The 125,757-nt window shown below is 36.5% G+C and overlaps 4 protein-coding genes across 9 annotated transcripts; 2 read left to right on the top strand and 2 right to left on the bottom strand.

Annotated features, from left to right (window-relative positions):
- Positions 1–5,703: 5,703 nt before the first annotated feature.
- LOC138308910 (uncharacterized) lies at positions 5,704–9,809 on the top strand. The gene is made up of 3 exons (XM_069249961.1): positions 5,704–5,891; positions 6,957–7,218; positions 8,136–9,809. The coding sequence occupies exons 1-3, from the start codon at positions 5,781–5,783 to the stop codon at positions 8,792–8,794; spliced, it is 1,032 nt and encodes a 343-aa protein (XP_069106062.1). The 5' UTR covers positions 5,704–5,780; the 3' UTR covers positions 8,795–9,809.
- A 170-nt stretch (positions 9,810–9,979) lies between these two features.
- Positions 9,980–43,897, bottom strand: LOC138308909 (uncharacterized). Of its 4 annotated transcripts, XM_069249957.1 has the most exons (7): positions 43,647–43,897; positions 42,524–42,604; positions 28,186–28,340; positions 27,003–27,150; positions 25,560–25,763; positions 13,800–13,970; positions 9,980–12,669 (listed from the first exon to the last, which is right to left on the bottom strand). In XM_069249957.1, exons 2-7 carry the CDS (start codon positions 42,546–42,548, stop codon positions 12,014–12,016), a joined length of 1,359 nt encoding a protein of 452 aa, XP_069106058.1. In that variant the 5' UTR covers positions 42,549–42,604; positions 43,647–43,897; the 3' UTR covers positions 9,980–12,013. The 4 variants fall into 4 exon arrangements, with proteins under 4 accessions (XP_069106058.1, XP_069106059.1, XP_069106061.1 ...); XM_069249958.1 differs by lacking the exons at positions 42,524–42,604; positions 43,647–43,897 and adding an exon at positions 41,154–41,300; XM_069249960.1 differs by lacking the exons at positions 42,524–42,604; positions 43,647–43,897 and adding an exon at positions 41,215–41,263.
- A 4,007-nt stretch (positions 43,898–47,904) lies between these two features.
- Positions 47,905–91,284, bottom strand: LOC138309585 (U4/U6 small nuclear ribonucleoprotein Prp3-like). 2 transcript variants are annotated; one of them, XM_069250811.1, is made up of 20 exons: positions 91,186–91,284; positions 83,559–83,885; positions 80,973–81,085; positions 80,132–80,248; positions 79,659–79,742; positions 78,984–79,114; positions 78,704–78,727; positions 77,952–78,045; positions 77,519–77,616; positions 77,287–77,374; positions 76,751–76,852; positions 76,083–76,141; positions 73,521–73,606; positions 63,730–63,873; positions 61,686–61,785; positions 51,219–51,332; positions 50,460–50,578; positions 49,947–50,036; positions 49,464–49,522; positions 47,905–49,062 (listed from the first exon to the last, which is right to left on the bottom strand). In XM_069250811.1, exons 2-20 carry the CDS (start codon positions 83,701–83,703, stop codon positions 48,901–48,903), a joined length of 1,929 nt encoding a protein of 642 aa, XP_069106912.1. In that variant the 5' UTR covers positions 83,704–83,885; positions 91,186–91,284; the 3' UTR covers positions 47,905–48,900. The 2 variants fall into 2 exon arrangements, with proteins under 2 accessions (XP_069106912.1, XP_069106913.1); XM_069250812.1 differs by having other exon boundaries at positions 80,973–81,064.
- A 224-nt stretch (positions 91,285–91,508) lies between these two features.
- LOC138308451 (elongin-A-like) lies at positions 91,509–119,420 on the top strand. Of its 2 annotated transcripts, XM_069249433.1 has the most exons (11): positions 91,509–91,611; positions 99,480–99,536; positions 100,054–102,348; positions 102,908–103,001; positions 104,481–104,567; positions 109,310–109,363; positions 112,515–112,612; positions 113,183–113,284; positions 113,629–113,707; positions 114,682–114,843; positions 115,813–119,420. In XM_069249433.1, the coding sequence occupies exons 1-11, from the start codon at positions 91,510–91,512 to the stop codon at positions 115,875–115,877; spliced, it is 3,195 nt and encodes a 1,064-aa protein (XP_069105534.1). In that variant the 5' UTR covers position 91,509; the 3' UTR covers positions 115,878–119,420. The 2 variants fall into 2 exon arrangements, with proteins under 2 accessions (XP_069105534.1, XP_069105535.1); XM_069249434.1 differs by lacking the exon at positions 99,480–99,536 and having other exon boundaries at positions 91,510–91,611.
- The last annotated feature ends 6,337 nt before the right edge of the window (positions 119,421–125,757 follow it).

Genomic DNA, 125,757 nt, shown 5'->3' with positions numbered 1-125,757 from the left:
TGCTAAATTGGTGTTTCGAGTTCGAACACCGAGCGTCACAAGTTACCCAAAAACATTCGAATCTTTCCAAATTCACCCAAATTGTACTAAACCGAATCATACTTATCATTATAGTTTATTTTTGATAATTATATTACAATTAAATATACTGTACTGTACTGCCAAAAAGCATTAAAACATTGTAATGTCATCTACAACATATTATATTGTGGAAAATGCGGTGAAATTAATGAGTACATATGATATTACCATAAAGCCAATTTGCAGTCTACAATTTTACATCTAAACAACATATAAGGCAATAAATACAAGAATGTTACAGAGCATTAATTCTGTGTTGTTATTAATGTTTACAAGGAATAATGGCCATACAGATTTGTCTGTCCATTTGAATAATTTTCACAGCTTAAGGTGGTAGTCTCACATTCCCCAAAATTTTCCTGTAGTTCCATATTTTTCATATTTGATTTATGAAGTAAATATGTTGTTATGCATCTTCTGTCAAAGTTTTGAACCATCTATTTTTTCTAAATAAATATTCAAATTTGCCATTTTTGAGTAGATTCTTCACATGAAAAAACAGCGTTAGTCTGTACTAAATCCACCCCGTAAATGAAAATAATTAACAAAATGTTCTACGACATATATATTGTTTAATTGACGCGATATATATCAATCCTTTTTTTTAAAAAATGCTTTACTTTCGTCATAATTAATTTCTAGTGATCATTTTTGGAGGAAATTAGGTAAAAAAGACGCAAGTGAATTACCTAAAACATTCTCACCAAAATGAAAATAAATCAAAATTGTGAAGTTCAATTTTTATAGAAAAATAACAGACTAAAAAGTGACAAAGTTGCCTTTAATCAGTCAATTTTCAAGAAAATTGAACCACAATTTGTCAAGATATAGCATTTTTAGCACCAAAAAACCTTCATTTTTCATTGAAAAAGACGGGATTCACTATAGAGTTATCTCCCCTATTATATACACTTTTTATACATTCACCGCAGAATGTTCTGTTACAATATAGCCTAGATGTCAATAGTTTTAGTTTTGAAATAAATAACATTGTTTAATCTTTATATATTTACCATAAAATAGCAACTTAAGATTGATAAGATTATTTGTGTTGTTCTTTTTAAAACTAATAAAATAATTTATTCATAAATTCAAACTTCAGAAAAGGGGGTATTAATCAAATCGCGGTCATTCAAATGCTTGAAGAGCTTGGGGCACTATCATAACTCAAGCGTCTGTATGAAAAAATCATGATCTCTCTCCCTTACCATGAGACTACATTCTTAATTTATCAATCTGGCTTATGGTTTTCAATAAATAACCGAAAAAAATATAACATGTAAAAAATTCGCCTAGTTATGGCACATATAACTTTAAAGAAGGATTGGTGATGGGAAATAAATGTTAATATTTCTAGGAATCAATAACAATTTTATCTGTTATTGTTTCGTCGAATACTCTCTAGATCTCTGGTGAAAAATTACTGTACGAAAATATATACAAATTCCGTTTTGTTTCACAAACATTCCTTGACTTTAAGGAATTCCTTAAATTCAATTTCCCCGTAGAAAAGCATTGCAAAAGTTAAATAAAAAAATCGAAGTTTAAAACATTCCTGATGGATTATCGCCGACGACGGAGACAAGACACAAGACACTAAACAATTTGAAAAAAAAATAATAAAACTTATTTTAAAAGTTTTTTAATTGTTTTTATGCGATACTCTTTCCAGTGACGTTGGCTGTACACATTGGAGGCTCTGTCTTCGACAAATTATGAGCAGTTAATTTGGTCATTTGATGTACATCGAAAAAATCGAACAAAGATACATTAAGGTTAACTTTGTGACTTTGAAGTTGGGCGTCGCTCTCTGTGATCTTCAAAAGAAGTCTCTGCATGACATCTGGCGAGATGTCTTGTCTCCTGAACTGCGTTCAATTATACTATCATGAGTAGATATATAATGGCAATGAAGAGTATCGAGGATGTGTGTGGAATAGAAATCGAGTATTGTTTCATACATGTACGTGTATGTCTTTTAATATATTCAAATTTTCTCCAAACTCGAATTTTTCAACGATAAATTTTACATTTTATTTAGCACGCCTGGAATATTTATCATGCCTGCGTCTATTGAGTAATGGAAATAAAGAAAAATATTCTGACATTTATCACAATTATGGCTAAATATTATAACAACATAGCTAACATATGTCTTTAAAATATATGTATAAATGTGTAGTTTTTTTGAAAGGTACTAAATCATTAGATTTACATAAATTTCTTATGGTTTTTGACTTCCTACAAACATTTTTCTACGTGAAATTAGAAAGTTTTCAAAATTACAACGCTTTATTTGAAATATTGGCAATGTTTATCACCGTTAAAATATCGCCAAACACAACCCGAAACTGTATCTGTCGGCACTGGCTGTTTATAACGGAAAGAGCCGAGTACATTTTTGACTTCGAAATCGGGATCGCTAAAAATCTGGATATAGATGTAATAGCCAGGGTCTCCCTGGGGAAAATATTACGATTTAGAATGGCTGAGATGAGTTTTACGATGCATTTTAATGAATTTGCGAGCGCCCGCAGGCTCGAGATTTTGGTGGTTGAGGGGGTCCGAGGGTCTTCCCCGGGTAAAAATATTACGATTTAGAATGGCTATGATGAGTTTTACGATGCATTTTTTTATGATTTTAAAGTGTTCTTAACAAGATATTTTTTTTAGTTACCTGCATTTAGAAATGATAATTGTGAATGTCGTCATAGCATTACGCAACTGTGCTCGATCTGAACATACCGGCTTCACACCATCGGCACATTGTTGTGTTACACAAAATAATAATGAATATTACGATTTAGAATGGCTATGATAAGTCATATAAACAAATTAATATTTTAACAGACATTTTTAAATAGTACGTAGAATCCCTGGATAGACATTTTTAGTCTAGACCATGTGTATTGAATTTTTACTGTTAAAGTTTTGTTTGAACATTAGTGTGCATACATGAACTTTTCAGGAAATGCGCCGCACAGCGGAAAATTTTCTAAAATGAAGTACGAAAAAAGTGCAGGAGGACCCTTTTTTCTTACAAATATGCAATTTCAGAAAGTCAGCGAAAATGGGGAGGTGGGGGCCAAGGGGAACGGGGAGGCATACGCCCCCTCTGCCCATCCCCGCTTTGTACGCACATGTATCTACATTGCCAAGTAAAATGAAGCTTCAGAGTATTTGATGGAAATATGACAAGAAGTGAGAGGTATTTTCACTTGTTAATTATGTATATATTAAACATGTATACAGGTGTACATGTACATTATTAAGCAAACATATACATAGGTCTACAATGTATATGTAAGGTATATTTTTGATTTGAATATATAAAAAAAACACATAAATTTAGATGTATTGTTAGGCTGATTTTTTAAGTAAATCAGATGGAAAAAGGTTATATAACTAGTGACATATAGGGGAATGTCCATTAGACGGATAGAGACTATAACTAGGTATTTAAAGGGAATGTCCATTAGACGGATAGAGACTAGAACTAGGTATTTATAGGGAATGTCCATTAGACGGATAGACATCATAACTAGTGATATATAGGCAATGTCAATTAGGCGGATAGAGACTATAACTAGGGATAAATGTATAAGGAATGTCCATTAGACGGATATAGACTACAACTAGGTATTTATAGGGAATGTCCATCAGACGGATATATATTACGTATAACTAGGGCTATATAAGGAATGTCCATTAGACGGATAGAGACTAGAACTAGGTATTTATAGGGAATGTCCATTAGACGGATATATATTATAACTAGGTCTATATAAGGAATGTCCATTAGACGGATAGAGACTACAACTAGGTATTTATAGGGAATGTCCATTAGACGGATATATATTATAACTAGGTCTATATAAGGAATGTCCATTAGACGGATAGAGACTACAACTAGGTATTTATAGGGAATGTCCATTAGACGGATATATATTATAACTAGGGCTATATAAGGAATGTCCATTAGACTGATAGAGACTAGAACTAGGTAGGGAATGTCCATTAGACGGATATATATTTAACTAGAGCTATATAAGGAATGTCCATTAGACGGACAGAGACTACAACTAGGTATTTATAGGGAATGTCCATTAGACGGATATATATTATAACTAGGGCTATATAAGGAATGTCCATTAGACTGATAGAGACTAGAACTAGGTAGGGAATGTCCATTAGACGGATATATATTATAACTAGAGCTATATAAGGAATGTCGATTAGACGGATAGAGACTACAACTAGGTATTTATAGGGAATGTCCATTAGACGGATATATATTATAACTAGGGCTATATAAGGAATGTCGATTAGACGGATAGAGACTACAATTAGGTCTTTATAGGGAATGTCCATTAGACGGATATATATTATAACTAGGGCTATATAAGGAATGTCCATTAGACGGATAGAGACTAGAACTAGGTATTAATAGGGAATGTCCATTAGACGGATATATATTATAACTAGGGTTATATAAGGAATGTCCATTAGACGGATAGAGACTTCAACTAGGTATTTATAGGGAATGTCCATTAGACGGATATATATTATAACTAGGTCTATATAAGGAATGTCCATTAGACTGATAGAGACTAGAACTAGGTATTTATAAGGAATGTCCATTAGACGGATATATATTATAACTAGGGCTATATAAGGAATGTCCATTAGACGGATAGAGACTATAACTAACGATATTTAAGGATTAAAGTATCTTTCTGGTGGTTCTATCGAAGGATAAAGTTGAGTAGGGTATCGATATTTGGAATGGACCGCGAAGCGGTCCATGAAACAAATATCGATAATGTCTAATGTAAAGGGACAGTCACGAATCCTTCTCACTTATAAATCCTTGATTGTATCAAGGACGTATAAATCCTTGATTGTATATAGACCATTGATACAGACATAACGAGGCCCTACTTTTTGACAAAAATATATTTTCGTCTAAACCATACACATGCATGTACATGTATCTAATAACTATAACCTTATATTAACCCTAATAATATTGGCAGGTTTAGAGGACTAGTACCTACTATCCTGACAAATGAAAATAGAATAATGGTAGAAGCAAGTATAAAACCATATAATATAATTAAATATTTTCTTTACTGCTGCAAAACCTGTACAATATATGATCAAACTTCTGCATACGTTTCAACGTTTATTAGCGTTTATTACACGGTAATCAGGAACTTGTAGTCGATAAATTGGTGTTTTCAGCCGATAGCAGATATGTCCATTAGTCAGATGAGATTTCCTTCGATCGTATGTTTTGAATGTTCCCGCATCGCGCATGCACACACGGATTGTTTACACTCGCCGAAAGATAATAATATGAAATAGTGACATTTATTTTCAGTTTTTCTCCATTTTGAACAAAATGTTATTAACACAAAGTACACAACTTTTACAATTCTTTTTAGTTCTATAATTCTTTTTATCTTTTATAACATGATTTTTTAACGATTTAGTCCCTTTAATTTCCATACATATTAACAAAACGAAAGTAGAAGTAGATGTGTTTCCCTTTTTGCGTCATTGTTCATGTGTGTACACTACCTATAACTACTATGCACGCAAAACGAAAGTGAAAGTACATGGATTTCCGTTCTTAAGTCATTGTTGTTTATATATCTCATTCCTAATACTCAACTTCATGGGAGTCTACTGAAGACATGCTTCGATTTTTGAAAAGCAGTCCTACTGAAATGCCCAAAATTATTAAGACGGAAACCCTATCAGGGGACAGACAATACTCACGGTCTATCACGATAGATCAAACCAAGGTAATGATTGGGTTAGTTCTTGAGCATCATTTTCATAAGAATCCATGTAAATATTCATTTTGTTAACACATGTATTCTCTTTGCACGTATACTTTGTTTCCACGCATATTTGTTTACACATGTATTTTGTACACGGTACATGTATTCTGTTTACACCTGTCATTTGTTAACACCTATATTTTGTTTACACATGTATTTTGTACACGGCACATTTATTCTGTTTGCACGAATATTTACACGTGTGTTTTGTTTCCAGGCGTATTTGTTTACACATGCAATTTGTAAACGGTACATGTATTCTGTTTACACATGTATTTTGTAAACGATACATGTTTTCTGTTAAATGTTATTTATTTGCATGTATGTATTTTTACACGTGTGATTATATTTTATTTACACATGTATTTTGTTTACACATGTAATTTATTTACATGTTTTCATTTATAATACGTGTGATTATATTTTGTTTACACATGTGTTTTGTTCCTTGCTAAATCGATTCAGTTTTGGCGTATCACTATGTCGTTGATTGGTTGATTGGGTCTAGCATCCTAATACAGTGTAGCAGCGAGAGTCATTTAAGGACGGCCTCCCTGTATGTCTGTATATTTTGGATGCTGGGTTATATTTGACGTGTAACTTCTTACCCTTATTATAGTGCCACCAAAGGCACAACAAACACACTACTCCACTCGGTCACATTATACTGACAACGGCCCAAACCAATCGTTCTACTCCCTGTATGCTGTGCGCTAAGCAAGAGCAGAAGCTACAACTGTTTTAGACCATGGTGTGTCTCGACCAGGGGACAGAACCCAGAGTCTACCTCACATTGGAGGAGCGAGAGCCCAACTCAGAGCCAAAATGAGGCTGTGTCAATGAAGATGTTAGAAAGAAAGTCAATTAGGGAGAGTAAAGATAAGATCCCAAATTTAGTCGCCTTTGATACACTCTTGCGTTTGTCCGTGCTAAATCAGTTCCCAGTTTTGACGAGTTATTTCCTATATCGGTATTATTTTATCAATCTTTATTTCATAACACGAGTACTCATATTGGATATTGTAGGTCCATTCGATACGCGAGCTGAAGAAGGTTCTTGGAGTAAAACTTGGCCTCCTTGCTGATAGATTTGATATTGTAAAAATGGCGGATGTCCTGCTTTACGATGACCAGGAACGATTGCCAGACAATCTGGCCAGTCCACTACACATCATTGTCCACCCCGCGGAGAGGACGGTGTTTGACCACCTGGTGACTCCAGCCAAGGACATGATAAATGACTTCGAAGATGACGATCGGACTATGATGTCGTGTGGGCACGGGATAGGTATACTATGTTGTCATCGGGAACCTTTGACGCTTTCCGTAAACGAAAATTTTCTCGCTTACTGAAAGTTACGAAGGTTCCCTATTGAGGTATGTTGATGTTATTGATAATTTCTGTAGTCCAATTAGTTAAAAATGTGTAGTTTTATTTTCACGCGATTTCATAGAAGGTCTGAAAACATCAAGAGGTCATCGCCAATAAATATAAGGTGATAACCTTCAAATACATAACTGCTACAACAACCCAGGTGAGAAACGTACGATAATGCAGAAAACGTTCCGAATAGACATATACGGAACTACTAATAAAAGACCGTATACTGGCGCATGTTTTGCTGACCTTTAGAATTGACAAATAAAAAAATGACAGCTTCCAGAATCCTTGAAGTACATTTTAGGTGATAGTTTAGCTGTCAGAATCCTTTTCTGTGTATGTAGTCATTTCGACCACAGAATTCAGCATAGCTTCATAAATATTCATGCTGAGGCGAAATGTCGTTTTTAGCTGAGGATCTGAACGGAGAGAGTACAAAGGTCACTAGAACGTGACCCCTAAAGGGGTGCTGTTAGAACCTCTATGAAGAAAGTGAAAATAAGAATATGAATTTTTGATCAAATTGCGCATTATTCGGAAAAGACACTTTCGCGATGTTTGCGGCATACTGTTGTGATTACGAAATCCAACCCTCACAGCAAGTAGAAAGGAATCACCATATGTGACGACATACTGGATAGACATCCTCCGATGGACTTAATTGCTGATAGCTATCTATCACTTCGCGCGCGTGCATAGGCGCATGCACTGAATTTCGGATTCATTCAATCGAGTTTAAGCTTAATCAAGTATTGCAACTCGTATTATCAGTATTGTTTTATCGGATTTAATTGTCGAAATGCCTAATGTCGTATTTTTTCCAGTTCCAGACAATTTGTACGATCTGTGCTGGAATAACCTAAAGCAAGGGGCGGTGGAGTTCCAATGTCCAGCGATAGAACAGTTCAACGTCAGAGGTAACCAAGCTCCATGTGGTGAGATCTGGACCCTTTACGAGGTGACGATAAAAGCCCAACTGTCTGTTGATGAGCGGATACTGTTTGAGATGCGCCTGAGTAAAAACAGTATCCAGAAAGAGGACAGCGTACAGGAGTGCCCGTTCTGTCGGTGTCTATCCGTCAGGGCCAACGAAAAAAACAACAGAGTCAGATGTCTGAATTGCTCCCATACAAATCCGGACCGGTCTGAATTCTGCTGGCAATGTCTGCATCAATGGAAAGATAGCCATGCCAGAGAATTCTGTGGAAATCTACAATGCTCGACCGCTAAGGGAGTACATATGTCACAGGAAATATTACGGACATGCGCAAAGAAAACGATAGATAATTACGCAAATGTTCCAGCAGTCCGCGCGTGCCCTAGTTGTCACGCACTGGTGGAGCATGAGAGGGGTTGTAAAAGAATGACATGTAAGTGTACGTTCCAGTTCTGTTTCGTCTGTGTCAAACCCTGGACTTCAGAGGGCTGTGGATACAACAAGACATGTTCGTCTGTTGCTCCGTGTCAAGTTGTCTCCAAATAGGCACTTTTGTGTCTTAACATTTTGTTAAAATTCAGTATTAATTTGAGTGTGTAGGATGCCACCCCTCGACGTGAATTATGTTATATAATTAGCAATGGAATTTTACACCACTTCACACTCTTTGCTGTCTGTTTTCTAAAAGGACATTTTACAGTTATTTTATTGGAACTGAGAAAACAGTCAAATCATTGAGGTAGCGAGGAAGACCTAGAGATTTATTGCTTGAGGCCGAAGGCTGTGTGTAGCAGTTTCATAGGGCTCCCCTGCTATCGAGGGACAATGCTGTTCATGTTCTTATGAAACAAATGAACTTTACATCACTTTCTATTCTAAATAATATCTGCCATAGAAACAATCTGACAATAAGCCAGTGCTATAAGCTACCTTCACATCCGGTTTCCACCTTAACATACTTAAAATTTATATGTGCCATAACATGGCGAACATTTTAACATGCCGTGTCACTATTTCAGTAATGTATAAATCTACCATACTGTCCTTGATATTCCTGCCTTAATAATGAACATCATGTATAATTAGGATTTTCTGCTAACTCAATGAAAATGAATCTTGTCCTGTAACATGCATATTTCGTACATGGTGGATAGACTAATTAACATACAAAATTTGAACAAATATTTTTTTAAAAATCGGGGTACTTTTCTTAGTTAATATTTTCTCGTATACCTTTTAGAAAACCAAATAACACGGCTGTTAAATACATTCACCAGTTCATCCATCAAATACGAAATACATATGACAATATCCATTTTAAGTGTACTTACACATTTATTTCACTCGTGATTATTTTAACGGGAAATACATCAAACATGCATAGAGTCTACATCTCTAAGTATTCTTACAATAGTTACATATGTATACTGTATTGTTGTTTAATCTGGCCGAGAGAAAATTTCGCGGGTTTCTATGTGATACTACATGTAAATCGCGGAGAGAAATGTTCGATATTTTATAAATGCCATGAACTAACAGTTAATAAACAATACAGATTATCTTTCTTGTTATTCTTTCCATTTTGTTCGCGAGTACTTCAGTTCGCGAAACGTTAACATGACAGTGAACAAAGCAAATTTTAATCCCACGAATAAAAGTAACTATACAGTATACACATATGTTTCTCATTGCAGCCAGTATCCAATTTTGTATTGAATAAAAATACCGCGATTTACTGGAGTGTAACCATCTTTATTTTGATATGTTTGATAGGGACTAAAACCATACATACAAAGTAGTTTTTTACATGATCATTTGTACACGTATACGCATGTATTTCACTTTAACATCAAATATCAATTCTAAAATATGTACATTGAAACAAGCTTAGGTCTAGATAGTATTAATCTAAAAACTAGTGAATTGTATGCGAAACCTAACTTTTTACGACGACAATGATAGACAAAATATATCGGGTATCCATCCCGATACAGAAACATATCACAAAAAAATGTTTTATATGCTGCATATTTCGTGGGTTGTCTTCTGCCACAAACTGTCTGTATATATGGCTTGGTTCAGTTCAGGTCTTTATTATACAGGGCAGTGCAGACAATAGCATACACGCAGACTCAACAACACACTGATACCTTAGGAAGTGTAGAGAGACCTCTCACATAACCATTATAAATAATTCTGCATTAATTCAATTACTAATATATTAAACAGAAAAAAATCATTATACTTTATACAATCAAATTAACTCTGTCTATATTTCATTTTCACACCAAATTATTCTCAGCATATTATCATATCACATTCATCTTACACTTGAATTTACATTATACTAGCGTTCTCATACCATATATTAATGACATTGAGACGAATTATATTATAGACTCAGCATTAGATCAAAACACGGATCTGTGATAGCATTATGTTTTTATCACTTATTTTATAACTATATAAAGAAGAAATTCTTAGTGTGGCAACATAATGTAAACTTGTAGACAAAGTCGGTCCTTTACCAAGGCATAGTAGAACACAAAACATGGCCACATATAATATATGGCATTTTTAGACTAAGTTCAACGAATATGAAATTACATCTGATTTATTAATGCATATATGCATGTATTGTTTATAACTTAACCTGTACATTGAAGCAGATTCTATGTATGTACAGGTATTTAACATAAGGCTAAACACATGGTTATACTGCACACTTTACAAAGAGACAATGATATTATAGTCATTTTATCACACAAGCTCCTTCTCATAGACTACATATTTGTAAATCACATTTCTTTTGTGTGCGAACTTCGTGATCCAATAAGGAAATTCGCGAAAGTTTATGTATTGTACTTTATATTGAAAGGAATTTCATTCATTGTTTTTAGATTTTAATCTTTGCGGACTTGTTTTGATATGAAAATCGCGAAATTTAATAGTCGCGAAAGAACGTTGGTTTACAGTATCAATAATAGCGCAAACTTTTGAAAAACTATTCACGACATATCGTTATTGGTGCACTTATTCGAATACCAAAACCTATTGTATTACTTCCTTAGATAAGTTTTATGTTGAAAATCCAATTTAAGTCATGAGCTACGAGTATATGATAAACATAATGCCCCTAATTATCAAATATCTACAATGTCACTACTGTGATGTGATCAATCAAGTGGTGCTTACGACCAAACAACGTTAGATAAGGATACAGTCTTTGTAAGATACGTATCCAGCGCTATTAATTTTTATGAACACTTCCAAATATCGAATTATTGTCTATTAAGACACAGTCATATATACATATGTAGATCAATTTCTAAAAAAGGACGACGCTTCTACATATAATGAGGTAATTGTTTTTACATTTAGGACGCCTGCCTATCTGTAGTCGGATTACCTCATTAGTTTGTACACAAATTTTCATAACTCGATGGTAGGTTGATCAGATGATCGTCCTATTAACAGCTAGGGTTATTTGGACGGCCTATGTTGCTTGTGTGAAGTACTGAAATACGAGCGTTTTCTCGTGAGACTGCACTATGTTCCTGTTGTGGCTCTTTGCGATAGTGGAACTCTTGCTATTTCACTTTTTACAATGACTCTTTACACAAAGAAGACAATGTCTATATAATGTCAGTATTGAACAAACAGAGTGAATGGTTGAATGTCAGACATATTCACGACTTGGATACCACAGCCTGTGTATTCCTTATTCAACTTTACGTATTCTGAGATCTGGAAGATTTGTTTTAATTATGTGTTCCGCATTTGAGGAACATGACCATCAGATGCAAATTTCATTAGTCTGATAGCTTCGATTTTCGTCAGACCAAGTTCGTCTATAAGATCAGTTTTATCTAGTTCTCGAAGTATTGCTCCATCAATTAATTTATCCTTAAATACTTCTTTGTATTTCTCAAGCTTTAATTTGACCAGCCAATCACAAAGTTCATCAATGGAAAGTTCCTCAATATTTGTTTTGCCTGATTTACTTCTGCGCAGAGAATTCGCGCGGTCTGGTACCGGGGGCGGATTTTTTTCGTAGTCTGGTAGAGGTTCACTGTTGGGAAACGGCTGTGACGGCTTTGGTTCCGGAACTGGAGGTTCCACCTGGGGTTTGGGTGCCGGAACCGGAGGCTTAGGTTTAGGTTTAGGAGCGGGAAGAACTTTTACTGGTGATTCAGGTGACATTTTTGTGGGGTCGGGCATGTTGTAGACTGATTCATCTGCTTTAAAATCGTGGGGAATGAAATCGTAGACATTGTCTTTGCTTGGTATGAGGTCTGTATATAAGCCACGTTTGGACTTCCTCCCCTTTTCCACTCCATCGTCGATGTGGCAGTATTCAACAGGCGAGGCGTAATGATAGATATCCTGGCTTGTGGTGTATCCCGAATATACAGCGATATCTGCAATAACAAACAATAACTGTGTCGTGCATTTGACGTACATTTTACATTGACTTAGAATTGATCTTATCTTCCATATCGTAAATTGATGTCGTTTGTAGCGTTGCATTTATTTGGCTGATACGTCGGCGTAGGTATATTTTTGAAAAAAGTTCAAATTCAATTTCAACAATATTTTATTGACATTATATACATCAAAAGGATCGGACATCAGGCAACACCAATATAAGTCCTCTCCAGTTCATATTTTAAAATACAAACATGAATTCATTCTGCATTCATTAATATCTATATTTATATATACATATAGATTGACTTTGTTACAATTCAGTAAGCAAGTAATTAATAAAAGAGTTCATGTATGTACTTCAAATAATTTGAAATTTTACTTCTGAGTTACATATATATTTATAAATATTCATTTGAGTATTTTAGTCTTTTTTTCTGGATTGTTTTGTTATTACTTCATAACATATACTCTTACATATCAACGAATATCAGTATTAAAACAAATTCGGAAACCACCCTTGTTCACATGGCGAACATAGACAACAGAAATCAGATGAAAAAAAAATAATTTAGTCCGGTACACCCGTCACATATCTTGACTACTGTGAACCAGCTTTCATTTACGTGCGATTTACTTTCACAAATTAATATCTACATTATCTATATTAATAGGAAATATCATTCAATTATTAAATCCTCGAATATTAATCTTCGCGAACTTGTCTTGAAATGGACATTTCGAAATGTAATAGACCCGAAAGAAAGTTGGATCACAGTATTCAGGTGATTATGAAAAAAAAAGAAAAAAGTTTTGATTTGTAATTTTGACATTGCGATTTCACACATGCACACGCACCTCGAAATTATTTTTATTGAAACAATGCAAAATGTCTTGTTTACAAATTTTCGATTGCATGGCCATCCTCAGGTACATGGAAATATACGGATTTGTAAAATCCATCTTAAAATTCTTTAAATTCGAGGAATTTTCCGTAAATGTTTCTGTTTTCATGTACCTGAGGATGGCCAAAGGCCGACAAATTGTAAAAGATGAGTCATTTTGCATCAAAATTAGATATTTTCTCCCTCTGGAGAACATTTTTGAAAATTTGAATTCCTACCTTCATTTCCGGTAATGTTATCGAATTTCACGTTCCTGGCCACCAGCTGTTCCATATTTCTCCAAATGGTATCGAAGCGTTCCTGTGGTTGGGATGTGAAGCCGGTAATGATGGACAGGCGAAGGTCAGGCAGGTACACAGGTACGACGGTCACTTTACCGTGTATGGACGCTGTAACAAATAAATTGTAGTTACACAACATGACATCAACAGTTTACGACGGTTTACGACTGTCGTAAATGGGCAATTGTCTTTGCCATTTTGAATTTTATTTATGTAATGATATGATAGGTAATTGCTGATTGTATGTGTTGTTTATGTTACGTCATTGGTTTTGATAATACATATCTCGAATAAAATGTATCTTCTAGTATGCCGTAAGTGTTTGTTTCCATGAAATGATAAAACAATGTATACTTTTGTTAGTTGAGCGTCATATTAACAGACAGGATCATGTTTGATGGTGATGGAAAGCTGGAGTATCCGGAGAAAAACATCGACCAATGGTCAGTACCTAGCAACTGTTCCAAATAGAATTCTAACTCGCAACCAGGAGGTGGAGGGCGTATTGTAATACGTGGAGACATTTTGACTACTCGGCCACCGCAGCGCACACACATTTTACACGTAGACTATTTGTCACTAAGCTCTCCAAGACAATGTATACACAACAGTGTGTTATTCCACTAGAATACAACTAATACTGTTAACCATTTTTTAACACAAAGGCATGTATATGCCTTGTGTTTATACAAGCACGTATGGCTGACCTACATTTGTACTCATTTAAATGCGGTTGACCTCTCATTTAAATGCGATTTTTTCTTTATCTTCCTCTTATTCATATCTACCTTCCATAACACATCTTTGAATTAACAAATATCTATAATGATGATATAATTTGGGAATAAGATACCAAGGACTCAAAAAAAAGTACGATAAAGTCGCTATTTACGTAAAATGGTCAAGACAATTTGCATAAATTATGATGACCGATGACCTTATTTCCACCCGTCATTTGCATATGTGTACGTATCTGCGCAACTTCCGGTTGAAAGAAGGTCACACTTGTTATGTATGACACTAAATACATGTAGTTATGAGATAAGGGAGATAACTCCTATAGTTTTTTTTATCAATACATCCTATGAAGGTCATATCATTGATTTCGGTTATAGAACTTTCTAGAATATTATCATGTATAAACAAATATGTTTGTAAACATGTTGATTTTAAATAGAGATCTAGAATGATCTATTTCCAGAAAGTTATGTGTGTTTACTTGTTTACTGTTTTTAGTTAGATATTTCTAGAAGTAGAAGGTTCTCCAATATTCTTGAATTACGGTTTAGCTATATATACTCCAGCTGTCCAAGGCTAATCAGAACTGTAATGAGACCTGTAATAAGACATATCAAGAATTGTACAGCGCCATATAAGATTCTATTGGGAGAGCTATTGTGACTTTATCTGTGGATTATTACAACACTTTGTGTGGATTTATTCATATTGCCTGGAACTTTACAAATCATCGGTGGACATTCAATTTCCTTGTGGATTTGTGATTATTGTGAATTTGAAACCTGGAAGGATCAAGGATTATACCAGGACATTCGCATACAGATAAGTTACACTTTAAATCATCGTATTACTCTTGTACCACCACCAATTACTTTAGATATTGTAAACCATCTCTGTATAATATTGTATATATAATTAAATTGTGTTTTGAATTTAGCTGCTGGTTTCTCCTTTCTGTTATTCGTTAATGTAACAGTATTGGGGGCTCGTGTCCGAGATCGATATTCAATTTGTGAAATCTAACTTTGAAAAATTAATTAAGAAATTTTCAAAATTTGTGTACAAACTTTGAGTTTACATTTGAAACCAACAGCTAGATAAATATGACTACTATGCAGGTAGAACAGTTTGTTAAAGCGCCATCCCTGGAAGTTCTTTTGCAAGTTAGTAAAAAGGATTTACTGTTATTGGGTAAACATTTAGGCCTTACTATCAAAACTAATTTGAGGAAAGCTGAAATTAGGAATGTAATTATAAGATATTTTGTTGACAATGGCAAATTTGACTCTAGTGCATTAGATAGTATAGAGGAAACAGTCACTTCAGAAATCCAAATTAGACAAATGGAACTTGAACATGAAATGAAAATGAAACAAATAGAGAAAGAAATGAGAGAAAGAGAAATAGAAAAGGAGTTAAGAGAAAAAGAAATAGACAAAGAAAGAGAGTTAAGAGAAAAAGAAATTGAGAGAGATCAGATGTTAGAGCTAGAGAAGAAAAAAATTCAAGCTGAAACAGAACTTAGAATGAAAGAATTAGAACTAGCTTCTCAAGACGGTTCAAGTAATCTAGCTTATAGGGGTTTACAAGGAAACAGAGGTTTTGATGTCAGTAGAAATATTAGGTTAGTTCCTCCTTTTCAAGAGAAAGAAGTTGACAAGTATTTTCTACATTTTGAGAAAATAGCTGACAGTATGAAATGGCCTGAAGATAAGCTTACAATGCTTCTCCAGAGTGTCCTGATTGGTAAAGCTAGAGACATTTATTCTTCTTTATCTGTAGATGAGATTTCAAATTACCAAGTAGTCAAGAAAGCTATTTTGAAAGCTTATGAGTTAGTTCCTGAGGCTTACCGCCAGAAATTTCGAAACTCGAGAAAGAGAGATGAACAAACTCATGTAGAATTTGCCAGAGAAAAAGAACAATTATTTAATAGGTGGTGTGATTCTAAAGAAATTGATGAGGATTTCGGTAAATTGAGGCAATTATTGTTGATAGAGGAGTTTAAACTTTGTGTCCACATAAACATAAAAACTCATTTAGATGAGAGAAAAGTTGAAACACTTAGTGAAGCAGCTACAATGGCTGATGATTACGCTCTCACCCACAAAGGCTCATTTGTTAAAAACAGTTCTCAAGACAAAAACAGTACCACAGGTACTAGTAAATTTGGTCAGCCTAGGAACCCAACCTTTAGTGGCCCTTCTAACGACAAACCTAAATTAGGTGATAAGACTAAGTCTGATTCTAAAACAGATCATAGGGCAGGTGTGGGGTCTCCTTCTGGTCCTGTTTGTAATTACTGCAAGAAAGTAGGACATATTATGTCTGAATGTTATTCTCTCCAGCGTAAGGAGCAAAGGCGTAAACAGTCAGTTCCTTCTGTGTTAGCTATGTCAAAGCCTAGTCAGAAACTTAGTGATATTGTGGAAGATTCTAAAGTGTCTGTTGAGATTAAGAGCTCAGAGTCTGATAGTGTCTTGGAGAAGTACTCTCCCTTCAATTCTGAAGGTTTTGTTTCACTTACTAGTGATATTACCAACTTGAAACCTGTGAAGATTTTGCGAGATACTGGGGCTTCTCATTCTTTGATATTAGATGGCGTAGTGCCTTTGTCTGAGGAGACCTCATCTGGTAGTAGTGTTTTTTGCTTCAAGGTGTAGAGTTAGGTTTTGTTAATGTGCCTCTCCATTGTGTTTATTTAAAGTCAGACTTGGTTACTGGGCCTGTCACCATTGGTGTTAGACCGGAACTTCCCATAGAGGGCGTGTCGCTCATTTTAGGCAATGACTTGGCTGGAGAGAAAGTTAGGGTAGATCCCTTAGTGTCCAGTATTCCAGATAAAACAGGTGATGCTGAGACTATTCAACAGGAATTTCCTGGTATTTTCCCTTCTTGTGCTGTAACTCGTTCAATGGGTAAGAAGGTTTCTGATGTTGCAGTAGTTGAGGATCATTATAGTCCAGGGTTAGGTGACACTTTCTTGGCTCATGATATAGAGGATATCGGGGGCAAGTGTGATCTTTTGAGCAATCCTGTAGACTTTGATAGTAATAGAGTTGTTCCTAACAAGGGTACTTCTTTGTCTGACATGATGAGTAAATCATCTTTGTCTAGAGAGGAGCTTATAGAAGAACAGGAGAAAGATCCTGAAATCTCTTTATTGTGTAATCGGGCTTTGAGTGAGGAAGAGGCTGAGAAAGTCCCGGTTTGTTACTTCCGTCAGTCAGGTGTGTTGATGCGCAAGTGGCGCCCCCCCTGATGTGTCTCCCGAGGAAGACTGGAAGGTTGTTAATCAAATAGTTGTCCCACCGAGGTATAGGCAAGATATTCTGAGTTTGTCTCATGACGTACCTATGGCAGGGCATTTAGGTGTGACCAAGACTTATAACAGGATCTTAGATCACTTCTTTTGGCCCAAGTTGAAACGGGATGTGGCTGATTTTTGTAGGTCTTGTCATACTTGTCAGGTGGTAGGGAAACCTAATCAGAAAATCCCTGTTGCACCTTTGCACCCCATTCCAGCATTTGAGGAACCATTTAGTAGAGTCATTATAGACTGTGTAGGTCCTCTACCCAAAACTAAGTCTGGGAATGAGTATCTTTTAACTATTATGTGTGCTTCCACACGCTTTCCTGAAGCCATTCCACTCAGGAATATTAAAGCCCCTAACATAGTCAAGGCTTTGGTTAAATTCTTTACATTGGTTGGTCTTCCGAAAGCTGTCCAATCGGACCAAGGTTCGAATTTCATGTCTGGTATTTTTCAACAAGTCATGTACCAGCTCCAGATCAAGCAGTATAAGTCTAGTGCTTATCATCCAGAGTCTCAGGGTGCTTTAGAACGTTTTCATCATGTGCTCGCGAACTTGGACAAGAAACTGTGTCATCTATCAGAAAAGGAACGCAATGAACTTAAAGATTTGATACTTGAGTATAAACATTTGTTTCCGGATACACCAGGCAAAACAGATGCTATCTATCACGACGTGGATGTAGGCGATGCGCCACCTGTCAAGCAACATCCTTACCGTGTCAATCCTTTGAAAGAAGAACACTTAAAGAAAGAAATTCAATACATGTTGGACAATGATATTATTGAACCAAGCAAAAGTGAATGGAGCTCTCCATGTGTTCTGGTGCCAAAGCCAGACAAGACATACCGGTTCTGTACTGACTTAAGAAAAGTAAACTCTGTCAGTAAAACAGACTCTTATCCAATTCCAAGGATTGACTCGTGTATTGACAAAGTTGGCAAAGCCAAGTACGTAAGCAAGTTTGACCTGTTGAAAGGATATTGGCAGGTGCCATTAACAGAAAGAGCTAAAGAAGTGTCGGCATTTGTAACCTCGCAAGGTTTGTACCAGTACAAAGTTATGCCATTTGGTATGAAGAATGCCCCGGCAACATTTCAACGTCTTCTTAACAGCGTGATATCAGACCTGGAAGGCTGTGATGGATACATTGATGACGTCATCAACTACCACGACACGTGGGAAGACCATCTACGCGGGATTCGTGAATTCTTCGAAAGACTCACTACCATGAAATTGACTGTAAACTTATTGAAATGTGAATTTTGTCATGCAACTGTTGAATTTTTAGGCCATGTTGTAGGACAGGGGCAGGTTAAACCTGTTCAGGCCAAAGTAGAATCAATTATAGATTTTCCAGCTCCTGGAGACAAGAGAGAGCTGATGAGGTTTCTTGGTATGGCTGGATACTACAGAAAATTTTGTTAAAATTTCTCTGTTATAGCAGCTCCACTTACTGTTTTGTTAAAGAAAAATGTCAAATTTGTTTGGTCAGACGAATGTAAGTCTGCCTTTGAGAAATTGAAAGCCATACTATCGAACTCACCAGTTCTGACTGCTCCAGATTTTAATAAACAGTTTAAACTGTTTGTGGACGCCAGCGATGTAGGTGTTGGTGCTGTTTTGATGCAAGAAGGTACTGAAAAAATTGACCATCCAAATTTGTTATTTCTCGAAAAAGTTTGACAAACATCAGAGAAATTATTCCACCATTGAGAAAGAATGTTTAGCGTTGATTTTGGCCTTGAACCAATTTGATGTGTATTTCTGCACTACAGCTGTGCCTGTGGTGGTCTTCACCGACCACAACCCTTTAACATTCATTGGGAAAATGAAAAAACAAAAACCAAAGAATTCTCAGGTGGAGTTTGACTTTGCAAGAATACAATCTTGACATCAAACATATCAAAGGGAAAGACAATATTCTAGCAGATGCTTTATCAAGGATTTAAATATTACTTGATATGTCAAGAAAGTTTCCTTTTCAAGAAAACTTTCTTTTCTTTAAGGAGGGGTGTGTTATGTATGACACTAAATACATGTAGTTATGAGATAAGGGAGATAACTCCTATAGTTTTTTTATCAATACATCCTATGAAGGTCATATCATTGATTTAGGTTATAGAACTTTCCAGAATATTATCATGTATAAACAAATATGTTTGTAAACATGTTGATTTTAAGTAGAGATCTAGAATGATCTATTTCCAGAAAGTTATGTGTGTTTACTTGTTTACTGTTTTTAGTTAGATATTTCTAGAAGAAGAAGGTTCTCGAATATTCTTGAATTACGGTTTAGCTATATATACTCCAGCTGTCCAAGGCTAATCAGAACTGTAATGAGACCTGTAATAAGACATATCAAGAATTGTACAGCGCCATATAAGATTCTATTGGGAGAGCTATTGTGACTTTATCTGTGGATTATTACAACACTTTGTGTAGATTTATTCATATTGCCTGGAACTTTACAAATCATCGGTGGACATTCAATTTCCTTGTGGATTTGTGATTATTGTGAATTTGAAACCTGGAAGGATCAAGGATTATACCAGGACATTCGCATACAGATAAGTTACACTTTAAATCATCGTATTACTCTTGTACCACCACCAATTACTTTAGATATTGTAAACCGTCTCTGTATAATATTGTATATATAATTAAATTGTGTTTTGAATTTAGCTGCTGGTTTCTCCTTTCTGTTATTCGTTAATGTAACACACTAAAGACCAACCTGAACGACATCGGGCATAACACATAATTGATTAATCTCCCCTCGGTAGCTCCGGTTGACTAAAGACAGGATTTTGCCGATATTATTACGTGTAAATATGAAAGAATGTTCAGCAATTATATATAAAGCAATTGATATTAATAAAACAATCATGAACGGCCATGAGCGAGGTCTTTGTAACACGTGTGTAAAACTAGGAAAGTTATGAAGTGAAATCGGTTGATAGCTTGGATCTGACGCACTATTCCATACTCAGTACATACTCGCGAATCGTAGGGCCTACCACAATAAATACCGTACAGTAGGCCTATGTTGTACAGATATTATTTAAGCAATGATATAATGACAATCCTCATCAGACATATGCCAAATGAAGTGGAAGTTCTCTGTAATCTTTTAGAATCTCGATCGTTACGGTTTTCACGACATGTCGGAAAATGTTCTTGATACAAATAGACAAAGTTGTCGTACATGTGATGTCGATCTAATATTATTTATATTACGTGAAGCATTATCCAAATAAAACAACATAATGCCTGTTAACTGTTTACTAAATAGAGTATTAACAACAAAAATTGTCGGAAGCGACAGTTCTTTGTTTAGAGAGTGTGTCTACGGCATTCTTTTGTGACACATATGTGTTAGTCACGTGATTATTCAGTGCGGGGAACACAGGCATGTGTGTTTGTTTACGTAATGTCTGATTGCTGAATGTAAACAAATACGGACACAGACTGCTTGGCTTACAACCGATGTTGACCATGCTAAATATTTTTATACACTGGAGAACATAGACTTCGTGAGGACAGCAGAATAGTTCTTCAATACATCGATGATTACGACCGGTAGGTATGACATACATATACGGCAAACTTCACAGTAATATTTTGAGAGATGGAGTTATTTGCCATGGCTGATTAATTTGTAATTATTGATTTTAGCTTAGATATTTGTGTTTATGATTGTTTCCAAAAGAAATAATGTGACTTTAAATAAAATCTATAATTTAAAGTTTAGTATTTGGTATTTAAATGTATTTAAGACATTATAGCATATTTTTTTAATTTTTAACAAGCAAAGTAAAATTAAAACTGGGAAAATGTAGAGATAAAAAACAATAAGGCCGCCTACTGAAGTAGACTATTAATAATATCAAATTAATTTTCATTTTTAATTTTGAAATATTTGTATACATGTATTAATTAGATTAATTTACCATGCAATCTGAGTGAGATATATCCAATTTGATTATGTTGTATATATCCTAATTATTAAACTACATAATTATGTCATCATGCAGAATACATTCATTCTAAATTTGGCTGATCAATCATGAATATTACAGAGCTACATGGCCTCTATTATGAAGTCATTCAAACAGGTATGATTGTAGTGATTCTCAATTGATCCATGTGAAAATTACAAAAAGTCATGATATATGTATATGTTGACAAAAAATGTTATTTAAATCTTGTTTAAAAAAACTAACTTTTTATGAAGTGACATTTGATATTTTTATCTGGAAATTATTCTGTTCAATTTTAACTTCAGAGATTTACATTTCAAAATTCAATTTGCCTTGTATTTAGAATCTAAATATTTATTTTGGTACCAGGTAATCTTCTAGTCAATGATCATAATATTCCTAAAGGTTTTATTCCCGAAGAAATGAAGAGCTTCCTAAATGTATGTTTTATTGTTTTTGAAGAAATGTACAAGAAATGAAATCTGTATCGCCGGCCTAGAATAATGGAGACTGCGGGTACAAATGTGTAGTCTAATCAACTCCTTAATTTATACTGGGTATATACTTAGCTGTTATGAAGATGTTTTTAATTAATAAAAAATGGTCAGTATATTATAGCTATAAGGCCTTCCATTTTGTAATTGATTAAAACCCCTCCTTGGGAAGCAGTGGCCTTATGGCTATATAAATTGAGTCCTACTGCCTCCCTACACCCCTTTTGTCAGAGGAATGGCGAGGACCATATTTGAGATATTCATTTTAAGATCAAAGTTGTATGAATTTACAGTCCTTTGAATATGAAAATATTATTAGGATTGTTAAAAAGAAATCTCAATTTAAAAAAACAAATAGTGATGAATACATCTTGTGCCGGTATACAAAAATACATCATTCAATAGAAATTCATCACACATGCAAAAACTATTAATGTTTTCTTTTTTATTAGATGTATTTCAGACACTGAAGACTGCGATGATAGAAAGACATATGCAGTTCACAAAAAGAAACTAAAAACAACATGTGAATTATTTTAAAGTTAATGTTAACAAAGAAGAAAGAAACCAAATGAAGAAAATGAAAACTCATGGATTTGACCAAACTCATCAATTATAAAATATTATTGTGTCTCCTTATATAAAACCTATTCAATCTTTGCAGATTACAGAATTACCTCCCTTGCGGGTAGGTATCCATTATGATGTCATTATTTTGTGTGAGAAATTCTGGTAGATTTCTCTTAAAGTGTAATATTATGCCTGCAAACACAAATACAGAATATCATTAGTCAATATATATCTATACTATAAAGTAATGACTGTGCTGTTATATTACAAAATATATATCTTAAATTGAGCATTTAGGGGATTATATGTAGATTGACATGCATGTTGTCCTGTAATTATGGTATTTATTTCTTATTTTTATGTGTACTACCATTCAATATTTTATTTATGAATGTATTTAAAAAAAGAAAAAATAAGAATGTAAATGAAATACAATAAACTATTATTTAGTTGTCACTTTTGTTATTTTTCAGAAATAAGAGCTATTCCAGTAAAACATCTTTCACAAACCCCTAGACTCCAGATTTGCTTAGATATTCAAACAACAGCTGTTACAGCAGTTTATTTCTTTTAAGCCAGAAGATGAATTTAATGAAATAACTCTTGTTAAGCACCATTTGATTTTTAGACGCTTTAAATCCCCTAAGTGAGACCCCATCAAATCCCCCTAAGGATACCACTTCAAATCCACTGGTGTCCTCATTTACATATTGTAGACGTTTTTAAAAAATGCCCTTTGTGTGACCGCTCAAAATCCCCTTAGTTGGACCACTGCAAAACCCCTTAGTGGGGTCAATTCAAATCCCCTTATCGAAACCACTGGATAACCCCTTAAATGGACCACTGCAAATCCCCTTAGCAGAAACACTGGTAAATAATTCAAATATTTTAAATGCTTAAAATCCCCATAGGTGACCCACTTCAAATCCACTTAAATTACCGTAATTACGCGTGAAGCATACATTTTTAGGTTACCTGACCATAGTTCATGATGACCTGTGATATTCTTTTGTCCATTCTTGTGAACACATTAACTTGGGTAAATTTGAACCAACTTAATGAATAAACGAGTTTGAAAATCAGCTTGATTTGACTGTAAGTTACGGAATTATTGCCCTTTGCACTAATAATTATTACTGGACTTTGTTTATACGATAACTTGAGTAAGTATGCACAGAGTTTATTGAAACTTTGTGTGTAAAACAACACCGGAGAAATCCTTAGACGAGTATGAAAATCAGCGAACATTGTGAACACTATAACTTAAGTAAAGTACCAAGTGTAATGAAACGTTGTGTGTAGACTAATATTGGTAAGATCTCACAGGACTGTGAAAATCAACTTGATTCTACTGTAAGTTACGGAGTTATTGCCCTTTGCACTAATAATAATTTTTGGATCTTGTGAACATGATAACTTAAGTAATAGACCAACATTGGAGAGATCTTTGACAAGTTCGAAAATCAGCGTGATTTGACATTAACTTACAGAGTTATTGCCCTTTGCAATAAAAAATTAATGAACACTTTGAATTGAGTAAATATGCACCGATTTGATTGAAACTTTAAAGGAGACTAACATTAGAAAGATCTCGGACGAGTTCGAAAATCAGCTTGATTCGACTGTAACTTACGGAGTGATTGCCCTTTGAAATAATAATTGTTATTGGACTTTGTCTTTTTATAGAAACTATCCATTTATTTCTTATTTTCAATTTGTTATACCTACTTAAATGCTTTTTCTCTCTTTCTCAATAACTATTAGCATACGATATGTATAAAATTTGTCTCTATTTAGAATGCAATAATTTCGTGCCAGTCTCGGAAAAGTACATACATTCATGAAAAAATTGTAATCGGCCAATTTACTCCTTTCATAACAATGGTAATGGTATTGCTATTAGAACCAACTTGATCAGGTAGCGTTTGTGTTTCAGTACTTTCAGTACTTTGATTTTTCGTCGCCACTAAATTTCGCGATTTCCATTTCGAAACAAACTCACATTCACACATTTACAAATTAATTGGGAATTCATTACAATTTATGTAACGCAGATATATTAATTCGCGCAGATTCACTTTAACAAATTTACCTTGATCGCGAAATTCGCGAAATTAAATCGCACGCGAAAAAAATATTGTTTTACAGTACTTTGGATTTAAGGCACGATTACTTGCCCGTGTTTTTCAGTCCTGTAAGAATTATACACTTGCTGGCCAAATGTATTATCAAAAAGGCGGATTAGGAAAGTTTTAATAGTCTATCACCTCGCTGAAAACAGAATTTAATAAACTGGTAGTTACTGTTACCATACAAGACGGGGCGAATATCACTGTACAGTGACACTATATCACTGAAGTACACAACGCTTATTAATAAGTATTAAACTTTATTAAAATTATTAAAATATTATCAAACTTTATATAATAAGAACTCTTGTACTTTTTTGTTTGATTTTTTGAATGTTTTTATCTTTCTTGTTTTTTTGTGTGTTTTTTTTTACTTTGCCTTTTTGGACATTTTAGTATAATTAAAGTGATGTGATTTTTAGCAAGAAATATTGAAAGATAAATACTATAATGGGACAAAATCACTTACTTCCGGCGACAGCATTCCCCAGCAGGTAGAGTTCCTCATGTGTGTCTAACAGAGAGATCCGGAAAGCCTTACCCCCAGTCTGACGGGTGCTTTTATCGGTTTCTGCTATTTTTAACGTGCCATCTCCCGACTTTCCTAGCTCGACATCCACCGGAAAGTGATGTTTGTTGACGATATCTTGCAATGTCTCCTCTTTAGCTTTACCTTCAAATTAAAGGATTTCGACATATTAATATATCAGTGTTAATTACCCCGGTCAGTATAAGGCACGGGCAGATATTTTTGCGGGGATGATATTTACGCGACTTCGTGGCATATTGCTATGATCGCAAAATATTGAGAAATGGTTGAATTATATACCCTCATAACCAGAACGCGGAAACTATGCGGTTATTTTCGAAGCGCAAACTTTTCTCGTAACTTTAAATAAAAACGGAAAAGATTAATTGTAAAGTTTTAAACTTTATGATTAATCTTTTCCCGTAAATAACCGGCATTGCAGCATCGGTTCTAACATTTGCTTTTTATTATGATCTTGGAAATGGTACGACAATAATTTAGTGCAATCTGTTTGTATGTGGTGAAATGTTCAAGTTAACGATTATCTACAATCTACAACATAACATAATGATAACAACTAATACCCAAAATCGATTAAACAATCATTAGAAGAAAGGAAATGAAATATCTTAGCTGGAGATTCGTTTTAAGTGCCAATAACAATTGCGTACTGAGAGCCTTACCTCACCATTCAGGTAGATACAGCGAAATAGCGTTACATATGAAAAGAAAGTATATTCCCATACCTACAAGTTTAATACTAATTTCTATCCCATGCAAAACACTCGTGTCGTTTGAGGCTGTATTACATGGCTATTTTCGCAATACACCCTCATGACGTCACTGCGTCAACAAAATTACTATTTTTTTCAGAAACTAAACTGGTTTTACTATAAACATGACTTCCATTAAAAATATAATGATATTTAATGTAAGGTCAATTGACTTGCAGTTGCGGTTTTCGTTGGTCTTACTTCATTATTGTAAAGTTGTAATAAATACGTTGAATATGAGAAGAAAACACTAAAGAATTAAGATTATTCTAAAATGTAAAACCCGAAGCTTACCGAAGGTTTCACAAAAAAGGTAAAACCCAAGACTTACCGAAGGTTTCACAAAAAATGTAAAACCCGAGGTTAACCGAATGTTTCACAAAAAGTGTAAAACCCGAGGCTTACCGAATGTTTCACAAAAATGTAAAACCCGAGACTTATCGAAGGTTTCACAACGTTTTGTGATCCCAAGAATACAATATCTTTTATCCTTCCGATCCAATACTCGACAAGCCTGGTTTTTATCATTTTGTGATCCCAATGATATAATAGTCCTATCACATCCACATAGTAAGGAATCTTATAATCAATTTTGGGGAATGATGAATACCTTTATGGCCCGGTTTGATGACACAGAACTTGGCGTCATAGTTGATAGGAATACTTAGGTGACTTCCCTCTACTCCTGGCAGACGACAGCCGTCACAGATCTTCGCTATCACTCTCTTCTGGATAGAATAGGTATGGATACGGAGTACCTGAAAAAGACATAGAGGTATCAGATGAAAATCGTCACAGATCTTAGAACCTCTGGATAAAATACGTATGGATGCGTACATATGTCGTACTAGAATGGTTGTCTGTATAACCTGATTTGTATTCAAACCCCGACCTGCAGACATGGCTTTCAAATTGTACCTGCTGTTCCTATTGTATGATCGTAAAAGGCAACTAAATTTGGGATCTAATTTTTCTTCTTCCTTACTGGCTTTATTCTTCCTAACATCTCCCTTGACATCGCCTCACTTTCGCCTTCTGTTAAGCGGTTGCCCCTGTGAGGTAGACTCCTGCATGGCTCATACGGGGAGTGTGACGACTGGTTCGCCCGTTGTCAGTATAATGTGACCGGGTGGGATGTGTTGCTTGGTTTTTCGGCCGCATGCTTCAGTGATATATTAGCATGAAAAGGGCAAGAGTTCCACTAGACATTTCTAGACAACACGAACATACCGCAGTCTCCCAAAACACGCACCACACACTTCACACACGCTACACACCGCATACACGTTTATATCCTCCTCTCACATGACCCTGGGTGTATGTAATCAAACAAACAAACAGTCTCCAAACCACACCAAGACATTTTTTTTTCAATTTAGGTCAAGATTATAATGTCAAGTCGTTCTTTCATCGACAAATCGGAAAGGCATGAACTAATAAATCAATCTACTGTCGCGAAAAAATGTTTTTTAGCAAGTGATGGTTATTGAGAGGCAAATTTTGTTGATTTTTGACAGTGAGGCCTTAAATATGCAGGTGATTATATACGTAGGTTTACTGAGGTGACTTCCCCTGGCTATGCAGATTTTCCGTAATATTGTAGGGGTGGATATAAAGACTGTGATAATAACCCTTGGCGTATCGAGGATGCATCCATGGCCCACGGGTAGATATAACGACAGTATCGAGGATGGGTCCAGCGGTGGGTATTACTACAGTTATAGTAACCCCCGAATATCGAGGATAGAGGTATATATACATATACGGTTGTTACTAACGCAAGATTTTCCTACCTGTTCTCTATCGAATGTGTCCAGCACCACTTCTCCACAGTAACCCTGGGTTATCATGATCAGTTTAGGGAGGGAGTCTTTGTAGTGAAGGTAGAACTCCTTCACACTCATTTCCACAAGGGAACATTTAAACTGATACACCGCCATGTTGTTATCTACAAAATAAGCCAGAGACATTGAAACAGATACACCGCCATGTTGTTATCTACAAAATAAGCCAGAGACATTGAAACTGATACACCGCCATGTTGTTATCTACAAAATAAGCCAGAGACATTGAAACTGACACACCGCCATGTTGTTATCTACAAAATAAACCAGAGACATTGAAACTGATACACCGCCATGTTGTTATCTACAAAATAAGCCAGAGACATTGAAACTGATACACCGCCATGTTGTTATCTACAAAATAAGCTAGGGGCATTAAAACTTATACGACGCCATGTTGTTTTCTACAAAATAAGCCAGAGACATTGAAACTGATACGCCGCCATGTTGTTATCTACAAAATAAGTCAGGTACATTTTTAACTGATACACCGACATGTTGTTTTCTACAAAATAAGCCAGAGAACATTTAAACTAATACGCTGCCATGTTGTCGTCTAAAAGATAAAAGAACATTTAAACTGATACACCGCCATGTTGTTATCTGCAAAATAAGTCAGGGACATTAAAAATAAAACACTGCCATGTTGTTGTCTACAAAATAAGCCAGAGACATTGAAACTGATACGCCGCCATGTTGTTATCTACAAAATAAGCCAGAGACATTGAAACTGATACACCGCCATGTTGTTATCTACAAAATAAGCCAGATACATTGAAACTGATACACCGCCATGCTGTTGTCTACAAAATGAGCCAGAGACATTGAAACTGATACACCGCCATGTTGTTATCTACAAAATAAGCCAGAGACATTGAAACTGATACACCGCCATGTTGTTATCTACAAAATAAGCCAGAGACATTGAAACTGATACACCGCCATGTTGTTATCTACAAAATAAGCTAGGGGCATTAAAACTTATACGACGCCATGTTGTTTTCTACAAAATAAGCCAGAGACATTACAAACTGATACGCCACCATGTTGTTATCTACAAAATAAGCTAGGGGCATTAAAACTAATACGCCGCCATGTTGTTATCTACAAAATAAGTCAGGTACATTTTTAACTGATACACCCACATGTTGTTTTCTACAAAATAAGCCAGAGAACATTTAAACTAATACGCTGCCATGTTGTCGTCTAAAAGATAAAAGAACATTTAAACTGATACACCGCCATGTTGTTATCTGCAAAATAAGTCAGGGACATTAAAAATAAAACACTGCCATGTTGTTGTCTACAAAATAAGCCAGAGACATTGAAACTGATACACCGCCATGTTGTTATCTACAAAATAAGTCAGAGACATTGAAACTGATACTCCACCATGTTGTTATCTACAAAATAAGCTAGGGGCATTAAAACTAATACGCCGCCATGTTGTTATCTACAAAATAAGTCAGGTACATTTTTAACTGATACACCGACATGTTGTTTTCTACAAAATAAGCCAGAGATATTGAAACTGATACACCGCCATGTTGTTATCTACAAAATAAGCCAGACACATTGAAACTGATACACCGCCATGTTGTTATCTACAAAATAAGCCAGAGACATTGAAACTGATACGCCGCCATGTTGTTATCTACAAAATAAGCCAGAGACATTGAAACTGATACACCGCCATGTTGTTATCTACAAAATAAGTCAGGTACATTTTTAACTGATACACCGACATGTTGTTTTCTACAAAATAAGCCAGAGAACATTTAAACTAATACGCTGCCATGTTGTCGTCTAAAAGATAAAAGAACATTTAAACTGATACACCGCCATGTTGTTATCTGCAAAATAAGTCAGGGACATTAAAAATAAAACACTGCCATGTTGTTGTCTACAAAATAAGCCAGAGACATTGAAACTGATACGCCGCCATGTTGTTATCTACAAAATAAGCCAGAGACATTGAAACTGATACACCGCCATGTTGTTATCTACAAAATAAGTCAGAGACATTGAAACTGATACACCGCCATGTTGGTGTCTACAAAATAAGCCAGAGACATTGAAACTGATACACCGCCATGTTGTTATCTACAAAATAAGCCAGAGACATTGAAACTGATACACCGCCATGTTGTTATCTACAAAATAAGCCAGAGACATTGAAACTGATACACCGCCATGTTGTTATCTACAAAATAAGCTAGGGGCATTAAAACTTATACGACGCCATGTTGTTTTCTACAAAATAAGCCAGAGACATTGAAACTGATACGCTACCATGTTGTTATCTACAAAATAAGCTAGGGGCATTAAAACTGATACGCCGCCATGTTGTTATCTACAAAATAAGTCAGGTACATTTTTAACTGATACACCGACATGTTGTTTTCTACAAAATAAGCCAGAGAACATTTAAACTAATACGCTGCCATGTTGTCGTCTAAAAGATAAAAGAACATTTAAACTGATACACCGCCATGTTGTTATCTGCAAAATAAGTCAGGGACATTAAAAATAAAACACTGCCATGTTGTTGTCTACAAAATAAGCCAGAGACATTGAAACTGATACGCCGCCATGTTGTTATCTACAAAATAAGCCAGAGACATTGAAACTGATACTCCACCATGTTGTTATCTACAAAATAAGCTAGGGGCATTAAAACTAATACGCCGCCATGTTGTTATCTACAAAATAAGTCAGGTACATTTTTAACTGATACACCGACATGTTGTTTTCTACAAAATAAGCCAGAGACATTGAAACTGATACACCGCCATGTTGTTATCTACAAAATAAGCCAGAGACATTGAAACTGATACACCGCCATGTTGTTATCTACAAAATAAGCCAGAGACATTGAAACTGATACACCGCCATGTTGTTATCTACAAAATAAGCCAGAGACATTGAAACTGATACACCGCCATGTTGTTATCTACAAAATAAGCCAGAGACATTTAAACTGATACACCGCCATGTTGTTATCTACAAAATAAGCCAGAGTCATTGAAACTGATACGCCGCCATGTTGTTATCTACAAAATAAGTCAGGGACATTGAAACTGATACACCGACATGTTGTTTTCTACAAAATAAGCCAGGGCATTGAAACTGAAACGTCGCCATGTTGTAATCTACAAAATAAGCCAGAGAACATTTAAACTAATACGCCGCCATGTTGTTATCTACAAAATAAGTCAGGGACATTAAAAATAAAACACCGCCATGTTGTTGTCTGCAAAATAAGTCAGGGACATTCAATTGAACCGCTGCCACGTTGGTATTTACAAAGTCGATAACATTTAAACTGATACGCCGCCATGTTACTGTATCTAATATAAAATTATTAGTAACATGTATTACTACCTCTTCTTGCTACACACGGTTTTGAATAAAAAGAAAGTAGTACTTTCGCCAGAGTGGTCGTCTAATATCCCCGCTACACAATTAAGTTATAACTTCATTAATAGAGGACATTGCAGGACCCTATATATTGCACTCAAATCCACGTTCTGTGTACCTTATTTTATCAAAATCTGTCAAGAATTTTAGGAAGAGTTCGTCGGACAAGTTTTGTTTACTGACAGACAGACGGCAACCCGTTTCCAGTATACCCCTTTGTATTCGTTGCTGGGTGTATAACAATATATTTAAAGAAAAATTAATTTTTATTAGAGAACAATAAAATTTAAATAATAGGTCGCCGTATTCTTATCTTAAATATAAACAGGAAAAAAACTTACTACGAACGAAGCTGATATGCTAGAAGTCCGCTACAAGTTATAAAACTAATCGGTAACACAGTAGGCGAACTCCATTGTATGAATACCGGAAGTTGCGACCGCCAATACTTTCGCACGATTACGAAGGTTGTCGCAAATATGATATATATATATATACACATAATCCTTTGATACTAATTTGTACTTCTTCGAAAATGACACCTATAATTACCTGAAATAGATCGAATCAGTGCCAGTAGTACTCTCTGTGGCCGATGGTCTCGCAAATTGTTTGAATAATTAATTAACTCGAAGATCATCTTTCACTTACAGTTTACGAATTTTTCCTCCATTTGATTATGCTTTAATTCAAAGTACTTCTCACAGATAACATTCGAATTTTAGAAAACAAATTAAACATCGATTATAAACAGCACCCTTGGACATGGTACTGTATGGCTTGTAGCGGGAAGACTGTATGTTGATAGCGATTTTGGTTTCATATTACTGTATGAATTGTTGGATAATATGATGTTGTCTGTTAGTGAATTAAGACCCTTTTTCACACGGACATTGAAATAAAATATATCTTTCTTACTATACCCACTACCCTGGCATTGCAATTCATCTACTTCGAATTGCATACAAACTAGAATTAAAATGATGAAAATATGGCTAAATACACGTTATGTAGTACCTTGAGGCATATCTTACATCAATAATTATCAATAACGTCGTAAGGACTCTAGATATGTTCCCGAGTATACGTTTGTTGTTATTTTGTATTCGTTATACGTGTGATTAAGATTTCAAATGAAGTTTAATTTGAATTGCATTGTGTCATTAATTAAATGTGTCTTAATATAATATACACAACACTGGTATATGTATCTAATACGATGAAAAGTTCGAATGGGCACATACAGCAAATCGCTAGGAATCGACAGTATAATCACTACGAACCATACAGTCAATTCCGTCATGACCAGCGACAAGCCATACAGTAGCCCCTGAATAAAAGACATGATTGTGGACATTATAAAAATATTTTTTCACATACATTGTTAGGTTGTCTCTCCATACATAATTTGTTTATCATATTTTATGAATCATTCAATAATTCTTCCAATTTGTCAATAGAATTGCAGAAATCAGGTCGATTCGAATGCTGGTGTTGTTGATTAATGGTTGATTATGAACGATTATGAAGTGGTTATCAATATATATATAATTATACCGATTGCAAAAGTTAAATAAATAATCGCTGAATCTATTTTGATATATAACACGATATATGAAAGTCCCTAGAATGATTAAAACACACATTGAATATCAGTGCCCGCTAATCTGTTTTTTTAATCTCTCGCTTCGGCGATCGCAACGTCCGGTATTCATACAATGGAGTTCGCCTACTGTGGGTAAACCAGATAGCAAGTGTCATACAAGGTTTAAACGGCCAAATACACGACAATATCGTGGCAAGTTATCTGTGTATCACACTGCTCTTCTTCGCTTTGAATGCAACGATTGCATGACTTCCTCTTTCTATTTTGATATACATTTATGTGTATATCGGTGTGACGGATCCCAGTTTCATCAGACTTTTATTTACTTAAAGAAACTCTTAACTTAAAAATATCCATAGGAAAGCACTTAAGGAGAAAAGTACGATTTAAAGGAACCTTCGTATGAAGAATCAAAAGTTTATAATTTCTTTAGGTTATGAAATGTTCATGAAACTGGGTTCTTAATGATATCTAAAGACAGAACCACTAACCAAATGTAACTGCCTTCTTTTAGAAAATTAGAAAAATATTTAGGTCAAAGAATAATTTTGTATCTAGTTATTAATTACCAGTTGTTTAAAGACACTAGCTGCAATATTGTAGCCCAAAAGACATTTAGACAGAAAATGGTGTTGTCTTTAGAGCTACAATTGGTGCCTATTTCTGCTAATGGAGCAAAGTAATGATTGTGCAAACCATTATAAAACGTTTGTTTGCATTTTATCGTACTTGTTTGATATCGCTTACCTACTAGGCAATAAAACTGAACCACATAAAATATAAAATTCTCATCGAAGCATTATATTTTTACATAATACATATGAAGGTCTTTCTGAAGGGAATTTATACGGCAAGTCCACAATTGTGAATTTGACGTCGTGTGAGCGGTACGGTGGATATTAAGAATGGTAGTTATGTTTGTTTTGGACAAAAATAATATGTAAATGCATGTATACGCATAAAATAGTTGGAAACCTACAAAAAGGTATAGAAAACTGTGCCCGAGTGATTTTCGGAGGCAGTGCTCCATTACGACACACAGGGACCAATTCGTACCCGGCCGAAAGGTATAGTAGGCCGGGTACGTATATTCGTTCTATAAAGACACCACCACCACCAACAACAACAATATTATTTTATTTAAGGGTCACACATCTAAAAATCACAATACAATAAAAATCATCACATACAACTTTAAAAAGATTTATGATGTCCAGCCGTATTCTACTTATGAGACACTAAAAGTAGGAGTAAAATTTATATGCGATACTTTACATATTATCACAAAATACTGGCTCTGGTGTTTTCATAATTTGTATACAGCTAGTTATATTGATCGCCTATGATTAATTGTAAATATTACTGCATATAGAATTTCTAACATATGCTATGATACGCCTGTATGTACTAACGAACAGTAATTAACGATACTAACAAGTAATAAAATTGAACATATGTCAATATTATATAATAACCCTAAGGATGTCCCAATATAAAACATCCATTGCATACAACTTTAAAAGATTTATGGTATCCAGCCGTACTCGGCTTATTTCTTATGAGACACTAAAATTAGGATTAACATTTTATACGCTATATTTTACATATTATCACAATATCTTAATCATAATTTCCATAAGGATATATAGTGACCGCCTCGAGTTCACTTATATTCTGCATAGTAAAATTTTAACACAAGTACTATGGTTCACCTGTACATGTATGTACTATACAAATCAATGATTAGCCATACTAAACCAACTTAAAAAGTCTGAACAGATATCATGTTTATATAATAACCACAAAGAAATGAATACCCCTATCTATAGATAACCTGTTATAAAATTGAAATAACTCTATAAAGTAACCGCCTACGTTTCATCATAATATATAATGATTTAGCTTAAATAAAATGGAGTACATCTCTCTGTAGAATGTAATAGTATTTAGTATTAAAAACGCGTGCGTAAATAAAATTGAACGAATGTCTGTATAGACAGACAGACATTCTTTATTTCCTCTTTTGCAGAGATTTACATATGTATACGTTTGTCAATTATACATTATAAACATGTATTTACAAATTAATCAAAATAGACAGTTCATCCATTATACAGTTTACAAAAATTGATATATTGGTCAATTAGATTGACCATCTATCTTCATCAAGTAAAATGTCTTGCTTACTGCCGAGTATAAATGAGCATTTCTGATTATCTTCCAAATTATCAAAGCGGACATACTCATGGACATCAAGATAGTTTACAAGAAATTCCAACAATTTGTCGCGACTATCGAAGAGAAAATGAGAGATGTTATTTGTGGATCTACTACACAACCTACTAATGGCGGTCTCTTTTTCGTGTCGATAAGAGAGTTTTATTAACTCCCCAAGTTTCCATGCGTAGTTTTGGTTCTTCTTTAAAAGAGTCCATAAGGGATGAGGACCATATTCACTATGCACAGACGCATATGTTTGTAGCAGGTTTGAAATCTCAATTTCATGAAGCCACTTCATGTGGTAATGGTTATGAACTACTCTCTTGCAGAATGATGTCCATGAGGAGCGGGATGGTCTAAAACATTGAAATACATAATCAAATAAATTGTCCGTTATTGCAAATTTTGCTGCGATTGTAAATATGTCAAATTTGAAACTTTTGGGGCTGAGTGGTTTTCCGCCGAAACCAAGCGTGCATAACCGTACAATAAACAACAGTTTCCACACAAATAGAGCACTTGCTGAGCACAGTTTGTTCCAAAACATAAGTTTTTTTGCTCGACTTCGCCGTAAATGTCTAGCAATCCAATTGCGCGAGTGGTAACCATATTTGGCAACGTTTTTTTCGAATCCTTGACATCGTCGTGCACAATATCTTTGCGTGATGCGTAGATCCTCTCTCGATTTTGATGTTGGAGCTCCCATAGTTCTGATCCATACAGCATTACTGGTTGAACGACAGTTTCAATTAGTCTTGAACTAACAAGAGGGTTGACACCTCCATCATGAATCCCGACACTTATAAATGCGTTGAGCGAATTTCGACCCTTTGCGCATGATCGCTTGATGTCTTCATCGCATTGTAGGATGGCAGTAAGAGGGATTTCCGCAAACTCTTTTTGTGTAACCCAACTTAATGTTCCATTTCCTAGCTTGCACTCTATTTCTGGCAGGAAGGTTTAACGACTGTTTTGGAAACGCCATATTGAGCTTTTGGCAGAGATATAGTTTAATCTCCATTTACATGCGAAGTCAAAAACTATGTCAAGCAAACGTTGAATATTCCCAATCGAACAGGAAAGCAACAGCATATCGTCAGCTAGAAGAACTTTTGGTTAATGGATATCATGAATGTGTGGACCTAGCTCTGAGGAAACAAGTGTTGAGATGAGATCGTCAATCATTACCAGAAACGTCCAAGATGATAACGTCCGACCTTGACCGACGCCTTGCATGACCTGGTATGGTTCTCCTTGTCTACCCTCATATAGTACTCAAGCCGAGACGTCCTCAAACGAGTTTTGCAGTATGCGCCAAAGTTTGCCATTAAAACCTAGCTGATATAATTTGTAGAGAAGGCCGTTAACCCAGACACTATTAAACGCCTTCGCGTTGTCCAAAAATGCCGCTTAAACGTTGATGCCAAGTTCAAGATTGTGAAGAACGGCTTCCCTGACAATAAATGTTGCTGTAATACTACCACAATTTGGACGGAAGCCTTGATGAAGTCTATGTGGAAAATGTAGTTTTCCACAAATCTTTGATATTCTCCTGTATAAAACGTTTTCAAACAATTTTTCGAGGACGGGAGTCAGTGTAATGTCCCTGTAATTATTCATGTCTAGTTTGTCCTTTTTTCCGCCCTTGAAGAGGGTTATGACGATTCCGTGCTTAAAAGACGGCAGGTAACTTTCAGTTTGACTTGATGTATACCTGTACAAATGAAGATTGTGTGCGCATGAAATCAATTTTGTTAAGTATAATTGTATGTAATGTTTTTGGTTCATGACTCGCTCAGAAATTAAATACAGTGTATCTGAAACAATGGTGAAAAAAAGTTAATAATAATAAAAAAATGCACTATGATGACACTGAAAGAAGAATATCTTTAGCAAATATGGAAAAAAGTGAGACAATGGATATTTACAACAATTAAAAAACAAATCACTCAAACGATATATAAATATTCACATTTTTTCTTTCCGCATGATTGTATTATAATTGAATATTAGCGTAATGTGAATCCTTGTAAGAAAGATGATGACTTCATGACTCTCACATAGCTTACTTTAGCTTTCGCACTTGCTCTAGCCTGACTCTCATCTGTCCACTCACTCCCTTTATCGGATATTCTATTTTCTCACGTTCTTACTCAACCACAGTAGTCCTACTTGCCACGCGCCCATGACCGTCTGGCTTGCCTCCACATGCTCTCTATTCTCTAACTCCCTCTTCCTGTCTTTTCCCCCTGCTTTTTTCTGCTCACTCTCGCTGTCTTTTCCCTCTTACCCTCTCTCGTTCTGTTTTTTTCTCCCCTTCCCCCTATCGCTTTATGTATTTTCTCACCATCTCTCTGTATTTCTCTCTATCTTTCTGTATTTTCTCTCCACCCCCTCTTTCTCTACGTTGCTCTTTAATCTCACTCCCCTCCTCTCATCTCGATTCTCCTCTCTTTCTCTGTCGGAAACAATTACTGTTAGAAACAATGAGACTTGTTATTGTAAAAGATATATAAAAGATATACATATGCTATATACCATTGTCGCATTGGGACCATATATGTATAGAGAATGACCTTAGTCGTGAGTGCTAAAAAAAATCAGTTTGGACTATCGAGTTATATAAATTTGTAATCCACTGTAATAGTACCATTCCACCGTGGCGTATGTGCTCTACAACAATATTGTGATGGCCATCGGCTTTGCCATTTTTCATTCCTGTCAGTGCTGTATAAAATTCCTTGGTAGTAATAGACATACTGTATTGTCATTTGCGTATGAATCTCCACGAATTACTTCACGGTCTATAAAAAGTTTATATGGTTCATCAAACGTTGGTTTATGTGAGATTTGTGCGAGGTATTTGTAGGTTTGCATCAGGATCACGTGAAATTATACCATTCACTTTTATTTCTGAAGACTCACGTTGACTTATTTTTCTTCTGCTTACAGCGCGGTAGAAATTGCCTGCATCTATTTCTGCAGCCTCTTGCAAGTGCTGGAACTCATTTTGCTCATATTCTTCGCGAGCTTTATCTAGCTCTCGTCGGAACTCCCGTTTACAACATTTATAAACTCTCTAGGATTTGTTTGTATTGAAAGCCGCGAGAACGATCATCTCGTATCCATAGCAATCGTTTTCCCTCGTTGTTTTATGACAATCTTTCACTTGTCCATATTTCCAGTATGGTTTTAGGAAGGGTCGGTATTTCTTGAATGGTAATGTATCCTTTGCTGCAGTATGTATAACTTTTACGATATCATCAACTGTATTCTGAAGGGAATCGACGCTGGTAGTAACTGCGTTTCTATTTGGAAATGTACGTAACATCGCAGACACTCGTGACTCGAAGCTGGATATATGAGTAGGGGTACATCTTTTCCAATTTACAGAATGCGAGTGACACGAGAGGTGGTGTATGGTAGCGCACACGTACAGTCAGGTGATCAAAAACATTCGGATAATGATCATCCGAGTCTCAATTTAGACAGTTGGCTACGGTAATTACGTGGAATATGAGTTGTGACATTCAAGCTGGCATTCCCTTTTAATATCCCGGTAGATTCTAAGGCACCAATAAATCATCAGTTCGTGGCTTTGTGTTACCTCTGTGGCCCGGTGTAGTACTTAATAAATGAATATATTACAATGTAAAGCACAGATGATTTTAATAAGATTATCGATTATCTAATGTCCTAGTTCCCATAAAACTGACCATTCCCCATGGCGGATGCACTCTTCTATTCCAACGATTGGAAACCGATTAAGATGTTCTAAGTTGGTATAATGTCAGTGATCGGAAAGGGTGTGTTGCTTGGCGTCTTCGGCAGCATGTTTCAGTGACATAGCACTATAAAATGGCAAGAGTTCCACTATACAAGAAGATACAACACGGATATACCGCAACATACCCCACCCGGTCACATTATACTGACAACGGGCGAACCAGTCGTTCCACTCCCTTTTAGCTGAGCGCTAAGAAGGATTAGAAACCCTTGACCCAGGGACAGAACACAGAGCCTACCTTAGAGGGTCGTGTGATCAATCGAAGTGAGGCGGTGTCAATGGAGACTTTAGGCAGAACAAAGTTAGTTAGGAAGAAGAGAAAAGATAGTCGCAAAGTATTGACCATCGAGAATGATGTTGCGTGATTGCGAGTTAGGTTGAATATGTTTGGGGAACTCGTTATAATTGGCCAAAAATGATAAAACGTCTTTCTAATTCCTTTTCAGAAAAGCATAGCGACTTCAGTAAATAGGAATAACACATAATTACCTCCCTTACACCGTACATCATGTAATTAACTTTCACCAATACATCCATCGAACGGTTCGGTTGACTTTACTAGGACATGTTATCTGTCTGCTATTATGTCTGCTGTTTTCTCACTAACTCATCGCGTGACTCTCGTAAACAAAGTCCACACTCTCTAAAAGATATGTCATATATATATGTAAGTAATATTATACACATTGTAATGTTTTATATCAATTCTACATTTGACATTTGTAATATATCCTATAATTGATAATACATGTATGTAACCTAATTACATTATCAACAACACAAAACGCCTATATATAGTCGCCCTCAGATACCAACTCCAGTACGATCCGTATACCACGATTTAGTGTTATATGCGCCGTTATCTTACTTAAAAATATGATTTTACACAATACGTGTATTGACACCTGAACAACCAAAGTATTTGAAAGTATGGTCCTTTTACTATAAACAACAAAATACACGGGTAGTTTACCATAAAGTCCACCAAACCTGTCTATATAGCAGTTGTGTTTTTTAGTGTTATATGCGCCGTTATCTTACTTAAAAATATGATTTTACACAATACGTGTATTGACACCTGAACAACCAAAGTATTTGAAAGTATGGTCCTTTTACTATAAACAACAAAATACACGGGTAGTTTACCATAAAGTCCACCAAACCTGTCTATATAGCAGTTGTTTTTTTTTAAATTTATTTTGTTTTTCATTTCTTTTAGATTGGCTATATATTAGGCAACCTAAACATTTTGTTAATCCTAATATATATAATTATATAGGCAGAATAAAACGGACTAGTTACCATAATATAGAATACATCTATATATGTACATGTATATTGTTTATTTCACGCCAACGGGTGCATTGACAAATAGCTAACGTGCATACCAGTACTTAAATGCGTTACACATGGGTACAATGTATGCATTCAAGCATTAACTGATAGTTGAAGGTAACTCTGTATTGTGAAGCAACATGTGTGATTTTACTCCAAAATCTATACTTACAGCAAGGTATTTGTTATACGTTTGTACATTCTATATTTAATAGAATGCATATCTACAGGCTAATAATAAAATAACTCACAGAGTGATATACAGACCATTGTTAATTAACACGAAGCTCAGAGATAATTTTACCCCAGATTCAGGAAGTAATTGATAATTCAATAATCAGCCATTATGATATATCAAAAATAAATTGTAAAATCGGTGACTGAACGACACATGAAACTTCCATTTTATATATGTATATTCATTATGGCACTTTGATATACATCATTCGACAGAATGACCGGAATCATTACTGACCTCTTATATACATAATTACGTAAATATCTTACCTGTAATTAATAAGATATTTCATGTGTAATCAATTATCTCACCTGTTGACGGATATCAAACTTAAGTCATTGTATACCTCTCGCCAGGTTAAAATACACTTACACTACACACTCCTTTTGATTTTTATGGCTGCACTTCCTGTCAGACTATTATCGGGAGATTGTGTTGTCGTCGTAGTTTATTAATAGACCAGGAAGAAACATATATACAGGTATAAAGGGTGTCCCGAAGTAATTGTAAACTTTGTGTTATTGAAAGCTATGGGGTTAAAATAAGATACCGGTTTTTGTGGTGCAGACACAAGCATGGGGATATGTAACAATTTCCAGCCAACGGTCAATATAGTCTTGATACTATATTATATGCATATTGACATTCGTGCCAAGTACATGTGGACATTGACATTGACTGATTTACTTATGCCGAAAATGCAATGGTAGAATGATAAACCTTGCAAAAAGAACCCACATTTTGATCAATTTCGTAGACATACATGTATACTTGACATCATCATTAAACAATGAGGTGGGTGTGTTGTTTGGTATCTTTGGTGGCATACTACTTAACTATAAGGCTACCATAACCGGAATATGAACTTAAATATTTCAACTAAGATGAACTAAGTAGTTCCGGTACTGGAAATTTTCTATGTTCTATAGTCTATGGTTCAGTGATATGCACTATAATATGGCCAAAGCTTTGGGGCAGAAAAAGAGGCTACCAGTGAATGTGCAATAACACTGTACTTGTTAACAGTTAACAGTATTGACTAAATGTTTGTACCTTGTGAGGAAGGCTCTGTGTTCTGTCCCCAACACACCGTAGCCTAGGCCATCAAAATAGTAATTTCTTATCCTGTTTAGCTCTCAGCGTTAAGGCGGTAGGACGACTGGTTCGCCCGTTGTCAGTATAATGTGATCAGTGCTTCAGTGAAATAGCAATATTAAATGGGTATGATTTCTATTATAACAAGAGTTTATGACACGAATGTACACTGGTTTCCCAAAACTAAACGTAATATACAAAGGATGCCGTGTATCAATGACCTTAGTAGTTGTAAATAGAATGATAATAAAAACCAACTATCTACCTTAAAATTGTTGCTGTTTTTAGATACATTCTTCGAAGATCCAGGAATTATTTTATTTATGTTTTATTTATTTGTTTTTGTTTATTCATATTTTTGTTTATCAGACATTTTACATATATTTCATTTATGTCAAAAAGCAATCCAAGACATATATAATGTAGGGGTGACGTTAGTGTATACGTTTGTGAATTAACACTACTTTCACAAAATTGATACAATTATGAAAAAGAATAAAAAAAAGTCATCATATCACTAAACAGCGCTAGCTTGTTGTCTATAGTTTGTGCTGATAAACGAATCTAAAAGACAATATAAACTTACCTGAACCAGAGGACGATGTTTCCATTTTGAAATTGGAATATGTCTATTATACGCCGATGAAGATAATCAGAACTGAGATGTCTGTAAAATAAACGAACTAAAATAATAATAATAAGGATTTACTGACCAGGAACAGATTTTTATGGTATGGAGCAATATTAAGCACACAAAATCCGAGTGTGTCGTGAAGCTGTTTATGAGGCAAAAAATATGTCTGTTTAGGGTTACATTGGCGAAAAAATAAGGTCGGTAGGTCGGGAGGATTTTTTTAAAAGTGTCTTTCATTTTAAAATAATGGCCGGAACCAGAGTCTGAGATCGAAATCCCGACTTTTTTTGGGAAAAAATAGGGTTGGGGTAAAGAATTGGGTCGGTCGGGTAACCCTAAACAGACATACTATTTTTTTTGCCTGATGAGATAACACTCCGATTTTTTGAGTTTTATCTCCATAACATTAACAAACTATACTGAAATTAGAACTCCATAATATCAAAAGTCTATTCGAGGTAATCCTTATAATTCAAACTAATTTCCTGAAATTCCTTTCTTGAATGGTTTGTTTGTCTGTAAACTCATTACGCTGTTAAATCAGCCAATCAGATACGGCGTTACAAACGACGACGTCTTTTTTACGTTATTATAGAACATTTTTATTTCAAAATGTAAATGGTTCAAAATTTGCAGCTTAACTCTCTTTGTAATAAGATAACAGATTTTTACGCTAATGTCTTTCTTTTTCAGTAAATTGGTGGGGCAAGGGGGGATACGAACATTAAAAAACAACCAAAGCTCCTGTAGATATGCCATTTGACAAAACTGAATATCATACACAATTATAAAATTGTGTAAATACCTGTTTCTTATAGATTCATATAAGAATTTACTATAAATATCGTTGTTAATTCTATCAAAAGGAAATAAATTATTTCAAATGTTAATTCACATAATTATTATACTCGTGTTTCTCATCATAAAGAATGCAATCCCTTTGCTTGTTGCTAAATGGTGATATACGAAATATACGAAACTGATATTAATTTAACTTAACTTATTCTCACTGAATCTTTATGACATAACACGCAGTAGACCCATACAACAATCAGAATTACATATAACTACACACCACTTCCTGGTAGATAGTTCAATCGATCATCTACTGTTTTCAGAGAAGCGCGATTCTCTTCTGCAACCCAGTACTGTTGTCTGGCATTTTTGTTGTCGTCAAATCTCCTTCATGGAAGTCAGCAATGGACGAGGAACCACCGATATATGTTGTTTGTGTATAAACATACGGACTGTATAGTACAAATACACCTGGTCTAGACAATACATGCACATAAATATCGCGACTTCGAAATCTGAAACCTTTCACGGTTGAATGAATAAGTCAAATTTATACTTCCTTGTATCCATAAATGTACCCAAACATGCAAAGTATTTTAGTTGTATGAAATTCGAACTGTTCCTTGTCAAAACATGCTTATCGTCTATCTATTTACCAACTCACTTTTAATCCTCATATAACAATTTTACGAAGTAAGTGATATTATTTGTCGACATACATCTAAAACTGAATTTTAATTATTATATGTATTCCCGAGCTATTTCAGGAAGATGGTTTTAAACTGAATCGACCAAAAAAGGTTTCACCTACATGTACAAATTGTGATGCCAGGATTGACCTTGCAATCTTACAATCTATTAACTAAGTTATAAGACTTCTGTCTGTTTTATCACGTTTTATATGGTTGGTGTCAATGATGATATGATGTGATTGTTAACCCTTTTACGTAGTGCCGTCGGGCCGATTTGGGCCGATCTTCTAGTTTCCATAGTGCCGTCGGGCCGATCCCATCATTTTTCTTGTTTTTCGAATCTTTTGTTTCCGTCTTTACCTCTTTGATTTCCGGATATTTTGTTTCAGTTTTTACCTTTTTGATATCGCTTTTTCCACATTATAATGGCCGGCTTTTCCAAGATTGTCCGACTCCCATAATGCATTTTCCTGTTCCGGGGTGATAGGATCAGCTTGTTTCAGCGATACACCGATGCCCTCGCTTGCCAATTGTTTCATCCTAGCGTCCAGAGTTTTCCTGAAGTTCATAAAACGACCATCCGTAGCATCCAGAAAGTTTTTATTCGTTACGCCGTTTTCTCCACAAGGTCCTTGGTGGGTAGGGAGAGTCATCCGCTCTACGAGCTTCAACCACGAACCACGAAAACACATGATCCAATTCGTTATTTGTACATGTGAGGATATCTGGAAACTGTTCTATAGTGCAAATTCTCCTGATATTACGGAGGGTCCGCCATTCTTCAAAAACTCGAAAACCTCAGGATGTTTTCCTACTGGTGTTCTTGATTTGTTGTGCCCGCTGTAGTTTTTTTTATATCGGTTTCATTGACTGGGGCGCCAAATCTTTTGTCCGTCTCCTCATTTAAAAACTCATCCACCCATTCCTTTGAATCAAACACTCCTGTGTCGATTTCATTTTCCATTGCGTCGATATATTTTCATTCCAGTTCATATTTATCGACGGCCTGTGATAATGTCATATCATCCAGATCATTGAATAAGTTAGCATCAATTTTCACGAGATCGCCCCATCCCTAATCCGCCATCGTTGACGATTAAGTCTATAACTGGAGCGAATACTAGGACAGGTAGTCAGATAGGATAGGGTAAAAAATGGCGGGAAAAATATGACAGTGATTACTTTACAGGTTCTTTTATGCTGTGACAGGAAATGGAATATACAGGAAGTGGCAGGAACATCATCACAGTGGTTGCTTCTATAGTTCCACCTCTCGGCACGTAGAGTCAAAACCTCGGCTGTCATTGGATAAAACAGATACATAATTGGCACTCGTGACGTATTGGATATATCACACGAGTCCGTAGGATACATCACTCGTGCCCATTATGTATCTATTACATGTTTGCACACTGCCTTGTGTCGATACACAGTACACCTGTAGTGGAGCGGCTAAGCATGAAAATCGTTCAAAGTTTCAAGAAAGCATGAAAGCAGAGCCAAAATTTATACAAGTTCTGTTCCCCTTCCCCCAAGGATGTTTGTGGCTAAATTTGGTTACAATCCATGCAGAACTCTAGGACAAGTAGCGATTTATAGGATTTACCTCTATTTCCCCTATTGGGCCCCACCCCTCCTGCGCCCAGGGGGTCAGAGCCAAAATTTATACAAGTTCTGTTCCCTTCCCCAAAGGGTGTTTATGGCCAAATTTGGTCACAATCCAAGCAAAACTCTAGGACAAGTAGCGATTTATAGGATTAGCCTCTATTTTCCCTATTGGGCCCCCCTCCTCCTGCCCCCGAACGGTCAGAGCCAAAATTTATACAAGTTCTGTTCCCCTTCCCCTAAGGATGTTTGTGGCCAAATTTGGTTACATTCCATTCAGAACTCTATGACTAGTAGCGATTTAAAAGATTTACCTCTGTTTCCCCTATTGGGCCCCACCCCACCTGCCCCCGGGGGACCAGAGCCAACATTTATACAAGTTCTGTTCCCCTTCCCCCAAGGATGTTTGTGGCCAAATTTGGTTACATTCCATTCAGAACTCTACGATAAGTAGCGATTTAAAGGATTTACCTCTATTTCCCCTATTGGGCCCCGCCTCTCCTGCCCTCGGGGGACCAGAGCCAAAATTTATACAAGTTCTGTTCCCCTTCCCCCAAGGATGTTTGTGGCCAAATTTGGTTACATTCCATTCAGAACTCTACAATAAGTAGCGATTTAAAGGATTTACCTCTATTTCCCCTATTGGGCCCCGCCCCTCCTGCCCCCGGGTGGTCAGAGCCAATATGTATACAAGTTCTGTTCCCCTTCCCCCAAGGATGTTTGTGGCCAAATTTGGTTACAATCCATGCAGAACTCTATGACTAGTAGCGATTTAAAGGATTTACCTCTATTTCCCCTATTGGGCCCCGCCCCTCCTGCCCCCGGGGGACCAGAGCCAAAATTTATACAAGTTCTGTTCCCCTTCCCCCAAGGATGTTTGTGGCCAAATTTGGTTACAATCCATGCAGAACTCTATGACTAGTAGCGATGTAAAGGATTTACCTCTATTTCCCCTATCCCGCCTCTCCTGCCCCCGGGGGACCAGAGCCAAAATTTATACAACTTCTGTTCCCCTTCCCCAAATGATGTTTGTGGCCAAATTTGGTTACATGCCATTCAGAACTCTATGACTAGTAGCGATTTAAAGGATTTACCTTTATTTCCCCTATTGGGCCCCGCCCCTCCTGCCCCCAGGGGACCAGAGCCAAAATTTATACAAGTTCTGTTCCCCTTCCCCCAAGGATGTTTGTGGCCAAATTTGGTTACATTCCATTCAGAACTCTATGACTAGTAGCGATTTTAAAGGATTTACCTCTATTTCTCCTATTGGGCCCCCCTCCTCCTGCCCCCGAACGGTCAGAGCCAAAATGTATACAAGTTCTGTTCCCCTTCCCCGAAGGATGTTTGTGGCCAAATTTGGTTACATACCATTCAGAAATCTATGACTAGTAGCGATGTAAAGGATTTACCTCTATTTCCCCTATTGGGCCCCGCCCCTCCTGCCCCCGGGGGGTCAGAGCCAAAATTTATACAAGTTCTGTTCCCCCTCCCCCAAGGATGTTTGTGGCCAAATTTGGTTACAATCCATGGAGAACTCTATGACTAGTAGCAATTTAAAGGATTTACCTCTATTTCCGCTATTGGGCCACGCCCCTCCTGCCCCCGGGGGGTCAGAGCCAAAATGTATACAAGTTCTGTTCCCCTTCCCCCAAGGATGTTTGTGGCCAAATTTGGTTACAATCCATGTAGAACTCTATGACTAGTAGCGATTTAAAGGATTTACCTCTATTTCCCCTATTGGGCCCCGCCCCTCCTGCCCCCGGGGGGTCAGAGCCAAAATTTATACAAGTTCTGTTCCCCTTCCCCCAAGGATGTTTGTGGCCAAATTTGGTTACAATCCATGCAGAACTCTATGACTAGTAGCGATTTAAAGGATTTACCTCTATTTCCCCTATTTGGCCCCGCCCCTCCTGCCCCTGGGGGTCAGAGCCAAAATTTATACAAGTTCTGTTCCCCCTCCCCCAAGGATGTTTGTGGCCAAATTTGGTTACAATCCATGGAGAACTCTATGACTAGTAGCGATTTAAAGGAAATGTTGACGGACAGACGGACGACGGACGGAGGCCGCGCCATGACCTTCGGTCAGATGACCTAATAAAACCATACATTCATCCAGTATAGTAATTGGTTGGATGGTAGGTTTATTAGATTAACATCCTATTAACAGCCTGGGCCATTCTAGGACGGCTTCCTGTCAAGACCTACATTTTAACGAAATATGTAAAACATTAGTCAAGACACTTATTTTATCTTCATTGATTTTATTTCACTTCATAGTTATGTCTTATTTAAAACTCTCATTCCTGTGTACACCACATACTTTGATCCATCTTGGAGTGGCATGAGTAATACCGACTCATTTTACTCACAAACACCACCAGGTCTTATTGTACTGGCACCAACAGAGATCATATGGCAGTCATACATTGATGAAGTTGTTAAATTATGTAGTGATTACCACCAATACTTCCTTAATATTATGTAACACAAATCGGTTTACCTGGAGAGAGTTTTGATTTCCTGTAATGTAGTTCAGTACAGGTGCCCTCAGTCATTGGTCAGATTTCAGTCACATGACTATGACCTTCAGTCATTGGTCATTCCCAGTCATATGACTATGACCTTCAGTCATAGGTCAGATTTCAGTCACATGACTATGACCTTCAGTCATTGGTCATTTCCAGTCATATGACTATGACCTTCAGTCATTGGTCAGATTTCAGTCACATGACTATGACCTTCAGCCATTGGTCGTTTCCAGTCATATGACTATAACCTTCAGTCATTGGTCAGATTTCAGTCACATGACTATGTATAAGACCCTATGAATTCCTACTGTTCGCTGTATTCGACCTTTACAGAGAAGGTCAATGTCAATTCCATGTATCTGACCATCATAGGTCAAGGTCATGTAACAGACCCACATATGTCAAAGGTCATAGATCAGTTAATTTGTAATTGACCCTTTCTGTCAAGGTTCAGGTTTCATTTCATGCATCTGACCATCACAAAGATTTCAGTTCGTGTATCAGAACTTCATAGTTCAAAGGTCATATATCACTTGATTTATTGGATACTGTCACAGTTCATTCCCTGTATCAATTGACACTCTGAGGTCAAAGGTCAAAGATAAACAGTCACAATCTGGTGGCTATGCAACAAAAGACACCTTATATTGAACACATTGTAGGCACCAAACATTGACATCAGAAGTTGTAGACTTTTGGCTCCATTACTTCAGAAATCATCGTCGTCGCCCGCCGTCTCCATTATAGCCCCACGGTAGGCCAGGTCCCAATATTGTTCAACACCACACTTTTTAAAATGTTCACGAGCAAAAAGTTCTGTGGGGCACACTTTGAATTTCATTTCATTAAATGCTCTTGTCGTTGTTGTTCCCTGGAAAAGACAACATCTCAGTTTATCAGTTTATGTATGATGATCATGATTTAAAAACAATCTCTGTTAAGGACAATTCAACTGATTGCAAGAGAATTTAAAGTTCATTAAGTTCATTATGTATTGTTTGTTTCATGGGTAAACTATGAAACTTTTTAGGGTTTTTGTTTACATCTGCAGCTCTGTGAAGTTTTAAATCGAAAACAGTAGGTTTAAAATTCTAAAACATGCTTAACCTCATGTTAGAGTGGATTTATGTGGTTTTGGTTATTGAGGAAAACTGCTACGTGTGATTATGAGTTTAGGCGATAGTGGTAGAATGTTACATTCCTTAACTGAACAGTCAGACCCATCCTGAATTTAGATTTACATTCCAGTTTACAAAAGTAAAACGTGCTTACCTCCCATACAAGATGACATTTGTTTGTTTTATTAGATTCCTCCTCTGAATCGCTGTCGTCTGGAATATAAAGGATTAAACAAACTGTCAATGTTTTCTTCATCAACTTTTTAATTAGTGAACAGAGTAAATCCATGGTTCAATGAATCAATTTTATATCCCAATAAATCACTATTTCAATACATACATTCACAATTCATTGTACGATTTTGAAACTCACACAAAATATCAATATAAAATGTGCTATATGGTATCATCTTCAATTCTCTGGGATATTTTTCACATCATTTTTGATAATTATAATATTAATCTAACACAGGAGAAAACAATGATTTCATTTATCTCTTTATTTTCTTGGTGATTTTTTCTTATTCATTTATATAAAGCATCACGGCCGAACACTGTTGCTTACAATGTGTTCTATTACAGTCACAAAGTGTGCAGTTATATAATAATATCCAAACTGTATATCATGAAGACTAACCGTCGTCTTTTTTCTTCCCTTTGTGATGATCCTCTTCCCATTTGATACGATGTAACATCAACCGTCTAAACTTCCTTTGTTGTTTAGGACCTGGAAAAGGCAAAATGTTTAAACTTCATTTAGTTAACATGTTTTAATTAATAATATGTGATATTGCAATATTTGGTTCGGTTTTTGAAGTAAATTTAACGTCCAATGTTTGTACGTTTTGTTTTAATACAACTTATTAAACAAATTAGTGTTAGACATGGGATGGAAATTCAACCATAGGTATACGTAAATTGTTTCTTCTAATCTTGCAACCGGCATTGGTGAAGCTAGGCTCGCCACTTTTACCTTTCTTAACAGTCACTAAAATTCTGCTTATATCTGATGACACTGACCATGTATTCTCTATATATGTTGTAGTTAGTTGTCTTCATATGACATTGTGACTAGATCCAATTTTAACAAAAAATATTGCAGTTAAGGAGAGCAAATGTTTTACATGTTCTAGATCCAAGTAAAACTTACCTCCCTCTACTACGACAGCATTACAGTCTCTATATAGCACCACAATCCCCGTCATATACAACTGCTTGGCATTAGTCTCTATCTTAAACTTTTTGGATGGATTTGTTAAATCTCGTACCCTGTAAGAGAAGTAATCGGTATGATATCTTACATCAATGATCCTTCACAGTTACAGAGAAGAGAAACATGTAGGAAAACATGCATCACCAGAATAGTGATATGAGTAAATTCTGTAATCGACGGAAAATTGTACTATACTTGTGTTGTCATCAACGTAATGAATAATATTGATAACATTCTGATCATAATTCTACAGCTGTTTTATTCTTCATTCAGTCCCTGATACAAATCTGGTGTTGCTGACAAAGGAAACAAAACCTGGAACTTTCCTAGGAGAGAAATTACATACCTTGACATTTGCCGAAAACAAGTTTTGTTCAATCCAATTATAATTTATTTTTGAAGTAAAATTTTGCTGAAATAATATAAAACCTTCATCACAGGGGTGAACCCTGGAATCAGGACAGTGCCCAAACAGTCAATACCATGAATAACATAATGACTATTATAGTATAGAAGAATATAAATGATGAAATCAATTTGATTCAATGTTTAGCCACCCTTTACAATCATGAAATGGTGACAGCAGGTACATTTTTGCACAGTGGCTGAAAGTTAAGCATAGTGTTCTGACATATAACTACTAGCTCTCCATCACTGGATTTCAATTCCACAAATCAACACTATCCTCTAACCTACCTATACACACTGACGTGCACGCCTAGCGAGACGTCTTCCTTCAGTTTTTTAGCTTTCTTTTCCTTTCTCTGTTCTGTAGTTAACTTTCTTGCTGCGTTTGTTTCCTCATGCTGTCTGAATGTACATAAACAATTCTATTCATTAGCAGACCAAATACTAAAACCTAATTTCATTGCAAATTTACAGCCAATTTTTTTTCAAATGACATGAACATATGTAACAATGAAATACACTTTACAAGTATTATCATTAATTTTAATGCATAGTCAACAAATCTATAATTGTGTCATGAAAAACAACACTTCTTCTGAAACTAAAGCATCATCTTTCTCATTTCCTACCTTGGGTGTGTGACAACAAAATCACAAACTGAAGGGAAATTCATGCCCAATACTCAGATTTGATATTCACAAATTAAGTTTCAGTTTGTGATTCAAGGGTTCACTGTAGTGCAACTAGTACGGCAATGATGTTTTGCTTCGTTTCCGGTACCACTTCGGCGACATGAAGACCACGGTACTGTGCTTTATATTACTAATTTGCTGGCGTTATGGATGATTCAATGATTCATGGTATGTCGTGATTGCTGAAGAGTATGATAAGTTTTTTCTGTTTTCTTATATTTAAAACAAGAGGCCCAGAGGGCCTGTATCGCTCACCTGGTTTGTAATGCCAAGTAATGTTCTGAATACAGGTTCATTGTTTCTTTTCTGAAGGAATTTTAATATTAACCTCTAAATCCCCTATTGGGCCCCACCCCTCCTGCGCCCAGGGGGGTCAGAGCCAAAATTTATACAAGTTCTGTTCCCCTTCCAAAAAGAATGTTTGTGGCCAAATTTGGTTACATTCCATGCAGAACTCTATGACTAGTAGCGATTTATACAATTTGCCTCTATTTCCTCTATTGGGCCCCACCTCTCCTGCCCCCGGGGTGTCAGAGCCAAAATTTATACAAGTTCTGTTCCCCTTTCCCCAAGGATGTTTGTGGCCAAATTTGGTTACAATCCATGCAGAACTCTATGACTAATAGCGATTTAAAGGATTTATGGCCAAATTTGGTTACAATCCATGCAGAACTCTATGACTAGTAGCGATTTAAAGGATTTACCTCTATTTCCCCTATTGGGCCCTGCCCCTCCTGCCCCCGGGGGTTCAGAGCCAAAATTTATACAAGTTCTGTTCCCCTTCCCCCAAGGATGGTTGTGGCCAAATTTGGTTACAATCCATGCAGAACTCTAGGGCAAGTAGCGATTTATACAATTTGCCTCTATTTCCCCTATTGAGCCCCCCTCCTCCTGCCCCCGGAGGGTCAGAGCCAAAATTTATACAAGTTCTCTTCCCCCTCCCCTTAGGATGTTTGTGGCAAAAATTGGTTACAATCCATGTAGAACTCTATGACTAGTAGCGATTTAAAGGATTTACCTCTATTTCCCCTATTGGCCCCCGCCCCTCCTGCCCCCAGGGGATCAGAGCCAAAATTTATACAAGTTCTGTTCCCCTTCCCCCAAGGATGTTTGTGGCCAAATTTGATTACATACCATTCAGAACTCATGACTAGTAGCGATTTAAAGGATTTACCTCCATTTCCCTTATTGGGCCTCGCCCCTCCTGCCCCCGGGGGGTCAGAGCCAAAATTTATACAAGTTCTGTTCCCCCTCCCCCAAGGATGTCTGTGGCCAAATTTGGTTACAATCCATGGAGAACTCTATGACTAGTAGCGATTTATACAATTTGCCTCTATTTCCCCTATTGGGCCCCCCTCCTCCTGCCCCCGGGGGACCAGAGCCAAAACTTATACAAGTTCTGTTCCCTTCCAAAAAGGATGTTTGTGGCCAAATTTGGTTATATTCCATTCAGAACTCTATGACTAGTAGAGATTTAAAGGATTTACTTCTATTTCCCCTATTTGGCCCCGCCCCTCCTGCCCCCGGGGGTTCAGAGCCAAAATTTATACAAGTTCTGTTCCCCTTCCCCCAAGGATGGTTGTGGCCAAATTTGGTTACAATCCATGCAGAACTCTAGGGCAAGTAGCGATTTATACAATTTGCCTCTATTTCCCCTATTGAGCCCCCCTCCTCCTGCCCCCGGAGGGTCAGAGCCAAAATTTATACAAGTTCTCTTCCCCCTCCCCTTAGGATGTTTGTGGCAAAAATTGGTTACAATCCATGTAGAACTCTATGACAAGTAGAGATTTAAAGGATTTACTTCTATTTCCCCTATTTGGCCCCGCCCCTCCTGCCCCTGGGGGGTCAGAGCCAAACGTATACAAGTTCTGTTCCCCCTCCCCCAAGGATTTTTGTGGCCAAATTTGGTTACAATCCATGCAGAACTCTATGACTAGTAGCGATTTAAAGGATTTACCTCTATTTCCCCTATTGGGCCCCGCCTCTCGTGCCCCATGGGGGGTCAGAGCCAAAATTTATACAAGTTCTGTTCCCCTTCCCCCAAGGATGTTTGTGGCCAAATTTGGTTACATTCCATTCAGAACTCTATGACTAGTAGCGATTAAAAGGATTTACCTCTATTTCCCCTATTGGGCCCCGCCCCTCCTGCCCCCGGGGGGTCAGTGCCAAAATTTATACAAGTTCTGTTCCCCCTCCCCCATGGATGTTTGTGGCCAAATTTGGTTGTAATCCATGCAGAACTCTATGACTAGTAGCGATTTAAAGGAAATGTTGACGGACAGACGGACGACGGACCAGGTGAGCTAAAAATGCATTTGAATATCACACATGACAGAAAATACAGCTAGATTTTACTGTGATTCAATATTGGAAATCTTTAGACTTTCCCGTTTCATTTGGTATATGATTTGTTAACAATAATGTTGAAAATGAAATTCAACAATTCGTGTTCGATATCAGTCTAGTGTCGCAATGGTTTTGAACTTCAATAGTGTACGGTTGAGACACAAGTTAAAAACAAATTTGAGTTGTACGGTTTGGATTTCTTTCTTTCAGATAATGATATGAAAATGGACCAATTTGTATACTATTACTAGAATTAAATTCATAAGACATCATATTTAACATGTATGCGGTAAGACGACTTAGGAAAGCTTCAAATAAAGTAAGTTTCAAATGCTGGTAATGCTATCTTAATTTTGTAGTAGACTAGAAAAACTAGTTTATCCCATAATGTGCCGTAACGTATTTATGCGTAATTATTCATTTGCCCCATTTCATGCACCCTTCTGGAGCCCCACTGAGACCGTTGAAAACTAAATACTAATTTTTTGAAAAGGAGATGTTCATCCCTATATAGCATGTCAATATCGATTCGGTCATTGCATTAGATGCCCAAATAAGTCAAAAATTGAGGTCTGAAATCCGGATTTTAGTGTGTGCCTGGAAACCTGTCGTTGTGAGCTTAATTATCAAGATACAGACATGCAGATGGTCTTAAACGATAGAAGAGATATCAGAGTAATAGAAAATAGAGAGAAAGGGAAAAGGAAGGGGAAAATAGCACCGATTTCAAAAAAAAAAAAAAAAAGTCCCACACGCAGGTTTCTGCCTCCCATGACCCGTGCGTGGTGACCTTTAGGGGACTTCCGGTGACTGTTTTTGCTTGTTTGTAGTGTGTACTGTTTGTTAACATCGTGAAAATGGCATCAAACCGAAATCTAGATGCAAACTGCTTTCATAGATGGCATTTGTAATAACCTACTATCAAAATTGAGTCAAAGTCGAATCCTGCCGGCCGTCGATAGGATATACAGTGACTTTGTGACTCTTACGCATGAAGATGCAATCATATAAATAATACCAAACCCTTGCAATTTCACTTTTTCGCAATATCATCGATCAAAACCGTTGTGCAAAGACTGACACAATGATGTAAACAATGGGTCAAACACTCTTTATTCTTCATCAAATATAGCAAAGCGCATACCAGATTTATACATATGAACCTAATAATTTGTTTTTCAGTCATATTTTGTGAATATCTTGAAATCAGAGCGATTTTTTAAGTGTTCCAGCAAAATTAATGTAGTGTAACTTACTTACTTTTGGAGAAAATCGGCTTTTTGTGTCCCTATTTCCCTGATGCAAATATTCACTGTTGCCATACTTGGAAGGTCTTTATCACTACGGTGTTTATTCCCGTTGAAAACAAGCGTTCTGACGCCCTTCGCGGGATAAGTTCATTTTACGAATTTAAAGTCAACAAAAGAAGCGGAACAACATCAAGAAACAATGCATTTTCAGCACTAATATCGACATTAGTCGGGCACAGAACTCGATACCGAATAATAAGAATTTCCTCTAATAGTTGCATTAGGAAAATATTACGATGTCAGTAAATAAATAATTAATTTCTTTCGTTTGATTCAATTTCTAAATTTGTTGACTTGATCCCGAACATTCCAGTGACGTCACTTTTAGTAGGAAGGAATGAAACGGCAGTCAGTCCCGCCAAATAGTGACGTCACAATCACCGGAGTGACGTTGCTTACATATTTCCAACGGTAGTAAAAAGGAGTACACACTCATTCGGTTTAGTGAATGCATCTTTCTTGATCATCAAAGAAGCGTTTCGCTTTGAGCGAAATCGTGTTAATAACAGGTAATTTGCTTTCGTTTTGAATACCATCTTCTGTATGTATAATGAAAAAATTGCAGGATAAACAGAATACACGGTCAGTATCTTACAATACATGTTTTATTTTGGTGTCGACAGGGAAAACTGAGATGACTCGACAAAACCTCCTCATCTCATCGCAAAAACGATAGCAGCATCGATATTAATTATAGCAAAATAAAAATGTCCGACGTTGGAAATATTGCAAGTACATTCATTATTTGCATAAACCAGTAATTAGAATAATCATTTATTTCATCTAGACTAAATAATTTGCAAATCCCATACACCGCCTGCAAGGAGACGTCCTTCGCCTATCGCTACCCACGATGCTCTCGGTCGTGGTCTTATATTATGTTACTTTTCATACGATATTAAATCTAGATATATCTGTTTTCAACAGTTAAAATTCTATGAAAATGTGTAAAACAAGCAGTCTCAACTGCTATTCCGAGACCGTAAAATGCAATCTTGGTCACCTCAGCCAAAACACAGGGGCACGCAAATTTTGACAGAAATGTTTACTAGTAATTTGATACGAATGTCATCTAAAAGAATTGGAGACCTGTTTTTAAGTGCCTGCCCGTATTATTTTTTTGTGAAAAAGGAACTGTATGTGATATTTAAATGAAAACACATATTTTACCTAAGAAGCCAATGATATATATAATGTAAGTATCCGTTAGCTTGTTAACTTACATAATGTATAATAATAAAAATACTGTTAGAGATATCTTCATAATTCCAGCTGTTCCGAAATCAGAATGATTTTTTTAGTGTCCCAGCAAAATTAATGTATTTTATTTTTCTTACTATTTGAGAAAATCAACTTTTTATGGCCCTGTTCCCCTGATGCAAAAATTCACTTGGAAGGTCTTTATCACTACGGTGTTGATTCTGGTTGAAAACAAGAACTCTGACGCCCTTCGAATTTGCGAATTCAAACTCATCAAAAGTAGCGGAACAATATGAACAAGAGGCCCAGAGGGCCTGTATCGCTCACCTGGTTTGCAATGCCAAGTAATGTACATGTTCTGACTACAGGTTCAGGGGGGTCTGAGCCAAAATTTATACAACTTCTATTCCTCTTCCCCCAAGGATGTTTGTGGCCAAATTTGGTCACAATCCATGCAGAACTCTAGGACAAGTAGCGATTTACAGGATTTACATCTAGTTCCCCTATCGAGCCACGTCCCTCCTGCCCCCTGCCCCCGGGGGTCTGAGCCAAAATTTATACAACTTCTGTTCCCCTTCCACCAAGGATGTTTGTGGCCAAATTTGGTTACAATCTATGCAGAACTCTAGGACAAGTAGCGATTTATAGGATTTATCTCTATTTCCCCTATTGGGCCCCATCCCTCCTGCCCCCGGGGGGTCAGAGCCAAAATTTATACAATTTCTAGTCTCCTCCCCCATGGATGTTTGTGGCCAAATTTGGTTACAATCCATCTAAAACTCTAGGACAAGTAGCGATTTATAGGATTAACATCTATTTCCTCTATTGGACCCCACCCCTCCTGCCCCCGGGGGGTCAGAGCCGAAATTTATACAAGTTCCATTCCCCTTCCCACAAGGATGTTTGTGGCCAAAATGGTTACAATCCATGCAGAACTCTATGACTAGTAGCGATTTAAAGGAAATGTTGACGGACAGACGGACGCCACGCCTTCGGGCCAGGTGAGCTAACAAGAGGCCCATGGGCCTTAGCGGTCACCTGAGTTCAGACACAGAATGAAACAAAGACATGCTTATAAACACTATAAATATATATTGGCCCATCAGGCCCTTGAAGTCAGTCAGTGATTTTATAAATTTTTAATCTATGAAGATTATTTGGTTCCATCAAATCTGTGAATTCAGGAGAAAGATTTTTGAAATGTTATCCATTTTGACCCCTTTTGGCCCCACCCCTCTCGCCCCTGGGAGTCGGCCAGGACCAATATGGATATGATGTTAAATGCTATCTCAAGCTAATAATTCTAACCCAGATTGACTAATTTCCTATGAAAACTAAGCAAATAATGTTCCTAAATGTGTTTTCCTAGTATATAAACTATAGTAAATTTGACCCCCTCCCTAGGGGAAAATCTGAGATCCAAGGGCCATGAAATTCACAAATTTTTGTAAAGGGCCTTAAGACCTTCCAATCTATCAAGAGTATCTGGTTCCATCAAATCTGTGAATTCAAAAAGAAGATTTTTGAAATTACCATTTTGACCCCTTTTGGCTCCGCCCCTCTGGCCCCTGGGGGTCAGCCATGACCAGTATGGATATGATGTTAAAATGCTATTTCAGGCTAATAATTCCAACCCAGTTTGACTAATTTCTTATGAAAAATAGGCAAATAATGTTCATAAATGTGTTTTTCCTATATAAACTAAAGTAAACTTGACCCCCTCCCCAGGGGGAAACGTGAGACACCAGGGTCATATAATTCACAATTTTTGTAAAGGACCTTAAGACCTTTCTATTTATGAAAAGTATTTGATTCTACGGTTTCCAGAATTTCAGAAGAAGATTTTTGAAGTTTTAGCCTATTTGACCCATTTTGACCCCGCCCCTAAGGCCCCTGGGGGTCAGTCATTGAAAATTTGTTAATAGGATTAAATGGCCTTCTCATACTGATAATTCTGACAACATTTGACTCATTTCCTATGACAAATGACCAAATAATGCGCAAAAATGTGTTTTCCCAATATAAACTACAGTAAAATTAACCCCCTCCCCAGGGGGAAACTAGAGACCCCAGGGTCATATAATTCACAATTTTTGTAAAGGACCTTAAGACCTTTCTATTTATGAAAAGTATTTGATTCTACCACATCTGTGAGCAGAGAAGAAGATTTTTGAAATTTTACCCCTTTTGGCCCCTCCCACAGCCCCCTGGGGGGTGGGGACCATATAATTCACAATTTTGATTGGCCTTATACCTTAGAAGGTTTGTGCAAAATTTCATTGAAATTGATTCAGCAGTTTTGGAGAAGAAGTCGTAAATGTAAATTGTTTACGGACATACGACGCACGACGGACGACGCACGAAGCATGACGACGGACAAAAGGCGATTAGAATAGGTCACCCGAGTCTCAGGTGACCTAAAAAAGAAACAGTACTGGATCGCGACCATGCAATTATCGTGATTTTTTCGTTTTTTTTTTTTTTTTTTATTATTCACTTCAGTATCAAACAAGTAGCGATCTTGGAAGACTTAAAATTCACATAAACTATCATAAGTCCAAGAAATTTCAGAAATAGCATTAATTTCTTATATTTGAGTTAAATCATACGAAATATTGGCAGACAATGCATCCATCCAATCGGACCTGTTCCCGACATCGACTGTACCAGTTATCGTGATTTTTCAACTTAGTAGAATTTCACGATGCACACGCAGTAAGCTCCATCGAAAGATGTAATCTAAAAACAGATAGTGTTGTTCAATTTCTCACAGCATATAACTTTGATACTCCATGGTAACGTTATGAAAGAAAAGCTGTTGTTTCAAATGCCTAACGTTGAAAAATATGGGTTTGTATATTCATTATTTACATAAACCAGTCTGGACATTAAAACAAATCAATTATTTCATCTAGACAAATAATAACTTGCAACATTCCATACACCGCCTGGAAGGAGACGTCCTAGGCCTATCACTACCCACGATGCACTCGATTGTGGTCTTATAGTATGTAACTTTTTATCAATTATGTGATCGACAGTTATATTTATAACTATGAATATGTGGAAAGAACGTGTATACAAGATAAAAACAACCCATCTGATTCTCAACTGCTATTCCAGGACCGTAAAATGTAGTATTGGTCACCTCAGCCCAAACACAGGGACACGCAATGCAAGTTATTCATTATCTAAAATAGTTGCTACGTACGTCATGTTCACATAATCGAAAAATGAATTATATATTTTGTAAATATCGGTTAGCTTGTAATAATAATAAGAAGAAACGGAGCAAAAACAATATGTCCCCCCAACTTCGTTTGGGGGACATAATAAGCAAGATTCAGATGAAAATTTGAAGTTTTTGCTGGGAACTTGCATCAAGCTGTATGTAAGTGCCACAATTGTAGGATAAATACGAGCACTTTGCATGAAATCACCATGTTAATACAAGGTAGAATATCTAATTAACCCTTAGGCTGCTGCAATGGTTTGTATAGTAATGACTCTCAGTGCTGCATTAATTTTGTAAAATCCAGGGAAATGATAACCTAATTATAAATGATTATATCTTGAAAACTATTTGCATTATGTGAATAAAAGTTATATGAAAATTGTTTGTTATTGCCTGTAGCTTATATTGATGTTGTTTATTCCGCAAATATACTTCTCGTTAAACATACAGGTAACAATACAGGTGACTAAAGGTAAAAATATTAGGTTGTATCAAATAATAACAGAGAAAACTCAATTTAAATTATGAAATAAAACCAATTTAATAGAGTAACCTTAGTATTAAGAAGCATATGACTTCATTTGGTTATTAAGTCTTTGAAAAAATCCAGGTAAAAACTTCTAAAACTAATTAATATTCACAAACAAAATCTTGATAATTGTTCATGAAGGAAAGAAGCTAGTTTCCTGTTTAATTTCTAGTCTATCATCACATAGTGTATGCATTTGCATTATGCACCACATATTATCTCTATCTTAGACCAAGTTACCCTTAAAAGTATTGTTATAGCTCAGGTGAGTCCAGGTAAGTCATTTTCAGTCAGGTGAAAGTTAATTAGACAATATAACTAGAAAACGATCCTAAACAATTTCTGAAAAATTGTTTTTCAAATGCATCATGACTTGACCAACAGTGGTATAAATCACTTAATCTGGATAGAACCCATAGCCGTTATCAACGTAAAAGAAACACCTGCATCTCATAAAACGTAATCCCAGTGTCATTTTTCGTTCATGTTTTCTTTGAATATGCCGGTCGGTCATTGACGGTAAACTTTGTGAAGATAATATAAACAAATTTGTGTGAACAACTATATTTTCTATATTGTAATCATCCAAAAATGCTTTTAAAAGCAACTAGCTTACATTTATTTATGTTATGTATTAATTTCAACTCGCCTGTGAAAGTCAATCTTGTCGTCTGTCAACACGGCAGCCGGCCGTGTGGGGGGCTGCCTCATGTTCTGTGTTGGCATCGGGCACACACTAATTCATAGGAGAAACTAAAATAATTTTGCCTTCTATTGGATCCCAATCTAAAGTATCTGACCCTTCAAATTTACTTTCAACTTCTGACAACATCGCTAGCAAAGAACTGTTGTACACGTTCTTCATCACTTCGATCTATCGGAGCGGCCATTTTGACGAGTCAGTATACCATTCGAATTCCTCCACACCTGTGGTTATTTTTAATGTATAATCCCGAGAATATCGAATGTAATTACACTAGAACCAATCGGAAGCATTCTACTTTCGTTTTCAGTCATAATTTTAGCAACAGGAGAGAGATTTGACGATCGGACCGCCGGTTGAAAACTCGGAGTCAAAAAACGTCTTTTTACGCGTGTAGCACTGAGGGCCATTTAAACCAACGCGTATATAGTCGCGTGTAGCTGAGTTTCGGTCTGTAACACCATACACAATGTCTTTAAACTCTACAACTTGGAACCTACCTGTTTGGTAATCCTATATCAAAGCAATACCGGAAACGGATCAAAACATTGTTGCCATACTAGTTGCACTACAGTGGGGTAGCACATTTGTGAATTAAACTTTGAATGTGATTTCAAATTCCCGAGGAAGGCAAGGAAAGATTTTGTTTTCATCTGAATATGGACGTACTAAAGAGTTTTTGTTTTCCAGTACAGACATGTCACTTTTACTTTTGAGAACTTGACTACAGAGAGACTTACTTTTGTCGTTTTTCCATCTGAGCGCGTACGTGTGCCTCAATCTTTGTAGGATCTTGTACAGCCTCGTTACCCAGTACTCTCATCAGATTGGCCATTCTCACTGTAACCAAACATTTTAAGTTTCACATAAACAATTAGCGTTCCAATTATGTTGTATTTTAGCATAAACATATAGATCTTGGGCAGTATTAAAACAAATGAAATCTGTTTGGTAAAATTTTCATACCCTAATTTCAATTTTCAAGGGATGAAACAAACAACCTTGAAACATTCTCAATACCTAAATATCTAAGATATCAATAACATTACTAATGCCAGATAAATATGAGTAATATGCACTGCATAGTTTTACAGAAATGAGGCCATATGTGGTCAATATGAGCCCTTTTCGCTCTACTTCTTAGGCCCCCAGGGGTCAGTTCAAGGGACAAGAAAAGCATATGGATGCACCTTGGTCCTTTGCACCATGTGAGCTAATATCTAGCATATAAAAATAGTGAAAATTTCAATTTGTATCAAAATATAATCCTATTTATATATTATTGCCTTCTTTTGAGGGCACTATGGTCTCATAGTGTTGTCGAGGGATGGCATAGTACCCAAGCCGAAGGCGAGGGTACTAGTCGAGGGATGGCATAGTACCCGAGCCGAAAATCTGGTTGTCACCATAGAGAATGTTTGACTGCCGACTCCGCCACATGATATTCATCTGAACTTTCCACCAGGTCAAAATGTCTTGCTCTTCTGGATGACATTGAGGGAACATATGAGCCAAAGGCGAGGGTACTATGCCATCACAAGACAACACTATGAGACTATAGTGTCCTCAAAAGAAGGCAATAATGTTTTTAGTACATAACGAATTGAAAAAATGTTAGAACAAAAAATTATGTGCGATCACCAATAACAATTTATTTAAAGAGACAATTCACTCAGACTAATTCTTTTACATAACCAAGAAACAAAATATGGCATAAATGTATTGTTCTACATTTCTTATGGAACATATAACATAAAATATTTACAAATTCCACGTCATTGTTTAGTATTTTAATTGATACCGTTGTAATTTCAAATCGTTGATCAATACGATTAAGTAGGTATAATATGTACGCTGTATCCACACCCACGCCAAAGTCACGCACATTAAACAAATGAACTACATAACCACTGAGGAGGTGGTAAATAATTTTTAGGCAAGATAATTCACCTAATAAGGTAAACACACTACTGTCAGAGCGATTTGAGCAGTTCTAGACAAAAGTTGCATTACTCTACGAGCAAGGGACAGGGTTCGGCATACAAGATGTTCGACCACAATGTGTAATGGCGGACAGCGAGCGAGTTTGAACATTTCACACGCATTTCACCACCATGGGCTTTTCTGGCATATCACAATAAAACCGACTGATCTAATTTCCATTAGAACTGGGTTTTTTCCCGATACATGTACAAATTTTTATGTTCTCTTAGACTGAATTGTCCCTTTAAACGAGTGCGGACACGTCTAAACTTTAACATTTATAAATGTCATGGTTGGAGGCGTCTAAATACATTTTTCCAGGCAGAAAATCCTCACTGCATATTTTGTTGCCTGCTCAGTTCAATTTGCTATTTTGTTCTTTTGTAAATTCATCAGCATTAAAGTTTCCAAAACGTGACATTTATGTTTTGCAAAACGTCGTCCGCACACGGCTTGTTTGCCAGTGAACAGTGCAGATAGCGACTGTGACGTCATTTTCGTAACAAAAAGCACGTCAAACCATAGTGCCCCGGGAAACCATAGTTCCGGGACTATGGCTAAATAGTGCCCGGGGGCTGAGCCAAAGAAAATGCAAGAAAAAGTCACGTTATGTACTAATACAGTATAACACGAACCTCTGGCGACCAACAAAATAACTTTGTTATAAACATAGTTTGTTATACACACATTATTGACATCTTATAGAAACCTTGATGGGTAATGAAAATCACTATGTTATAACCATGTTTTACTGTACTTAATGTTGACATTCTAAGAGACCAATCAAATCGAATATCTCACCTTTAGGCTCTGGTGGCGGCTGTAAACCAAGTCTTATTTTTTCCTGTTCATCTTTCTGTGCTTCTTGTCTGTTTTGTCGTCGTAACTTCTTCCTTTCTTTCTTCGTGAGGTAAACAGGAATTTCAGGTGGTTTCTCAGGTTCAGCTACCAAATGCAAATTATACAACTATTAAGAATGGCAAGGTTTTTTGAAATTTTCACATTTACATCCAGTAGAGGGACTGTATCAAAACTTTTGACTTAAATTACAAAGGGAGGTAATTCTAGTTTTAACTAAATTGAAAGATTTTTTAAGAGAATCTGGAGCCAGATCAGAAATGATTATGATCATATATTGGTGTTCAAGTATCTACTGAATTTATCATCATTGTAGAACAAACTCAGTTTAATATTCTATAACTGTACATTATCAGTTATGTGGGGATCCGGAGTATGCCAAGTTGTATGTGAAGTTGTTTCCACATGGAGAAGGATTAACATCAGAAAACTGTCAGCACATTAACCCTTTACCACATGTAAGCGACGTTGGACGCCCCCGCACCATCTCAATGTAAGTGCCTCTGGACGCCCGTACACGATCTCAATGCAAGCGACTCTGGACGCCAATTTGACTATCAATGTTTTTGCTAGCTTCGTATCACGTGATAAAAGCGCCATCTGTGTTCAGACTTTACAATCTAGTTATAGACGTGACCAAATTTCTAACCAATCAAAAATCAGTGTTACTATATAAAACTCTGAATATATTAGCCGAGAAAATCACACATGTGTTCACTGCTTCACTCATGTTACCGGGGACACCATCATGGCTTCTGTTGTTGATATTACGGCAGATATTTGTAATTATAAGTACAATGTCATGATATTTAAATATCACAGGCCTAAAAGCATATAATCTGACAATGATTTAGACCATGTTTTATTCAATTTGACCGATTGAAAATCTGATGGTCATGAAGAACGGTGAGGTCCCGTACTATCGCCATTACCTGACGCCGTGTTGGAATGGACTGGCGAGTTTACAGCCGTGAGTGTTGATAATTTTGTTAGAAACTTGTTGTTAAAACTTCAATACACCTTTAATATACTTCATCTAAAGTTGATAGATTATTTTCGTGCATTTTTCAACGGCAAATAATGTACAAACATCCCACAAGTCTGAACACAGGTGGCGCTTTCATCACGTGATACGAAGCTAGCAAAACATTGAGAGTCAAAATGGCATCCAGAGTCGCTTGCATTGAGATCGTGTACGGGCGTCCAGAGGCGCTTACATTGAGATGGTGCGGGGGCGTCCAACGTCGCTTACATGTGGCAAGGGGTTTACTGGAATATAGGGAGTATGCAAGTGTTCAGGTTTCCACATGAAATTATCATCATCTTACCTTCAGATAGCTCTAAGTAAATTAGCTGGAATGTAGGGAGTATGTGATCAGTATTCAGGTTTCCATAGGACGAAGTCTGAATCAGACGACACAGTCCCACTTACTGTACCAGGATACAATTACAGTGCAGCAACGAGGATACTGTCACCGTACTCAATACCTGGGGTTATCTCCCTTGTATAGTATCTTAAATATATACTGGTAGGTTTATCATATACTAATACAATCATATCCTCTTTGTGACTGGGTGAGGACACTTAGCATTATAACATTGTATATTCAGATTGACTAACACCAAATATCATATACAGAGGATTCCACATAATCAAATAACGGTTATTTGAATATTTGGGTTATTTGCATCAAATTCTGCGGTCCCGATTTTTTCCTTCTTTATATTTGTTTTTCAACTCTGTGTATTTGCATAGACTTTTACATGACCTCCGGTTATTTGAATACAGAGGATTCCACTTATTTGAATAAGTCATTTTCCAGAAGAAATTATGCAAATAACCGGAGTATTCGAATAGGTGGAATTGACATTTTGCACATTCGTTTGACCTCACACATACGTATGTGAACAGGCAAATAGATATCGTTTCGTTTACTTGATAAATACGTAAATTACTTACACTTAAAACGAACAACAAGTTATTATTTTCGAAGTTGTATATCAATTTTAATTGTTTAATAACAAAAAATATTACAATATTAGATTCTTGTTTACGTTAGATCGACAATTGAATATTTGAGAAACAGCTGAACGATCGATATCAAATGCAAGAAGAGGCCCAGAGGGCCTGTATCGCTCACCTGGTTTGTAATGCCTAGTAAGGTTCATTGTTTCTTTTCTGAAGAAATTTGAATATTTACCTCTAATTCCCCTATTGGGCCCCACTCTTTCTTCTCAAGGGGGTCAGAGCCAAAAATTATAGGAATTCTGTTAACCCCAAGGATGTTTCTGGGCCAAATTTGGTTAAAATCCAAGCAGAACTCTAAGACTAGTAGCAATTTATAGGATTTACCTAAATTTCCCTATTGGGCCCCGCCCCTCCTGCCCCCAGGGGGTCAGAGCCAAAATTTATACAAGTTCTATTCCCCTTCCCCCAAGGATGTTTCTGGCCAAATTTGGTTTCAATCCATGCAGAACTCTAGGACAAGTAGCGATTTATAGGATTTACCTCTATTTCCCCTATTGGGCCCCGCCCCTCCTGTCCCCAGGGGGTCAGAGCAAAAATTTATACAAAGTTCTGTTCCCCTTCCCCCTAGGATGTTTCTGGCCAAATTTGGTTACAATCCATGCAGAACTCTAGAACAAGTAGCGATTTATAGGATTTACCTAAATTTCCCCTATTGGGCCCCGCCCCTAATGTCCCCGGGGGGGTCAGAGCCAAAATTTATACAAGTTCTATTCCCCTTCCCCCAAGGATGTTTCTGGCCAAATTTGGTTACCAACCATGCAGAACTCTAGGACAAGTAGCCATTTATAGGATTTACCTCAATTTCCCCTATTGGGCCCCGCCCCTCCTGTCCTCGGGGGGTTCAGAGCAAAAATTTAAACAAGTTCTGATCCCCTTCCCCCAAGGATGTTTCTGGCCAAATTTGGTTACAATCCATGCAGAACTCTAGGACAAGTAGCGATTTATAGGATTTACCTAAATTTCCCTTATTGGGCCACGCCCCTCCTGTCCCCAGGGGGTCAGAGCCAAAATTTATACAAGTTCTGTTCCCCTTCCCCCAAGGATGTTTCTGGCCAAATTTGGTTACAATCCATGCAGAACACTAGGACAAGTAGCGATTTATAGGATTTACCTCAATTTCCCCTATTGGGCCCCGCCCCTCCTGTCCCCGGGGGGTCAGAGCCAAAATTTATACAAGTTCTATTCCCCTTCCCCCAAGGATGTTTCTGGCCAAATTTGGTTTCAATCCATGCAGAACTCTAGGACAAGTAGCGATTTATAGGATTTACCTCAATTTCCCCTATTAGGCCCAGCCCCTCCTGTCCCCGGGGGGTCAGAGCAAAAATTTATACAAGTTCTGTTCCCCTCCCCCCAAGGATGTTTCTGGCCAAATTTGGTTAAAATCCATGCAGAACTCTATGACTAGTAGCGATTTAAAGGAAATGTTGACGGACAGACGGACGACGGACGGACGGACGGACGGACGGACGGACGGACGGACGGACGACGGACGACGCGCCATGACATAAGCTCACCGGCCCTTCGGGCCAGGTGAGCTAATAACTAAACAGGATTGAATTTGTGTCTACAATTCTGAACCTAAATAATAAACAAATTTACATACATTTGCCTGGCAAAATGAACTTACGATCGTGATTAAACTTCAAAGTGCCGATCAACTAGTGGTGTTGTTTCTTACACATGTATAAGAATTCGAAAATGGCGGCAGGTGATGAAGCCATGCGTTCACTGGACCTAAATGTGTTTGGAGAATTCTCCCTGTATTGTTGATCTATACGGCGAATAGCTTGATAACATTTCAGAAATTAATGCATATTCAAGTAGCAATGAAACAACGTAGCAAGTATCTTTTGTATCCTACATACTGTACGAAACTTGCAATAGTCATTGCACGCTGACTTTGCATGCATTTAAGTCTCGTTCAACGAGACGCTTGATTCGCACATGTCTGTCGTAGTCAACAAGACTCTGGTTGAACGAGACTACTCATAAATGGCGATTGTTGTAAGGAAGCATGGTTTCTCCAATCGATCGCGAACTAAGGTATGTTACGTTAATAAACAAGAGGACCAGAGGGCCTTTATCGCTCACCTGGTTTGTAATGCCAAGTAATGTTCTGAATACAGGTTCATTGTTTCTTTTCTGAAGGAATTTTAATATTTACCTCTAATTCCCCTATTGGGCCCCGCCCCTCCTGCCCCCAGCGGGTCAGAGGCAAAATATATACAAGTTCTGTTCCCCTTCTCCCAAGGATATTTGTGGCCAAATTTGGTTCCAATCCATGCAGAACTATATGACTAGTAGTGATTTAAAGGATTTACCTCTATTTCCCCTATTGGGCCCCGCCCCTCCTGCCCCTGGGGGATCAGAGCCAAAATTTATACAAGAGGCCCAGAGGGCCTGTATCGCTCACCTGGTTTTTTGTTAGTAATTATCACAAGACTCAGACAATTAGAAAAATAAGCAAAATTGACTCCCAAAGTTTAATTTTGAAGCACAACCATACAATGATGCTATTGATACCAGGTTCAGAGACAAAGTAATTTATATGAAAATAGTAGCCTAATTGACCTTTTGACCTCGCATCTATTGCCGTCTAAGGCCCCGGGGGTCAGCCCTATCATTTGTACAATTTCAAATCCCAACCCTATAAGGATGCTACCATTGCATTATAAGTGCTCTTCCATTCTTAGTTGCAGAGAAGAAGTCGTTTATATGGAAATAGCTAAATTGACCCCTTTTGACCCCACCCTTCAGGCCCCCGGGGGGTCAGCCCCATCATTTGCAAAATTTTGAATCCGAACCCTATAAGGATGTAACCATTGCATTATGAGCGTAATCCCATGTTAAGTTGCAGAGAAAGTCATTTATATGGAAATTGACCACTTTTGACCCCGCCCCTCAGGCCCCCGGGGGGTCAGCCCTATCATTTGCACAATTTTGAATTCCCACACTATAAGGATACTACCATTGTATTATGGGTGCTATACCGTGCTTAGTTTCAGAGAAGAAGTCGTTTATATGGAAATAGCCAAATTGGCCACTTTCGACCCCGCCCCTCAGGCCCCCTGGGGGTCAGCCCCATCATTTGCACAATTTTGAATCCCCACCCTATAAATATGCTACCATTGCATTATGGGTGCTATACCATGCTTAGTTTCAGAGAAGAAGTCGTTTATATGGAAATAGCCAAATTGGCCCCTTTTGACCCCGCCCCTCAGGCCCCCTGGGGGTCAGCCCCATCATTTGTACAATTTTGAATCCCCATCCTATAAGGATGCTACCATTGCATTATGGGTGCTATCCCATGCTTGGTTTCAGAGAAGAAGTCGTTTATATGGAAATAGCCAAATTGAACCCTTTTGACCCCGCCCCTCAGGCCCCCCGGGGGTCAGCCACATCATTTGTACAATTTTGAATCCCCACCCTATAAGGATGCTACCATTGCATTATGGGTGCTATCCCATGCTTGGTTTCAGAGAAGAAGTCGTTTATATGGAAATAGCCAAATTGACCCCTTTTGACCCCGCCCCTCAGGCCCCCGGGGGGTCAGCCACATCATTTGTACAATTTTTAATCCCTACCCTATAACGATACTACCATTGCATTATGAGTGCTATCTCATGCTTAGTTTCAGAGAAGAAGTCGTTTATATGGAAATAGCCAAATTGACCCCATTTGACCCCGCCCCTCAGGCCCCCGGGGGGTCAGCCCCATCATTTGTACAATTTTGAATCCCCACCCTATAAGGATGCTACCATTGCATTATGGGTGCTATCCCATGCTTGGTTTCAGAGAAGAAGTCGTTTATATGGAAATAGCCAAATGGACCCCATTTGACCCCGCCCCTCAGGCCCCCGGGGGTCAGCCCCATCATTTGTACAATTTTGAATCCCCACCCTATAAGGATGCTACCATTGCATTATGGGTGCTATCCCATGCTTGGTTTCAGAAAAGAAGTCGTTTATATGGAAATAGCCAAATTGACCCCTTTTGGCCCCGCCCCTCAGGCCCCTGGGGGGTCAGACCCATCATTTGTACAATTTTCAGTTAGTAGCCCATAAGATGCTACAGCCAAATTTTCCGACCAGCGGTTATGGAGAAGAAGTCGATTGTTGACGGACCGACGATAACGGACGGACGGACGACGGACGACGGACGACGGACGCCACGGTATGGCATAAGCTCACCTTGGTCCTTCGGACCAGGTGAGCTAACAAGTTCTGTTCCCCTTCCCCCAAGAATGTTTGTGGCTGATTTTGGATACAATCCATGCCAAACTCTAGGACAAGTAGCAATTTAAAGGATTTACCTCTATTCCCTATTGGGCCCCGCCCCTCTGCCCCGGGGGTGAGAGCCAAGACTTATACAAGTTCTGTTCCCCTTCCCCCAAGGATGTTTGTGGCCAAATTTGGTTACAATCCATGCAGAACTCTATGACTAGTAGTGATTTAAAGGATTTACCTCTATTTCCCCTATTGGGCCCAGCCCCTCCTGCCCCTGGGGGGCCAGAGCAAAAAATTATACAAGTTCTGTTCCCCTTCCCCTAAGGATGTTTGTGGCCAAATTTGGTTACAATCCATACAGAACTCTATGACTTGTAGCGATTTAAAGGATTTACCTCTATTTCCCCTATTGGGCCCCGCCCCTCCTGCCCCTGGGGGATCAGAGCCAAAATTTATACAAGTTCTGTTCCCCTTCCCCCAAGAATGTTTGTGGCTGATTTTGGATACAATCCATGCCAAACTCTAGGACAAGTAGCAATTTAAAGGATTTACCTCTATTCCCCTATTGGGCCCCGCCCCTCCTGCCCCCGGGGGGTGAGAGCCAAGACTTATACAAGTTCTGTTCCCCTTCCCCCAAGGATGTTTGTGGCCAAATTTGGTTACAATCCATGCAGAACTCTATGACTAGTAGCGATTTAAAGGATTTACCTCTATTTCCCCTATTGGGCCAGCCCCTCCTGCCCCCGGGGGGGTCAGAGCCAAAATTTATACAAGTTCTGTTCCCCTTCCCCCAAGGATGTTTGTGGCCAAATTTGGTTACATTTCATTCAGAATTCTATGACTAGTAGCGATTTAAAGGATTTACCTCTATTTCCCCTATTGGGCCCCGCCCCTCCTGCCCCCGGGGGGCCAGAGCCAAAATTTATACAAGTTCTGTTCCCCTTACCCCAAGGATGTTTCTGGCCAAATTTGGTTCTAATCCATGCAGAACTCTATGACTAGTAGCGATTTAAAGGATTTACCTCTATTTCCCCTATTGGGCCCCGCCCCTCCTGCCCCTGGGGGGCCAGAGCAAAAAATTATACAAGTTCTGTTCCCCTTCCCCTAAGGATGTTTGTGGCCAAATTTGGTTACAATCCATACAGAACTCTATGACTTGTAGCGATTTAAAGGATTTACCTCTATTTCGCCTATTGGGCCCTGCCCCTCCTGCCCCCGGGGGGTCAGAGCCAAAATTTATACAAGTTCTGTTCCCCTTCCCCCAAGGATGTTTGTGGCCAAATTTGGTTCCAATCCATGCAGAACTCTAGGACAAGTAGTGATTTATAGGAAATGTTGACGGACGGACGGACGCCGCGCCATGACATAAGCTCACCGGCCCTTCGGGCCAGGTGAGCTAATAAACATATTTGAAAGTGCAAATGCTTTAATTAGATGTTTGAGTCAGTGATTATACTAAAGTTCATTTTACCAGGCAAATGTACGTAAATTTGTTTATTATTTCGGTTCAGAATTGTAGACACAAATTCAAACCTGTTTAGTTATTGCATTTGATATCGATCGTTTAGCTGTTTCTCAAATATTCACGTGTCGATGTAACGTAAACAAGAATCTAATATTGGAATCGTTTTGGTTATTAAACAATTAAAATTGATTTACAACTTCGAAAATAATTACTTGTTTTTCGTTTTAAGTGTAAATAATTTACGTATTTATCAAGTAAACGAAACGATATCTATTTGCCTGTTCACATGCATATGTGTGAGGTCAAACAAAGGTGCAAAATGTCATCTCTGCCTATTCGAATACTCCGGTTATTTGCATATTTTCTTCTGGAAAATGACCTATTCAAATAAGCGGAATCATCTGTATCAATAGTCATATCCTCTTTGTGACAGGGTGAGGACACTTAGCATTATAACATTGTATTCAGATTGACTAACACCAAATATCATATATCAATAGTCATATCCTCTTTGTGACAGGGTGGGGACACTTAGCATTATAACATTGTATATTCAGATTGACTAACACCAAATATCATATATCAATACAGTGATATCCTCTTTGTGACAGGTTTGGGACACTTAGCATTATAACATTGTATATTCAGATTGACTAACACCAAATATCATATATCAATACAGTCATATCCTCTTTGTGACTGGGTGAGGACACTTAGCATTATAACATTGTATATTCAGATTGACTAACACCAAATATCATATATCAATACAGTCATATCCTCTTTGTGACTGGGTGGGGACACTTAGCATTATAACATTGTATACTCAGATTGACTAACACCAAATATCATATATCAATACAGTCATATCCTCTTTGTGACAGGGTGAGGACACTTAGCATTATAACTTTGTATATTCAGATTGACTAACACCAAATATCATATATCAATACAGTCATATCCTCTTTGTGACTGGGTGAGGACACTTAGCATTATAACATTGTATATTCAGATTGACTAACACCAAATATCGTATATCAATACAGTCATATCCTCTTTGTGACAGGGTGGGGACACTTAGCATGTTGTTTGCAATACTGTAAAACCCCTAAAGACCAATTTTCATTTAGATCAGAGACTGAAACCTGAAAACGGGAAGTGGGCCATTGGCCATCTTGGAATACCAAATCTTATAAAATATGATTGTACTTCTCTAATGATGTTTTACACCAAATATGGAATAAAGCCATTCAAGGCTTAAGGAGGAGTAGGATTTTAAAGACAAATTTCATCCCCCTTCTGAGCCTCAACCCTCTGTCCCCAGGGATCAGCCCTCATTCATTTGAACAAACTTGATAGCCCTTTATCCAAGCATGTTACGGGCCAAATATCAGGTCTCTAGGCCTCTTAGTTTTTCACAAGAAGTTGTTTAAAGAATTTTTAGCTTATTTGACCCCTGTGACCTTAAATGAAGGTCAAGGTCATTCACTTGAACAAACTTGGTAGCCCTTCATCCCAGCATAATGCATGCTACAGGCCAAATATCAGTACCCTGGGCCTTCTGGGTCTTGAGAAGTCGTTTAAAGATTTTAGCCTTTATGACCTCTGTGACCTTGAATGAAGGTCAAGGTCATTCTTTCGAACAAACTTGGTAGCCCTTCATCCCAGCATGCTACAGGCCAAATATCAGTACCTTGTCGTTTGAATGAAACACGGACGGCGAATGGGGACTGCGGACGGCACACAACAACGGACGGTGCATGATGACAATAGGTCATCCTGACCCTTCCGGTCAGATGACCTAAACCTAAAAAGTTAAAAGTCGCGACTTTGATCACAGACTCCAGTTTCGACCTTTATTTTAGAGTGAAAGACACTAAAAAAAAAAAAAGATTCAGACCTACCAACCCTATTTTTTTTTGCAAATGTAACCCTAAACAGACATATTATTTTTTTTCCTTAGCATTATAACATTGTATATTCAGACTGACTAACACCAAATACAAATACAAACCTGGAGGCTTCATCTGTATAGGATGTTCTACTAGATTTGTGATACCAAACATTTTATCTCGGGTGATCTGGCCGTCCTCTGAGTAACTGAAATAGTAAATATCATTTAAATACTGATGCTTTCCATCCATAATTAAAACGTAGACGAGTTAAAATGTGTCTTTATGTTTGTTTAATTAACGTCCTATTAACAGTCAGGGTCATGTAAGGACGGCCTCCCATGTATGCAGTGTGTTGTGTGTATGTGTGCAAGGTGCATGTTTTGGGAGACTGCGGTATATTTGTGTTGTGTCTTCTTGTATAACGGAACTGCATCAGATGATATAAAGACTTCCAATATTAGAAATATTAAATGAAATTTTCATCCATAGCCTGATGAACATACATTTTGAAAACAAGCATTTTTTCTTCTCAATATCAAGAATTTTCAGTGTGATATTTTCTGTAAACAATGATAGTGTATTGATTACATGAAAGGGGCAATAGTCCCAATATTACAATGAGTCTAACTCATAACATACTGCATTCTCACAAAACATGTATGCAAGCAACACATCACATACATCGGAGGCCGTTCTTACTGCTATATGCTACCTCATCTGAGAACGATGTAAGTATACAGTTCATTACCGTTCAGCGACTGTGACTGGAAGAACAAGTCAGTCACAGAGTGATAGAGGTTTACATACTTGCATCATTCTGAGTGTGGTGGCGTCCCAAAAGGAGGAAGTATTACACTAGACGACACAGTCCCACTTACTGTACCAGGATACAATTACAGTGCAGCAACGAGGATACTGTCACCGTACTCAATACCTGGGTTATCTCCTTTGTATAATGACGCTCTTCTAAGAAGAGAAGTCTTTTCAGAAGGTCTCTCAGCATATAGAGTGAACGGGGAGCGAGGGAAAATCAAGTTAGGCTCGGAGTCCATAAGGATCTATATTCATTCTACCACACGACAATTGAAAGAGCTTCAGCAGGATGGTAAGGAACTTTGACAATACAAGAATTCCACGGAAGTGGATGTGTGGACTGCACAGCATCACAAAAAATAGTTATTTACAGTTGAAAATATTGTTAATAATTAGGTGAAGTTATCAAATCCCGTAACTCTTGCAAATATTGATGGATTTTGACCAGTATCGAACCCATCTTAGATCTCATTGATATAAAGCAATACACTAAATTTGCTTGAAATCAGACAATAAATACTGAAGTTATATAGCGGAAACCATGTTTTGACAATTTTAAAGTACTGTAACTCTTGCAAATATTGACGTATTTTGACCAGTATCGAACCTATCTAAGATCTCATTGATATAAAGCAATATACCAAATTTGGTTGCAATTGGACAATAAATACTAAAGTCATTGAGCGGAAACCATGGATTTGTCTGTTTTGACAATTTTAAAGTCCCGTAACTCTTGCAAATATTGACGGATTTTGATCATTATTCAACTCATCCGAGATCTCATTAATTTAAAGCAGTATACCAAATTTGGTTGAAATCTGACAATAAATGATTAAGTTATTGCACGGAAACTGTTTCCCGGACACAGACGCCGACATAGTGATACCTAAGTGTCGCCTGCAGGCGACACAAAAACTTTGGAAATCTAAATACCGTATCCAACGAATGTAAGTGCCCCTCCACCTTATATACCTCGATGTCAGTTACCTTTAAAATAAATTCAAACTAAAAATATGTGTAGGTTTCGTTTTTATTTCTTGCAATAAAATTTACGTCTTACTTTGTGAAATAATTTTATGAAAGACTAGTCTAAATCTTTTTTTCTAATCAGCATCCCCTTATTTGTTTCTATTTCTAAACATTCAAATGCTTCTAAAACTGAACAAGAGGTTAACAAGCTTCTATTCGCTACAAATGATTCTCTGTACTGTCGTAACAATTTTTGTTTGCTAAATTCTATGTCCAAATTGAAATTCCAAAATTCTAAACAGCTTAACATCAGAAAACTGTCAGCACATTAACTGGAATGTAGGGAGTATGTCAGTGTTCAAGTTTCAATATAGGATGAAACTTGAATCAAACAACAAAATCCCACTTACTGTACCAGGATACAATTACAATGCAGCAACGAGGATACTGTCACCGTACTCAATACCTGGGAATGTACCACTCTCACACCAATGATACAGGAATCGCATGGTTTTTTTTAAGAAGATGGTTTCACATCTACTACAGGGTAACTGTATAATAATGAATTGTTCCTCGAGTAGATGTTTTTGTAGTTGTTGTAAAACTATGAATATGAAAACAACAAATTTTGTTTTCATATTATTAACACTATTAGTCCATCAGCTTTCCACGAAAATTTCCATCCACAAAATTATATCAAAGTTCCAAATTAAACCACGGAAAAAATTACACATGAATATTTTATACAGAAATAGAATCTAAAACATGTCTTTTAAATAAACAGGGATATTTCAACCTGAGAAGAAGAGTATGGCAGGTCAACATGAGGTTTGCTGACTGGTAGCCAAATTTGAACACGAGGATTGAGACATGTTTGGTTATTTCTCTCCCATACTTACTGGTCTCCTGTGAGGATGTAGGCATCCCACCACTCCATCTCAGGAACCTCACCTTCTTGCTGTCAATGGTATAAGGTGATTTTTATCAGCTATACTTTACACTGATATTGTAATTCAACATTGTACTTTTCCATGAAATTGTTTCAATTACTGAATAATGTCTTAATTTTTGTGAAATCAAATTTTGGAAACAAAGAGAAATCGTGAGAATACATCCCTGTTAAAGTGTTTCAAGCATATATTGGTACAAAAAAAACAATATGACTATAAATAAAGTTGCTGCGAAAAAGCCAAAAGCAATTAAAACAGTATCAAATCACTATGATAATAAGTTAAATTACAGTATTATTTTTATAAAACTAAAACAATATTTTTCACATGCAGACTATTGTTAAGCAACTATTAAATTTAGCCTGTGATAAAATTTTGCATATTTCACGGATGTTTCAAATCCTTGAAAATAAATTGTCACAAAAAAGTACAATAGAGCAGTAAATTGCCAAATTAAATTGCTGTGAATTTTTTTTGGGAAAGTCAATGCGAAAAAAAGTCTCTGCAAATATATAAAGTGAAATCAAATAACCATTCATTTATTGTCAAACATTGATATACAGTATTGACATGTCACAGATCAGCTTTGAGTGACAAAAGAACATTATGTTACATACCAGTTCCTTTTTAGGAGCCAGAGTAGCTAATTTTGCTGCTGAAGCTATTCCCGTTTTCTTGGCAGCGTAGGCGATCTCATTCTGTAATCTGTCCAGCTGAGCCTACAATTGAAAATAGTTTGCTAGAGAACAATTCTCGGAAAGTAATGAACAATATTTAAACAGGCAACCCATTTTCTCCTAATTTTTATACTGCTATGAAATATGCTGCCAACTTAATTCAGATTGATCTTCACAAATTGGTTCAATTTCAAGATTTACATCATATTACAAAGATTCAAATTGGGGCTAAATTTAGGATATTTAATTTGCCGGTACTCTTTTAACATATCATAATATTTTTGAAAATCCTTAAGGATTCCAATAGAGAATGTCCTAATAAAATTTTGTAAAAACCCCAAAATATCCTAAAGATTTCTAGATCAATCTGAAACACTGTATTAAGGTATATATATCAATTCCAAGTTCAAACTTCTGATTTAAATTAATTCTAAATCCTTATTTACTTATAAACCTAATTTCTATGTTTCTAATACCTTTGCCCGAAGTCTGCCTGCCATCTGTTCAAACTTGCCAATTTCATGGAACTTGAAGGAACGTCTCTGTCTTTGGGCACTCTTAGCTCTGGAAATGAAAATGATAGCTGTTGTTATATTATAGCCGCTACTTAAATTACAGGGTCAGGTGGCAGTTCATAGCAGAGTGGTTAGCACTTGAGACCTTGTCTCAGGTGACCTAAAAAAACAACTAAAATATAAATCTACGTACTCAACTCTAGAATCAAAGAATCTACTTTCGCTGATTTCCTCTGGTGGCTTTTCTATCAAACCTTTAAACTGTTCTCTTCTCTTGGCTCGGATATTTGCCTAAAAATTAAAAGGATATTTTAAAATTAATTTTTTTTTCCCAAAGTAACAACATATTGCAAACTTATTAATATCTAACTGATCATATTGTTGAATTTTGTCATATACCAGACTTTCCCATGAACTTTTCCTTTCTTAGAATCAGAAGAGTTGAATGTTCTCAAACCAAATTGATTTATGGTTTTGTTTCTTTCATGCTACACCTGACCAAGCAAGTAGATCTGGTGGTACTGTGATCAGATTTGAGAGTTGAATCAGAATCCCCCCTCTAAGCCCCCTGATCCATCCCCTCACACCTACCCCTCCCAGCCCCCCGACCCACTTAAGCCTCTGACCTTAAGCGTAGGTGTATGATGCTGGAGTTGAATGGCCTGCCCGGTCATGGCGTCAATCGTCCTTCCCTCTTCATCTAAAATCAACGGCGTAGGTCTGAAACATAAAAACAATATTTCTAATCTCTTTCAATTGTTATTTACATTTACTAAAACCAACTTTCTTTAGCGTGTTACGGTGCGATTATTTTTTTGCAAATTTCACCATCAATGTAAATTCACAAAGTTTTTCTCCCGCGAATTGATACCTTTCACAATTCTTGTACCATTAAATTCAAAGATATTTCCATTAAATTTAAATCTCCGAAACTTAATCTCCACGAAAATGTTGTGAAACGGAAATCGCAAAACTATGCAGCCGTACGAGAAAGAAAGTTGTTTTACAGTATTTTGAATTGTTACAAAATACCAAACTAACAATAACTTATTTAGTGTAACTAACAATTATAATTCATTGTATTTTTATCAAGATCCCTTTAATATCAGAATTAGTGTTCGAAAGATAAAAATATTTTCAACATAACTTATCCAGAAACAAAAGGAGCAATTAATGTTCAAATCCTGAAATGATTTAATACCTTATTTGCCTTCGGCCTCGGCTTGCTGATGGATTCATTCATTCATATTTTTAAATCTTCTTAATCATGAAACTTCTGCCACAGCACATTATTATAAGAAGGATAATGAGATCCAATGTAAACATGATCATATCATTGAACAAAATCAATCTTATAATTCAAATTTTGATAACTTACTTGTTTTGTAAAGGGAGCTGTTTCCTGAAAAATATAAAAGTTAAAATCAATATAGATTACATATATAACTGTAGAGATGTTGAATTGTCATAAACAAGTACATTACAATGATACAAAAACAGTTTTACCTTAATTCCAACAAAGAAAGACTATTACTACTGGAACACTTACATTACAAAACTTTACATCTACCAAGAGACTTTAACCAGACACATAAAGAAGATGAAATTACATCCTTGACAACACTTACAGAACCAGAAATTGTAGCCATAACACTTACAGATATGGAAGTTGAACACCAGATGCAGAAAGACTTGACATCTTATTCTGTATCATAGCTTGGAGTTCTGCTGCTCTCTTGGCTTTCTCCATCGCGTCTGACATCAACACCTGGGTCTGAGTCATGGTGGGCTGCAAGTAAAAGATAGGTAATTAATAATCTCTAAAAATAACACACCAAAAGATCATAACGACATTGGTATAGGTAGGTGTCTATGCACATTAAAGAGTTATTACCTCTACAGCTAGGCATTGATTTTGATGCCATGTGTTTGTGGGTTTAACATCACAGTTTTAAGAGAAAAATCCGAGTTTCGCTCACCTTCCTGCAAGGATGATAACTCTTAATATGCAAAGACACACTAAGGGACGATAAGTGAGTTTTTCCTCTTTTTTTTGTGTGTGTAATTTTCAAATTCTTTCCTCTTCGTTATTTTTTTGGAAAAAAGTCTTGACTTCACCTATTCTGATTTAGACCATGGATTAGATTATTCAAGCATTTTTGGTATACTAAGATCATCTGCATTCTGATAGAATTTGTACATAAAATTCTAATTTTGTTAAAGACTAATGACTGAAAACCTGTTTGGTAGGCAGTGTTTCTATAGGGCTGATTGGGTGCCAGAAACATGAATATTTAAGAATGACCTAACCATGACTCGGTGTAACAACAAACCTTGTTAGCAGATGGTGTTGTCACCATTAACTGCGTCTTTCTCTCCTGAATCATCTTCTGGGCATTCTGCATCATTTCTTTGATCTGTCAAAATCATAATATAACCTTAATTACAAAATTATGCTGTGAGTTTATTCATTAAAATTTCAGTCTAATCCTAATTCTACTAATAAAGAGATCCTGCTTAACTTAATCATAGAATTCTTAAGGCAAAAACCATGTTGAAATTTGTTTGTAATGAATAGTAAATTATCTTTATTTAATAATTTTCCATTTTTACCTGTTTTTCCTTAGAGGTGCAACAATTCGAAATTAACAATTTTATATTTACATGAAAAAAACATTTTGTTTAAATATTATTTTTTTGGATTTTTTTCCTCGTTTAAGCATTATTGTCGGCACTTTTTCAGTTTCATCAAGAAATGAAACAGACAATCGTTCACAAACTGTCTGAATCTGTTGAACACACACACCTTATCTGTGGTAAGCTGACCAGGACTCGGGTTTCCTGGACCAGGAATAGCTGCAGGAGGGCCATCATCAACAAACCTTCTCTTCCTTTTGGTTTCTCCTCCTTCGTCACGGTCATCCTTCATAACATATACAAGCTTGTCACACATAACAACACCCTGTTCCTCTTTGTCAATGAATTTGTTATTTTACAAGATACAAAATAAAATAAATGTGTTTTCCCGATTAGATTGATTTCATGTTTTATATTATACAGTATATATAGTGTAAAGTAACATGAGTAAATCAAACTAATTGGTATCCTTTTCAGTACACAAATTTGTCCTATTTAAGTACAAATGTTCTGTAACATTGTTTGTACAGAAATTAAGAACAAAAAATCAAGGACTTTTCAAGACCTGTTTAGTCATTTTCAAGGCCACATTCACATTGAAATCAATGCAGTTCTGGTATGTTTCTATATCATTATGAGAGCAAAGTCCAGAGTCCACAATTTAAAATCTGGATTTCAGGTTGATTCACCCTGAATTTTGAATGTGGGATCAAATGTCATTTTAGAGCAAATGTATTTTTCAAGGCTGTTGGTGAATTTCAAGGACTTTTCAAGGCCAAACTCTTTATTTAAGAACTTGCAAGGCCAACACATAAATCAAGGAGTTTTCAAGGCCTGTGCCCACCATATGTAAACATACTTATTTTTGCATACTCAACTTTTAGCATAAAACTGATTCTGAATAAGTTACAAATTCCCAGCTTGGTCAAACAAAAGCTAATTATGGTGTAATGTTTTCATTTTCTTTAATATTTTGGGTCAGACGACGTACCAAGGCATTCCGTTCTTACCTTCCTCTTTTTCCTGGTATTTCTGTTGGATGCTTTATAATCTTCCCACACACCAAACAACTTGTCAGCAAACCGTTTTGCCTGACTTTCATCTAGAATCACCAGTAGTTTATCTGTTAAAACAAACAAGAGATCCCAGAGGGATCTTGGCGCCCACCTAAGAACGATCTTTGTCTGACAAAGGAAAGAGGGATCTCTTCTCTGCTTTTCAAGCTTTTACTACATATTACTACACATGAAGATCCTTTGACTACTTTCTGAGATATATAACAGTAACAAACTTCAATTATTAAAATCCAAGATGGCTACCTGTCGGCCATCTTGTTCACCGATCAGTCCTAAAATGCAAAATGCACAACTAGACCCCTAGAAGAACCTGCAAATACAATGAGACAGATCTCTTCAATACATTCTTAGACATAGCGGAAAAAAACTTCAATTGTCAGTCAAAATCCAAGATGGTGTCCTGTCGGCCATCTTGTACAATGATCAATACCAAAATGCAATATGCATAACCAGGGACCTAGGGGAACGTGCACCTGCACATGAAATTTGAGACAGATCCCTTCAGTACTTTCTAAGAAATAGTGGTAACAAACTTCAACTATCAAATTCCAAGATGGCGTCCCGTCGGCCATCTTGTGCACCGATCAGTCTGAAAATGCAATATGCACAACTAGACCCCAAAGGGAACCTGCACATGCAATTTGATACAGATCCCTTGAAGACTTGCTGAGAAATAGTGGTAACAAGCTTTAACTATCAAAATCCAAGATGGCGGCCTGTCGGCCATCTTGTTCATCAATCAGTCCCAAAATGCAATATGCACAACTAGGCCCCTAGAGGAACTTACATGTGAAATTTGAGAAAGATCCCTTCAGTACATTCTGAGAAATAGCGGTAACAAACTTTAACTATCAAAATCCAAGATGGCTGCCTGGCAGCCATTTTGTTGACCGGTTGGTCCCAAAATACATTATGCACAACTAGGGCCCTAGGGGAACCTTCAAATTAAATTTGAGAAAAATCCCTTCAGTACTTTCTGAGAAATAGCGGTAACAAGAATTGTTAACGGACAGCAGGACGGACCACAGACCATGGACAAAAAGCGATTTGAATAGCCCACCATCTGTTGATGGTGGGCTAAAAATAAAGAATTAAACATGAACAGTATTCAAATATGATCTATTATATATATAATCATTAAATTCAGTAAATTGTAAATTTGTACAAGTTTCCTGATTTTTCTCACATAAATATATATTTTTTTCCATTTGTATTTGCTATCCATGAAGCTTTACATATATAAAACTGCATCGTCGGACATCCACAGTTGATCGCACTTAACATCAGTGATAAGTGTAGCGAGTGTAGTATGATCGACCGTGAGTCTCTGACGATGTGCATGATGTAATATGACTTACCCACCGGCCATGTGTATGCTGTACTACAGTGAATTTTTTATATTCAATAATGTCAGGGGCCTGTACGTTTTGAATTGGGAAAACACATTTCATGTTTCTTGAAACATCTACATTGTATATTTTATTTGGGAAAATATTAACATGAAATTGGGAAAATAAAGCAAAATTTCTCTAGGAATGTATATGGAGCCTTTTTTATGAAAATTTTTTGGCCCAAATGTACTTAACAAGAGATCCCAGAGGGATCTTGGCGCCAACCAAACAATGATCTATGTCTGACAATGGAAAGAGGAATCTTTTCCCTGCTTTTCAAACACACTACATATAAAATTTGAGACAGATCGCTAAGCACTTTCTAAGAAATAGTGGTAACAAACTTCAACAATGAAATCTAAGATGACGGCCGGTTGGCCATCTTGTTTACCAATCAGTACCGAAAGGCATTATGGATCAGTCCTTGAAAGTACTATGCACAACTAGGGTACAAGGGGAAACTTTGCATGGAATTTGAGAAAGATCCCTTCCGTACTTTTGAGAAATAGCAATAACAAACTTTAACTATCAAAATCCAAGATGGCCGCCTGTCGGCCATCTTGTTCACCGATCGGTCCCAAAATGCAATATGCACAACTAGGGTCCTATATAGCTAGGGGAACCTATATATGAAACTTGAGAAAGATCCCTTCAGTACTTTTGAGAAATAGCAATAACAAACTTTAACTATCAAAATTCAAGATGGCCGCCTGTCGGCCATCTTGTTCACCGATTGGTCCCAAAATGCAATATGCACAACTAGGGTCCTAGGGGAACCTGTATATGAAATTTTAGAAAGATCCCTTCAGCACTTTTTGAGAAATAGCGGTGACAAACTTTAATTATCAAAATCCAAGATGGCCGCCTGTCGGCCATCTTGTTGACCGATTGGTCCCAAAATGCAATATGCACAACTAGGGTCCTAGGGGAACCGACATGTGAAATTTGAGAAAGATCCCTTTAGTACTTTCTGAGTAATAGCGGTAACAAGAATTGTTAACGGACGGACGGACGGAAGACGGATGAAAGGAGATTTGAATAGCCCACCATCTGATGATGGTGGGCTAAAAATCACAGACCTAAAATAAGAGACGATGTGTATATATATAGTTTACCTAGAATGACTTACCCACAGTTTTATGTTTATCGTAACCTTTGTCTATACAATTAAGGGCAGCGGTGACAAGGGCTGTCTCACTGAAGCCGAGGAATTTTTGAACAGTTTTATCCAGCAGAGCTTTCAGATCGTCCCATTCTCTGTCCGACAGCGACATGGTGACAGTTTTAAACTGTAAAACTCAAAGTATTCTCTCTGTTGGACTAACAAAATATGATACAATCTAGAAGATCCATCAAAGACTAAGTTGATGAAGGTTTTTATTAGGATCCATGTTGGTGTCCCTTAAGTATTGTTGAGCTTCCCGAGTATCAGCTAAATGCAATAATGGATTATATACTGAAATGACAAAAATAAGAACAATTAATGTTAAGACAATAAGACGTACTTCATTAAAGATCGATCGTATACACTGATGGTTACGTTGGTGATTGAACCTAACTTTTGGGTGCGGCTTATATAACGGTGCGTCTTATACGTGTACAAAACCTGAAAAAATCGTAAAAAAGGCATATGCGGCTTATACACATGTGCGGCTTATTGTCCGGAAAATACGGTAGTGACTTTGCCCTTATAATATTTTTGCATGCATCACTGAGTAATTAAGCATTCGTTGTCATATTTTGACATGCATTGGTGTGTGACATACACTGGGTGTTCTAGCATATCTATTATGGTGCGGATATATGCTAAAACGCACATGCTATATAGTGATAAATCTACGTGCGCATCCCGAGTCCTGGACTCACAGAATTTTAAAAGGACCCATGAAATTTCTGGGAATGGGTATCTATAACACTGTGGGACCCATTGTTTTCACAAAAACCACTGAAAAGGACCCACGAAAAATAATCGTAGATTGAACACTGGGCCTATATATGTATATTTCTATTATGGTGTACTATTTTGCACCAAATATTTATATGTATCTGTATTAAAGTCATATTTGATATGCTTAATTACAATAGTCGATGTATGCAAAATATAACATGGACAAAGTCACTACAAACATATAAGCGGATAATGGGATTAACTAGTATGTCATATAATACCATTTCTTGTCTACTACAAAATTAATATACCCGGTAGCATTATTTATCAGCATTTGAAACTTACTTTATTTGAAGCTGACGTATGTCGTCTAAGCGCATACACATTAAATATTATGTCTAATGAATTTAATTATAGTAAAAGTACAAAAAATGGTCTATTTTCATGTCATCATCTGAAAGAATGAAATCCTAACAGTACACTCAAAGTTGTTTTTAGATTGTGTCTCAACATTAGTACATTTATTAGTACACCCTTAGCCAAGATATTTAACCCTTCACTGGAAGATGGAAAACTACCTCGAGAATAGAAAGAAGCTAATAACAACATCACTGCCATATTCAAGAAAGGATTGAAGTCAGACCCAGGAAACTATAGACCTGTCAGCCTCACGAGTATTGTTGTAAAAACCTTAGAGAAGTTAGTTAGAAACAGTATAGTTAAACACATGGATAAGAATAATTTTTTAAGCTCTAAACAATTTGGTTTTATCTTGGGACGATCAACCCAACTTCAGTTGCTGAATGTTTTAGAAGATTGGACTGAAATTATAGATGATGGAGGAGAATTAATTCTCCTCCATCATCTATAATTTCGAACTAGATGTAATTTACATGGATTTTTAGGAAGGCATTTGATAAGGTCCCGCATAAACGCCTCTTAAAGAAATTGACAGGATATGGCGTCAGTCAAAAAGTAGTAAATTGGATAGAGGACTTCCTCAGTAATAGATGTCAATGTGTTATTGTTAATGGTGAGATGTCAAAAACATACCCCGTAATCAGCGGCATCCCACAAGGAAGTGTACTGGGCCCAATCTTATTTATAGTATATATAAATGATGTTCCTGAAATAACAACATCTTCATCGCCACTATTTGCAGATGACACAAAGCTACCTCGGTATACAGGCAGATTAGAAACGATGATGATGTGAGAATTCTCCAAGAGCACCTGTATAAACTCCAAAACTGGTTGAACAGATGGTTACTCAAATTCCACCCAAACAAATGTAAGGTGATATCAATAAAAGCTTCCAAGAAAAGACATTACTACATGTATATGAATGGAGATGAAGGAGAGAGGATTCAACTGGAAAACATCACACAAGAAAAGGACATTGGGGCAACTATCGATAAGGACCTGAATTTCAAAAACCCACCTGCATAATATTGTGAACAAAGCAAACAGCATAGTTGGACTGATTCGAAGATCTTTTGTATATCTTGATGAGTCAAGGTTCAAGTTACTATTTCAAGCTCTCGTTATATTTAGACCACACCTGGAATACGCGGCGAGTGTATGGAACCCATATAGAGTGGCAGATATCGACCTGATCGAGAAAGTCCAGAGAAGGGCATCAAAACTTATTCCGGGACTCAAAAACCTAACATAAGAGAACGCTTAGAAAGACTAAATCTTCCAACTTTACAACATCGGAGAACTAGAGGGGACATTGTAAATGTTTTTAAAATAGATAAAAACATATATGATCGTAGATGAACTGAGAACTTTTTCCAAATGGACATGCAGTACAGGCAGAACGAGAGGTCACTCTGAGAAAATTTTTTAAGAAACGTTGCAATTTAGAATTAAGAAAGAATTTCTTCAGTAACAGAATAGTAGACATATGGAATAATTTGCCACAATATATTATAGATGCAGATACTGTATACAACTTTGAAGTAATGTTAGATGAACACTGGAAAAATATTTGTTTTAAAATCTAATTGTCTATATTGTAGGATTATAGCCATATATATTGATATACTGGAATTTATTTACTTATTTTATGAATGTATTTTGTTGATATGGAGATAGAGTCTTCCAGCATGCATCCATCAATTGTCCTAATAAAATCCTAATAAATCAACCGTACACTATTGAAATTCAAAACTGTTGCGACGCTAGTCTGATATCGAACACAAATTGTTGAATTTCATGAGAATTTTCAACATAATTGTAAACAAATTATATACCAATGGAAACGGGAAAGTGTCAAGATTTCCAATATTGAATCACACTAAAACTATACCTCAATATAAGTCGGCAAACCGAAGCTGAACGAAAAATCTAGCTGTATTTTCTGTGTGATAAGAGCGCAGCTCTCTACGCGGCCATAGGCCGCGTAGAGCAAAGCTCTACTAACCATAACACGTGTGTGAGCATATAGAATCCAATACATTCCAGTACCCCTTGGACTTTGAAATTGTGTCCCGCGGGAAAAGCCTCGCGCCTCCATGCAGGCAGCCAATGTTTTAATTCTCGTTATCAGCACTACGAGATTTTAAATTTTCTCTGTAGGCAAAACATATCACCAGGATACACTTTGAAATTACTGTAAGTAGTTTTATATAACTACACAAGGATAAGAATGACTCAATAAATGTACTGGTCAAAATGATATATACTGTCTGTGTGTTGTCAAGCGCACGGCACCGTCAGCCGTGACGTCAGGAAGCTTGGAGCTAAAGATGACGCCACATATTCCCGCGCATTTTTGATACATGGTATGTTGCCAAGTTTTCCGCATTGGAGAGAAACAAGATCGGAAAAAAATGAAATAATCCAGTTGAATATTTCTTTCTGACCTGTATTTGAAGACTGCTAGACACAAATATTGAAGAATAGCATTTACTAAAAATCAATGATCGGACTACAAGTTAAAACAGTTTTAATCTCATTCTGAGGTTATAATCCTAACATGTTATATTTACATTTTTTATAAGTAGCTGCGCTCTTCTGAGGCATTGTCTTAAATTCATATTATTCAAACGCATTTTTGAAATATAAGAAAACAGAAAATAATAACTTTTTGGCTTGGTTGAAACTTATCATACTCTTTATGATCAGCAATCACTACATACCACGACTCATGGTATCATCCGTAACGCCAGCAAATTAGTGACTTAAAGGATTTGTGCAGCCAAAATTTTTTTTTGATAATACGTCAGGATATTGCTTTGGATTAATGAAAAATTAAGTCCCACACAACGAATCGCCTAGCGTTTAGCGCTATCGGTTGGTTTTGGTCGTGATTTACGGGTAGCGTCGACTACGGTTCAGAGATAATGAGCTAGGTGGTCACGTGGTCTTGTGATGTCAGAGTAGTCCGCGGCTACACAAGGTAAGCCTAGTACATACATGTATATAGCACATATACGTATACGTTAGATCTACAATTTGAGTTTTTCGAGTAAATGGTTATTCTAGCTTTATGATGTAGATATTTTCAGTTTCAAAACATTCCATTTACAACACTTAAAAAATTCAGACAAGCATATATCTAACTTTAGATTAGATAATCAGTCCAATTTGATAGCGATATCAAAAAGATGTTCGGATCAGTATGGACTTAGATTTAGATAGCATTGGATGTAAATTTCAGTGTAATAAAAAAACAGTATAATGTAACACTATCTTTTTACGAGTAAAATCCCAAAATTTAGCATGAATATATCTAGAATCCGTGTTTTTATTTCAAACTTCTGCTATAACGATGCAAACACGGCACAGTTTTTGAGTAAAAATAAAATGTGGTTATCAGTTATGTGATATTGGAGTAACAGTACCGAACTTATACCGAAAATAATATGTATATCTATATTGTTGCCTTTGAAACTTTATCCCTAACGTTAACTAAAAAGCAGAAATACATCAATGGTATTTCTGATATATGTTCCTAAATCAGTTTAAGTGTAGATTTAAATTCATTATTTCAAAATTATACTAAATCCTTAAAATAGTATATTCATTGTCGACCGTTTTGTATATCATACCGTGATTTAATAGTATGATATATGAACATTTATCGTATAATCCAAAAAGTAACCACATATAGTGTTCAAATGAAAATTGAAATTACTTGTATACAGGCATTATAAAAAGATATAATATCTTGTACCTTTTTAAAAATATACTAAGTGATATTTAAATAAGCATATTTAGTGTGATAATGTTGTAACCTTCTTGTATGACTATACATGTACATTTAGATTCGAAACGGTGAAAATACATGCTTAGAATTTTTACTAATACCTTAGAAATTACGGAAGATTGGTATATGCCACGATTCCGTAATTACAGTACTAGACTGGAATATTTTTTAAGGTTAAACCTTTAGTTGAAATAGTTCTTAGAACCATTTTTGTTTCTGAATAAGTCCATTTTTGTTTCTGAATAAGTCCATTTTTGTTTTACCTGTGTACGACATATATATATGTGTTTGTAATATATATTCCTAGGTATGATCAGGTATATTTTACTTCCATTTGCTTTTACATCTTCATTTTAAAAATGGAGGTGACAATAAAAAACCTAGAACATAGATGTTCGGGGTTTCCATAATTCAAATCACAATCCAATAAACGGATGTCCTAACCTGATTGACAGTTAAACAATAGCAAATACCCGATATAGTCCACTTAATAGCAAATTGCCAGCGGCCAGGTAATTACAGGTGAGTTCGATGAATGGCGTTGTGTACAGGTAAACAACATCCTGGTCAAGGTATTACATAACCATCAAACCAAAGGCATGGCTAATTATATATCTATAATATCGGTGTATCTACTCGTATATCGATTAAAAATTGAAAGCGACTGAACGGTCTGAAAAATAGTTCGTTTTGCTTAATACTCAATTATTTGATCTTTTATAATATCAAAAGTAAATTCTTTCTACCACATGTTGAAACGTTTTACGGTTTTGTAATAAATGTATCTCGATTTATTCGGTTAGAAACACACAACACAATGTTTGTAATGATCAATCATCGATGTGTACGTATGTCAAGCATCATATCATTGATGCTTTAATCAAGGATTTCTTAAATTGTTCCATAAAAATTCATTTTACAGTCACAAACTTTGCAATTAACATTGTATCAAAGATACAGCATACAGGAAAATATTATCTAATTTAAGCTTATTCGTTGCTGAACTCCTCGACAAAAAATCTGAAACTTTTATTTCTGTGTGGATTTTCTTTCATAATTACACGAAGATACCTGCTATTAGAGCATAAATTAGTGTATTTGAAACATCAAATTTCAATCTTTTAGTTATTTATATTCGAGCCAAAGTTATTGTACGATTAACTTCACTCAAAAGTAATCATAAAAAATCTTTGATCGGCTTTTCCTGTGACCGTCGATGTAAGTGATAGCACATCAGTTATAGTACAGCTATAAGCCACGGACTATTGTGACGTCACACGGTTTAGAGCTAGAAAATATGCATAATCGGGTGGTCAGAAAATTTGACCTCGATATCGGCGGTTTACAGGTTATTCCGGTCGCGCGCGGCACGGAGAGATTTCTACATGGTATAATAAAGCCATTTCCAGCATAAACTGAAATTATCATTTTTGACTGCACAAATCCTTTAAGCACACGGAAACGGATCAAAACATTCCGTACTAGCTATAGGTTGCACTAATCCAATAATATTAGATCTCGATATTGAGAAACTTCTGATGTGCAATATCGAGATCTAATGCCCGAACCCTATACGAGTCTTCGCAAGTTCCGCCCTCGAATTAGAGCGCAACTTTGACGCTTAATTACCAAGTGAAAAACTTACCAGAATGTCAAAAAACATGTATAGCGTGAATCAGTAGTTATCCATGAACACATCCTGGTATAAGAATAGGTATGACATAACATTAATCCACGGAATAATCACACATTTAAGAGCTGACCCATAGCATCGCTGTATAATCTAGGTTAATTCCTATTCAAATTTTCGTCACTTCCGGTTTATCAAATTATAGTACGGTGTATCAAATGGAAAGATAATATTAATAGTGGTAACCAAGGTTGTTTATATGCACGGAAACAAGTATTTTTTATTAGTCCTGATTGATTCTGGAAATATTTAAATAAATTAATGCATTTTAGTCGAAATACTGCAAAATATTTCATAGATAATGATACTTTTACTTTCCGTCACCATTCCGTAATTTGTAACAACCGAGTAAAAATGGCGACCGGGTAGACTTACAAATAGTGGTGGGGGTATAGAAATGTCTAAATTCGGTATAACAGTGCAATAGTGACGTTTTGAATTTTGGATTTAACATGATTTGGGATAATTCTTTCAGGCTATAAAAGGTTAGTGTGAACAAAACTTGAAATTTTGAATTTATATCGAGCCCATTTCTGCGCCGTGTGAATCCTGCCTCGATTGTTAGAGGTTAGACACGACGTAATGATCAAAAGTGTCTCGTCGTGCTATACCTCTAACATTGTTGGAGTATAGGTTGCACTACAGTCAAGTGGAACCGGTCTCAATAGAACTACGCACGAAAGTGATATTGGCAACAATGCGCAGGCAGTATTTGCGGGGAAAACATCATCAGAGTGCATTGAGTTATAAGCCGGTTGTTTAAATGAATTTACCACTGTACGACATTGGACATTTCGGCCGCGTGAAGTTAGCGTGTTGCACGTTATGCATCGTATTAAATGGCCTAGTGTTTGCTGAAAAACTGTCGACCGAAAGTAGTAACCATTCCAAATGTCTTTAAAATGTTGTTGTCGCTACAAATAGGACTTCCAGCCACACGTTTTATTGCAACCATACACTTACCGATTTAACGCTACGATCTCGCAAAGAGAAACATGGAGCATGGTACTTATTCGTAAGAACGTCGTTCATTGGCTGATACACGCACATTGGCCAATGAACAGTCGGGTTAGAAAAATCGAATATTTTCTAAATTTCAGACCAACGTCTTGTAAATCCGGATATGAAAATAATCACACTAAACCTTCCATTTTATTTAAGCCAAGAAGAATTGAATTTATTTCACATGGAGACATCATCAACAACATCATAAAATTAAAAATAAAATGAAATGTTAAAGCCCCGTGAACCGGAACTGCTATTTAGAATTATCGCCCTTGTCTTGAAATGGCTACGAAAGAGAAGTCCCATTCCACGACAGAGGCAGATGTTGAACATAAAGTGTTGAAGTACAAATCCTATCTGGAAACCAACCAAAATGGCAATAAGGTGATTAATATTTTAGTTAACCGTAACAGTGAAATAGTATCTCATCAGTCCAACATCATTGGAAAGCCATATTTGGCTCATGATCATCTTTTGAATCATAGACGTCTCGGCACTTGGAGACCTCGGCACTTTGATATTCGGCACTTTGATATTCGGCACTTGGTAATCTCGGCACTTTTATGTTCGGTATTTGGAATGCTCAGCACTTTTTGAAGAGAATACGGCACTTCAGTTTTTTGTTTAATATTATAAAGTCTATCGCTGTATCTCTTGAAATAGGTCACGGAAAATTATACATTGAATTATTATGGAATCTGTAAATTTTATTTCTACGATCACAAGTAAATTTGGTTAAAAAACGAACCCGTGACAATCAACAAAAAATGTGTCAAAATGCATGAAATATAGTAAAATATTAGGAAATTTGATTTTACAATTAAAAGCAAATGTAAAGAATTGATTTCAACCGTGTTAAAGGCCCAATTTACGTAATTTTTCAGGTTTTATTTTTTTTTATTATTATTATTTTTTGTAATTACAAACATTCAACAGAAAATTACCACGCTCTCTATTTGTATAAAATGTTGACTAAAGCTTACCGAGACCAATTGTAAAGTTTTGAAAAAAAAAAAAAAACACGGTCTGGACAAGAAAACAGTGCAATGAATAAAGTACGTGTCAGATTTTTTACGTGCTGAATCTGGCTGTTTTCGTTGTCGGCAATTTTGTGCCGATAGTTTTGTCTTGGATTGAACTTTACCTACAAATTTCTATTTTATCGTTTGCTTACTCTTCTGATAATCATGCTTATTACTAGAGTCAGAGATTTAAAGGGCCACTACCTTTCCGAAACGGCTTTTAATTTTTAAAATAGGAATGTAAAACGAGATTAATAATTTTGTAGAGTCGCAGAAGTTATTAACTATACGTTTACTAGCACACTTATCATCACTTCAGAACTGTTTAATTAGAATAAATAAAATGTTAATTTTCATAACGCGGGTCGTTTTATGTTTCCCGCCGTCGTCCTAAATGCCGCGCGGTAGTTGACTATCACTGCGCCAGACGGCAAAACAGCGAAATGAATTTCCACTGTTATCGTCCATTAGACAGGAAATCTTGCATATGTTTGGTGTTGTTACCTCATCTTAAACCATCGATATATATTTTCTTTTGTTATTAATGTTTTTAAGAAACCTATAAATTTTGCTCCGGAAAGGTAGTGGGCCTTTAAATCTATGCTAGAGTATAATTTTCCAGTGCCATATTCCGCATTTAATCGGTGTTCCAACAAGTGTTACTTTTAGTAATTTGGTCAATTCAACATCGTAATATATTACCGGTAATTCACATGTACAGTTACCTAATAATCTATTTATATTTGAAAATACTGGATACAACATATTGAAGATATAGACGGTTGTACAACCTTATTTAAATATGATTTTCTTTCCCTGTAACAAATTTCATCATAAACTAAAAATTGGAAATTTTGTAACCCAAATGCAAATTCCATATAGGTCATATGCTTCCGTTTGGTAACAGAAATAAATCTGGGCGTATTCGTCTGGAGCACAGATTGGAACACACCTCGTCAATCAGTTGGTAATTATAACATATAATTGACTGACACGTGAACATCGAGGCTAGTAGCCAATGATATGGCAGGGGCGTGGCCTCTGTCGTCGCGTGCTTGTCAATTATACCCGGTCACGGCGACCGTCTCGCAAAAGCCATACTCCAGTAAAAGATTTATTACATACAAGTGTATGTGTCTGTTTCAAATACACTGCGCTTTAATCTTGTTGTTGGTATAAACGTGATAAACTTAAAGCGATTCGATGATCAATATGCTGCAAAAATTCCAGTTATGAATATTAGAGAAATTAAGAAATTGAAGCATTTTGTATTCTCTTACGGGATCGCGATTTAGACAATATTTTTTAAGTTACTACACGCTTCAAAAGCATAATAAATTCCATGCATCTTTTACCATTAAACACTGACAGCTAGTTTAAAAAGATTTAATTTGCCGCAATTATTGTATGATATGAGAGATAACTGACGATCTTTATATAAACATGAAACAATTATCGTATGAGAAAACGAATTGATAACATGCATTTTGGTTGCTAAATGTATATTTTTATAGACCTATATAAATATCGTAAATTGACACACTCGGGAGTTTTCTAAACAGAAGTACATTCTGAACGCAGTGAATTATGAACAGAGAAAACTTAACAACATTATTATTGTACCAGTCACGGAATTTTAGAGAAAATAAGAATTATTCAATATTCTTGTACATGTATTTACATATATTTGTGTAACTCAAAATAAACAAGTGCCACAAATTGTAATCAATTTTAATTTTTATCATTTATGTTCGTATTCTGTCAACATGTATACAGAAGCGGATATGAGCCGTTTTTTTGAGTCATTAATTTTCTGTTACGTCTGTTTTAAATTCAAATAAAAATGGAGGAATAGTAAATTTCAGTGTAATACTAACATCTTGTGTTTTTGTGTGACTTCAGCAGATATTTCATACGTAATGCATCTAATATAATACAAAAATCAATGAAATAAGTTACATTTTCTTCGTAATGTCAACATATATATGAGATTTTTTTTGTGTCCACGTTCGCCATGCAACATAAACCAAATATTACAAATATTTTAAAAATCAATATGAAATGTGTATATTTGCTTAACATATCGTTTGTTTTGATCCTAAATTGTACAAAATAAAAAGTTCCGTTGTTCCTTTGAAGATGCATTTGTGTTTATGTTACTTTTGTCCCTATTTATTGTCTCTAAAGCATTTTTTTCTTTTGACTGAAAATACAGATTATCGGAAGACATAAAAAATCTGAAAACATTGATCAACCGTTTCCTATGCATATATTTTCGAAATAGAAATTCTGAAAATGATCTGTGAACATGTTTACTTTGGTGGCATACTGAACTAAGAGATACAATGAAAATTTGGTGTCTAGTTACGTCTGTATTAATTTTGTTGATAAATCCTAGTTAATTTACCGAGTTTTAGTGAATCCCCATGTGTGAAGAATAGAAAATATGGTTATTGAAATATAAGCATACATGTATGTAAATTTGTTGTTTGTTGTGATTTGGAAAAGTAAATTATCTAAAAGTTTTGAACGTGTCCGGTTACATCATGTTCTAGCGAAACTAAAAATACATTTTTAATGAAAATGGAAAACTACACTATCTTTTCCTTCTCACGATGGCATAAGAAACTTTACTTTATGTAATTTTTGAGGGTACATGTAGTAAGATGTAACACATTATTGAAGGACTCAAAAAATCGGCTCATATACATCACAAGGGGTATTTTATATATCAAGGACTTAAAAGTGAGACTTTATATACTAATGATGTATATTGTTGACAAAATGTCAAACTCAGTTATCGTTATTATCATTGTACCGACAAGTGCCGAGATATCTGAAAAAGTGCCGAGGTGACCTCGGAAAAGTGCCGAAGTGACTCCAACCCCAAGTGCCGAGGTCTCCAAGTGCCGAGATGTCCTGATACCGTTCGGTAATAGTTACCCATTTGAGTAACAGTTAGCCTACCTGTTTGTAGTAATCAATAAGTTTACTAAATGAGTAATTCTGTGAAAAGAAAACACATAATGTTGTTTTAAAAATCATTATCAAAAAAGGACGTCATAATTTTTAGAATGTCCTACAACTGATCTAAGACTCTATGTTTCTGGAATCATAGACTTCTCGGCACTTGGAGACCTCTGCACTTGGTCACCTCGGCACTTGGTAATCTCGGCACTTTTATTTTCGGCATTTGGAATGTTCAGCCCTTTTTGAAGAGAATTCGGCACTTAAGTTTTTGGTGGTTTTTTTTTTAAATATTATATTATAAAGTCTATCGCTGTACGAGAAATATTGAATTTCCTTCCTATAATTTTCTCCGAATTTATAAAACTCTTTGTTTGTGTCAGATGCACAGCAGTACTGTGACGATCGATTAAAGTTGTTAAAAAGTTGGTATATTTCAGTCATGATCAAATAATTGTGGAACAAACATATTTCTAATTTATAAGCATTTAAACGGTTTAATATATTGTTGATATTTTATTTATATATAATATTTAATGCATTTTGACTATTTTTCGATCAATTTCACGGTTTGTTTTTCAACGAATTTTCCATAAATTCCGTGGTAAGTGCCCTTTCATATGTGAATAGACGATTAAAATACAGTGTAACAAAACTTTGACGTCAATATCAAGTTCCCCTGGGGATAAAAATGCATGTAACATAAATATCTCTTGAAATAGGCCACGGAAAATTACACATTGAATTATTACGGAATCTGTAAATATTATTTCTACGATTACAAGTAAATTTGGTTAAAAAGCGAACCCGTGACAATCAACAAAAAAATGGGTCAAAATGCATGAAATATAGTAAAATATAAGAAATTTGATTTTACAATTAAAAGCAAATGTAAAGAATTGATTTCAACCGTGTTAAAGGCCCAATTTACATAATTTTTAGCCCACCATTGATGGTGGGCTCAATGGTGGGCTATTCAAATCGCCTTTCTATCGTCCGTCCGTCCTTCCGTCCGTCCTTCCTTCTGTCGGTCCATCCTTTCGTCTGTCCGTCCGTCCGTTAACAATTCTTGTTACCGCTATTTCTCAGAAAGTACTGAAGGGGTCTTTCTTAAATTTCAAATGCAGGTTCCCCTAGGACAGTAGTTGTGCATATTGCACTTTGGGACCGATCGGTCAACAAGATGGCCGACAGGCGGCCATCTTGGATTTTGATAGTTAAAGGTTGTTGCCGCTATTTCTCAAAAAATGCTCAAGGGATCTTTCTCAAATGTCATATGTAGGTTCCCCTAGGACCATAGTTGTGCATATTGCAATTTGGGACCGATCGGTTAATAAGCTTGGATTTTGATAGTTAAAGTTTGTTACCGCTATTTCTCAGAAAGTACTATACTAAAGGGATCTTTCTCAAATGTCATATGTAGGTTCCCCTAGGGCCCTAGTTGTGCATATTGCATTTTGGGACCAATCGGTCAACAAGATGGCTACCAGGTGGCCATCTTGGATTTTGGTAGTGGAAGTTTGTTACCACTATTTCTCAGAAAGTATTGAAGGGATCTCAAGCAAATTCCTTACACGGGTTCCCCTAGGGCCCTAGTTATGCATATTGCGTTTTGGGACCAATCAGTCAACAAGATGGCCTCCTGGCAGCCATCTTGGATTTTGATAGTTAAAGTTTGTTATTGCTATTTCTTAAAAAGTACTAAAGGGATCTCTCTCAAATTTTTTATGTAGGTTCCCCTAGGGCCCTAGTGGTGCATATTGCATTTTGTAACTGATAGGTCAACAAGGTGGCTGCACGGCCGCCAGTTTGGATTTCATTGTTGAAGTTTGTTACCACTATTTCGTAGAAAGTACTATGGCGATCTGTCTCAAATTTTATATGTAGTCGTGTTTGAAAAAGTTTAAAAAGCAGGGAAAAGATCCCTCTTTCCATTGTTAGACATAGATCATTCTTTGGTGGGCGCCAAGATCCCTCTGGGATCTCTTGTTCATTTTTTTTTTTTTTTTTTTTTTTTTTTTGTAATCTCAAACATTTACCAGAAAATTACCACGCTCTCTCTTTGTATAAAATGTTCACTAAAGCCAAGTAAATTGTTACCGAAGCCAACTGTGAAGTTTTGAAAAAAAATTAACAATTAAACATCGATGATTGATTGATTTTACAACATCTTTTGACTGAGTTGTATTACACGGTCTGGACAAGAAAACAGTGCAATGAATAAAGTATGTGTCAGATTGTTTTGGTACTGAATCTTGCTGTTTTTGTTGTAGGCATTTTTGTGCTGATAGTTTTGTCTTGGATTAAACTTGAATTTTACCTACAAATTTCTAATATATTGTTTGCTTACTCTTCTGATAATCATGCTTATTACTAGAGTCAGAGATTTAAATCTCTGCTAGAGTATAATTTTCCAGTGCCATATGCCGCTGTTCCAACGAGTGTTACTTTTTAGTAATTTGGTCATGATCAATTCAACATCGTAATATATTACCGGTAATTCACATGTACAGTTACCTAATAATCTATTTATAATTGAAAATACTGGATACAACATATTGAAGATATAGACGGTCGTACAACCTTATTTAAATATGATTTTCTTTCCCTGTAACAAATTTGATCGTAAACTAATAATTGGAAATTTTGTAACCCAAATGCAAATTCCATTTAGGTTATTTAACAACGATTTGTTCTGGCAGAACTGATAAGAACATGAACGTGCATCCGACAGTGACATATCTGAGCTTTAATTTCCAATTTCGCATGCAAGGTTTTACAGCAATCTAATTAAAGTTTGATGTTCATTATTTACTCCGTTCATACGGAGTATACATCAAATTTAAGTAGACCAGGTATTTATTTCTGGTTTCCGGTATGCCAAAATACAAGGACGGAACGTAAATGAACATGATTGCAAAATATAACTAAATATTTCTTTATAGCAACATATTGCATATCATATGCTTCCGTTTGGTAACAGAAATAAATCTGAGCGTATTCGTCTGGCACAGATTGGAACCCGCCTCGTCAATCAGTTGGTAATTATAATTGACTGACACGTGAACATCGAGGCTAGTAGCCAATGATATGGCAGGGGCGGAGCCTCTGTCGTCGCGTGCTTGTCAATTATACACACATTATATCCCTGCTGTTGTTATAGCAATGCCTTCCCATGAATAGAACCCCACTAGTTACCAACCAGTACCTGGAACAGTGTGCTTCCCGTGTCCTCTGAGGCTACCCTACAGGGTGCTAGGACCGTACATTGCCACCAAATCTAACGTGCAGAGGCGGGAGCACGAACCAACAGAGTGCATTAAACAGTGGGCCGCGCTCACTGTCGCTTATAACTACGGTGCACAGTACTGATACTCATCCGCACACCCACAAAATATAGCTGAAATGCACATATCCATGTATTGTCACACTATTAATTGCCAGGGTCATTTAAGGTTGTGCCAGGTTTAGGTGTTGGAGAAAAAAACAGAGTGCCGGAGAAAAAACACTGACCAGCTGTCACTACCTGCCATGGTAGCCGCTTCCACATGAGATTAGAACTCCTGACCCAGAGATGGGATATTTTATAACCACTTAATTGGCCATCACAGTCTTAAGTCATAAAAATTACTATCTCTATAACTTCATTAAGTTAATTCTGATTGTTCTTTGAAGGGACAATTCAGCCTAAGAGTGTAGTAAAGAATTTTTTGTCTGGAACTACTCAAATCGCTCTTACAGTTGTGTGTTTACGTTATTAGGTGCATGTTTTTGTCTAAATATAATGTCACCAACTCCTCAATGGTTAAGTATTGCATTTGATAAATGTACATGACTTTGGCTCAGGTATGGGTACAGCATACGACTTTGGCTCAGGTATGGGTACAGCATACATCATGTAATACTGGGTTAATCATATTGTTTAAGCAATTTGGAAATTCAACGGTATCAATCAAAATACTAAAAAATGTCGCGGAATTTGTCAATATTTCTTATTATATGTTTCATAAGGAATGTAGAACAACACATGTACATTGATGTCATATTTTGCTTCGTGGTTATGTAACAGAATTAGCCTCATTGAATTGTCCCTTTAAGAAGAAACAGACTAATCTTATAAATGACAATTTATTTAAAGGACTGGTATATATATTCTAATGCAAATAAAAAATCCTATTAAAATCTTTATGGTCATTATATTAATTGCTGGAATTGCATATTTTGGTTCATATTCATGACATTAATTTAAGATGTTTTTTTAAGGTGCTGTATATTTTCACTCGGTTGTCTGAAATGTGGATCACCATTGCCATTTTGCAGGTAAAATAAAAATAAGAATAAGAAGTAAAATATCGGTTTTGTAACATGATCACATGATGAGGTATCTTCATTCATATAACGTAAAAAAGCAGTGTAGACTACACTACAGATAAATGCGCTTTATATAAATAAAACAACCTTATATAAGTAATCTTATTTTTTATTAGGTTGTCAAACTTTAAATCCCTTACTCTATATATACTAAGGCATCTTCATACTCGGTAGCATCCAAGGTAGTCCAAAGGTGGATATAATGTAAGTTATAGTAACCCCTGGAGTATCAATGATGACTTGGTATGTAAAGTTCACCTAGGGTGAGGCAGTGTAACAAATATCAAAATTAGGTTGCTGTGTTGCTAGTTATACCTTGACCTTTGACTTCAAAAAAAGCCTTGTATGTTTCTATGAGACACACGACCAGGAACTCCAATTTGTCAAATTAGCTTGCAAAAATTTTTTAACTGATGATTTATTACAGTACAAAGTTAAAACTTCTTCTTAATTTCAAATTTTGTAGAAAACTGGAATAGGCAAAGTAGTGAACAGCTTTAGGAAGAGGGATGGAGAGATTGGACAGCTTGCCAAAGATATTGTAGCAAAATGGAAGTCGATGGTGGCTGTGAGATTAGAAGCCGAGGAAGAAACTCGGGAATCTGATAACCGTGGCAGTGAATCAGAATTAGAAAATGACAACAAAGACGAAGATTTGGACCATGAAGACGATGAAGTGGACAATATAGAAAATGTTGATAACAACTCTAAAGGTGATGAGGGTAGCTCCAATTGTCTTTCAGATGATGAAAGGAAAATAGAAGAAGAAGAAGTACAAAATCACAAGTTAAAAAGTTACAGATATAAGGATCATCAGACTTCTGACCAGAATCATACAAGTTCTGATAGTAAGCATAGGAGTTCTGATAGTAAGCATAGGAGTTCTGATGGTAAGCATAGGAGTTCTGAGAGTAAGCATAGGAGTTCTGAGAGTAAGCATACACATTCAGACAGTAAGCATAAACATTCAGACAGTAAGCATACACATTTAGACAGTAAGCATAGCAGTTTTGAACATAAGGTTTTAGATAGTAAGCATAAAAGTTCGGAAGATAAGCATAAGAGCTCAAATAGTAAACATAAGAGCTCAGACAGTAAACATAAAAGTTCAGAAAGTAAACAAAATGGTTCTGAAAACAAACTCAACAGTTCAGATCATATTAAGAACAAAAGTAAAGAAAAGAAACACAAAACTGAAAATGATGGAAGGAAAGAAAAAAGTTCAGAAAAGACAGACAATTCTGAAGCAAGTCATAAAGACGCAAGAAACGATGATAAGCATGCCAAACATAAAGACAAAGAACAAAAGAAAAGTACTTCATTCAAGCATAATACTGAATCAAGTTCAAAAACTGAATCATCTGAAAAATATTCTATGAAATCTTCAGGGCAACAGTGTGGTTCTTCTGAGAAGAAGACTTTTGCCAAAAAGACTGAGAGTTCTCAAGAAAATGAGCTTGATGATAGAGACATTACAAGTGTCACAAGCAAGAATGTGATTTTAAGTTCATCAGGTAAAATTTTGTCATCGGATGTAGATGACAAGGTAAACGACAGTGACGATGATCCCCTACATTGGGAAATGTTGGAGTCGTTCGAACAAGAAAAGACTTTGAAAGTAGAACAAAGCAGGGAAGAAAAAAATCAGGAAGATGAATTAGTGAAACAACAAAATGTGATATCTGATTCCATGGTAGATTCTGGGAGTGGAGGTTTTATGGATAGTAAATTGTTAAAAAATGAAAGCAAGCATTCAAAAGACAATGATTCAAAACATAAACACAGAGATGAATCTGATAAATTGCATCACAGAGGACAAAAAGAAAGCTCGTTAGAGAAAGATGGACATAGGGATAAATCTTCAAAATCGCATCATAGGGACAAGAAGGAAAGTTCATCTGATAAAAAAAATGATCGGGATGGATCTTCGAAGTCGCATCATGATAAGAAAAAAGAAAGTTTGTCAGAAAAGGAGAAAGATAAGGAGGATTCGGAACATAAACATAAACATTCCAAGCATAAGCATAAACATTCAGGTAAAGACAAGGAGCATAAACATTCAAGGGGAGACAAATCGGACAAAAGGGAGATAATGCATGATCAAGTAAAGAAAGAATCTGGAAAAGAAGCAGCAAAGACTGAACTTTCTACTGATAAAGGACAAACGAAGGAAAGATCTTGTATATTAGAATCTTTATCTAGTGAGGTGGACCAAGGAACATTTTCTGATGATGTGCCAGGTCTATGGTTTCTAAACTCTAACAATAATAGCTTTATGGAAGACGGAGAGAGTTCAAAGTTGAAAAGTTCAAAACTGGAAATGCCCTCTGAGAGTTCAGGTGTCAAGGTTGAATCAGATGGAAAGGACAAAAAGCAAAGTGATAAGAACTTGTTAGATAAAACTTCTGAAAATGACAAAAAGGACAGAAAAAAACACAAACATTCTAAGGAGAGAGAAAGCTCATCTAAAAAGCACAAGTCACATAAGGATTCAAAGTCTCATCATGATTCAAAGCATAAAGACAAAAAAAGAAAACATTCAGGTGATGCAGATGATAAGCCATCAAAATCCCGTCGTACAAGCAGCCAAGACAGAATGTCTTTCGAAGATCTTTTAACGGCGGGTGTCAGTAATAAAAAAACATCTCAGTCAGCAAAGTTGTCGCAGAACGATTATGCACAGTTAAAATCGAAATTCAAAGTGAAAAAGAAGGGAGACAACTCGTTTAATGACTCGACCAATATTGGATCAAAAATAAAGGTTTGTATATTTGTTATTACAAAATTATTATTGTTTCTCAATGTAACCATATACTGTGTAAGCCTATCATTTTCATGGGGATGATACTTTTCAAGGGTTCGCAGGACATTGCTTTCATGTTTAAAGCCGGATTGCGAAAATAATTTTTTATTTAATTTTGACCGACATAAATATCTGGCTATATGGTTCATTGGATATCTTTGATACTCACCTGAAGTTGGTCACGATGAAGATGTAACAAAATGTTTTGCTTTACTTCAGGCTCAAAATTCAAACAAATTTATCTGTTATATAATGTTTATTTTTTAAGAGTTAAAAGAACAAAGAAGTCTAGAATGATAAACATTGAACTCATTCACCTGGAATCACCCCTGAAACTTCATAATGAACTGCTCTAGTCTTTGATTTAGAAGAGTCTATAAATACATCTTCAGGGCAGGCGGCTGGGGTGAATGAGTTAAACAGCATATGGTGTTTATTTTGTCAAACCTTTTATAACACTTCCAACTGGGATTTACTGATTTCGGTGATGTTTAGATTTAATGACTCTATATTTAAGGTAACTGACGAGGAAATCCTAGGAGCACTTCCTCAACCAAACACACACTATAGACCGTGGAGACTGAAGGAAGTGGAGAAAAAGAAAACAGAAGGTAAGAAATCTTCCATCACTTTAGGCCTAGGTCATCGTAGAATGAAAATGAAAAAGAATTGTCCAGGAGAAAAAGAAAACGGAAGGTAAGAAAATCCTCTATCACTTTAACACTATCTAGCTATAGACCTAGGTCATCCTAAAATGAAAATAAAAAAGAATTGTCCAGAAGAAAAAGGAAAGAGAAGGTAAGAAAATCCTCCATCACTTTGATACTATCTAGTTATAGACCTAGGTCATCATAGAATGAAAATGAAAAAGAATTGTCCAGGTGAAAAAGAAAACTCAGGGCAAGAAAATCCTTTATCACTCCAACACTACAGTTCGGACCATCAAAATCCTTAAAATGTCGCGCAGTCAACGCGTCTGTTTTCCTTTGAAGAGGGACAATCGCAGTGACATGTCACCCTAAATCGCCACTGAGAATCTTGAAAACGGCGTCACCGCGATCCCTCATGATCACGATGATCCGCCATGGTCATCATGATCCGCGGTGATTGGGAAGGTTCAAAATGGGAGGGCCTACGGCACAGCCCAGAGCGTCACGGTTACAGCTAAATCACCGCGATGGGAGGATCACTAAGGATTTTAATGGTCCAATCTGTATGTAGGTCATTCAGGATTTACAGAAATGAAAAAGAAAGTCGTTCAGGAGAAAAGAAAGGAAAATGAAATGATTATTGTCATGAGCAAGGTACTGGACCTTATTGTCACCTGATGGCATTAGAATGTTATACTGGGCAAATGTTCTGTTCATTTTTCTTAACTCATTCACCCCTGAAGACCTATTTGTACTCTTCTAGTTAAAAGGCTGGAATAGTCCATTTTGGAATTTCAGGGGTGAATGAGTTTATCTGATGCATGGTAATGGTTTAGTTATTGCATTTTCGATCATGGATATAATGTGTTATCAATGAAACCTGCCTCAGTGACCACCTCTGTATAACGACCATATGTGGATCGGATGACCACATCCTTTGAGTCCGAAATGATCAATTTCGGTATAATTTGATCTTTGTATAAAATCTACTTAATAAATACAAAGATCAAGTATTCTCAACTGCTTGGATGGTCTCAATAGACAGGTTTAACTGTATTTAGTTTGTGAATATTTAATATACAATGTATTATTATCAGGAAGGCTCTCTGTTTCTCATAATCCATCTGTGCATCATTACAGAGTTGTCTCCCTTGTGGGAAGGTACCGGTACTAATTGTTAAGTAATTTCCTTGTGGGTGAAATTCATGTCTTTTTCTCTTAAAATACATGTATGACATTATGTTTACAAATGTATGATGTCACAATCAACACCTACCCACAAAGGCAGATAACTCTTAATATGCAAAGACAGAATTTAGTACATGTACATTTGTATTACGAATCACCCCCCACCATGTTACCACTTACATATCTTTGTATTTGGTTACAGTGTGTAGATGAAAAAACCCCGCTTATTTTGATTTTCTATGTGTTTTACAGAGGAGCTGCTGGATGAGTTTATCGCCAGTACAAAAACTACAGGACGAACACAGATGTACTCAGGGAAAAAACAAAATTTTGTACCAGGTAAATTAAAATTTTATACTTCCATAAACCAACAGAAAAAATGAACACACACGCAAAGACACACATACTTCTCACACATATAGTCATATAATCAAAACGCTGCAAAAAAGACAACACTAAACTACATTTCACAAAACATACAACAATATACATCAGAAAAGCTTTTGGATTAAATTATGTACAGTAATAAAAGGACTGTCTATGGTGGTCAACTACTTTAAAAAAAAAAAAAAAAAAATTAAAGCATTAAGAAGAAAGGTATGACGACAATTTTTTTTTTTTTTTTTGATAATCATGATAATTCTATTAAACTTTGCCATTTTACCCATTTCCTGTCAGATTTAACTTTCAGTATATTATCACTAATTTGTATATTAAATTTCTGAATATTTTACTGATCTTTAATATGATTGATGATAGCTGTGATGGATAATGGTGTGTTTAGACATCTGGACTTATATATATACCATTTAATCATAAGAACTATTTTGTTATCAATTTCACTATTTATTACTCTATTATGAAATCCGAAAAGCAATGTTTCTTTATTAAATTTAAAACGAATTAGCAGAGCATCAAGAAAATATTCCAAAGTGTTGTAAAACTCTCGTATTTTGTAACAATCCCAAAATGTGTGCTCAATAGTTTCTATTTCATCATTACTTAGTGAACAAAAAGGGCTTTCTGTAATACCTAATCTAAAAAGATGAACATGTGTTGTAAGTACAGTCAAACCTCGATGATTTGAACTCTGATGAATCAAATTTCTCGCTGTATCAAACTTTTTGTCTGGTCCCTAATTTCTTCACTATATAACATTACTAACTAACCCATGTATGAATCAAAGTTTTATGAATCGAAGTTCTCGATGTATCAAACTTTTTTCATGGACCATTTGTTCTAGAATCATAGGTAACTGACACTCGATGATTCAAATAAAAAATTACCTGTACAGATCAGGTGTTCGCGATACCCCGCGGCATGCTGTCACACCTAGCTGTCTCGCGACGGCCCTTCGCCGGACAATAGGGATTATGACAGCTTGTGTTGCTTGCTTGATATCATCAAGATAATTAATATCACTGATCAGGCTGATACCTGGTGCTTTGTTTTTACAAGCTGCGTTATTAAATCATTAGTACGGCAAAGATACAGTTAGTCGCTTTTCATGTTCGCCGCCGTCATTGGTAGCAGTACGTTTTGTAGAACATTATTAGTAACTCATACTCAAAACTGTTACATTGCAAAACTTTGGCATAAAAGAAGGAGAGGGTCAAAATACCATGGCCATGGTAAAATGATCCCAACACTTTTCTAACTGTCCACACTTTATTTTTTTTTCAAACCTTTGCTTGTACTACTTTCCACAGTAAGTACTTTATGATTCTCAATCACTTCTCTAATAATGTCCCCAAGGTTGAATTTGACCCTTTTTAGGTCATCTGACCCGAAGGGTCAGGATAACCTATTGTCATCATGCACCGTCCGTTGTCGTGCGCCATGCGTAAACTTTTCATTCAAACGACTTCTTCTCAATAATAGGAAGGCCCAGGGTACTCATATTTGGCCTGTAGGTTGCTGGGATGGAGGGATACCAAGTTTGTTCAAATGAATGACCTTGACCTTCATTCAAGGTCACAGGGGTCAAAAAGGCTAAAATCTTTAAACAACTTCTTCTCAAGAACCGGAAGGCCCAGGGAACTGATATTTGGCCTGTAGGATGCTGGGATGAAGGGCTACCAAGTTTGTTCAAATAAATGACCTTGACCTTCATTCCAGGTCACAGGGGTCAAATAGGCTATAACCATTTAAACAACATCTTGTGAATAATGAAGAGGTTTAGAGACCTGATATTGGGCCTGTGGCATGCTGGGATGGAGTGTTACCAAGTTTGTTCCAATGAATGACCTTGATCTTCATTCAAGGTCACGGGGGTCAAATAGGCTAAAATCTTTAAACAACTTCTTCTCAAGAACCAGAAGGCCCAGGGTACTGATATTGGGCATGTAGCATGCTGGGATGGTGGGCTACCAAGTTTGTTCAAATGAATGACCTTAACCTTCATTCAAGGTCACAGGGGTCAAATAGGCTATAACCATCTAAACAACATCTTGTGAATAATGAAGAGGTTTAGAGACCTGATATTGGGCCTGTGGCATGCTGGGATGAAGGGCTACCAAGTTTGTTCCAATGAATGACCTTGATCTTCATTCAAGGTCACGGGGGTGAAATAGGCTAAAATCTTTAAATGACTTCTTCTCAAGAACCAGAAGGCCCAGGGTACTGATATTGGGCATGTAGCATGCTGGGATGAAGGGCTACCAAGTTTGTTCAAATGAAGGACCTTGACCTCCATTCAAGGTCACAGGGGTCAAATAGGCTAAAATCTTTAAATGAATTCTTCTCAAGAACTAAATGGCCCAGGATACTCATATTGGGCCTACAGCATGCTGGGATAAAGGGCTACCAAGTTTGTTCGAATGAAGGACCTTGACCTTCATGTAAGGTCACAGGGGTCAAATAGGCTAAAATCCTTTAAACAACTTCTTGTGAGGTCAAATAGGCTAAAATTCTTTAAACAACTTCTTGTGAATAACTAAGAGGCCTAGAGACCTGATATTGGGCCTTTGACATGCTTGGATGAAGGGCTATCAAATTTGTTCAAATGAATGGCCTTGATCTTCATTCAAGGTCATGGGGGTCAAAAAGGCTAAAATCTTTAAACAGCTTCTTTTCAAGACCCAGAAGGCACATGGTACTGATATTGGGCCTGTAGCATGCTGGGATGAAGGGCTACCAAGTTTGTTCAAATGAATGACCTTGGCCTTCATTCAAGGTCACGGGGGTCAAAGAGGCTAAAATCTTTAAATGACTTCTTCTCAAGAACAAAAAGGCCAAGGGTACTGATATTGGGCATGTAGCATGCTTGGATGAAGGGCTATTAAGTTTATTCAAATAAATGACCTTGTTCTTCATTTAAGGTCACGGGCGGCAAATAGACTAAAATCTTTAAATGACTTCTTCTCAAGAACCAGAAGGCCCAGGGTACTGATATTGAGCATGTAGCATGCTGGGATGAAGGGCTACCAAGTTTGATCAAGGTCATAGATGTCAAATAGGCTAAAATCTTTAAACGACTATGTTGTATTGTACTAATAGTCAGATGACCGTTAAGGCCCATGGGCCTCTTGTCTTCGTTTCCTTACAAAGTCCGAAAACATTTCCGTTATAGAACCAACTATAGTCAATCTGTTCATTTTCACCAACTTGATCCATCAGTTCCTTATTAGCCTTTGTGATATCATGTGAAATTGAAAGTTTGACTCGTTTTAATTCCTTTTGTGTCTCATCACCATGGCTTTGATATCATTGTTAAAGAATTCCACAATCACAGATCTTGACTATGATTTGCTTGGTAATCTATGAACTGCTACCTTGTCATAATATCCGTCCAGCTTTATCCACGTGAGTTGGTGAATTCTCTCTGGAATTATCTCCCTCAAGTTCTCATTTCTAGTTTCTGGTATACCATTCATTCTAATATTGTACTTTCTGGAGTACTGTTCATTTCTCTGGGCTGTTGCTGTGGCTTCCTTTATCTTTCTTTGTTGGTACACCAGAAGATCTTGCATTTCTGCAATCTTCAAGTCCCTTTTCTTAACATCTCTCTGAAGATTCTCAATGTCTATCTCAATGCCAGCCACTCGGTCTTGAATCTCCTCATTTCGTGATTTCACAAGTTGTTCAGCTTTTTCCATTACATCTTTCTTTATTTCTTCCTTCAGCTTCCTACATGACTTTTCTAAAGCATCTGCTATGGCTTTGTCAACAATTTCCTCTGGCAATGTCTGATTTTTTACTAAGTTTATGTCTTCTCTTAGTTTACAAAGTTCTCTAGAAAGATTATCAGGTTCTTCTTTTTCTGCTGTAAGCCTCGTCTGTCTCCCTACATTGCTTTTCCTTGTATTAGTTGCCATATCAGTTGTAAATATATAGTCCAGTACTGGGGTATAGTTTATGATATGTATAGGCACAGGTAAGTCTCAACCAGGTAAATCCTTTATCCAGGTGAGCAGATCTCACATCATAAACCTCACTATATTATTACAAAGTTTGTTGTAGCAATAAATCCAATATTTCAGAAATTAGATCAAGATCCTGCTGGCATCTTCTTAGATGGGTGCCTTACGAACATGCTGATATAAATTTCATGAAGAAATTCTCAATATAACTGAAGGAGATGGCCAAAACTTGCAGAGCTTGCTAAAGGCCTGTGGACTGTTCAAATGCCATAGGTCAAAAAATGTCCTGTTTCTTTATTTTGATTTATTATAAGCTTTAGATTTAAGATTCAAGACTACAAGTGATAATCAAATAACAGTAAAATGGCTAATTAGTTCATCTGATCCTTGTATCATTTCAATACTGGGTTTGGTTTTGACATACAAAATGATGTGGATGAAGTATTTTTACACGATTTTTGTGACATCCATTATCACAGGAAAGTTGGAGAATCGATGGTAAATCATACTTTGTCCACTTTGACTTAGGATCTCAAAACCCCTGTATTTGATTAGTTCATGATGGCAGATGTTTCCTTCTGATAACCATTTTTCGAAGCAAAAGTGTTAAACAAAACTGCACATGTGATTTGATGACATGTAAGCACTTTTGTTTACCAAGATGAATAACTGATAACAGATCCATGTATATTTACAGATTTTGACATTTGTATGTTTCAGAGGTGTACAAGCTGTATGACATGTGTATGACCGTTCTGTGTAATAACATTGACAGTAAGTATTTCTCTGTAGAGATACCTCCTTTGGTGTTTAGATTTAGTCTCTGTAGAGTTATAGTCCAGTAAATATAGGGTGTTACCCCAAAATAATTGCAACAGAATTTTTTCTGTGGTTTCATACAGATCTGACTTTGTTTTATACAAGAAAAAAAGTCGCCAAATATAAAAGTTTGGGAAAGTGTTTTTCTTGACCCCCAAAAAATCAGAAAAATAGGGATATTTGCATAATTTGCGAACTTTGAAGCCAAATATAAATTTGCATGGTTATCATGAGATACTAGAATATCTACTGTATGGCAAGAACGTTATAAGGATAGCACAGAATGCCAAAACCATAAGTTGAAATCAATACAGGGAAAAAGTATGACAACAAGAAAATTGCATAATTATGTCCTTGTAACAGCCAAATACGCTTTTGTTGGATTGTTAGGATAAAAATTTGTTATTATCAACATTACCATTGATACTCATTTTGGTGGAATCTTTTAAAATAAAACTTGTTGATTAAAGGATTTAAAAGTAAAACATTTTACTTTCACTACCTGAGATAACATGGTTGCTCAAAGTTAGACTTTTGGCCTTTTCCAATGATGTTTTAAAGGCCAAATTGAATGATATGTCTTTTTTATTCAAGAATTATTCAGTAAGTACCGTCTCAAGTGTTTAGATAGTTTAGATAGATTCTATGTAGGCTATTCTCACCTAAAAGAGACAACTATATCAAATTATCCCCATATATAAAAGACGTGAGGTCGATCAAATCCTCATTTACTGCCAATTTGACTAAACTTCTCTAATTGGCTAAGTCCTTAAGTTGAAATATCAAAAATGTGAATGTCTATTTTGTGACTTATCAAATTGCAAAATCCGTTGGCAGATATTACCACCATAATGAAGCGTTCTTCATAAAGTGAGATTGAAGTTTCGTTTTGATCAAATATTTGAATAGGTCAGATTTTTATTTTTCCATAATGGAACCGGATGGGGTTACACAATTTTCAATGAGATAAAGGAAATAAATAAGAGCTCAATTTCAATTTTATAGCTGAAAATCATCACAGTTCTGATTTATTTACTGGTATAATTTTATGACAAATGAATAAAGCATATTCGAAAAATTAAGATTTTTGTATTGCAGATTTATGAACTTAGACATATTTTGGTATTCAGCCAAATTAACGTGATAGGAAGTTTTTAGTACCAAATAAGATGTCCATATGTATACCGTTTGATCAAAATAACAAGTACAAAATACAAAAAAAGGATATAACATATTTGGAAGCATTTGCATTTTTATTTTCCGAAATATTAGCTACCCAAGTAGGTGTTTTGCCAAAAATCTAAGTATAAAAACACTTCAAATTGGCACGATTAGTCAACTTGACAGGTTAATATTAAGTTTTTTCCAGCTAATGTTTTATTGATCATGCAGTAATATCAAAGAAAAAGTAATCCTTTAAGATATAAAACATCAACTGATATTGTTCAGGGTATTATTTTATAAATGTTTGCATCTAAAAAGAACAAAAAAGGTAATGCTACAATTGTAGCTAAATTCAGAAGGTTTTGAGCTGTTTTCATCCTTCTTTATTTCTTTGATTGACTGAAATTATTGTATCATTTTAACTTATTTGTACTAACCTAAAGTTTGTCTTACAATAAACCCGATTTCATATTTCAAATATTTCAGCAATAGCAGATATTGTACTTTTAAAGTGGTCAAAAGTGTGATTTCTTTATATTTTCTTATTTTTCGGATGTTAAAAAAAACGACTTTCCGAACATATGAATTTTGGCGACTTTTTTCATGGTAAAATACTAAGATCCTCCAACCCAAAAACCAGAAAACAAATTCTGTTGCAATTATTTGGAGGTTAGGCCTCTATTTTTCGTATTTTTACTGGACTATTACCTCCTTTGGTGTTATAGAATTAGTCTCTGTAGAGTTACCTCCCTTGGTGTTTTTAGTCTCTGTAGAGTTACCTCTTTTGGTGTTATAGAATTAGTCTCTGTAGAGTTACCTCCCTTGGTGTTATAGAATTAGTCTCTGTATAGTTACCTCCCTTGGTGTTATAGAATTAGTCTCTGTAGAGTTACCTCGCTTGGTGTTTAGATTTAGTCTGTAGAGTTACCTCCTTTGGTGTTATAGAATTAGTCTCTGTAGAGTTACCTCCTTTGGTGTTATAGAATTAGTCTCTGTAGAGTTACCTCCCTTGGTGTTTAGATTTAGTCTCTGTAGAGTTACCTCCCTTGGCGTTTAGATTTAGTTTCTGTAGAGTTACCTTTGGTGTTATAGAATTAGTCTCTGTAGAGTTACCTCCCTTGGTGTTATAGAATTAGTCTCTGTTACCTCCCTTGGTGTTTAGATTTAGTCTCTGTAGAGTTACCTCCCTTGGCATTTAGATTTAGTCTCTGTATAGTTACCTTCTTTGGTGTTATAGAATTAGTCTCTGTAGAGTTACCTCCCTTGGTGTTTAGATTTAGTCTCTGTAGAGTTACCTCCCTTGGCGTTTAGATTTAGTTTCTGTAGAGTTACCTTCTTTGGTGTTATAGAATTAGTCTCTGTAGAGTTACCTCCCTTGGTGTTTAGATTTAGTCTCTGTAGAGTTACCTCCCTTGATGTTTAGATTTAGTCTCTGTAGAGATACATCCCTTGGCGTTTAGATTTAGTCTCTGTAGAGTTACCTCCCTTGGTGTTTAGATTTAGTCTCTGTAGAGTTACCTCCCTTGGTGGTAGAATTGTTATGTTTTCATTTATACGTTTTTTTCCGGTTGGACCTAGTCGTTTGGTTTGAAATAATGTCAAACCTGATGATTTTATATTGATTTCAGACTAGTCTACACAAATAAAGCCCTCATAGGCCTGTATGAAAATCTTCAGGTCTGTCCAGATTTATACATTGTACTTGAAATAATTACTTTTACAAACGGTCCAACCAGTCCAGCCATTTAAACAAAAGCAGTCCTTGTCTCCCTTGGAAGTAATAATTTGGTGGAACAGTAACACTAAATTATTGTTTACCATAAGTCTAGAATTTGATGTCAGTGATTGTAAATTTATCTATTATCGGTGTAGATATTGATGTCTGTTATTATCATTTTGCATAAGTCTAGACTTTGATGTTAGTGATTGATATCTTTTGTAGGCCTAGAATTTGTTGGAGGTGTGCCCTACGAAATCCTAAAACCAGTGCTGGAGAAATGTACTGCTGCTCAACTGTACCGACTGGAGGACTTCAACCCAGTAAGTCTTAACTACTCTTTCTGTCCCACAACTGTGTTGCAGGAGCCCTATAGTAATCTATGTGTCCAGCCATCCACAATTTGATTCCGAAGATTTTCCATGCATACTGTATTGAAATTGAAAAATCTTTATTTAGTGAAGATGAGCATGCTTAGCTAGCCAACAGCAGATCTACCACATGAAATAATAGTTATAGCTGATACATGTACTAATTTAAAAGTTGATGCTGGTGTGAAATTTAGTTTTTGCTCAGAAATCCAGATGACTGCTGCAGCCCCTGAAATATCAAGATATGTTTTATCCTATTAGCAAGTTTCTATAATCTTTCCTGTTAAATTTACTGTTGCTTCTGTATTCTTAGCTGTAAGTGGCTATATGGCAGCGCCAACTGCATCCGCATGATCAAATTGGCTTTGATGAAGAAATTGTCAATTTTTAATTTCCAATAAATAAAGGTAAAAGCTTGTAACAGTCAAAGGACTGTGTTTCATTGATATTACTCACAGTTCACAGATAAAACCTGCATATTAATATTTCATTTATAATCAGTGTCATTTTTGTCTCTGACAGCACTTCCTTGCTGATACCGACCCTCTGTGGATGAATCACTGCCACAAAGAATTCCGTCTGAGTAAACCCGACGAGATGGAGACTTGGAGGGAACACTATTTGGTAAAATCATTTAATTTCAATTTCTTTTTAATTTACTTCATAGCTTAACTTTTTGTCTGTGAAAGCTACATCATGTATTTATCTGTTATTTGTAACTCAGTTGTGTTTGCATGTACAGTAAAACCTGCCTTAATGATCACTTATGTATTAAGACCACCTGCTGAATATGAACACTTTAGCTGGGTTTCTTATTGGAAAACGGAAGATATTGATGTAAATAACAGAGACATGTAAAAACGGAAAAAAAATTGTCCTAAATAGGGCAATATACCCAAAGAATAGTAATAGTTCAGCTATATAATTTATACATAATTAAATTAATTACACTGTACATATTTTTACAGAGGAAATTTGATGAGCGTGAAGAAAAGCTAAAAAAGATCAGTGCCAATATTAATGCTTCTATGGCAAAGAAAGTCCCAGGTAAGATATGATTGACAGATGTCTGTACTCTGTACTATAAATAGATTTTAAAATCTTAGACTTCAGATTTAATGGTATTCGGGTCTATCAGAGTTACTTCCCTTAGTTTCCGTCAGTACCTCAGAGCATTTGTCACTGTCTCTTTACACTACTAAACACCATGAGACACATAAGCCTGGCACCCCAATGCAAGCTACATCAAAGGTTGTGCAATCAGTTGTCGCCCAAAGTCGCAGTCAGTGCACAAACACAAAAGTACTCCCGACTTATTTGTCCAAAACCCAGAGTGACAAATCCTTCTCATTTACAAATCCTTGCTCAGATTAATACTTTTTTACAATTTTTGCTATAGTGAGGTTTCCTCACATGGTTATTCTAAGCCAATCATACAAAAGCTAAGTTAAAATTTTCTCAGTGGTAAACAATATTATCAATATGATAAAGACAAATCGGCGCACAAAGTAACACTTTTCATACAATCCAGAAAATATCGCCAAATAAATCTGAGATAGTGTAGAGTGAAACTAGGGAAGTAACTCTGAGAGATCAGAATTATTTGATGGGAAAATAAGAATTTTAATTTTAATTGAGTTGGAGGTCTGTAACAGAATTGATATAAAGACTTTAAGGGATGTAATTCATACATAGTAACATACATGATCCTATCACAGCTACAGAAACTTATCTTTTGACTGATTTTCTCCCGCCAGACTCCATTAAGCATATCCATTAAGGCCATCAAGTTTGTTTAAAAAAAAGTTGATTGCAAAAGCGATGAAAAGTTGTGAAAATTATTTAATCAACATTCACAGTGTCTTGACATCAGTATTCAGTATTAAAAGGATGATTAAAATAAGTTTGTGATTTTTTTTTCAAGAATAAAAAATAAAAATATCTAATGATGAAAATGAAAATTATGAAATATTAATGATTTTGACAGAAAAGTGATTATAAAATATGAATTGTTTTTACAGAGAGGACTACACAGCTGGCTTACATAGACTCAGCAGCCAAACCTCCTAGAAATGTTCGTCGCCAGCAGGCCAAATACGGTACTGCTGGTCCATCCTCAGGGGAAAGATCTCGTGCCCGATTTCTACCGAGTATGGACCCAATTCCTGTAGGCAGATCCAAACGTAAGTCAATTTCATATGTCTAGAAAAATTTTGTTCCGATAACTACTTCTAAACTACTTACTTCAATTGAACTTTGAACAAGGTAGAAATGTTGGAAACCATGTGTAGATGTGCATGCAAATTTGTTTTTGTCGAAATTTTTGTTGCCATGGTAACTAGGTCACTATACGCAGATCTTGTAGAAAAACATCTGGACAACTCCTAAACCACTGGGTAAATTTCAATAAAACTATTGATATCTGCAATCTTGGGGACTATGTGTAGATGTATATGCTAGCGCTTCATGTTTAATTTGCCTCTTGTCAGTTGACACAAATTTTGGCTATGAATGCCAACTGAAAGACAGTTGACACAAATTTTGGCTATGAATGCCAACTGAAAGACATTCAATGCTTATATTTACATTCGGTTACAATTTTATGATGAAATCACAATGAATTTTGCATCTATAATTAAATAATCATTTGTTATCTTCATGGATGGAACAGCCATTTGAACAGCCGTCATCCGTGATCGCTGGCACGACAATTGTGATGTCACAATCATAATGATGTCATAATAAGCGCTTGATGTTCATTGTCTATATAGGTATGCCCAGAAAAGATCACGTGGCAGCACGTAAAACTCTTCAATTCAATTGTCTATATGACTGCCAACTGTGTTTGGTAAGATTACATAGTGGGACTGCAGTGAAAATGTAAATATTATGGTAACCAGGTCACTATTCACAAGTTTTGAAAAATGGCCAATAACTCTGTACTTTTAGAATCAATCTTGTTAACGTTTGTTGTAAAAAAACCACCTTGTTTATTATTTGACACATCACATGCTTCAATAATGGTTACCATGGAAACAAAATGGAGGAACATTTGGTTGCCATAAACTCTAATAAGGGGTAGTGTTCGGGGATATTAGTTAGCCATATAGGCTTGCAGATCCAGTTCTTAATAATGACCTTGTCTTTTGTAGCGGTAAAGACGTCAGCACCAATGATGGCGAAGACGCTGACAATGATAAAGAAGATGAGACGGTGATGATCACACCACAGACAAACGTCACACCTAATTTCTACATTTATAAACAGACATTGATTTCTCAGTACCAATTTCTGTAAATTGTAATTGAGAAGTTATTCAATCTGGAGGCATGCATTGTGATATGTATCTTTTAAAATAATGGTCTATTGTTACTGACCATGAGTTGTAAATCTTTTTCTCTGCTTTAAATGAAGCTTTACACATTTTATGGGATACTGATAATTGATTTGTGCAGTCAAAAATGATGCCACGTGTAGAAACCTCTCAGTGTCGCACGCGACCAGAATAACCTGTAAGCCGTCGATATCAAGGTCAAATTTTCTGACCACCCGATTATGCATATTTTCTATCCCTAACCGGAAGTGACGTTATAATAGTCTGTGGCTTATAGTTGTACTATAAGTGATGTGCTATCACTGATATCAACGGTCACAGGAAAAGCCGATAACTATTTTTAGGTCATCTGACTCGAAGGTCGTCATGTTTCGTCCGTCGTCGTCCGCTGTGCGCCGTCTGCCGTGCGCCGTGCGTTAATTTTTCACATTTTGCACTTCTTCTCAAGTTCTACCAGTGCGATTTGGCTCAAATTGCATGAAATGATCCTGACATGGTCCAGACAAAGTGTTGTTATTATTCGGGTCGAACCGAAATCCAAGATGGCCGCCACAGCCGCCATCTTAAAAACACATTTTGAACTTCTCCTCAAGTTCTACCGGTGCAATTTGACTGAAACTTGCATGAAATGATCCTGACATGGTCCTGACAAAGTGTTGTTATTTTTCGGGTTGATCCGAAATCCAAGATGGCCGCCATAGCCGCCATCATGAAAACACATTTTGAACTTCTTCTCAAGTTCTACCGGTGGGATTTGGCTGAAACTTGCATGAAATGATCCTGGCATGGTCCCGACAAAGTGTTGTTATTTTTCTGGTTGATCCGAAATCCAGGATGGCCGCCACAGCCGCCATCTTGAAAACACATTTTGAACTTCTTCTCAAGTTCTACCGGTGGGATTTGGCTGAAACTTGCATGAAATGATCCTGACATGGTCCCGACAAAGTGTTGTTATTTTTCGGGTTGATCCGAAATCCAAGATGGCCACCACAGCCGCCATCTTGAAAACACATTTTGAACTTCTTCTCAAGTTCTGCCGGTGGGATTTGGCTGAAACTTGCATGAAATGATCCTTACATGGTCCCGACAAAGTGTTGTTATTATTCGGGTCGATCCGAAATCCAAGATGGCCGCCACAGCTGCCATCTTGAAAACACATTTTGAACTTCTTCTCAAGTTCTACCGGTGGGATTTGGCTGAAACTTGCATGAAATGATCCTGACATGGATCTGACAAAGTGTTGTTATTTTTCGGGTCGAACCGAAATCCAAGATGGCCGCCACAGCCACCATCTTGAAAACACATTTTGAACTTCTTTTCAAGTTCTACCGGTGGGATTTGGCTGAAACTTGCATGAAATGATCCTTACATGGTCCCGACAAAGTGTTTTTATTATTCGGGTCGATCCGAAATCCAAGATGGCCGCCACAGCCGCCATCTTGAAAACACATTTTGAACTTCTTCTCAAGTTCTATGGCTGAAACTTGCATGAAATGATCCTGACATGGTCCAGACAAAGTGTTGTTATTATTCGGGTTGATCCGAAATCCAAGATGGCCGTCACAGCCGCCATCTTGAAAACATATTTTGAACTTCTTCTCAAATTCTACAGGTGCGATTTGGCTGAAACTTGCATGAAATGATCCTGACATGGTCCCGACAAAGTGTTGTTATTTTTCGGGTTGATCCGAAATCCAAGATGGCCACCACAGCCGCCATCTTGAAAACACATTTTGAACTTCTTCTCAAGTTCTACCTGTGCGATTTGGCTAAAACTTGCATGAAATGATTCTGACATGGATCTGACAAAGTGTTGTTATTTTTCGGGTTGATCCAAAATCCAAGATGGCCGCCACAGCCGCCATCTTGAAAACACATTTTGAACTTCTTCTCATGTTCTACTGGTGCGATTTGGCTTAAACTTGCATGAAATGATCCCGACATGGTCCCGACAAAGTGTTGTTATTTTTTGGGTCGATCTAAAATCCAAGATGGCCACCATAGCCGCCATCTTGAAATCACATTTTGAACTTCTTCTCAAGTTCCACCCGTGCGATTTGGCTGAAACTTGCATGAAATGATCCTGACATGGTCTCAACAAAGTATTGTTACATCTCTGGTTGATCCCAAATTGAAGATGGCTACAATGACACTATATCTAATTAATTTCCTATATGTTAAGGCCCTTGGGCCTCTTGTTTGAAATAAAATTTGTTGAAAGAAATTGAAAATGATTCTGACATGGTCCTGACAAAGTGAAACCATATATAATTAATTTTACTAATGCCAAGGTAGTCAGATGACCGTTAAGGCCCTTTGGGCCTCTTGTTCATTCATCCAAAGCAATATCCTGACGCATTATCAAAAAAAAAATTTGGGCTGCACAAATCCTTTCAGAATTTGAGGTTTAGTTTTATGTCTTTTATTGTTGATGTAAATTGAGTTATTTTGATGGAATGGTGCTATTTGGTGTGTCTCCTAAGTTTACATATGATGTGATAGATTTAGAAGGGTGACAATCAAAGCTTAACAATTGCATTCTGTATTACTTTATTATTGACACTTTGTCTAAATCTTTTCTTCTAGTCTACAATGTTATTGTTTTGGTTTCAGTTTAAGTTATCATAGGGCATACACAGTTGACTTTTAATTTGAAGCTTTTTCTTTTTCTCCGGGTCACAAGTTTTAATTCCATATGCGGCAGTACTGACCACTCCACCATCTGAACCTTCTGGCTAAATTTTCTCAGAAAAATATATGACAAATAGACTTGTCTATCCAAACCAAGTAGAATGGAAAGCATACACTAAGTTGATTGTAGTGTCTTATTATGATATTGAAGTTCAAATCTAATCTGTTATTACATCGGAAATTGATGTCAAATTAATAGGCCAACTTTAAGGTAACCTTTTATTAAAAGTTGAATGATTTTAAGCCGAAAGAAATGTTCATGCCTACTGCCAGCTATGATATGTACAGCCAGAATATTTGAATTACCGGTATGTAAATAAAAAAAAGTGTGTGACAGTGATAATTAATTGTTTTACTGTAAATGTACTTATTTTAGCTTTAGTTTTCTTTTAGTGCTTTCTGCACTGTTTCCATCATTGAACCTCTGAAAATGCGCTATTTTATATCCATGCTAAATGAATCATAATTTGGAGTTTTTGGCATTTGCACTATAATTTGACTACACTAAAATAGTATGTTTACAGATATTTAATGAAATGTAATATAATGTTGATAATGGATTACTACTGTTTCTTGTTATACACTTCGTTTTTGAATTATTCACAGGGACTTATGAAATGTTTAATAATTAGTAATTTTCACTGTGTCAAGTGTACCATTGGGTGTCTTTGGCAGTATGCATCAGTGAGGATAGCACTATAGATTGTACAAATGTTCCTGTATCACATGGTAGACCCAAATAAAACATATTGCAGTTAACGGCAAGAGTGTGTATTGGGTCGGATATGGCATTTATAAAAATTATGGATATGGCATTTATAAAAATTAAGAAATTTTGTGATGATGGCGATGTTGATAATTGTAGTAAATAATAATAATATTGACAATATCATGTATAATAACACTTTATTTTAGCACATACAATTTGCACATACAAAAATGTACATAAATCTGAGATCAAGGGCTCATACTGGTAATAGTTCACACACATAAAATAATTTACATACTTTGAATTCATGATTGATCTCTTGCGCGAAATTATGCAAAAAATTGTATCAAGCAAAAAAAAATGTGCTACATTAGTCATGTGATCTCCTTATTTAGAACTATGTAATATATTTTTTTTGTTTATATCACATTGCATAAAATGCAAATATCGGTACAGTCAAACCTGTCTATAAAGACCACACTCAAGGGACAGTCAAACCTGTCTATAACGAACACTCAAGGGGCAGTCAAACCTGTCTATAAAGAACACTCAAGGGACAGTCAAACCTGTCTATAAAGAACACTCAAGGGACAGTCAAACCTGTCTATAAAGAACACTCAAGGGCCAGTCAAACCTCTCTATAAAGAACACTCAAGGGACAGTCAAACCTCTCTATAAAGATCACTCAAGGGACAGTCAAACCTGTATATAAAGACCACTCAAGGGGCAGTCAAACCTGTCTATAAAGAACACTTAAGGGACAGTCAAACCTCTCTATAAAGAACACTCAAGGGACAGTCAAACCTGTCTATAAAGACTTCTCAAGGGGCAGTCAAACCTGTCTATAAAGACCACTCAAGGGGCAGTCAAACCTCTCTATAAAGAACACTCAAGGGACAGTCAAACCTGTCTATAAAGAAAACTCAAGGGGCAGTCAAACCTGTCTATAAAGACCACTCAAGGGGCAGTCAAACCTGTCTATAAAGACCACTCAAGGGACAGTCAAACCTGTCTATAAAGACCACTCAAGGGGCAGTCAAACCTCTCTATAAAGAACACTCAAGGGACAGTCAAACCTGTTTATAAAGAACACTCAAGGGGCAGTCAAACCTGTCTATAAAGACCACTCAAGGGACAGTCAAACCTGTATATAAAGACTACTCAAGGGACAGTCAAACCTGTCTATAAAGAACACTCAAGGGACAGTCAAACCTGTCTATAACGAACACTCAAGGGGCAGTCAAACCTGTCTATAAAGAACACTCAAGGGACAGTCAAACCTGTCTATAAAGAACACTCAAGGGACAGTCAAACCTGTCTATAAAGATCACTCTAGGGGTAATCAAACTCTCTATAAAGACCACTCAAGGGACAGTCAAACCTGTCTATAAAGATCACTCTAGGGGTAGTCAAACCTCTCTATAAAGACCACTCATGGGACAGTCAAACCTGTCTATAAAGATCACTCTAGGGGTAGTCAAACCTCTCTAAAAAACTCAGCACAAATCAAAAGACACTCAAGGGACAGTCAAACCTGTCTATAAAGATCACTCTAGGGCAGTCAAACCTGTCTATAAAGATCACTCAAGGGACAGTCAAACCTGTCTATAAAGACACTCAAGGGACAGTCAAACCTGTCTATAAAGACACACTCAAGGGACAGTCAAACCTGTCTATAAAGAACACTCAAGGGACAGTCAAACCTGTCTATAAAGAACACTCAAGGGACAGTCAAACCTGTCTATAAAGATCACTCAAGGGACAGTCAAACCTGTCTATAAAGAACACTCAAGGGACAGTCAAACCTGTCTATAAAGAACACTCAAGGGACAGTCAAACCTGTCTATAAAGAACACTCAAGGGACAGTCAAACCTGTCTATAAAGATATAAAGAAATTATAAGACACTCAAGGGACAGTCAAACCTGTCTATAAAGATCACTCTAAGGGACAGTCAAACCTGTCTATAAAGATCACTCAAGGGACAGTCAAACCTGTCTATAAAGATCACTCAAGGGACAGTCAAACCTGTCTATAAAGATCACTCTAGGGACAGTCAAACCTGTCTATAAAGATCACTCTAGGGACAGTCAAACCTGTCTATAAAGATCACTCAAGGGACAGTCAAACCTGTCTATAAAGATCACTCAAGGGACAGTCAAACCTGTCTATAAAGATCACTCTAGGGACAGTCAAACCTTCTATAAAGATCACTCAAGGGACAGTCAAACCTGTCTATAAAGACACTCTAGGGACAGTCAAACCTGTCTATAAAGAACACTCAAGGGACAGTCAAACCTGTCTATAAAGAACACTCAAGGGACAGTCAAACCTGTCTATAAAGACACTCAAGGGACAGTCAAACCTGTCTATAAAGACCACTCAAGGGACAGTCAAACTTCTTAAAGACACTCAAGGACAGTCAACCTGTCTATAAAGACACTCAAGGGACAGTCAAACCTGTCTATAAAGACCACTCAAGGGACAGTCAAACCTGTCTATAAAGACACTCAAGGGACAGTCAAACCTGTCTATAAAGAACACTCAAGGGACAGTCAAACCTGTCTATAAAGATCCACTCAAGGGACAGTCAAACCTGTCTATAAAGATCACTCTAGGGACAGTCAAACCTGTCTATAAAGATCACACTCAAGGGACAGTCAAACCTGTCTATAAAGAACACTCAAGGGACAGTCAAACCTGTCTATAAAGAACACTCAAGGGACAGTCAAACCTGTCTATAAAGAACACTCAAGGGACAGTCAAACCTGTCTATAAAGACACTCAAGGGACAGTCAAACCTGTCTATAAAGAACACTCAAGGGACAGTCAAACCTGTCTATAAAGAACACTCAAGGGACAGTCAAACCTGTCTATAAAGAACACTCAAGGGACAGTCAAACCTGTCTATAAAGATCACTCTAGGGACAGTCAAACCTGTCTATAAAGATCACTCAAGGGACAGTCAAACCTGTCTATAAAGAACACTCAAGGGACAGTCAAACCTGTCTATAAAGACACTCAAGGGACAGTCAAACCTGTCTATAAAGAACACTCAAGGGACAGTCAAACCTGTCTATAAAGAACACTCAAGGGACAGTCAAACCTGTCTATAAAGAACACTCAAGGGACAGTCAAACCTGTCTATAAAGACACTCAAGGGACAGTCAAACCTGTCTATAAAGAACACTCAAGGGACAGTCAAACCTGTCTATAAAGACACTCAAGGGACAGTCAAACCTGTCTATAAAGATCACTCAAGGGACAGTCAAACCTGTCTATAAAGACCACTCAAGGGACAGTCAAACCTGTCTATAAAGATCACTCAAGGGACAGTCAAACCTGTCTATAAAGATCACTCAAGGGACAGTCAAACCTTTAAGATCTATAAAGATACACTCAAGGGACAGTCAAACCTGTCTATAAAGATCACTCAAGGGGACAGTCAAACCTGTCTATAAAGACCACTCAAAGGACAGTCAAACCTGTCTATAAAGACCACTCAAGGGACAGTCAAACCTGTCTATAAAGATCACTCAAGGGACAGTCAAACCTGTCTATAAAGATCACTCAAGGGACAGTCAAACCTGTCTATAAAGACACTCAAGGGACAGTCAAACCTGTCTATAAAGACACTCAAGGGACAGTCAAACCTGTCTATAAAGACACTCAAGGGACAGTCAAACCTGTCTATAAAGATCACTCAAGGGACAGTCAAACCTGTCTATAAAGACCACTCAAGGGACAGTCAAACCTGTCTATAAAGACACTCAAGGGACAGTCAAACCTGTCTATAAAGACCACCAAGGGACAGTCAAACCTGTCTATAAAGAACACTCAAGGGACAGTCAAACCTGTCTATAAAGACAGCAAACCTGTCATAAAGGGGACAGTCAAACCTGTCTATAAAGAACACTCAAGGGACAGTCAAACCTGTCTATAAAGAACACTCAAGGGACAGTCAAACCTGTCTATAAAGAACACTCAAGGGACAGTCAAACCTGTCTATAAAGAACACTCAAGGGACAGTCAAACCTGTCTATAAAGAACACTCAAGGGGCAGTCAAACCTCTCTATAAAGAACACTCAAGGGACAGTCAAACCTGTCTATAAAGAACACTCAAGGGGCAGTCAAACCTGTCTATAAAGAACACTCAAGGGACAGTCAAACCTGTCTATAAAGAACACTCAAGGGACAGTCAAACCTGTCTATAAAGAACACTCAAGGGACAGTCAAACCTGTCTATAAAGAACACTCAAGGGACAGTCAAACCTCTCTATAAAGAACACTCAAGGGACAGTCAAACCTGTCTATAAAGACACGGGGCAGTCAAACCTGTCTATAAAGACCACTCATCAAGGGGCAGTCAAACCTGTCTATAAAGAACACTCAAGGGACAGTCAAACCTGTCTATAAAGAACACTCAAGGGCAGTCAAACCTGTCTATAAAGAACACTCAAGGGACAGTCAAACCTGTCTATAAAGAACACTCAAGGGACAGTCAAACCTGTCTATAAAGAACACTCAAGGGGCAGTCAAACCTGTCTATAAAGAACACTCAGGGCAGTCAAACCTTCTAAAGACACTCAAGGGACAGTCAAACCTGTCTATAAAGAACACTCAAGGGGCAGTCAAACCTCTCTATAAAGAACACTCAAGGGACAGTCAAACCTGTCTATAAAGAACACTCAAGGGACAGTCAAACCTGTCTATAAAGACCACTCAAGGGACAGTCAAACCTGTCTATAAAGACCACTCAAGGGGCAGTCAAACCTCTCTATAAAGAACACTCAAGGGACAGTCAAACCTGTCTATAAAGACCACTCAAGGGGACAGTCAAACCTGTCTATAAAGACCACTCAAGGGGCAGTCAAACCTGTCTATAAAGACCACTCAAGGGACAGTCAAACCTGTCTATAAAGACCACTCAAGGGACAGTCAAACCTGTCTATAAAGACCACTCAAGGGGCAGTCAAACCTGTCTATAAAGACCACTCAAGGGACAGTCAAACCTGTCTATAAAGAACACTCAAGGGACAGTCAAACCTGTCTATAAAGACCACTCAAGGGACAGTCAAACCTGTCTATAAAGAACACTCAAGGGACAGTCAAACCTGTCTATAAAGAACACTCAAGGGACAGTCAAACCTGTCTATAAAGAACACTCAAGGGACAGTCAAACCTGTCTATAAAGAACACTCAAGGGACAGTCAAACCTGTCTATAAAGAACACTCAAGGGACAGTCAAACCTGTCTATAAAGAACACTCAAGGGACAGTCAAACCTGTCTATAAAGAACACTCAAGGGACAGTCAAACCTGTCTATAAAGAACACTCAAGGGACAGTCAAACCTGTCTATAAAGATCACTCAAGGGACAGTCAAACCTGTCTATAAAGATCACTCAAGGGACAGTCAAACCTGTCTATAAAGATCACTCAAGGGACAGTCAAACCTGTCTATAAAGACCACTCAAGGGGTAGTCAAACCTGTCTATAAAGACCACTCAAGGGGTAGTCAAACCTGTCTATAAAGAACACTCAAGGGACAGTCAAACCTGTGAAAGTGATGCGGTACCAGCGATGGTCTTGTTCAATTTGAATATTTGACAACATGTTGTGTATGTCGACCATGATTCCACTATAACAACTCAAAGTGGGTGGCATTTTGTGTACCTATCAACTACACGTGATATTTTAAAAATAAAACCGGAAGCGACGGTGCTTGGCTGCCGTTTGATCCTTATAGCCAAGTGGTCTTAATACATGGGTCACATTGTGTTAAAATTTATTATTTTGGACCCTGAGAAAATGGTCATAATTCGCAGGTGTTCTTTATACAGAGGCTGTCCCTAAGGCAGGTTTGGCTCTACATCATTGTTAATTAGATAGTATTTTAGTTAACTTATGAAATGATTTTCTTTGCATTGCTTTGCAATTATGATTGCATTTGTTTTTAACATTGATATTTTTTCTAGTCGGCTTTCACAGTTATGATAAATTTTGCTTTTCTGGGAAATAAAATTTCTTCAACATCATGAAAATTATAGTCATTGATATGATATTATTACTGTAACCGCGGAAAAAATGAAAAACAAACATTTGTCGGTTATTCTCCCTTAATGATGAAATAGAGGGAGCTCAGGACATTATGGCCAATCAGGGGCGATCATTTTTACAAATGTTCCTCATTTGTAACATTGCTTATTTTATGGTACAACATATACTATATAACTAAAATAAACTAATAAGACGACATTAAAACAAAAGTTTAGATGCACATTTTCAATATCATGTTGATTAAACATAAAAAGAAAACGTTTTTCTCTTGAGAAGAAAAAAGGAATTCATCTTGATTTTAATTC

The sequence above is a fragment of the Argopecten irradians genome, chromosome 15 (genome assembly GCF_041381155.1).
Source record: "Argopecten irradians isolate NY chromosome 15, Ai_NY, whole genome shotgun sequence".
Lineage (NCBI taxonomy): Eukaryota > Metazoa > Mollusca > Bivalvia > Pectinida > Pectinidae > Argopecten > Argopecten irradians.
The sequence above is the reverse complement of the archived record's forward strand: the minus strand, read 5'-3'. Positions and strand labels throughout refer to the sequence as shown.

What these genes read in the sequence shown, in the direction of transcription:
- LOC138308910 (XM_069249961.1), top strand. Translation starts at nt 5,781, where the DNA reads ATGCTTCGATTTTTGAAAAGCAGTCCTACTGAAATGCCCAAAATTATT. An exon ending in TCACGATAGATCAAACCAAG is followed by an intron (nt 5,892 to 6,956) that starts GTAATGATTGGG and finishes TGGATATTGTAG; the next exon opens with GTCCATTCGATACGCGAGCT. An exon ending in GTCGTGTGGGCACGGGATAG is followed by an intron (nt 7,219 to 8,135) that starts GTATACTATGTT and finishes TATTTTTTCCAG; the next exon opens with TTCCAGACAATTTGTACGAT.
- LOC138308909 (XM_069249957.1), bottom strand. Translation starts at nt 42,548, where the DNA reads ATGGAAACATCGTCCTCTGGTTCAG. An exon ending in CATCAAACCGGGCCATAAAG is followed by an intron (nt 25,764 to 27,002) that starts GTATTCATCATT and finishes TTTAATTTGAAG; the next exon opens with GTAAAGCTAAAGAGGAGACA. An exon ending in GGGGAATGCTGTCGCCGGAA is followed by an intron (nt 13,971 to 25,559) that starts GTAAGTGATTTT and finishes TATTTGTTACAG; the next exon opens with CGTCCATACACGGTAAAGTG.
- LOC138309585 (XM_069250811.1), bottom strand. Translation starts at nt 83,703, where the DNA reads ATGTCGCTGTCGGACAGAGAATGGGACGATCTGAAAGCTCTGCTGGAT. An exon ending in CGATAAACATAAAACTGTGG is followed by an intron (nt 81,086 to 83,558) that starts GTAAGTCATTCT and finishes TTGTTTTAACAG; the next exon opens with ATAAACTACTGGTGATTCTA. An exon ending in CAGGCAGACTTCGGGCAAAG is followed by an intron (nt 76,853 to 77,286) that starts GTATTAGAAACA and finishes TTTCAATTGTAG; the next exon opens with GCTCAGCTGGACAGATTACA.
- LOC138308451 (XM_069249433.1), top strand. Translation starts at nt 91,510, where the DNA reads ATGGCTACGAAAGAGAAGTCCCATTCCACGACAGAGGCAGATGTTGAA. An exon ending in TATGGCAAAGAAAGTCCCAG is followed by an intron (nt 113,708 to 114,681) that starts GTAAGATATGAT and finishes TTGTTTTTACAG; the next exon opens with AGAGGACTACACAGCTGGCT. An exon ending in TCCTGTAGGCAGATCCAAAC is followed by an intron (nt 114,844 to 115,812) that starts GTAAGTCAATTT and finishes TGTCTTTTGTAG; the next exon opens with CGGTAAAGACGTCAGCACCA.